This window comes from Aotus nancymaae, unplaced genomic scaffold, assembly GCF_030222135.1.
Source record: "Aotus nancymaae isolate 86718 unplaced genomic scaffold, 86718_ANA_hifiasm-v0.15.2.pri h1tg000077l, whole genome shotgun sequence".
Taxonomy (NCBI): Eukaryota; Metazoa; Chordata; class Mammalia; order Primates; family Aotidae; genus Aotus; species Aotus nancymaae.
In genome coordinates, this window is record NW_026988492.1 from 18,486,115 (window position 1) to 18,630,293 (window position 144,179).

The 144,179-nt window shown below is 37.1% G+C and overlaps 1 protein-coding gene across 3 annotated transcripts; it reads left to right on the forward strand.

The window, feature by feature from the left end:
* The first annotated feature begins 34,273 nt into the window (after positions 1–34,273).
* On the forward strand, positions 34,274–119,721 carry MINDY3 (MINDY lysine 48 deubiquitinase 3). 3 transcript variants are annotated; one of them, XM_012455967.3, is made up of 15 exons: positions 34,274–34,601; positions 45,859–45,938; positions 50,190–50,250; positions 51,864–52,037; positions 55,144–55,195; positions 56,110–56,224; positions 58,754–58,827; positions 59,667–59,746; positions 71,823–71,893; positions 78,608–78,688; positions 101,915–101,987; positions 109,952–110,024; positions 112,618–112,705; positions 115,861–115,932; positions 118,751–119,721. In XM_012455967.3, the coding sequence occupies exons 1-15, from the start codon at positions 34,508–34,510 to the stop codon at positions 118,898–118,900; spliced, it is 1,338 nt and encodes a 445-aa protein (XP_012311390.1). In that variant the 5' UTR covers positions 34,274–34,507; the 3' UTR covers positions 118,901–119,721. The 3 variants fall into 3 exon arrangements, with proteins under 3 accessions (XP_012311390.1, XP_012311391.1, XP_021531363.1); XM_012455968.3 differs by lacking the exon at positions 78,608–78,688; XM_021675688.2 differs by lacking the exon at positions 55,144–55,195.
* Positions 119,722–144,179: the final 24,458 nt, after the last annotated feature.

The window sequence follows — 144,179 nt, forward strand, 5'->3', positions numbered from 1 at the left end:
GAGGATCATTTGAGCCCAGGAATTTGAGGCTGCCATGGTCATGTCTCTGCACTCAGCCTGAGTGAGAGCTAGACCCCATCTCTAAAAAGAAAAAGTTAATTAATCTTTTCCAAAGGGCTTATTTTTCAAATGTATATGTTTATTGTCCAGTTGTGAGACACCATGTTTGTGATAATGTGGCAATTTGACTCTACTATTTTTGCACATGGCCTAGTGATTTTCAAACTATGGTTTCAGTGAAGAGTCTACTGACTAAATGGGCTGGCTTTCCTGTTTGAAGGTCTTTGGCCTGTTTGTCAGAAAAGAAAACTTTTCTATTCTATGCCTACATATTTTTAACGGCATTTCTTTGCTATATCAGCATGCCTGTTTCAGGTAAGTATCAAATATATGCTTTATATCTGTGATGTGATAAAATCAATATGTATAAAGTCTTCTATTGTCCAATTTATTTAGACATCAATATTCTTTTTAGCCAGATATGTGAAAATTGGCATCTACTTAAGTCCAATACAGAGCATAAAGAGAATTTTCAGAGAACTAAAGCATCATTTACTAAAACTTAAACTGAAGGTGGTGGAGAAGATAATATAGCATTTAGAAAAAAAAATTGCATTTTGCAGGCAACACAGAGTGAACCTAGTTGGAAAAATCTCTCTATGTTATTAAAAAAAAGACTGATGCAAAAGGAAAGCATTTTAGTGCATTGAGAAATGCATTCTTTTATGGGATGAACTACCCCATTCGTGCAAATGTGATCTTGAACTCTATATGAAGGTGAACCTGAGGCCAAAGGCAGTGGCATTCACGGTACACAATTCACTCACATTTTGGCTAATATTGTACAATTGAAGGCTTTCATGGGCTCATCATATCTTGCCACCCAGTGCAAGGCCAGGATTGCTTTAAATGCTCTCAAAAAAAAAAAAAAAAAACCAAGCAGACCCTACTATACTGGGCATTTGTTTTATTTTGTGCCTTTATTTCAGCAGGATGGCTTTTCCACAGAGAAAGTACCTTCAGTCTAATAAACTGTGATGACCATGCCCCAGATCTGCCGTTCCCCTCCAAACCCACTCTCCATCCTCCACCATCTCGCTTCTTGCCTTGGGAGGTCAACCCATAAGGCCCATAGCAACAGGTGCTCCTGCCCTCAGGCTTGCTCTTGGGTTAGCAAACAGAGAGCCCCAGCAGACCATCAAAGGGCGAGAGGAAAGAGTATTTGGTTGCCTCAGGCTGGTCATGTCCCATTACATAAGGTCACAGTTCTCAAAACACATGATTTTCTCCTTCCAATTTCCAGTACCACTATCTCCACTCTTCCCTTGGGTCCAAAGGGTGGCCACACCGGGTATTAGCCCCAAGGCACTGCACTATTTAGAAATTTATCTCGGCTCCCCGGCTACCCATTTTATGTAGTCCCTTACAAAACGCCACTGCCCCCTCATGAATTATCTTGAGTCTGCCACCAGATTCTCTTTGGGCTTAATTGATAAAGTCAGCAGCATCTGAAAAAAAAAAAAATGTTTTAAGCTCTTAAACATAATAAATAGCACTTAGAAATTGTGTTAAATTCTTCTGAAAATCAAGAATGTATAACTTTCCTTTTGCTTATACAATAAATAGCTAAAATATTTTTAACTAAAATGACTAAAGAACTTACTAAGGCCTTTCTTTAATCTTCACTGGATAATAAGCGTGACGCAAGATCAACCTCTGACTTAAGAGGCCATCCTTTCTTTTTTACATAGCACCTGTTATGTACCAGGCACTCTGCTAAGCATTGGAGTTGCAGCAGGTGATAAGAGACTATCTCTGCCTTGAAGGACCTCACATGTATGTACCGATTATTATAATGCTGTGTGATAAAGGTGGTGGTGAGAGGACGTGTTTTATAACTCAACTTGGAATACAAGCAAAAGTTTCCAGCAAGAAGAGGGATTTTTTTTTTTTTTTTAAATGAAAGAAACTGAACCCTTTTATAGCCTGGAGGGAAGAACAAATTTCTGAAAGAGATGCCAAAAAATAAAGTTAAGAGTAAAGATGAAGTTAAGGTGATAGAAGCTAATTACACGTCAGTTTTTTAAAAAAGAAAAACTTAAACAAGAGACACCTTTGTTTCCTTGGATGATGCAAGGTTGAGTATTTTAAATTACAAAAATCAGTCTCAGTGCTGCGATCCAGAAGGACGCTATCTCCACCCGAGGATTTATGATTACTCAGCCATCTGTGACCAAGAGTCCCTGTAGAATTGTTGCAAATGTATTCTCCAAAGCTAAGGCTATGATGGAAAAAAAAATCTGGCACCCTTGCAATAGGTGAACATCTGGATTCATTTTGAACAGATAAGAACCAGATACCTGATATTTTAAATTTTTAGCGACCATAAGGAGTAATGTGGAAATACATTATTTTATTGCAATAAAGTAGAAAGAATTGATTAACTATATTGGAAGCATACTGAAAGTGGTTGGAATACCAAAAGGTCTACGAAATTACAGAATGCAATTTTGAAGATTTACTTTTTGAAAACAGTAGGCCACAGGAAAAAGAGATTGAGTCCTAATAGTCAGTTGAATGTAGGATTCATTGTCCCAAATTGTGCTTAAATTGGAAGATCAGTTTTGTGCTGGAAACCCACAGGGCTGGTGTCTTGACGCAGGCGAGAATCTCCTGGTCTGCAGGCTGTAAAGACCGTGGGAAAAGCACAGCATCTGAGCCGGAGTGCTGGCGTATCCGGAAAAGTCCCCAGTGACCTCCCTTGGGTAGGAGGGGGAGTTCTCCAGCCCCTTGCACTTCCCAGATGAGGCAGCACCCAACCCTGCCTCAGTTTGCCTTCCTTGGGCTACACCCACTGTCCAACCAGTCCCATTGAGATGAACCTGGTACCTCAGTTAAAAATGCGGGGATCACTCGCCTTCTGCATCGCTCTCGCTGGGAACTGCACTCCGGAGATTTTCCTATTCGGCCATCTTGGTGAAAGTCCTGATGCGTCAGTCATTTTAACAATTTTTCTTGAAAATGCATTTCAAATTTGAGTGTAAGGTAGATAATACATACATGATACGGCTGGCAATGGATGGAGTGGACCTTATTCCCAGAGAACAAAATATAATTATAGAAAAATTAATTCTAACTTTAAAGGCTACAGCTTTAATTACAGCCTTCCTTAGACCAAGGCACTAACAGAGAAAGGACAATCAGGAGCACCTGCAGGCAGCCCTGATCACTGGGAAAATCCGTCCTTTTTCCACAGCCCTTTGTGCTTCTCCAAATTCACTGCAGAGATGAATGTATTAATAGATGGAGATGTAGTTCTTAATCTTTTAGGCTCACACCGACCTCGACTGCATTCTGTTATAGTAGCCTAGACTGGGTAAGACACCCATAAACTCAGAAACCTGGACAAGGTACCAGTTCTAAGCCGGGCACAGAGGTATCAGAGATGGGTGTGTCTGAGGGCTTCACCTTAAGACACAGCCTAGTGCAGAGATAATAGGAAGATTCAGTAAAGCAAAGCAGCGAGGCTGATATGGAACACAGAGAAAAGGAACTTCATCCCTGCCTTTTGTGACTCCATTTCTTCACACCAGATGAGATGGAGGCCATATGAACAATGGGATCATTTGACCTTGAACCCATTGACTTACTCTAGAATTAGATACAAAGCCAAAACGAGTAGAACGATGCAAAAAGTTACCCTTACGTATTTACAAAATTTAAAAGCCTGTGGAATATATAGAAACATCACTGGAACAAGTTGTGAGTAGAAAATATTCCCCAAATGGTGATTTCAGTAGCATGTCAAATCAATAAGGAAATCTTATTTAAGAAATATTGTTAGCCAACTATTCAACCACTTGTTTTCATTAAACATTTAAATATTTACACAAAAACGACAAAGTCCAGATGTGTACCTGGAAAAGTGGTGGACGTAAAGGGGCCTGTCTTCCCAGGCCACAGGAATAAAAGCAGAGCAAGGCCTCCAACTCAACTCCTTCACAAAATACTGGGACCCCACAAGGCCTTCTGTGCAGAGGGCTGGGAACTAGGTGGCGGGGGTAGGGGGAGAGAGGGCTCAGCGAGAGAAAATAGCAGGACCCGAAATAAAAGGTTGGTCCTAAGTAATAAAGCAAATCTTGAGCCAGTAGTGCCTGTCCCCCATGAAGCAAGACGACGAACATCCCCTCCTTCCTCAAAATGTAATGAGATTATCTGCACATATTCCTTTATGTGAGTTTCTGTATGTTTCCCTCGTGAGAATTTATAAAAAGGCTCTTACTAGGTAAAGTATATGAAGTTTTTAAAGTCTGTAATACATGTGTATATATATAACCGTGTGTGTATATATATAAAACCATAACTAAGATACTTTCTAGAAAGAGTATACCAATTTTTACTCCCACCAACAGTGTGTGAAGTGCTGCCAGTATTGAGTAGTATCATTTTTTTTAAGTTTAGCAAATAGGTGAAGAATTGTATCTCACTGTTATAAATTGTGTTTCCTTGTTGCTAATGAGATTCAAATTGCTTTCAACTCTCAGCTGTCTGTGATTGTCCTGGTGTGTGTGCATGTGCTCACATATGTGTATGTGTGTGCATGCGTGTGTGTATCCTGTGCTTTAGACTGCTGTCCTTTTAAATTGGCTACGTCAGTCTAATTTCGTCTCTCTGCATACCAATGTAGTGTCATACTGACTATAATGGAATTTGGTCATATGATTGCCCAACATGTGACTTCTAACCGTCAGAGGGAGGTTTTAGAGACTGTGCAGAATTTTTTGGTTGATGGGGGAAAATTATAAATATTTGTTCTTTTCTGAATCTTTCCCAATGCCTAAGCGACTTGTGGAGAAATACCCTAGGTTTGGTTTCAGGTAGCTAGACTTACAGGTATTTTAGATTCAATATACAAAATATATTTATTCAATCAGGGTAGTACCCCGGATCGTATAGCACTTGTATAGCATGTCTTCCTTCTCTTTCAAGTCCCACTGTGGGAGCAAACTCATTATTCTAAACAATGAATAGTACTAGTACCATCTTTTTGTAATTTATGCCTTGATTCAACACATAATACATCTTTTAGAATCATATATATTTTTTCTTGTAAGGGATTCATTTGGCAAGAGAATTTTCTTAATCACATCATGTTTCTTAACAACTCAAAGAGATATTTTAAGACACTTCAATATCTTTCAAATGTTCCCTCCCATTTTTATTTTTAAATCCTTAAATTTCTACTTAGCACAAAGTTTTTACTTATAATTATTTCTTTTTTAGAATGAATAATAATTCACTGTCAGCATATTAATGTAATACTAGTGCAGATCATTTAAAAGCAATTATTGTAGTCAAAGTAATAGTCCTCAGTCTACAATAACTTGGCCACTTATTACCTCTTGACCCTTTCATTTGTTGAGCAACTACTATAAGTTGACACTATGCTCTGTGGTCATGAATGTGAACAAGACAAAGACTCAACAATCAAAGTATGTATAATCAGGATTGCCAGCTTTAGCAAATAAACATGTTAAATTTCCACTTAATGTGAATTCTAGATAAATTATTTTCAGTGTCAGCATGTCTCAAATACTTTATGGGATTTAGTTATTCTAAAAAACGTTTACTTCATCTGAAATTCAGATTTAACAGGCATTTTGTATTTTTCTAGAAATTTAGTTATGACCTAATAGAAGAGTAATAAAAACCATGATGCATTTAATAAACATAAAATTAGGAGCTTGGGCCGGGCATGGTGAATCACACCTGTAATCCCAGCACTTTGGGAGGCCCAGGCAAGCAGATTACTTGAGGTCAAGAGTTTGAGACCAGCGGGTGGATCACGAGGTCAAGAGATCGAGACCATCCTGGTCAACATGGTGAAACCCCATCTCTACTAAAAATACAAAAAATTAGCTGGGCATGGTGGCGCGTGCCTGTGATCCCAGCTACTCAGGAGGCTGAGGCAGGAGAATTGCCTGAACCCAGGAGGCGGAGTTTGAGACCAGCCAGGCCAACATGGTGAAACCCCGTGTCTACTAAAAATACAAAAATTAGCTGGGCGTGGTGGCGCACGCCTGTAATCCCAACTACGCATGAGGCTGAGGCAGGAAAATTGCTTGAACCTGGGAGGCGGAGGTTGCAGTGAGTCAAGATCGCGCCACTGCACTCTAGCCTGGGTGACAGACTGAGTCTCCATGTCAAGCGGTCAATCAATGATCATCAATAAAATAGGAGTTTAATCATGCTGTGCAAATTGAGAAGTGGAAGATCAGAGAAGTATTTATTAAAGAGTTTATTCTGAACTAGGTTTCAAGCAAGCAAGTTATATTCAGACAGATGGTAACCGCTGGTGTTCCAGAAAAGGGGAAAGGCAGAAGTAATGTGGATGCAAGAAAAGAGCCACATTTAGCCTAATAATTGTGGTCCATTTGGGCTGGCAAATAAGTTTATAATGGGAGATATAAAACACGCGGTACCATAAACAATGTAAGTCCAAAGTGATAAAGTATGAAAAATATGCACCACATTATACGTCTAGTATATTAATTATAAATCCAAGGGTACAATAGTTCAACAACAGTATAGGTCGGTGATGTAATTTCTGTCAAGAAAAGACAGCTATTTATATCAAGAGTTATAGCCCCCTCTACTGGTTAGAAGGCGAAAAATCCTCCGTTGATACCAAAATGGAATAGTTGGTTGGACAGACTGGATATTTCATCATAAACCATTTAGTAATGTTGGCAGTTTCTTGGAATGCCTTATTTTAAGCTGCACAAGTATTTTCACAGGTTCTTCAATTCAGAAACGAATTAATAATACAAAACACTCCAAAAGTTGGGGGATTCGTTTAAAGTCATTAAATGGAAACAGTTTGTTCAAATGAAGCTCACTACAGTATTTGCTGTCCTAACCAAGATTAGGGTTTTTTTTTTCTGTCTAATCTGACCGAAAGTTTCCAGATGGCAAACACGAAGTCTGTTATAAAATGTATTTTTTATACATTTTATAATATACAATTAGCTATAAGAGAACTATGCATAAATAAGACTCACTCTGTGAGCCTGTAAAAACACTGCTTTCATCTCAAACCCATGGAAATGACACCGCAAGAGCGGCTTAGCGATCTTCGGTTGAAAAATGGGCCCCAAGTGGTTCTTACTGGACCAGTTTGGGAGCGCTTCTGCAAAGCAGATATTCTTCAGTAAACTCACCTTCTTCAGCTGCTAACTTGTTGCTGAACAGCTAATTGACTCCAGGGTACCCTCAATTAATTAGCACCACCTGTTTAACAAAAGCAAATCACTCCCTATTGTCTGTTAGATCAACTCTGAAATCTCTCTCTGGCAGGAATTTAATCTCTCTGCCAGCTGGTCTTGATTCACTTGCTCACATTCCTCTTCAAAGCCTGGATTCATTGGTCCCCGCTCTGCCTTGGGTCTCCCTGCAAAAATAATAATAATAATAATAATAATCACTCCTGCAGGAAAATGTAACTTCTCTCTTTTCAGGGTCTACTTCAAGTCTCAGCATCTACTGTGCTGTGCAGCTACCACCTACCTTGTTTTAACTCTCCAAATCCTACAGGTTCATTATGTTTTAGACTTGCTGCTATATGCCATGTTGTATTTACTGGTTTCTTGTCAATTTCTGAGCCAATACATGGGTCGGTCCCCCTGGCAGGTTAATAATTGGTTACCTTTCTAATTCGTGTTAGTTACATGTTAATTTGGAAGAGATTCACGTGGTATGAGGAGGCACAGAGAGTGGGGACCACAGAGCTCAATCACGACCCTACTGTTTCCAAGACTTTCCTACTTCACTCCCTAAAACACAAGCCCTGCAGTATGGCATGTCACTAGGGGTCTCACCATCTTCTTCCTCATCCTCAAGAGGCTACTTGAAAACATTCATTCCAAACATACATAGTGCATACCGTCAGAAATGATTTGTTTATAGGATCTTCTCAGTCTTATTATTTTTTACTGATATTTAGCATGCCCTCCAGACTGAGACAGAGCAGGTGCCTGACTAGCCTACTCTGTGGCCAGTTCTGTATATATTAGAGTTGTCCTTGGCTTATCAGCTATAATGTTTCAATATTTTATCTTCTGTATGTCCAATGGGATCTGTCATAATTCAATGTACACTAAAACTCTTTTTTCTTCAACTTTTAAGTTCTGGGGTACACGTGCAGGTATGTTATATCGGAAAACATGTGCCATGGTGGTTTGCTGCACAGATTATCCCATCGCCTAGGTATTAAGCCCAAAATCCATTAGCTATTCTTTCTGATTCTCTTCCTCTCTCCACCCGCCAACAGGCCCCAGTGTGTGTTGTTCCCTGCCATATGTGCATCCATTCTCGTGGTTCAACTCCCACTGATGAGTGGTAACATGTGGTGTTTGGTTTTCCATCCCTGCATTAGTTTGCTGAGATAATGGCTTCCAGCTCCATCCATGTCCATGCAAAGGACATGATCTCATTCCTTTTTATGGCTGCATAATATTCCATGGTATAAATGTACCACATTTTCTTTATCCAGTCTATCATTGATGGGCATTTAGGTTGATTCTATGTCTTTGCTATTGTGAATAGTGCTGCAGTGAACATACATGTGCATGTATCTTTATAATAGAATGATTTATATTCCTTAGGGTACATACCCAGTAATGGAATTTGCTGGGTCAAATGGTATTTTTGCCTCTATGTATTTGAGGAATCACCACACTGTCTTCCATAATGGTTGAACTAATTTACACTCTCACCAACAGTATAAAAGTGTTCCATTTTCTCCATAACCTCACCAGCATGTGCTGGTTTTGACTTTTTAATAGTAGTGATTCTGACTGGCATGAGATGGTATCTCATTGTGGTTTGATTTGCATTTCTCTAATGATCAGAGATGAGCTTTTTTTCATAGGTAAAACTCTTAATAAATACTTGAAAAGTTGACAGTTATCATGAACAGTCGTCATTATACTGCTGTCTACCATCTCTGGTTTAGAAGTATTAAAGAGGTTGTATCAGCATTTTGATATTTGTTTAAGTTTTCAGGCTGCAAAAGTCTAGTTCTTTAAAATATATGTATTACTTCAATAGAAGAATGCCTTACGTAACATAGTTATTTCAGCAATTCCAAACAACCTAAGAATTTCATTTCTAGCATTATGGCTGACAAATTAACCCAAAAATATCAACACTAAAGCATTAGAAAAGCTAAATAAAAGTTAGCAAACATTATTCTGGGGCATAATACTTAAAAATACATAAGAGAAAGAGGATATTATCTAAAAATGTCAGGCATATTTGACAAAGAACTAAACATAAAATTAGAATATTTATTAGAAAATAAATTTACTTGTTATAGCAAAAACCCCCTAAATATTCAAACTCTAAGACTGTTCACTTCTTTGACATAAAGTTTGTGTCTCCAATTATGTCTCAGCCATTGTGATCCAGAACATCAAGCTATTTTATGTATGTTATATTCAGGATTGCATTTCAGCGGGACACTGCATAGTACATGAGACATGGCATATACCCAGTAACAGTTTGTTACATTATTTGAAATGAACAAACCACCTTAGACAGAGTACTCTGATTTTTAACACACATCAATTCTATGTGAGAGCATCTATTATCTATTAATTAACAACGGAGCAGAATATATATATGTATACACACACACACACACAATTTATCTGATGAAGTTGCACACAAGGTATACCAGTTGTTCATTGCTGCAAAGCAAATTGCTACAAATGTTGTGGTTTTAAGCAATATTCATTTGTTATATCGCAGTCGGGTAAGTAAGAAGTCGGGGATGACATAACTCATGCATGCTTGGATTCTTTTCATAGGGTCTCCCAATACTGAAACCAGGGTATCAGCAGGTTGGTCTGTTATTTGGAAGATACGGAAGAATCCACATCCAAACTCATCCAGATTGTTTGCAAAAGTGGAGGTCCCCATTCCCTTGCTGGCTGTCAGCTGGGAGCCACTCTCCACTCCTAGAGGCCACCTGCATTCCTTGGCCTCTAGGATGTGGGAGTGGTCCTATCCATCTTCAAAACCAGCAATGATGCATCAGATTCCCTCCCAAGCTTTGGATCTCTGATTCCTTCCACCAGTCCATTAAAACCTGGCTTTTAAAAGGGTTCATGTGATTAGATTATCTCCTTTTTGTCATATAATCTCCTTTTTTGCCATATAATATAGTCTATAATTATGGGAGTGTTATCTCATCATATGCAAAGTTTCCACTGCACTCAAATGAAATAGAATTACACAAAGGTGATGGCTCTTTGGGTCTTCTATAGAATTCTGCCTGCTGCTTGTCAAGTGTGTTACTTAGTTGGTAGTTATGCTATATATTAAAAGAAGATAGAACATATACTTATTAATTTAACAAACATCTATAGCACTCCATGTACCAGGTGCTATTACTACAGAGATTTTTTTTTTTAAAGATGGGGTTTCACCATGATGGCCAGGCTAGTCTTGAACTCCTGACCTCAGGTGATCTACCCACCTCAGCCTCCCAAAGTGCTAGAATTACAGTTCCTACAAAAATTAATAAACCATAGTCCCTGCTTTCAAGGAGATTGACTTATAAATATGTCTTTACTGTGGTGAATGCAAGAATGGAGAACTCTTGAAGGCATAAGAGATGGGTCTGAAACTTGACATGGGATGTAGATGGGTAGTAGCACAGGATAAAATCTAAGCAGCATGTAAGATGGCGGAGGGCCTTGCATATCATGCTAAGGGATTTGGTTGTGTTCTGCAGTTGATATAGAGCCCTTGGTAGTCAAGCAAGAGAATGGCATGAGATTCCTGCAAACAGCAGTCATCCAGACATTGACAGTGTTGCTAGCAATAAATAGTACAATACCAGCTTCAACACATGCAGGCTGACTCACTATTGTCCTTCCTGCTTTGGGGAGAAGCAAATTCTAATGACCTAGTGGCCAAAAATATTAGTGCAATTTTCATAGGAACTTAATTTATAATTTGACCATCGCCTAGGCACTGAGAAAATCTGTCTCACCCTGGCATCTCCTGTATCAATATTCTGTGACAAATTTCTAATTCACCACAATCTACTATGTCATCCTTCCAAACTTTCATGACTTTCCCACCCACCCTCCGCCAGGCTTTTCAACTACCCACAAAAAAAAAAAGTTTTTTTTATAGACTAGAGTTGAAGTTTTGCACACATTAAAAAAAAAAAAAAAAAGCTGCACATTTTTTACCTGCTGTTGCTTCCTGAGAAAAGGTTACAGGAATCTCAAGTACATTTTAATGAGTTGGCTCCTTGGGTCTCGGAAGTGATTTATGTAGGGAAGCATTTGAGATTTTGTAGTAAGTGCATGGTTGACATGAGTTATCACGTAGGTGTACAGCGTTCCACATACATAGTCCTTTTAGTTTAAAGAGTATCCAAGTTACAGAAACAGAATAATTTTTAAATGTCACTGTTGGATCTCTGCTAACTACAAAGAACTAAGTATTTAGAAAATCAAATTGCTGCCTCCTAGAAGTGACTCATCATTAACTTCTTGTCAGTAGAATATATTGTTTAAAAAAATAATAAATGTGGAGGAGGAACGACTATTTCCTGATTAAGAGGAGAAAAAAAATCAAGTAACTCCTTTTGCATGACTTTCCCTACTCGTGCGTCCATCCTGTTCTCCCTCCTGTTAGCAGACATGTGTGTGACTCATGAGATTCTATTTGAAGTTTCAGCTCCGCTACTGTCCTCCCAGAGTAGCATTTTCTGGCAAAATCTATGAGGTAATGAAATGGAGAAGCCTGAGCTTTCAAGATTCCTGACTACCAAGAAGACAGGTCAACATTTTTAAACTGGACGGCTCAAAAATCAAAATAGTAATATTTAAAGGAACATAATGTCATCTCCCCTAAATATACTATTTTAAAAATCCATACCATAAGGTAATGAGAAGTTTTAGGGCTTTGATAAATTAACTTCTGAAATACCTAAATTTCTCAAAAAGAATTTTGTTTTATTCAATCAAAAAAATGTTTCTGAACACCTACTATGTTCAGGCAGGATACCCTGCATGGGAAATACAATATTGAATGAAGCACCTCGTCAAATTCTATTTTAACCATAGGGTGTTGGGAGTTTATATCCTGGCCAACCTTCAAATAACCCCCCACCCACCCATGGCAGCCATGGAATCTTTAGTGATCTTCCCAACTGAGGTAGAAGGTAGGTGGGGCTTGACTCTGGACCAGATTGAAGACTGGCCAAAACCTGGAGGAGGCACCAAAAGCACCTTTCCATAAGACACACCCACCAGCACCAGGACAGTTTACCATTGCCATGGCAACACCCAAAAGTTACTGCCTATTTTGTAGCTGTTTCCTGAACAACTCACCTTTTCATTAGCATGAAGTGGGTGTTAATATGACTGCAAAACTGCCCCTAGGCTGCTACTCTCTACACACTGCCTATGGGGTAGCCCTGCTCCACAGGGATAGTCACAGAGCTGTAACATTGCTGATGCCTCAATAAAGCTGTTTTCTTCTACCACCGGCTCACTCTTGAATTCCTTCCTGAGCCAAGCCAAAAATTTGAGCTAAGCCCAGTTTTGGGGCTCATCTGTCCTCCAACACAATGAGATGTTGTAACTTCTTCCTGTAAGGAATCAACCTTATTTAGAGCCTTTAGCCCATTCTTCTTCATATTCGAGTTATTTATTCAGTTGTCCTTTTAATCGCCATTATCAAAACATCACAGTTCACCATATTCTAATTACCCTAACACATTCCTTTATGAACTACAAATCCTCCCAAAGACTTTCTATTTCTTCTATAGCCCTCAGAGCAGAAATGTTAAGCACACAGCTGACAAATTGAAATATTTCAGTTAATTACCTTTCATTTTCTATAACTCCAATGACTCAAAGAAGAGTCCAAGTGTATGATGTGAGGTAATAGTCACAGCACCTAGTCCTATGGCCTTGTAGAGTTACAGAAGAATCTATTATTTTGTCATTCCCAGGGTTAGCAAAATTGCCTAAAAACATAAATGTCATTGAATAGTACTAAGAATATGTTATTTTCTGATATAATAGTACAAAATAAATCTTCTATAATTTAAGGGATGTCTTGTCCGATTTCAAGAATAATTCCCAGTCGGTTGGCATCTACAAAGCAGGCCAGGCAAAATTCTGTGAGAAAAGACCCCTGTGCAATTTCACAGGTGGAAAGGTCACCCTCTCCTTATCTTACAAAAATATAGTAATTAATCATTTTTCTCAATATATATAAAGTTACTTAAGTCTTCATGTGAATATCAGTCAAGATATTGGATATTTTGGATAATTAACAAATAGATACTATCTGTATCTTTGGAAAATTAAATAATAGCCTTCAAAAATATATTCAATTCATTTAGTCTATTAACAGGGTCCTAAGGCATAAATGATTGGGGCAAACTGGATCACCTGTCTTTTGACTGAAGTTCTGCTGATTGACAGGTATATGCCACTGTTGGTACCAACAGCTGTGGGAAACAGGTTGTGAGTGATATTTTTTTGCTGCTAAGTATCTAGTCTTACATTTTGCATGAGGTATAGACAATACTGAAGATAACAATATAATTGCCACACTGGACCAGACTCTGCTATTCTCACACTCACCCTGTGAAATCAGAATCCTTGCTGCATCAACAAACTTTTTAACAATGTTCTATTTTAACTTTATTCCCCTAATATTATTAATTATTATTCATATTTTGGAAGAAAAATCTACACTGTCAGCCTAATCCTCTATTTGGCAATGTCTGTAGGAGAAGTTTCCCAAGAGGTGCTCCTTCTAGGTATTGGCAAGACCAGCTCCCAGTACATCAACGTGGGTTTAAGATCTCTCAAAGTGATCGAGTGGTCAGTGAAAAAGAAAGAGAGACGAGGAAAAAGTTTTCCTTAAAGCTGGGCCCAGGGGAGACCCCACATAATGCTGCTCTGTGGATGTCTGACATTCCCCTGAAAACCTCAGTTTTTCTTGTGCTCTTTCAATAGGGGAGGGGGAGCGAGGGTAGGAAAGGTTCAGTGATAATTACACAAAAAGAAAACATTTGCAAAAACTGGTGCACAAAAATCACAACGTGGTATTATAAAAGCAGAACAACGTAAAGATAACTTTCTGTGCGTCAGCATAGAAATCATACACCTTAGCAAGATTATAGGTTAAACATAAACTTATGATTATCAGCAAGAACATATTGGGCTCACAGCTACAGGGGTAACAGGATCTGACACAAGACAACCAGCCTGACCACAAAAACTGCAAGAGGAGGCGGCCTCCATGCAATCCTGGAGGAGTAGTGGGAGAAGAAAGACTTTTGCATCCCTATCTCAACCACAGAGACAGACGCTCCTCATGCGTCCATTTATAGGCTCTTCATAAGGGTCGCATTCCCTTTCCAGGGCCCTAATCAATATGCCTTTCCTGGGAAAGGAATCTGGGTAATAAGCCTCTCCATTACAAGTCCGTTTATAGGCCTTCTGCAACAAGAAGCCCAATGACGTGCTGTCATCTCTCTCCAGCAGTCAAGCTATGGGGTTAGTCCCTTTCACAGAGTTCCTGTTTTTACCAGAACAGTTCAGCAGAGCCAAAGTTACAAGTTGCAGCTCAGCACTTCACATTGTCCTTCATTTTCTCAAATATAATCGATACAGTAAGTAACAAGCATCACAAAGCAAATAACTCATTTCAGGGAAATCAAATTCTAATTTCTTCTTATTTCAGGTAGCTTGGGTGTTGCCAATTCTTCCAGAAGCTTGGGGTTGCTCAGTTGCCACAGAGGGGTTCAGAGAATTCCCAGCACTAGGAAAGGAGGGTGGAATATTTCATAAGGCTCTGGCAAGAGGGCATCACCAAGTCAGCAAGTGCAAATTATTCTTTCATCTTAGCAGCCATTACTTGAGCAGCTTGGCTTCATCAAGAGTGGTGAAGAGGAACCGTCACTGGATAAATCAAGTGAAGGCAAGGTGAGGAAGGACAGCTGCCAGGGACAACGACATGCAGATACCACAGTGGGTCATTCTTTGTTTTCAACTTTTAGTTTAGATTCAGGGGGTACATGTGCGAATTTGTTACATGGGCAGATTGTGTGATGTTGAGGTTTGGGGAATGAGTGATCTCACCACCCAGGTAGTAAGCGTAGCATGTAACAGATAGTTTGTCTTTTCTTTCTTTCTTTCTTTCTTTTCTTTTTTTTTTTGTTTTTTTTGTTTTTTTGAGAAGGGGTTTCACTGTTGTTTCCCAGGCTGGAGTGCGATGATGTGATCTCAGCTGTGCAATCTCCACCTCCCAGGTTCAAGCGATTCTCCTGCCTCAGCCTCCTGAGTAGCTGGGATTACAGGCATGTGCCACCACACCAGGCTAATTTTGTACTTTTAGTAGAGACAGGGTTTCTCCATATTGGCCAGTCCAATCTCGAACTCCCAACCTCAGGAGATCCGCCCACCTTGGCCTCCCAAAGTACTGGGATTACAGGCATGAGCCACTGCCCCCCGCCAGGTAGTTTTTCAAATCTTGCTTCCCTCTTTCCCCACTTTTATAGTCCCTGGTGTCTATTATTCCCGTTTTTATGTTCATATGTACTCAAAGTTTAGCTCCCACTTAAAAGTGAAAATATGTGTAATTAGGTTTTCCATTCTGACATTAATTCACTTAGGATAATGCTGCGTCCATGGTGCTGCAAAGGACGTGATTTTATTCTTTTTCTGGCTGCATAGTATTCTATGGTGTATATGTTCCCACAGTGGGAAGTTCTCAAGTCTCAAGTCCTGCAGGGTTTCTCACAGTATTAAGTTGATTGAAAGTAAAGACTAAAACAAAATAAGAAAATTGGCTTTCAGCAATAAGCGACAACAAAACGCCACAGTAAGTAAGTAGACAGTTTCTAGCTCAGGACATTATATCACTATAGTAAGGTACATACTATAGTGCATGTATAATAGATATAGAGAGAGTGTACATATGTATGTATACATGTACTATCTGTGTATGTGTACTATATATGTATATGTATTATATATAGTACACATATATGCACATATAGTACTATAGCATGCATGTATATACATATACTATATATAATACATATAGAGTATATACATATATGTATACTATCTATATATCTATATATACTATAGTACACATACACATACATGCAGTATATATGTACTATAGTATGTACAGTACTATAGGATATACATATATACTTTAGATAGTCTACACATATACTATATATATGTATACTATATATACAAATATATTATCTATATATAGTATATCATAGTGTACACTATTATAGTGTGTGTATATGCATATAGTGTACATATGTAGTGTAAAGTATAGTGCACTATATAATAACTTAGCGGATTTTGTTAGCTATTTAACTCCTGCTGAGCAAAGGATATTAATTGTTGTCAACATGTCGAAAATGATGGAGTTACTTCTTGGTAGGAAGCAATTTGGTATAATGGCTACACTAGGTGTTTTTGTGATTTGAAAAAATATTAGTCTTGGTTACATGATTTTATAGATTATTCTGTTTTGATGTTTAAACTACAAAATGAACTTTTTATTTGTGTATTATTGATTTAAAAAAATGTATTAGTTCTATATGTAAAGTGTTTTGTTAGGGCATTATAGAAAATGAAGTATTTGATTTGGAGGTTTTAATCTGCTTGGGATAAAAGTGATAAAATAAAAATGTTAGCAATATTAATGAGAATCTTTGGCACAAGATAAGTAACTATATGTCTATTTTCCACATCGTGCATCTTTACTTCTTTATTTACAATGAATAAAAAAATGAGAAAATATAATACATTTTAAAATCATCCATAATTTCACCTTCTGGTGATAAACGGCAGTAAGACTTTATATCTTTCAGCCTTTTTTCCATACGTGTAAGTGAATTATATGTGACAGGGAAAAAATAAATCATCCTTAGTTGTGTGCTGGCTGGAAATCCTGTGGCTGACAGCAAAGCTCCTTGGTGTTGACCGTGCAGAATGAGGTTGTAGCAGATGGGGAGACACAAGAGGAAGCAGGCCAGCTTGAATAGCTACATGGAAAAAAGCACAGAATGATAATAAAATAGATCTGAATGTGGAAGGAAAAGAGCAAAGACCAGCCCAGCAAAGACTGTAGTGTGAAACTTTAGGCCATCTGGAAAGATGGGATAAAGCTTTCAGGAGAGGTGAGAGAGAGAGAGACAGACAGACTGAGAGAACAGAACAAAGTTTAAAAAATGTATGCAACTTAAATTTAAATTGCTTTTCAAATTTTTGGAAGATGTCACATTTCTAATTATTTGAATGAAGACCCATAGGTAATTCAACTTAAATGAATATTTTTATGACACCTGTGGGATTTGTGTCCGGCTATATTCATTCCCTTTTTTTTTTAGTAACAGCATCAACTCCCCAAACCTGTGGGCTCCTGGCAGCCACACTTGAAATGACATAACCTATTTCTCTGGCCACACTTCATACACTAGGGATAGACATCATATATCTATATATTTTTGGTCCAAGTCTCTCCAGGAATTTGAAACCAGAATGTACAGAATGGAAAGCAATTTCTAGGTATTGCTTGACTGTAATACACAAAGTTTGGGAGTTCTGGGATAGACATAACCTACCACATGGATTAGGGAATTAAACAGAGAGAAAGAGAGATAAAAGATAAAGACTGACAACTTTTTAATACACAGGTGAGACTTTCATTGGAATATTTTTCAAAAGAAGCAGCCTTGGGATCCTTAAGATCTCTTTGTTTTTGGTGTTTTAGTCATGAAGTCTTTGCCTATGCCTATGTCCTGAATGCTTTTGCCTAGGTTTTCTTCTAGGGTTTTTATGGTGTTAGGTCTTATGTTTAAGTCTTTAATCCATCTGGAGTTAACTTTAGTGTAAAGTGTCAGGAAGGGGTCGGTCCAGCTGCTTTCTGCACATGGCTAGCCAGTTTTCCCAACACCCTGTTATTCCCTGTTATTAAACAGGGAATCCTTTCCCCATTGCTTGTTTTTGTCCGGTTTGTCAAAGATCAGATGGTTGTAGATGTGTGGCATTGCCTCTGAGGCCTCTGTTCTGTTCCATTGATCTATATCTCTGTTTTGATACCAGTACTATGCTGTTTTGATTACTGTAGCCTTGTAGTATAGTTTGAAATCCAGTAGTGTGATGCCTCCAGCTTTGTTCTTTTTGCTTAGAATTGACTTGGCTATGTGGGCTCTCTTTTGGTTCCACATGAAGTTTAGGGTGTTTTTTTCCAGTTCTGTGAAGAAAGTCATTGGTAGCTTAATGGGGATAGCGTTGAATCTATAAATTACTTTGGGCATTATGGCCATTTTCATTATATTGATTCTTCCTAACTATGAGCATGGAATGTTTCTCTATCTGTTTGTGTCCTCTCTTATTTCGTTGAGCAGTGATTTATAGTTCTCCTTGAAGAGGTCCTTTACATCCTTTATTGGTTGTATTCCTAGGTATTTGTATTCTCTTTGTCGCAATTGTGAAGGGCAGTTCATTCTTGATTTGGCTCTTTAAGTCTGTTATTGGTGCATAGGACTGTTAGTGATTTTTGCACATTGATTTTGTATCCTGAGACTTTGCTGAAGTTGCTTATCAGTTTCAGGAGATTTTGGGCTGAGATGATGGGGTTTTCTAAATATACAATCATGTCATCTGCAAATAGAGACAATTTGGCTTCCTCCTTTCCTAATTGAATACCGTTTATTTCTTTTTCTTGCCTGATTGCTCTGGCTAGAACTTCCAGTACTATATTGAATAGGAGTGGTGAGAGAGGGCATCTTTGTCTAGTGCCAGATTTCAAAGGGAATGTTTCCAGTTTTTGCCCATTCAGTATGATATTGGCTGTGGGTTTGTCGTAAATAGCTTTTATTATTTTAAGATACATTCTGTCAATATCTAGTTTATTGAGAGTTTTTAGCATAAAGCGCTGTTGAATTTTGTCAAAGATCTTCTCTGCATCAATTGAGATAATCATGTGGTTTTTGTCTTTGGTTCTGTTTATGTGGTGAATTACGTTTATGGACTTGCGTATGTTGAATCAGCCTTGCATCCCTGGGATGAAGCCTACTTGATCCTGATGAATAAGCTTTTTGATGTGCTGTTACAATCGGTTTGCTAGTATCTTAGTGAAGATTTTTGCATCTGTGTTCATCATGGATATTGGCCCCAAGTTTTCTTTTCTTGTTGAGTCTCTGCCGGGTTTTGGTATCAGGATGATGTTGGTCTCATAAAATGATTTGGGAAGGATTCCCTCTTTTTGGATTGCTTGGAATAATTTCAGAAGGAATGGTACCAGCTCCTCTTTGTATGTCTGGTAGAATTTGGCTGTGAATCCATCTGGACCTGGGCTTTTTTTGGTGGGTAGGCTATTAATTGCTGCCTCAACTTCAGCCCTTGTTATTGGTCTATTCAGGGTTTCAACTTCTTCCTGGTTTAGGCTTGGGAGGATGCACGTGTCCAGGAATTTATCATTTCTTCCAGGTTTATTGGTATATGTGCATAGAGTTGTTTGTAGTAATCTCTGATGGTGGTTTGTATTTCTGTGGACTCTGTGGTGATATCCCCTTTATTGGCCATCTTGGATCCCCTCCCAGTGTATTAATAATTGCATCATTTAACATATAGACCCTCACTTGGGTGTCTGTTCCCAAATAAATTTTATTTTGTCTACTTTGAAACTGAATTCTCCATCTGCTGCCCTATTCATCTAATTGATCCGAATGGTTCTAAATGTTTGTTTCATTTCTTGATATTTCTGTTGTTTACAGTTTTCGCATTACTAAAGAACTGTATCATTTTCAATTACTGTTTTTTTCTGATCATCCATCACAACAATGCAGGACTAATTAGCTTAGAAGAGCTAGCTGTTCCTGAAATCCCTGAGGAGAATCACAAGAAGCCTCAAACTAATTTCTCTGTCAGTGGCTCATGCCAATTTCCTATTACCACCTCCTGTGATCATGCTGTGACTTTGACAACTACCCTTGAGGAAATAGCTTTGCCAGTTTACATAGCGAATTGCAGGCAGAACAAAGAATGGGATAGAGTCTGATGTCATCCTCTCTTCCTTCTCCTTATGATACAGCATATGAGGTTACCCATCTCAAGCTGTCCCCGCATGACTTGCCACATCACAAAAGGGATCTCCACAGTGTTTCTGTATTGTTCTGTATTGCTTCTGGCAACACATAGCTACAAAGAGATCTTTTGGTCGAGCTGTGACCCGTTTCCTATGTTATATTTAATGGCATATGGAAAGAAAGAAAGAAACACAAATACTATGTTGCTTTTCTTGTTATTAAAAAAAAGTGAAGGTTTTTTTTTCTAATACCTAGTAGTCTTTTTTAATTTATAAAATAAAAATATGATGAGAATTTTCAGGATCAAAATTATTAAAGCGGATATTCTCTGCATATTAGAATATAGGACTACCTATTATGAATATTATTTTTGGTTATTCATGGCTTTGTAGATAAAATAGCAGACATATGGCTTGCAATTTCTAGACTTATAAATACATGAGAAGAATCCAGCCAGTTTTGTTCTGCAATATACTTTTAACCATGTAACATTTTTGAAAACCCTCAAATCAAAGTTTCTCAGGGTGCAAAAGCAGTGACAGAATCCTCTAAAAAAGTGAGATGCTTATCAGTGAAACTACAAAGTATTTTTCTTTCATAACATTTAAATTATAATACAATGGCACCACCTGTTGATGGAATGGCAGAATTGAATCCTAAGACGACAACACCATATCAAATATTTATTGGAATTTTAACTCAAGGGTCATTTTAAATAGTAGGTATTTGAAATCATAGGAAATTTTAAATAATAAAATCATAAGTCATAGGGAATTTTAAATCATAGGCCATTGACCATTGATCAGATAATATATTAATGAGATCGCTAGCTAAGATTTGATTTGTTTATATCAATTGCTTCTTTGACTTTCTCGCATTCCGTAGAATGGCACAGCATTTCCTTAAGGGCTAATCATTGCATGAACATAAGAAAATGTATAATTAAATTAGTTTTCTTACATATATTTAAATGTAAGTTTTAGGGAAAAAGTGTTTCTAACTTGAAGGTTTTTTCTTACAACACACAGTTACTTTGGATTGAATATGAGGGTTCTGCTGAACACATTTTGGGAAAACTAAACTCATTTTTTTGGAAATATGCAGGACTGGATAAATAACCAGTAAACACATTTAAAAATTACTTTTATAACATAGCAAACATACTCTCAAAAAAAAAAAAAAAAAAACACCACCTTATACTTCCAAGAAAGTAAGGGATACCCCACAGGCAAAACCAGAAGAACCCAGAAAATCAGAGCAACAAACCAGAGAACTTATTATTTTTCAGCTGTCCTGGAGGAAACAATATGTATTTTGAGGGGTGGAAACTGGTTTCAAAGTTTTTTGGTGTTAAGGGCTCAAGCCAAAATATAATAACTTGACCTTAACTAGTGATGTCACTAGTTGAAACTGAGCCAGTCAAATGGCTGTACCATTAGTGAAAGTGTGGAATAGAAAAAGCAAATATCTGCCAACCCAGGAAAAATACATGGAAGCTTGTATATCTTGACCTGGGATCTAGATGGATAAGTCAAATGTCTGATATTGGAGCTCCTTGCATGGGCTTAAGTTCTTCTGCCTATTATCTATATGGTCCAGGAATGTTTCAGCTGAGAAAGCAACATAAAATTGGCCTGTGGTTACATCACTGCATAACATCACTGGAAATACCTGGCTGAACCACATTCAAAACCTTTTTGGGGGACATATACTCTCTTTAGCGTATAGGCCCAATGTATGTCTATTCAGATTTCCATAGATGAACAAGAAATGAAATGATGGAGAAAAAATATAAAAAATGAAATGGCTGAAATTTTCTCTAAACTGATGAAAGACACAAATTCCCCAGTTGACAATGTATAACACTCCCACCATATAACCATATAGGAATCCTGAAAAAAAAAAAAAGCTCCATTGAACATGAGCTCATAACTCAAAAATCAGAAAACAAGGAAATATTTTATCATAATTAAAAAATACTATCATAAAAGTTCAAATTTGGAAAACAATCAAATGAAACTTGTATAAATAAAAACATTTTATTGTAATTAAAAACCCAACAGGTTAGACAAAACAGATAAGACAGAGCTAAGCAGAGAATTATAAATGGAAGACTTTATTGCAGATATATTGTACTGCAGAGAGAAAGAAATGGAAAATGGGAAAGAGAAGCTGAGCCATGGAAGAACTAAGCCCAACGTATGTCTATTCAGATCTCCAGAGATGAACAAGAAATGAAATGATGGAGGAAAACTATTAAAACGAAATGGCTGAAATGTTCTCCTAACTAATGAAAGACACCAATGCCCCAGTTGACAGTGTATAACGCTCCTAAGCAGGATAAATAGAGGTGAAATGCCTAGATAATTCAATGGAACAGGAAAAACGTCATGAGGAAGTAATCCCAAATGCAAACAGAAAAGCAAGACAGGTTTCCTAAAAAAGAATGACAATTAGAAAAACCACAGACCTTTCAAAAGTAATAATAAATGGCAGACAACTATAGAATGCTATCTTTAAGGGAAGAGGGAAAACAACTCACACCTTATTCATTTATGTCATGTATTTTATTTTTAATTCGATAGAGATGAGGATTTTTTTTTTCCTGTTCCACACTTTCACTAATGATACAGCCACCTGACTGGCTCAGTTTCAACTAGCGAAATCACACAAGTTCAAGTCATTATCTTCTGACTTCAGCTCTTAAAACCAAACAACTCGCCGGGCGCAGTGGCTCAAGCCTGTAATCCCAGCACTTTGGGAGGCCGAGGCGGGTGGATCACGAGGTCAAGAGATCGAGACCATCCTGGTCAACATGGTGAAACCCCGTCTCTACTAATACAAAAAAAAAAATTAGCTGGGCATGGTGGTGTGTGCCTGTAATCCCAGCTACTCAGGAGGCTGAGGCAGGAGAATTGCCTGAACCCAGGAGGCGGAGGTTGCGGTGAGCCGAGATCGCGCCATTGCACTCCAGCCTGGGTATCAAGAGCGAAACTCCGTCTCAAAAAAAAAAAAAAAAAAAAAAAAAAACAACTGAGCTGAGTGTGGTGGCTCCTGCCTGTAATCCCAGCACTTTGGGATACCAAGGCAGGCAGATCACAAGGTGAGGAGTTAGAGACCAGCCTGACCAACATAGTGAAACCCTGTCTCTACTAAAAATACAAAAATTAGCCGGGTGTGGTGGCATGCACCTGTAATCCCAGCTACTCAGGAGGCTGAGGCAGAATTGCTTGAACTCGGGAGGCAGAGGTTGCAGTGAGCTGAGATTGCGCCACTGCACTCCAGCCTGGGTGACAGAGTGAGACTCCATCTCAAAAAACAACAAACAAAAAAAAACTTTGAAGCCAATTCCTACCCCACAAAACATACATACGTTTCTCCAGGACAGCTGAAAGATATTGAGTTCTATTTTATTGCTCTGATTTTCTGGGTTCATCTTCAGATTTTGCCAAGGGGGTATCTCTTACTTTCTTGCAAGTATAAGTTTTTAAAGTATGTTTGCCATGTTATAAAAGTAATTTTCAAACGTATTTACTGGTTATTTATCTCGACCAACACATTTCCTATAACAGTTTATTTTTAATTTAATCATTATAATAGAAACAAGGTTTCATCTCTAAAAGTAAAAATAAAAAAACTGTACCTACCTTATGTCAGTTAAATGAGTTAACATTTATAACACTCTTAAACAGTGCTGGCTCATAGTAAATGCCATGCAAATGTTTGTTAAATAAAAATAAAATACATGAAATCTACCCTCCTCCTCTGCCTCCTAAGTAGCTAGGACCACAGGCATAAGCCCATAAGGCATAAGTTGGGCATACTCTTAATTTTCATTTTGCTGGTGTGAAAACTCAGGAAGAGTCAGGTAAAGTAACATTCTCAAAGGCACAGGGCTAGTAAGAGTTTAGACCTTGGAATTTTATCCCACCTAAATTATCACATAAGAATAGTGAAAAAATAAGTCAGGTGTAGGGGTGTACACCTGTAATCCCAGCCTCCAAAAAATTAGCCAGACATGGTGGCATGTGCCTGTAGTTCCAGCTACACTGAAGGATGAGGTGGGAGGATCCCTTGAGCCTGGGAGTTCAAGGCTCCTGTGAGCCAAGGTGTCGCCACTACGCTCCAGCCTGGGATACAGAGTGAGATACTGTCTTAAAAAAAAAAAAAAAAAAAAAAGACAAAACTAAGCACACTCTTTATAAATCAATATTTAGTGACAATGAAATTTCTTATCAGAAGAATTTAAAAACTATATGCTTTAGGATATAGAAAATTAAATCCAAAAAGAAGGAAAGGTAAAGCTGTAAAGAATGTGACAACTAGGGCAGTAAACCTGAACAAACCAAAGTACACAAACAAAATACATATGAAGACTAATTATAGAGATTACACAAAGGGGAACAAAATATTGGACGTTGCTGTTATTTATTCTAATAAGATCTTACAGATTAAATGAATTATTTGTTCGATAGATATAACAGCTCTAAATGTGTGGGTATCAGATAGACAATACAGCAATATGGAAAGCAAAGCTTGATACAACAGCAAGAAAAGTATTGACAAATCCACCTCATCAGTGGGAGATTTAACAGTCTCCCTTCCAAATGACAGATTAACTAGATTTAAACATTTTTTAAGGCGGTGGATGAATAAAACAATGAGTTAATCTCTTAAACTGAGAGTAATACATAAAACCCTATGCAGAAATATCAGAGAGCAGATATTCTTCTCAATTATGCATGAAAATTTAAAAAAATTGACCATGAGCTAAGCCTAAAAGCAACTGTCACCGAATACCAAAGTATCAGGATTATAAAAACAATGGTCCTCTGAACAAAATATAATTAAGTTAAAACAATAGTAAATAGATAACTCTAAGAGAAGTCTGAAGGTTTAAAATCTGCTTGTAAATAACAAATGTGTTAAGAAAAAAACTGAGAATCATAAAACATTTGAACTGAATGATAATTATAAAAATATATATCAAAATTTGTATGAGAGGTTATAATTTTATAGCACTAAATGTTATATTAGCATGCAGTAGAAAGGTTGAAAAATAGTGAACCAATCATTCAACTCAAGAACTAAGAAAAACCACCAACAAAAAACAGAAAGTGATCATTTTGCAACTCTTAATGGAATCAATGACTCAGGCAAGAATTTTGAGTGGTTGCTAAACCATTAAATAAAAGGTCAACGGAGAATTGAACTGACACAGAGGTAAGGTAGAGCCCACAGGTTGCTTGCAGAGAGACACCTTACGTGAATAATCAATGTTAGAAACACTAGTAATTAGATTACCAGCTTTTGGTATGATGCAATAAGAAAAAGAAGTGTTTTGCCATCTAATTAATTTACTGAAATCGAATCAAATCTTTTCATCTAAACTACTGATTTATGGGAAATTCCAAAACCTAAGCAAGGTACAAATCAAACATTCCTACAGGGAAACAATCAGACACATTTGAAAAAATCAAATGTTCTAAAGGAAAATGGATACTGTCTCTTCAACAAATTAATGTCGTGAAAAAATGGGGGAAGAGGAATATTCTACGTTAAAATATGCTTTAGAGAAATGTTGTAGGCTTTTATTGATTGAAGCAGGGTCGGATAGAACTAGCTCTAAAACGCATTGTAAAACTTAATGGAGACAGGCAGATAAAGACTGATAATAAATGATTTTAAGAAACTATTAATTTTGTTGGATGTGATAATGTGGTTATGTAGGAAAGTTTTAATTTTTAGAGATGCATACTGGAATAATTATTTATTATGACACCTGTAATCAGTATTTTAAAATTTACCAAAAATAGATGAAACAGATGATTTAATTATTAAATCTAGATGTGACAGGTGTTTATTATACCTTTCTCTCTATTTTTTCATATGTTTGAAATTTTTAACAAATAACATATTTCTAATATAAAAACCAAAGAAAATAGAAGCAGCCTTGGGGCTCTACTGTTCTTTGCTTTTGAAGGAGCAAAAGACCTCTGTCTGTCTGTCTGTCTGTCTGTCTGTCTGTCTGTCTGTCTAGGTTCCAATCTTGCCTAAGGCTGCTTCCCAAAGCTGCAGAATGTGTGACACAATGTCCAGGGCAGAGGTCATTCATTCTTCAACAACCATGACATTCTGCCTGGACAGAAGCCATGCTGGTGATCATGACGTGAATTGAACCAGGGAGTTAGTTAATCATCATATGCCTCTTCCTCCCCCGGTTTTATATGCAACATTCCAATATCGATTTTTACCCAAGCAAATCTGGACAGCTTCTAAGAGAACCAAGAAAACTGGGAAGAAAGTCCGGGATAAAATTAAAAGCAGTTTCAACTCATGGAACCAATTTTGTTTTACTATCGCTGACTTAGTTGAAAACTGCCAAACATTCTTTTCTGGGCATCCAAATCCATTCAGTTTCTGAGCTTTCCCCAACAGAAATTGTCATTCTTCTTCCAGACTATGGAAGAAGAGTTCAATATTGTACCGTAATGCCCCCCTAGCCACAGTTTCTCTTTCCATATTTGTTACTCATGGTCAAGAAGTTTAAGTACAATACACTAAGATATTTTGACAGAGAGAAAGAAAGAGACCACATTTACAGAACTTTTACTACAGTATACTGTTATAATTGTTCTATTTAATTGTTAGTTATTTTTGTTCATCTCTTACTATACCTGATTTATAAATTAAGGTTTATCATAGGTATGTGTTTATATGAAAAAACATAGCATTTTTAGAATGAAGTCCTATCTGCGGTTTTGGGTATCCACTGGGGGTCTTGGAACATATCCCTCATGAATTTTTGCCATATTGGCAAAAGTTAAGCTGCTGGATTTGATATGTATTTATTGGAGTCTCAATTCATCCAGAGGGCATTTGATCAATGCTGTGAGGGAGTCACAGACATGCATCAGAAGAAATCACAAGTAACAGTAGGAGAGAAAGGTCTTAAGGATTGAGGGCAGAGTGTGCTATAGAAGTCCAGAAAAGTGCTAATTACAGAATTGAACATGAGACAGGCTACGAATCATGAAGCTTTGTTTCTACCTTATTAGTCCTTTTATTTCTTTTTCTTGCCTTCCTTTATTATATTGAATAGAAGTGATGTTTGTTTTTGTTTTGTTGCCAGTCTAAACAGGAAATTTTTCTTCATTATGTTGTTGCTAAACTTTTTGATTTTTGGTATGCCTATGGATGCCTCGGTTCCTTTAATTGAATCAGTCAGTATATCTATCCCCCAGCTACCGTACCTTCTCAGCAGTTAAAAGTTTACAACAGGCCAGAAGTGGTGGCTCACACCTGTAATCCCAGCACTTTGAAAGGTCAAGTAGGGTGGATCACCTAAGGTCAGGAGTTCGAGACCAGCCTGCCCAACATGGCGAAACCCCATCTCTATGAAACATACAAAAAATTAGCCAGGCATGGTGGTGAGAGTCTGTAATCCCAGCTATGTGGGAGGCTGAGGCAGGAGAATTGCTTGAACCTGGGAAGCAGAGCTTACAGCGAGCCGAGATTGTGCCACTGCACTCCAGCCCAGCTGGGTGACAAGAGCAAAACTCCATCTCAAAACAAAAAAAAGTTTACAACCGTCTCTTTCTACAAGGAGTTATTATCCTTGACAAACTAGACCACAGGGACAATCCGTGGCTAATCATTGACTAATACGTAATTTTAAAAACTGTCTGCTTTGTAAGTACCATTGAAACAATAAAGAAAATGACAAGCTTGTATTTATTAATCAGCAACCTAAGAGGAAGTGTGAGAGTCAAAAATGGTCCCTGGCAGCATTTAAATCAAACACGCAAAACCAAACGAAACTTATCCCTGCAGTGGCAAAAACAAACAAAGCCAAAGGCCAAGACAGAATTTGTTTTTTGTGAGTAACAAAACTTCAGAAAAAGCTGAATTTTCTTTGTCTTGGTGAAGGTCCTAGCAATAACAAAATGGGATCTTGGAGACTGGGGATGGGAACATCTAGCCTCAATTTCTCATCATGTGTGCCTGTCCATAGACAACTTGCGTATCCTCACAACACGGCAGCTGGCTTCCCCCGAAGAAACAGAGCCAAGAGACGAGGCAGAAATTGCAATGCCTTTAAGGAGCTACTTTTGAAAATCACATCCCATTACTTTCACAGTATCCAACTGGTCATGCAGTTTGGGTCTTTTCAATGTGGAAAGGAACTACCCAAGAATATGACTGTCAAGAGGCATAGCCACTGGTGGCCACCTTGGAGGCTGACATTAAGAACATTTGTGATTCACGGAAGGAAATCAACATATCAACAGGAACAGGAGTTTGGAAGAAGTTGATTCCAGCTTTCCTAGGTGACTTTGAAGGGCTCAAGACTTTAGTGGAGGAAGTAACTGCAGATGTGGTGGCAATAGCAAGAAAATGGGAATTAGAAGTGGAGGCTGAAGGGATGGATGACTGAATTGCTATAATGTCATGATCAAATTTTGTTGGATAAGGAGTTGCTTCTTATAGATGAGCAAAGAAAGTGGTTTCTAAAGATGGAATGTACTCCTGGTGAAGATGCTGTGAACACTTGAAATGACAACAAAGGATTTAGAATATTCCATAAACTTAGTTGATAAAGCAGCAGCTGGGTTGGAGAGGACTGACTCCAATTTTGTAAGTTCTACTGTGGATAAAACATTATCTCATGCCACACAGAAATCTGCTGTGAAAGGAAAAGTCAATCAATACAACAAACTTCATTGCTGTCTTATTTTAAGAAATTTTCATGGGCCAGGTGCGGTGGCTCACACCTGTAATCCCAGCACTTTCGGAGGCCGAGGCGGGTGGATCACGAGGTCAATAGATCAAGACCATCCCGGTCAACATGGTGAAACCCCGTCTCTACTAAAAATACAAAAAATTAGCTGGGCATGGTGGCGCGTGCCTGTAATCCCAGCTACTCAGGAGGCTGAGATAGGAGACTTGCCTGAACCCAGGAGGCGGAGGTTGCGGTGAGCCGAGATCGCGCCATTGCACTCCAGCCTGGGTAACAAGAGTGAAACTCCACCTCAAAAAAAAAAAAAAAAAAAGACTACTACAGAATAGTGTAAACGTAACATTTATATGCACTAGGAAACCACAACATTTGTGTGACTGGCTTTATTGTGATGATCTGGAACTGAATCTGCACTATCTCTGAGGCATGCCTGTATTTAAGATAGCATTTAATATTTTTAAGCGTCTGTCTCTCTGTATTAGTTCACTTGGGCTGCCATAACAAAATAGCACAGACTGGGTGGCTTAACCAGTGTAAATTTATTTTCTCACAGTTCCATAGTCCAGAGGTCCAAAATCAAGGTGTTGAGAGGGTTGGTTTGTAGCAAGGCCTCTCTTCCTGGCTTGTAGATGGCCACCTTCTCACTGTGTCACTACATGGCCTTTTCTTATAGAGGGAGACATCATGCTCTGATGCCTTTCTCCTCCTTGAAGGAAATCAGTTATATTGGATTAGAATCCCACCCTTATGACCTCATTTCAACTTAACTACCTTCTTAAGGCCTCTATCTCAAAACACAGTTAAATTAGGGGTTAGGGCTTCAATATCTGGATTTTGGAGGAACAGAATTCCATCCATTACACCTCCATAACTTGATATTCCTGGATCATCAAGCATGAGATGCACATCCTTTCTTTCTTCTCTAGTGAAAGAGTCTATCCAGTTCAAACTTCTCTGATTTTCCCCAGTTCAATGCAGAAATAATTCATATGCCATCTTTGCTCTTTATAATGTTTTGCCTGAATCATTAACAAAGCTAACACAAGGACAGTATTTTTCAATGCTTGTGTTTCTTTCGTGCCTAATGTTCCCTATTACATATCACAATCATTGTATGATGTAATTACTATTAATCAGATCACTTTATGAATGTGGTAACTGAACCTTAAAGAGGGTGGTTTATTCATTCTATCACAATTGAGAACATAAAGGAATGAGCTTTTTGTAGATCATGGCACCATTCACCGATACATGAAACATTGAGAGTAAAGCAGGTTTTGTGGGAAGAGTCATGTTTAATTTGGCACAGATTGAGTTTGAGGTGCCTATGACACATCCAAGTGTGTAAATATTATATGCTTACTTTATATAGTCTTGGGTTAAGGTACAAGTTGTAATTTTATGTTCTCATTTCATAATGGTTAGCACAAGTGCTAAAATGGCAAGTAACCTCTTTTATTCTATGTCTTAGTAAAGAATAACGCCAAAATTATTTGTCTACTCCACATACGTTTCCAACATTCTTTTTCTCCCCATTATTGCCATACATTTCAAGTTAAAGACAGCCACTTTTTAGAATCGTAGAAGTAAACAAGACCTGCAGCGAATATGACCTTAAAAATAATCTAAATTCGCTTATTTTACAGATGAAGAAAGCAAGGTACAGCTAGTTAAATGATTCAACCAACATCCACACTTAGTGCCCATAGAGAAACTAACATTCAGATTTTCTAATTCCATTTCAAGACACTATTTCATTAGACCTGTGAATTCTGTAACAGTATTTTGCAGAATATAAATGATATAAAAAGCTCAGCAAATGAAATGATTCAAATGTGTCTTTTAACATTAAACATAATCTCCACTCTTGGAGAGTTGCAGTGAACAACTTGTTTAAATTTCCTTAACCCAGCATTTAATGACAGATCCCTTTTGCCACCACATATTAATGTCAGTAGGAGATGCATTGGGGCGTGATGCACTAGGCCACACTTGAACATGATGTTGGTGGGTTTGAAAGGGACTTGTATGCTCAGTTGGACAGGCATTATCCTGCTTAGATTAGGATGATGCAGGAGAAAGTGGCTTCATTTGCTTTGCTAGACTTATGCTGCTATTGGAAGGCAGAGAACATATAAATGAAAAAATTTTATTAATAAATGAGTATGGGGTTGTTTTAATGACCCACCTAAAAGTTGTTAATCTTATTGCAGGGTGGATTTTTGAAAGATTTGATTTCTTCTAGATAAGGATTAATGTAAATACACTAAATTAGGAGTCTAGGGTTTCCAATTGGAGAAGGGTACTTTTCATGTTAGTTCCTAGGAACTAGGTAATAAAGTTGTTGTGCTTTTATTTGGCAAAATGTTTGAGGAAAGACAGAAAATAAGTAAACAGAGACTTAGAGTTTATTGCTGAGTAATTAATTTTGTTGCTTGAAGTAGTAAAGATAGATAAAAAGAATTCAATATAATGGAAATCTCAACCCAGTTTTATGGCAGCATCATGACTTGTATTTGAAAGAAAGAGAAGTATTATTAATAAAACTTACATATAAAGGAAGTTAAAGATTATTAATGCAATCTATATGCACCTCAGTGATACAAGTTTAATCAAAACCATAGACAGTCCTGAGAAAAACAATATGCTAAAATACAAAGTGTTATAAATACATCAAAGAACATTTACATAATTTTCAAGTTATTAAAACAAGGGAAAGGCATTATCCTCCAGCACCAGATACAGATGCAAAATGTGATTCCTTTAAATATTTATTTTATAGATAATTACTGAATAAGAACAATTTTAGTGAATATTAATTTACATTTCTATTTAAATGTTATAATTAATGAATCAAGCAAATAATTTAGTAGTCTAATATTCCTTGTTAAAGATATGTCCTGCTAATTTAAAACATTTCCAATAAAAATTATCATGTGAAAATGGAAAGGACATTCATATCAATGTCTATCCAAGATTTTGCCAGCATCACTGTAGCTAAGAAAAACCATAGATCAAAAAATTTCTCATTTAAAAAAATACATTTTTGAAAGTACATTTTTTTCTCTTTTTTCATAACAAACTTCTGACTACTATCTGTACATTAATGGAAAGAAAACGAATGTGATGTCGTGTTATATATACTATACCATTAATATTTCCATATATTAATGGAGAAAGTCAAATGTGGAAACACTCTGAACTTCGAAGTCTGCCAGTTCTACATGAGCTCTATTTACATAGACTCTTCTGCCTTTCAGGAAGTGAAAGAATTACATAAATTGTAATTAGCATGCAAATATTAGATATTTAACTGGGCCAATCCATACTACTTCCCCTGATCTCTCACTTGCTGAAAGATAATGAATTCTTAATTTCCAGTAAAGACAAGTTTTGTTCCCTTGAATCATCATTATTGAGATCCAGTGATGTTCAAATCCCCATGCTAGGATTATGAGTAGACAGGTCTTTGTTTCCATAAATTTATATCTCAAGAGAAAAGCAAATAATTCTTTGCAAATACAATGATAATAGGAACTGTCATAAGCAAGTTACAGATAAGGTACTATGAAGCTTCAGAAATTACAATTATTGCTTTCAATTGTAATGATTGGAGAAAGCTTTATTTAAAAGTGGCATGCACACTCTGACATGAAGGATAGGTAAGATTTGACCTGCAAAAATAAGGCAAGGAATATTCTAAAGGGAATATAGATCAAGAGGAATGCTATGGCTGCAGTACAGGCACTTTGAGGAAGTCTCTCTAATTACAGTAAAGGGTACTGAAGAAATAAAATTAGAAATAACGTATAAGTAGCAAAAAATCACTAGAAATAAAGTATAAATGAGCAAAACCTTATTTGGCATCTAAAAGATTTTAAATTCAATGTTCGTTTTAATTAGCCAAATGCGAGGGTATTCTACAATGAAACTGCATGTTTTTGAAATCAGAGAACATAAGGTATTATAAACTAACATACAATTGGCTAGAATTTATGAGTTAAAAAGTCAGAACTACTGTTCCATTGAATTCCCACAAAACACCTTCTTCGTATAAAAAAATACCAACTGTTGTATAAATGCCTTCCATGTGCTAAGAAGTACACTGAATCCTTTGCATGTGTTACTTTTTCCACTTACTCCTTACAATATATGACATGTGTGCAATCCCCCTTTTAGAAGGAATAAAGCCTAGGTAGAGAGTAGGTTAACTTGCTAATAAGTGCAAATGGGAGGAATCTGGGCCAGTATGATCCATAGCTCATAGCTATGTATTACTGCATCCCGAGGTAATATGGTTTCTAAGGAGTACAAAAACCTTATAGAACCAAATTAAAAACAAAGTTTTTTAAAAATCAGATTTTGCATTTTCGTTTTAAATTCAAAGCTTAGGCAATACAAGCCCTTTTTTTTTTTTGAGACGGAGTTTCACCCTTGTTGCGCGCCATCTAAGCTCACTGCAACCTCCTCCTTCTGGGTTCAAGCGAGTCTCCTGCCTCAGCCTCCTGAGTAGGTGGGGTTACAGGCATGCACCACCACACCCGGCTAATTTTGTATTTTTAGTAGAGACGGATTATCTCCATGTTGGTCAGGCTGGTCTCAAACCCCTGACCTCAGGTAATCCTTTGGCCTCAGCCTCCCAAAGTGCTGGGATTACAGGTATGAGCCACCACCCCAGCATTCAAGTCCTCTTTTTTAAAGCAGCACAAATAGAAGTTTGCATATGAACTCATTTTAACTGCTAGTTTAGTGAATAAAAACTAAATTTTAGTCCAGGTGTTGCCCACACACTGTGCAGTCTCAAAAACTAGAGATGAAAATGCTCTAACATTTACAAACAGGTTGCTTTCAATCTGTTTTGCTACAAATACCTTGTAATTCTGTGTTGCACGTGGTAAAAGCATTTCTAATGCACATTATGCCACATTCTTTGCCACGTTTTTAGGTACTAGTTGGTCTAGTTGGTCTTTATTGAAGCACAGAGGTCAGACAGCCTACAGCTTATGAGCAGCACCCTACAAAGATAAGGATGTTACCGCACTGTGACTCAACCATTGCCTTATGGTTTCAGTGTTGCGAAATTAATATTGTAAATTAAAAGCAATGGGCATAAGTTCTAGTCCTTAGGGCCTGGGCCTCAGAGCCTCCAGCTGAGCCCAGAGCAGTGCCTACAGGAAGGAGGTATTCCTGGAGGTTAGGAACACGCTGACGCCCCCCGCAACACAAAAACTACCACCCCACCGAAGGATCCCAGACGGCTCAGAAATGCCAGAAGCTGCTTCCACCGCTTTCCGTGGCTGTTTCCGCCTCCACTTTCAGTTCCGGGGAGGGGACTTCCGGGCCCGCTGCCTCTTAAGGGCGGGAATTAAAGAGGAGCCGGAAGTGGAACCAGCTCTTCCGATACAGGAAACTCGCTGCTGCCCCAACCTGGCTTGACAGGCGCGGTCCCTGCAAGTAGCTCTCATCCCCTTCTCCTTCTTCCTGCCTCACTTTCCAACTCGTCTGCCGCCGTCCCGCAGCTGCTGCCTCCGGAGTTGCCCCTTCCCCATGTGCCGGGGCAGGAGTCCGCAAAACGAAGACCCGCCCGCCGGTTCACCATCATGTCCGAACTGACTAAAGAGCTGATGGAGCTGGTGTGGGGCACCAAGAGCAGCCCCGGTCTCTCGGACACCATATTCTGCCGCTGGACGCAAGGTACCCTGGCGGGGCTCTCACTTGCAGCCGCCGCTTCCTTTGCCCTGCGAGAGTCCGCCTGTGACGTCTCTCGCTCCAGTCCCTCGCGTGCCCCGCGCTCTGCCCCAGTCGCCGTGCTCGGCGCGCAAGCTGGACTTTGTAGACACGCCCTGCTTGCCTTGGTTGGGAGAGGTTGAGTAGGAGAATGGTTACAGCTGCCACTAAATACCCGCAGCGCCTCTTCCACTCTCCCGGCTGCCCTTCAGCTGGGGAGAGGGGTGGCCCCTTGCTGGGCTGCAGGGCGTGACACGGAACGTGCGCCCCGTGCCCCGGTGTCACTTTCCCAAGGGGTGCTGTGGCCTTCCGCATCTTTACCCCTAATAGAGCGGTATGTTGGTGGTGGTTGGTCTATTTTTGGAGGGAAGGAGGGACGTCCACAGGAAAGTCAGAGTGGCTAATTCCAAAAAGCAGTTTTTTGTTTGTATTGGCATTATGTGGGTAGGCGCGGTACTGGGTGTGTAAACACTGTTGCCTGCTAAAACGTGTCCTTTTGGCCCAAAATATCCCCCTTTTTGATCTGGTTTATTATCTGTCAGGCTTAAAAAAGGAATATGGATCGTAGTACTTCCTCTGCTGGTCTAATGTAACACAGACAGGATTTTTACTTATGTAATAAGTCAGTACAAATAATAATGACATAAAACAAGCATTTATTGAATTCCTGCACCGTAACAAGCTGGGCGCTTTATACGAGTATCCCTCATTCTTAAGTTTTGATAGGCAAACACAACTGACACATTCCTGAAGGTGATTTAGGAAAGATGATGAGATTAAGAACATAGCCTTGAGTCAGAAGGATCAGTAATTTATGTATGTAAAACTCTATTATTATTAAAACATCTACTTAGAGAACATCTGTTCCCTAAATAGATTGGGGGGAATTTTGGCATAGTAAATATAAATCCCTATTTCAAAACGTGTATTTTGTAACAAAAATTCAGGATTTAAGTAATCTCACCCTCCCTCCCTCCCATATATGTTTTAAGAGCTGATGAAATTACAATTATGACGTATTAAAACTTGGGATATTTAGTCCCTTGCTGTTGCTTTGTAGATGAGAAAAATGAGTTGTAAATGGCTGGGCCAGAGTTGCACAAATTGATAGAACTGGGAGTGAAGTCTTTCAATTCCTAATAGATCTCTGTTTTTATTGTCTTCCTTTGAGTTTCCAAAGCCTACGTGTAATGACTTTGGCTTTTGTTTTCACATTCAGTTATGTCAGTTACCTAATCTTGGGCACCTGTGAGGCAGATTTTATTTTTAAAACTTCCCACCTATTTATTCTAATAGTAAACAGCTCTAAAATACACAAAACTGTGAAAGACTAAAAAAAAATTTTATTTCCAGTGTAATCAGTTAACATTTATGAAACATTTACAAAGTAGAATAAAATAACATTCAGCCCTGTATATACTGTCATGCAAATACAAGGAAGATTCAGGGCGGCAGTTCTAGTAATGGTTAAGAGCACTGTCTTTGGAATAAATGTACGTGGCTTCAGGTTCATGCAATTTAGCTTATTTAAGCCTCATTTTCCTTCTCTGTAAAATGTAGATAGTGCATGTTATAAAGTAGTTGTGAGGATTAAAGGTCATGTAAATAATTTAGGCACTTAGCACACTATCTGACATATAGTAAACACTGAGTAAGTGGTAGCTGTTTTTATATTATTTTTAAAAGTGTTTAATTGTAGACTAAGTCAAAAATCACTCTTTGGCTTTTCCCTAACAATTACAATAAATTGTTTATCTGATGGATAATCATTCTAAATAACACTTTATAATGACTTATTAGAATGCTTTGCCACCTTTAATCAGGCAGACATTCCTTAAGATTAGTTCTGTCAATACCATTTCAAAATAAAGGATTTCTTTTTTCTTTTTTTAATTTACAGAGTGCAGTTATATTTTAGATATGTAATTCTTCAGGGTCTTACACTGATTAAGATTTTAAGTCAACCAAACATATTTTTGAAGTTATCACCTCTGAATCAGAGGGGTCCTGTTATTGGTTTTGGCATGTTAACTGTCGTATTCATTTGTCCTTTGAGGCCATTGCTAAATATTGCTGTAGCAGTCCTTTGGGATTATGGGAATAGGCACAAGACACTGCTTTGCTGCATTACTAATGTGACATCAACTCTGGCTTTATTTCATAGTCTGAACCGTGTCTTCATTTGACAACTGCAGTCTCATTAGTCTTCTGGAAGCAAGATACAGGTGTAAGACCTTTGGCGTGGCTATTTATGCAATTATATCTATACATATCCCATCTGTGGAATTATATTGATTGATCAAGCTAAATTTGTTTGATATGGTTGTTAAAACAAGCTGCAGGAGTGGCGCATAGTTGTTTTTAATTGTTTTTTTAAGATAATTCTCTTCTACAAATCCCTGTTCTTTTTTAAAAATGTGGGTTTTTTTCTTCTTCTTCTTCTTTTCTTGGCCAGTTTTAATTTTAAAGGCAATAAGCCATGTAATTTAAGGACTTAAAGTTGGCAGGTTTTATTTTAACTTGAAAATTTATTCTCCTCTCTGCTTTCCTCCTGCTCAATTGACTATAGTACTTTTTAAAGAATAGCATATAATTTTCGGTTCCTTAGCTCATTAGCGCTATTTATCCTCCCCCCTTCCCACAGACTACACCAGTGTTCCAAGCTCTTAAAGTTGAGAGTCAAGCGGGTTGGAGGGAAGACAAACAATAAACACAACATAGCATAAATTACGCATGTACAATAAATAGTTGGAAGAGGGAATACGGAGTTCTGGGTGGAGTGGCCTGCGCAGGCCTCATTCTAAGATGAGATTTGAGCAAACGCTTGGAGTCACCCAACTAGTCATGCAAAAGTCTGAAGAAAGAGTGCTGCAGGCAGAATGAATGGTAGTTATAAAAAATTTCACTCAAAATAAGCCTGGTGTGTTCAAGGAACAGAAGGAAGTTATTGTGGCAGGAGAGGGAATAAAGGAGAGTAATAAAAGGTGATGTAAGAAATAAAGTGGCCCAAATCATATAAAGCTTTCTAGGCCATTAGGACAACTTCTGCTTATCTTGTGAATGAAACGGGGGTCCTTCGAAGGTATGGAAAAAAGGAGAGCTACCACTTGACAAGTTTTTAAAGGGTTTATCTGCCGGCTATGGTTGAGGTTAGACTGTAGTGGATTGAGACAGCAAGGTCAGATAAGAGACAATTGCAGTAATCCAGGGGATATGAGATGCTGTCTTGGACCAGGGTAGTGGGAGTGGAGATGGTAAGAAGTGAGCAGATTGACCACAACCCAACAGAACCAAAATAAGAATCAGCTAGACCTAACAGAAATAGTGTTTCTTGTATAAATAACAACATTTTGATTTATTTGGAAAGTATATTCTTTTCAATATTGATTGCTTAGCTCAGTGTTTGGCAAACTTCTTTAAAGGGCAAGTGGCCTTTTTATTGCCACTCAGCTCATCAATGCTATTGCAGCAAAAGCAGCCCTTAGTTAGTATGGGTGTGGCTGCATTCCAAAACATTGTAAAAGCAGATGACGCCTGATGGAGAGTATTAATTCTCAGAAGCCATTTTTCCTTCTTCCAATCGTTAAGTTATTTTACTGATTCTCCTTAAGGCTTGTCAGAAAGAGGGATATTTATTTTTGCTGTTTTATCTGTCCAGTGGGTGGGTTCCCCCCTCCCCTCAGGGAAGTGGGGCGTGTAGGTGTAGTTGATTGAAATTAGAATTTTGGGCTTTCATTGTAGCACAATTTTTGTTACATAATATGAAAAAAATGAGATTTAACAAGTAACAGGAAAAATGAAGGATCTGTTAAAATATAAATATAAAATATATTAGGAGTTAATACACTTGAGTTAAGGTTTAAAAGCATGATTTACTATTTTATCAAAGTAATAAAATGATATACCAGCATCGTTAATTTTTCTTCCAAAGTGAAGCTAATACTGTGGATCACATCGTTTCAAAGATTTTTTGTTGTTTTTGGAACCTTTAACATTCTCTTACATAGATTTTTCTTTCTCCAACATACCTAAATTATAATTTGCCTAACAACCAGTATTTCTTAATTCATAATTTGTATGCATATATGAAAAAACTAATTCCTTGGTACTTTGAATATATAATTTATTATTCAAATACTTCAAAGTATCTATCATAATATCTTACATTTGTACTATATTTTACAACTTTTGAAAAATCTTACCTAATCCTTGCAACAACTCTGAAAGATAGCAAAGAACAAATGTAGTTATCCTCATTTTTTTAGATGAGAGGTCCAGTGGAGATATTTTACTCAGCCAAAATGTCAAACTAAGTCTTTCTATGGCTTTGTTTACATGGAAGGCTGTAAAGTGTGGAGGCTGTAGTTGTCAAATGGTGTGCATATGTGGATAGGTACAGTAAGTAATATGGAAACAAGCGACTGAAAAATTGCAGTGAGGTTCATTGCTCAGATTTACACTGGTTCTGAGCTATAAAATGTGAAAATAGACTTTTCTGTAATGTGTAGTACTGTGTAATGTGATGCAAAACTGTATATGTAGGCTCAGGTGTTTTAAGATGGATAATTTCAGACCTAATCAGGAAAAACAGCCATTCATGTTAAGTCCTTTTAAAACTAGGAAATAATTTGAGTATGAGAATTCTTGACAAGAAAAGTAATGCTACGTCCTGAGAAATTCAGACTTAAGTAAAACCTTATTATAAAATGAGAAGTCTACTTAGCATAGTCCTGTTAATTTTCATTTACCTGACTTTATTTCATTTTGGTTCTAATATCCTTTGTCCACTATCAGCACTCAAACATGCACACTGGAATTAAACAGAATTTTGCATGAAACATAACTGCTTAGAATTCTCTCCATGGGCTCTTAATATTCAAAGTGCAAAAGCAACTCACTATAATGCACTTCCAACTAAAAGCCCCATCCATGGATAATTGGATTGTATTTAAATTTTAAAAGAAGGCAAGTTCTATTACTAATTCACACTTTAATTTCATACACTGAAAGTTTAGCAGATCCTCTCTTATTCCCAGTAGGAGAAGAGCTGGCCAAACAGTGAAGATTTTATGTCTTGTTCCTTGGTGGGACCTTAAATTTTGTTGTTTTAACATAACTAGAATGCTTAGTTGTCACTTTCCTTATTAAATTTGTTCCATGCATCTTCTCTATTCCAGTTCTCCATTTGCCCTGTTTTTGATCTCCCAGGCTGTTATGTATTGCTGGAGAAAATTGTGTCCAGCACCAAGACACTTGTGTAGTTAAATCTTAGCTGAGCCCTCAGTACTTCCCTTCATTCTTCCTTTACGTTTTTCAGAATTAACACTTTCCCAATTCTGTACCCTTCTCATTCCTCTCACTCTCAATATTAACACCTCTTTACTTCTTCATTTTTGTCTACATGTTTAACTTAAAAGCCTTCTAAAATTTACTACTCCTAGGGTATTGGCTTTCAAGTTTTTGGAACTCAGGTGCCCATTACAGTCTTAAAAATTATTGAGGGCTTCAATATGAAAAATTTAAAAATGAGTATTATCTTGGCATTGTTTTACATTTTTGCAAATCTCTTTAATGTTTAGCACATTAGAAGACAGCTGGATTCCCACATTTGCTTCTCCAGTCTATGCAATGTGTTGTTTTGGTTAAGTGGATGCAGAAAATCTGGCCTCACAGATACAACTGGAAAAGGTTTAAGAAGTATGGTAATAGCCTTTTCAGATAATCATACATAATCTTCTTTGATACCACACCAAAACTTGATACATGAGAGTATTGTAGAGATGAGTTGCAATATGGAATCTAAAATCACTTAACTTTTCTTCCTCTGTTAAATTGAAATCTATTGGTCTGTCTTGCAGTTTGAATCAATCTCTTACCTATGCATTAATTTTAACAGTATACATCAGTGATTTGGAAATTATCCATCTACTGGTTTATGACTGTCTTCCAAATGTTAATGTATTTCATTATACCATACCAGAAGTCACGTTCGTTACTGTTACCAGTGATCTCTGCAGAACAATCTATTAGCATTGAGACACTGTCAGACTCAAAGTGGTGGACACAAGTTTCCTAAGTTACTGCTTGAAAGCTGGAAATTTTATCACTGGCAAAAATACTGTCAGCTATTTTCCTTGAAATGTCAAGCTCACTTATTTCTGAGAAAATGTCAGACAGACATTCAAGTCTGAATAATTGTAGCTTATTGGTAGTTACGCTAGGTAAAAGCAGCACTCCATTAAAAAAAAATGGCCAGTTTGGCTTGCAATTAAAAAAAAATTACACATACACTTTTCCTTGAGATAACTTGCAAACATCATACCGAGTATGTAGCAAAAGTGCTTTAAAAGACATTGTATTCAATATCAAGATTTAATGAAATTAGTTATTTGACTGCATCAGTAAGTGTGTTCTTAAGTTAAATTGGCTCTGTAGGTGTGTGAGGGTATGGTGGTGTTTTTTTAGGACAACTACCACTAGGACAGCTTGATGTTACTGTCTTGATGTGTGCTAAGGAGCCAGCAATGTAATCCACCATAGTTTTTATTCCATCACTGTGAATGTCAGCACAGTGAAAGAGGCAAATCCTGTCTAAGTATTATTAGGTAAATAATTGTAACCTCCAATGGACTCCCTGAAAGGGTCTCTAGGACTTCCAGGGGTATCTGTGGACCACCTTTAAAAGTCTTTCTCAGCTCTCTTTCAAGACTTGGAGACCTTAAACTTCCTCTTTTCCATATAATCGTTCTTTACTTTTTCTTTTTTTTTTTTTTTTGAAACAAAATCTTGCTCTGTCACCCAGGCTGGAGTGCTATGGCGTGATCTCAGCTCACTGCAACCTCCACCCCTCAGGTTCAAGTGATTTTCCTGCCTCAGCCTCCAGAGTAGCTGGGACTACAGGTGTGCACCACCACGCCCGACTAATTGTTGTATTTTTAGTAGAGACAGGGTTTCACCATGTTGATCAGGCTGGTCTCAAACTCTTGACCTCATGATCCACCTGCCTCAGCCTCCCAAAGTGCTGGGATTACAGGCGTGAGCCACCGCACCCGGCGATTCTTTCCTTTTTCTAAGTCACACCCTTCAGTCTACAAAATTAATAATTCTTTATCCAACTGCCCTTCAAGCTATCTTTCTTTTTCCCTTCTGCCAAACTTAAATATAGTTTTGTCTGTTGATGTCCAAGGGGTATTGGGTTCAAGGACCGCCCCCCCCTCCCCCGCCACAGATACCAGAATCTATAGACATTCTGCAGTATTTGCATATAACCTACACACAACTTCCCCTATACTTTAAATCATCTCTAGAGTACTTAAAATACTTAATACAATGTAAATGCTGTGTAAATAGTTGTCACATTATATTGTTTAGGGAATGATATGAAAAAGAAAGTCTGTACATGTTTAGCACAACCCAACCATCCTTTTTTCCCCCTCCCTCAAGTATTTTACATTTGTGTTTGGTTGAATCTGGTCGTCAAACCTATGGATATGGACAGCCAACTGTAGTTTGCTTTTACTATTTCTCTTTCTAATCTGAATTACACTTCAACCCTTTAAAATCTGGTTACTCTCCCCAGTGCTCTAAATTTATGTTTTTAGTATTCCCAGTGACATGCTTCATCTAGTATTTTAATGTATGTCTTTACTCAGCAGCATTTGTAATAGTTGACTATTTGCTTCTGATTTTTCCTTTTTTCTTTTCTTTTTTTTTTTTTTTTAGACAGAGTCTTGCCCTGTTGCAGGCTGAAGTGCAGTGGTGCAATCTCAGCTCACTGCACCCTCCACCTCCCAGATTCACGTGATTCTCCTGCCTCAGCCTTCCAAGCAGCTGGGACTACCGGTGCGCACTAGCGCACACAGCTAATTTTTGTCTTTTTAGTGGAGATGGGATTTCACCATATTTTTCAGACTGGTCTTGAACTCCTGACCTCGTGATCTACCCGCCTCAGCCTCCCAAACTGCTGGGATTACAGGTGTGAGCCACCACACCTGGCCTGATTTTTCTTTTCTAGGAACTCAGTTAATGTGCTTTTTCTCTAATCCTTCTAATTTTTGTCAGTCTCCTTTGCTGACTCAGCCTCTGCTCACTTTCTAATGTTCCCAACTTCATTATTTTTCTTCTACAAGTTCTCATTCACTTTAACTGATGTGTTTTAAGATGATTGAAATTGCTGCCTCTAATCCTAACTCCTGCCCTGAACTCCACACCCATATCTCCAATTTCTAAAAGTTGCCAAATGGCTATGTCACATTTTTGAAACTCAACTTGGCATCTCTAGAAACAAACACCGCCATTATCTTCCCTGCCAAAACTTCCACAAGCATTAATTAATAGCTATACAACATACTGTGGGAAAACAGTGATTAGTAACACAGGTACAATACCTGTCAGGCAAGGTAGATGACAAACAGGTAAACAATAACTACAGATTATGGTAAGTACTGGTTGTGCTGGGGGTTGAAGAGAGACTACTTAGATAGGTTTGTAATGAAATATCACTCTTGAGGAATTAACACCTAAACTGAGACCTGAAGAAGAGGGATTTATCTATATGGAGAGTAGAGGAAACAGCATTTCATGTAGAGAGAACAGTAAGCATCGAGGCTACAGGTCAAGTCCCTGGGGTGTTCTAAGGAACTAAGGTCACGGTAGATAATGATGTAAGTGTAAACAGAGTCAGTTGGATTGATAGATCTTACAGTGGCCTCTAGACCACGAAAAGGAGTTTGGGTTTTATTTTAATTGCAATGAGAAGCCATTGAAATGTTTTAAGCAGGCTGTGTCAAAATCTGATTTCCATTTCTAAAATATTCTTCTGGCAGCTCCATGGTGAATAGTTGGGTACTGGACAGGAGTGAGGGAGGAATAGGGAGACCTGGTTGGAAACTCTTGACAGTGTTCCATGTGAAAGATTATAGTGGTTTGAACTATAAGGTGGACTGGAGATGGGATAAATGAACATGTTCAAGGTATGTTTTGAAGCCTTGAAGCAGGAAGACATTATCTTAGGGTGAAACCTAAAGATAAATTTGAGTTTTCCAGAGGAAGGGTTAGCAGGTGTTCCAAGCAGAAGAAACATCATGTACAAAGGGTAAGAGACAAGAGAGAAAATGAAATACCTCAGGACCTGAAAGAAACTCAATGCGCCTAGAGTCTAAGAGGAAGAATGGCAAAGGTTCAGCAGAAGTAAGAAGAAGAAAGAGGTTCAGCAGAAGCCAGATTATACAGGACCAAGTTCAGGGACTTAGACTCTTCTATGTCTGGAGTTCCAATCTAGGCTATACTTGGGAATTACCTGGTTATAACCAGTAATGGAATTTCTGGGAGTAGATGAGATTACTCAGAAAGAATGCATAGAATGAAATGAGCATAGATCCTAAAGCAGCAACCTGGGGAACATTAGCACTTAAAAGGAGTGATACGGAGAAAGAAGAACTAGAAAAGCAAAAGTTGATAAAAGCCAAGAGACTAAGATTTTGCAGGTTTGTGGTCAGCATTTCAGATTGATTCTTTGGGGGGTTAAATAAGGTAAGACTTGGGAAATAGCCTGTACCAGTCACTGATGAACTTGGGTGAGAATGAGTTTGGCACACTCATGCATTGAAAACCAGATTAGTGAGGGTTGAGTAAATTATGAGGTAAGAAGATTCAAACAGGGTGTTTAGATAACTAGGTAGGCTTTGGGAGGACAAGAGTGATGGAGTGCTGGTTGGAGTTTTAGGTGGAATCTTTAGGTTTTGTTTTGTTTTAATATGTGAGATTTATATGCTTTCTGGAAGAGATTGAAGGTAAAGAGAGGAGGTGGGATGGAATGGGACCCTCTCCAGTACCCTCTCCATTGCTCTCACCTGGTGTCTCAAGCAAGAAACTTCAGAAACGGCTCTAATTTCTTTTGTACCAAGCCTTTGCCCCACTTACACGTCCTAAGTAAATCTTATTTTTACCTCAGAAATATTATTCGAATATAGTTTCTCTTCTCCACACTAATGTTGCTTTCATTAGGTCAGCATCATATCTCTATAGGGCTGTTGAAACAACGTCTTGCTGATTCTGTTCTTTTCACCAGTAAGATGATTTTACTGTTTTACCAAAAGATCTTTGCTGGTTGAGTCCTGGTTCTTCAGCCCTTTGCTATGTTAACCACTTGTCATCTTTCCTGCTGCCCATTTGCTGGCCCTTCCATCCAACCCCCATACTACCCTTTAGCTATGTTAAAATCCTTCTGATTTATAAACATTCTCTCCTCTTGGAAAACCTTTTTGCTTTAATTAAGGCATCTTCTTTAGCTGAATTACATTCATTCACCTTTGCCTCTCCAGCAAATTCCTATTCAAGATGAACCCGGAAGTTATCTTTATGATAGAATAGAGCATGCCTTTCTGTATCCACAACACTCTGCATTCTTCTGTTACAACATTAATTTATTCCTTTATCTTAGTAATTATCTGTTGGTATGTCTCTCTTCACCTGGACTAGTGGCTCCTCCAGACCAGAGACTGTGTGTCTTCCAGGCATATATCCCAGATGATTGGCATAACATCAGATGTTAAGTAACCTGAACTGATTTGGCTGAATGACTGAAGAGTAACAATTAATGGAATTGATAGATTCTTAGCATTGTGAAATTGGAATTGATTATTTTAATGAGAACCCTGAGGCCCAAGCAGGTGAAATGATCTTCATAAGGTTATCCAGATGGTAACCGAGTTCTCCTGACTTCTGACCCAGGGCCCTCTAAAGAACTTCCACTAGCTGCTGTTAGTCCATGCTGATAGGGTAATATTTAAATTAAGATAGAGCTATAAAAACACATGTACTGTCTACAATGCCATTTAATTTTTTGCTTATAGAATGTAACTGAAAGATTGAAATGATAGAATGATATTGTATGTAAAGAGTCCTAAAAATTATTTGAATTTAGTAGACTATCTAGTCTTCCTTAGATGAAAAGTCAGATTTAGTGTCATTTTACTAAAGTCCATACTTTATCCTCCTAGAGGAGTTTCTGGGTACAAAATTATACGGGTATATTTGCATTTGGGGGTGGGGGAGCATGGGTTCCACAGATTTTTTTCAAAAGGTTCTTTGATCCGCACCTCATGACTTCAAGGTATTTTGCTGTTGTGATAAGTGATCGTTCTCAAAGCAAAGTACATGAAAGATTCTTTTAGCTGCTACTTGAATTAAATGTTTAATCTTTGCTACTTGCTTTCATTTTTAGGGTTTGTGTTTAGTGAATCAGAGGGATCTGCATTAGAACAGTTTGAAGGTGGCCCCTGTGCTGTTATTGCACCTGTTCAGGTAACATAGACTCCTTTACCAGCTACTTAGAGGGATATGTTGAAATGTTTCATACTTTTTGTTTTCGAATGTCTGTACTCCATATAGTAATTATGAGACATGATCAGTTAACTCTTAACTTTTGCTCACATAAATTACAATAAACATCCAAAATAAAAATGAATTCAGAATATTGATGAATTGCACAACAGTAGCCTTTTGACTACATTTTCAAGGAAAAAGAGGTATCCCCTGACTTTGAGAAAATTAGGAAGTTTCTTGACATCTTTAATACAGAGTTCCTATTTAGTAATAACATGTTATACTCTAGATAGGTACAATCACAGTAATTGTACTATTTTCATTTGTTCAGTCTATAAAAGTTATTTTTATAGACTGAAAAAAGTTGATGATTTCATACTTTTATGGCCTATAACTTTAAAATTTTGAATTAAGTTGGCAGTGTATACTATTTTACGCTATAGCTTTGGCTTTTCTAAATAATTTGTAACAACTGATTTCAAACAATTTCAAAAACCAAAAAGGTTTTTTGTTTGCACAAAACATAGAATTTATCGGAATGTCTTTATTTGATTTGGAATCTTGATGTGTTATATTGTTTGAATTTCAAAGGCTGATTCACTATAAACCGTTGCATTGTTGAAACCAATAATTGAATTTTCAGTTTACTGTAATATTGATGATGTCTGTGAATGACAGTGTAACTTTAGAACTGTTATAAAATTTACAGCTAATTTACTGTTTATGTTTTAGCCATTGTGTTTTGAAAATACATATTTAATGTGGTATTTATTCATTGGATACAAAGAATAATAAGATACAAAGTATATACAAAAATAAGGTACTTTGGCTACAAAGTAAATTTGTTTCTCGGAACTCATACTCTATATACTTAAAGTGTTAAAAATGTATTTCTGTAAAGGAAAAAAATATTTTATGGTTGATTCCAAAATATGTCTTTCATAGATCATTTTTTGAGACGGAGTCTTGCTCTATCGCCAGGCGGAAGTGCAGTGGCGCAATCTTGGCTCACTGCAACCTCCACCTCCTGTACTCAAGCGATTCTTCCACCTCAGCCTCCCGAGTAGCTGGGATTACAGGCACATGCCACCATGCCCGGCTATGTTTTGTATTTTTAGTAGAGACGGGGTTTCACCATGTTGGCCAGTTTGGTCTCGATCTCTTGACCTCGTGATCCGCCCGCCCCGGCCTCCCAAAGTGCTGGGATTACAGGCGTGAGCTACCGCACCCGGCCAGATCATTATTTTTTTAAGTTGATTTTTTTGCATTAGGAGATTTTTTTTTAATAACGAAAAATTTGAATATCCAAATCTTGCCTTGGATTATGGAATGTGAAGAATGAAATTTAACTATAAATTAGTAATTATAGCTGTTGTGCCGAGTAACTGAAACAAATTTCAGTTGTCAGTAGGAATGTTATCTGAACTTGAAGATTCCTTGTTATGTCCATATATAAATTAGATTAGATAAATACTGCCTCTCTTGGTCAGTAATAGCAGGGTTTTTATTGGAAATCCATGAATATAATTAAATGGAGGGTATACCACAGGAGTTTCTTGTTTTATAAAATACAGTGTATTTCAGTGGTGGTAGTTACTTGTGCAAGTGGGGTGCTGTGCAATGATGGTAATATTTAAAATCCTGATCCTACCTTTCTACATCTTTGAGGTAGTAGTTTAGTTTAAGAATCACATAGCCCAGGCACAGTGGCTCACACCTATAATCCCAGCACTTGGGGAGGCTGAGGCAGGAGGATTGCTTAAGACCAGGAGTTCAAAACCAGGCTTTGCAACATAGTGAGAACCCTGCTCTACCAAAAAAAAAAAAAAATTGAAAATTGAAAATTAGCTGAGCATGGTAGGGCATGCCTGTAGTCCTAGCTCCTCGGGAGGCTAGATGGGGAGGGTCCTTTGAGCTCAGGAGTTCAGGGCTGCAGTGAGCTATGATTATGCCACTGCCTTCCAGTCTTGGTGATAGAGAGACCCCATTTCTAAAAAGGGAAAAAAAGAGTCACGTAAACTTTGTAAAGAATTTTGTTTGTATTAATATTTCAGTTTGAAAGTCAAAACTAAGTTATTAAGAATGACCAGAAGTGAGCAGGTACATATATTAAAACTTTTTTAGAGTATAAAAATTAGAACATGATGCTGTGTAAGAAGAATAGGCAAAATAATGGAACCAAATAGATAATACAATCATAGACCTCATCTCCCGTAACAATTTACCAGGAATTTGTCACACCAAGAATAAAGAAGGAACTAAGATCAGTGGTGAAATAAAATAAAGTTTCATAAATGCCATCCCTATGACTTGCTAGCACTTTGAGGGGAAGATAAGTTTAGATCATTTTGTACCATATGTCAAATGTATTCTTGGAATAATATTTAACCATAAGAAAACTTAAAATTAACGTTATCGTCAACACTGTAAGAGAAATGGTACCTCCAAACTGAGAAATATTTGCAGTAAATATTAGCAATAAAAAGATGTTGTCTTTCTCATATAAAGAACTTGTAGAAATTGATTAGAAAAACACATGGGGGTGAAATGGGCATAGATGTGCAGTCGTAACATGTGGAATGATGCTTTACAGCAAAAGAATCAGGATGCTCACCCTCACTAGGAAGCCAGGAAAGTAAAAATAAAACTGTAACTAGATTCTATTTCTTACTTTTTCTCATCTTTAAAAATAAAATTACAATTGCCAGTGCATGTAAGGGTGGGATGATGCTGGCACACTCATATACTGCCTTGTAGTACAAATTTGTACTTTGATTTTGGGAAGGAGTTTTAAATTATAATTGGAACCATGACAATGCAGATTCTGATGCAACAGCAGTATTTCTGTGAGTCTTTCCTAAAGAAATCTTTAATATGGAAAAATTATATTTAAGACGGAGCTTATATATTAAAGTAGCAAAAAAAATTGTAAGCAATCTAATGCACAGTAATTTAATAATAGTTAATTAAAGTTTGGTAAATAGCTTGATAGACAAGTAGTAAGAATTATACTTATGAATTCTATAGAAAAACAGAAAATACTCATATACCCATTCTGATTTTTTACTTGCAATAAAATTAAAACTAGGTATAGAAAAAGATGGGAAGGAAGTATATCAAAATGCTAATAGTAATTATATTGGTGGTGAAATAATGAATGTCCCCATCTCACTTTCAAAACTTTGTGATGTAGTTATACTGTTTCACTTTATGGTTGTTGTCATTTTGGGGAAAAATCAGAAGTACTTGATTACAGTATTTGTAGATTGTATGCCTATGTGAATGGAATATTAGTTTTTTGTTGTAATACCTTAAATTGTTTATTGGTGCCAGGTACTATGCTAAGTGTTATTACATAGATATTCTCATATAATCCTCACTGCAACCTTTTAAATTTTGTACAGTTATTTTTAGTTAGTAATAGTGGAGCCAGGATTCCAACCTAAGTTTGCCTGATAAAAAGCAGTCTTCCTAATCTGTACACTAGTACTTTCAAACACCAGTGAGGAAAAGTCATCATTGTAATCTGTTTTTCTTTGACCTGCCCTCAGATAAAATAGGTGGAGCCCAAGACTGTGCAGTTTAAACTAACAAGTCAGGTGACTGGGATGTAGCTACCATTGAACTACACTTTGAGAAGGAGACACTTTGCTGTGTAGCTTTCTATCAACCAACCAGTGTAACATAGTTGACTCACTTAAGGGGAAGTTTAGAAATCCATTTGTCTTTTCTTTTAATCATGTAGCTTTTTGAGTTAAACTTGAGCTCCTGATAATAAAGTGATGACTTTAATCGTGTTATTCTTGTGTCACAGATGAGAGTTAAGGGAACAAAACTACTTTTATATTTAGATTTCTTTTACCGGAAGGAATCTAACTGAAATGTAGACTTACTCTTGTTCTACATAGCTTTCATTTTGCGAATAGAGCAGTAAGTGTCTGTGCTTTCCAGTTGCATTCTGTTATTTGAGTGAGTTCTACTTGTCAGAAAATAAGTATTGTGGAAGAAGAATAGTTTTATGGATCTAAAATCAAGTTGATTGTGGTATACTCAGTAAATACATCTGCACAGTTCCTGTCAGATGTGAGGGAAGCTCATTTGACATCTTTACAGAACTATGCAAAAGATTAGAAAGGGGATACAAATTAGTTTTTCCCATTTTAAAATTGAAGAATGATATGATATATGCTTATAATGCATTTCACTAATTATTGCTTTAATTGTGTAAAGGCATTTCTTTTGAAGAAGCTCCTGTTTTCTTCTGAGAAGTCTTCTTGGCGGGATTGTTCAGGTATGATAGCTGTCTTTTAAAACTTTTACTTCATCCTCTGTTTTAATACAGATGATCTGTGCAGTGTTCATTGGCAATAGTTAAATTAAAATTATCTGAGAAAGTTAAGTATCAATGGGATTTTTTTTCCCCTGAGGTTTCCTTTTAAAATGTTTTTAGGAAGTTTCATAAACAGTGACTCCGTATTTCTAAATTTGGTTTTCTAACCAAGGGTGGTAAGACAGGATTGTATAACTAAGGGAAAAACCTTGGCCTCTTGCTAAAACATGGTGCATTACCTAGAACTGTTAGGTGACAGCATACCATAAAGAATAGTCTTTTTGTTTGTTTGTTTTATTTAGCTGTGAGCAAGACCTCAGAATTCTCATTGCATTCCTGCATATTTCAGTATAATGCCTTACACAATGCAAATACTGCAAATAATTTGGATGAAACTGCAAATGAAGCTGTCATAGCTTCTGTAACATGAGCTTCTGTACCCAGAGAGATGTGTGGTGCCACCTTATAATAACAAGAATTTGCATTCCACTTGCCAGTTTACAAAAATCTCTCCTTCTACACAATTTCATATGAACCTCACAGTAACTTCTGGAAGAAGGTGGGGCATATTACAATCCCAGTTTTGTATCTGAGGACATAACAGCTTACATACCAAACAACGACTGTAGAATATACTAATGATTTTGGATTTAAGAGTTAAGGTATCATTTTCATAATTTTTTAATAGGTGAAATACAAAATGAATTTTGGTAGAGAAACTATTTGAGATACTATTGTTGAAATGAATTTTTAATAAAATGTATGCTATTACACAGAACGGTATTCGCTTTGATAAAACATTGTAAAGCATTGCCATAAGTGTAATAAATGCTGTGCTGATAATAAAGTGCCTTTAAAGAACTTTTAATCCATTAGGAGAGACAGAAACCTCCTTGTATCGTAAAATTTTATATAGAATGTGTGCGTATCCTATACTCTCTGTTTGAAAGTTTCAGAAAATGATACTACTTCATGATAGTAATACTGCTTGAAAAGGGAGTGTGGCTAAGGTTCATAATGAGATGGTCTGAGCAAATGCACTATTTTCTATAAAATCCTAATACTCAAATCTGTATTATAACCACTGGCCTCTGTTGATATAATGGATTGTGGTAATATATGTGCATCTCATTATTTTTATCCCTGTGGGACAGGGTGATCAAAGATGTTAGACTAATTCAGAAGCGGGGGGGAAAAAATAGAGGTCTCAACAGGCAAAAATTACACTGTGCTCGGTTCTGCAGTAAAGGAAACCTCATGGCTTTCATTGCTAAAGGTTTAAGAAAGTGATGAGCAGTATCAGATTATGATCTTTCATAATGTTTAATTCTGCATTTTCAGGATTCTTTTTCTACTTTATGGTTTTATTTAGATGGCTTTATTTAAAATGGTGATATTTTAATCCACAAACACATTGTTTTTCTAAAACATAATTTTAAATATATTGAGAGATTTTTTTCCTATTTTTAGAATGCTTGATTTTATCACACTAACACATTCTTACTATTGTTATTCATGACAGATTTCTTTTTTCCGGAAGAAACCATTATAACTTATGCTTTGGTTATTTTTAGAGGAAGAGCAGAAGGAGCTCCTTTGTCATACCTTATGCGATATTTTAGAAAGTGCTTGTTGTGACCACTCTGGACCATACTGCTTGGTTTCCTGGTTAAGAGGAAAGACAACTGAAGAAACTGCTAGTATTTCTGGGAGTCCTGCAGAGCCTAGTTGCCAAGTGGAACATTCTTGTAAGATCTATTTTTATTTCCTGAAGTTTTTTGTTGTTCCTTTGTTTTAATTAATCTATTTAATATTTTGAAGAAAAAATTAATTTTCATAACATGTATTTTAGCTTAAGCTTAATTACTGAGCCTTAATATTTTTTGTTCCCCTTAGAAGATACTACATTTTTGCAAAAAAAAAAAAAAAAAAAAAACTCTTAAACTTTTTTAAATGTTCTGGTTAACTGGTTAACTTCTGCTTAATAACAATCTTTTCTGAGCTTTAGAACTCTTATTTAGAAATAATGATACACTTCAGTTTCAGATGCCTTAATGTTTTGCTTTGGTATTGCAAAAAAAAAAAAAAAATTCTTTTGACATCAGAAAATTTCATAAATTTGTCTTTACTTGCTTCCCAGAGAAAAGATGGGGACATTTGTCTTCATTGTAAACTGTTTTTTTTCTTATGAATTTTTTGGATATTTTTATACATACAGATTATTTTAAGGCAATTTTAATTTTGCCTTAAATTTTTCGTACATTGATTAAAGATTTTTCTCTTTAAAATAAGTTTAATGGCCATTCCCATTGTTCATAAAAATTACATATTCTGTGGTTTTTAACTTTTGAAAATTCTTATGTGATTGACCTGATAGCTGCCAATGTGTAACAGAGACAGCTAGTGGTACGGAAGTTAGTTAAGAGTTGCTTTTCTGATTTGCTTTTCAGGAATAATCTTGTTAGTTGATGGTTTTTGATAATTGCTAGTCCCGAGTGCTTCTGTTAAATAAGTGGCTTATTCTACTTACTGTGGATCCCATTAGCTGTCATCTCTATGTAAATTTTTTGTAAAGAAATTATCTACCTGAAAGTACATTTCAATTGTATGTGATACATATTTTGCTTTCCATATAGTATTATCCATAAGGTGCTGTTGCCTCCCTGACTAAAATGCCTTGTGTTGTCAATGTCTTCTTTCTCCTGACTTTGCAGTTAAAATGCTTTGAGCCAAGCAAATTCTAAAAGTAGTACATTTGCAAGGAATAATTTTGAAAGTTTAAACAGTTGAATGATGCTTCCTTTCAAAGCCTTTGAAACATGGCCTTTCAAAAAGAACTTAATGTATTTTACAGTTCATAATTATATTTGAAGACAACAAGTGGAAAATAGTCACAAGGATTGTAGTCCAAAGTGTCATTAAGACTGGCTTTAAAATATTTTCCTGGTTTTACTGTGTGGCTGTAAGCATACTTAATAGTTTCATTCAGGATATTAAAATTTTGAAAGAGGAAATGTTGATCTTTTGAAAAGGTCTTGTAAAGATTGTGTGCTTAAAGCCAGTCTGTGTATTAATGTTGAGAAAATAGTAAGCTCTTTTTATATAACATTTCCCATTAGTATCTTAATAGTATACTGATGCATACTATGGAACATGCTATGGATTTCTGTAGTGATAGGTTACATTGCTGTAGGTTAAAGGACCTTATAATGCATTCAGTTTAGTACTTCAGTAACTAATTAGATGGGCATATTGAATTACCTCCCAAAAAAACATTTTAGTAATTTTCCAGTTTACTTTGTATCTCATTTTAAAAGTTGCCATGCCATAAACCATATTTTATTTTTTTAATATTGTATTCCTTTGAAATACTTTGTTAACTGAAAGTTTGAGAATTTACCTTAGATATTGACAAATGAACTGTATTATAATTTTTATTCCATATAACAATCTATTTTACCTGTTCTTTCCTTTATTCCCAGCTATGTTCTTTTCTTGTGTTTTATATTTTTCCACCATCCCTGCCTGCTAAGCTTTTTATTTTGCTTGCCTCTTTTCTCTAAATTACTATCTTTATGTCTACTCTTGTAGTATACCCAGTAAAATGATTTAGATAATCTGACATTGCAGAACAGTTAGTGTAATTTGGAAAAGATTAGGTAGAATTTTCATTTTATTCTGAAATTTTGAATGTAAAGTGTTTTTCTTTCTTGTTAATATTACTTTCTCTACGAACATTAATTTCATTGGCTTATGTGATGTGTATAGTTTTGGCTTGTTGGTAATGCACACTTGTTCGCAGTAGTGAATACTCAGGTTCAATTTCAGTTTGTTTCCCACATAAACCAAGAGATAACTTAATCCATTTGGACTGCTAAAGATTTTAAAAAGAAATATCAAACACTTAAGCTTTGAAATCTAGCATAATGTGACATTTTAAATTGTAAATAAAAAAAATTTTGAGTTCATAATGAATCCGTTTTCTTAACTCACCAGTGAGAATTTATATTTGACAGTAGTAAGATTTGCTTTATAAAATATATGTGAAATTATTCGTTGTGATAAATAACTCCCCAGAGCCAAGACTATCTGGGCTCAAATCTCATCTCTACCGTTTAATCCTATGTACTCTTGCGAGGAGTTTTCTGTGTGCCTCAGGTTCTTTTTCTGTAACATGGAGCTAAAAGGGTTTTTATGAGAATTAAATGAGGTAAAATATGTAGGGCATTTAGAAAAGGGCCTGGCACTTAATAAAGTGCTCAGTAAACATTACCTCTGATTAAAATGCTTTGATTTCCTTTTATTAATAAACATAATCTAAATAAGTTACTGAAAAACTTCTTAACAGTTACACAAATAAATGAGGAAACAATCTTAAAGCTGTCATTGAACCTGTGTTGTTTGAAAGTGTTATGCCCTTATATACACATTTGTTTAATAATTAAGCATTAAACCTAAAGATTTTATATTCTAAAAAGGAAGATTAGCTGTGATGATATTACTTGGATCTATATAATCTGAAAGATTATTAAAAGTGCAGGACACATTATAATGATGTGTGAGGCACTGATTATCAGTAATTTTTCATACTTTATAACCTACCCTAGCATAGCAGAATTGAAATGTTTATTAGTCACCCTTCTACATTGTCAGTATTGTATCCACTTTAGTTATATTCATGACAACAAAGATGTTGAAATATAAATTCATATTATAATAGAAGATAAACTGAGAATTTTAAGGGAGTAGGGAAATAGGTAGTTTTGATTGCTTGAAAGTATTTACAGCCTGCTGTGTGTATCTTGTGTCATTTATTTGCCATGTGTAGTGCTGAAAAGTGTCTTTTATGTATAGCTGCCTTGGCTGTCGAAGAGCTTGGCTTTGAGCGATTTCATGCATTAATTCAGTAAGTAACATTGGAACATTTAAAATACTTACTTTGTGGACACATTGCCACTTTAAGTCTGTTCATACTATGGAAAAATTCTTAGTTTTACATAGAAATGTGCTACTTAAACATAAATTTTAAATCCATTGCTTCAGGATTAATTTGCTTTTAAATTAAAATAGTTTGTAAATGTATAAATTATGCCGAGTCCTAAATTAACTATCTAAATCTGCTTTTTAAAATCATTAAAAGCTTTTTCATCATTACAATGAAAAAATTATCATTTTAGCTTAATGTTTCTGTGTCCTAAACAAATATAAAGATTTCTAGTGGGATAAATATTAGAATTATTTCATATTTGCCATTATCTTTTTTCTTTATCTTTTATTAAGAATGCCCACATTTTTGTTAGAGCATTTAAACTTTTTATTACAAAGTAAAAGGTAAGGATGGCTTAGAATTATGGGTGGCGTTTGGTTTAAAATTTAATGTTAATTTCTTTTAAAAGAAGCCACAAATGTGTAAGTTGTCTTTGACATTCAGATATTTGTTAAGTAATTTCTAGGATTTAAAAAGTGAAGTTTTCTTTGTGTTTACCCCCCATTACAAGAAGACCACTCTATTCTTTAAATAACTGTATATTATTGAAGAATTTATTGATTCCAGACAGTTCACCTAAGAGATGAAGAGTTTCCCTGCCAAGTAGGTGTTCTTTCTTAATGATACATACCATATATAGTGGTAGTTGTCAGAAATAGCTTTTGATTTTAGTGGCTAAATTTGTATTTGAAAAATTTAGAACCATCTAAAAGTTTCCTCTTTGTATATGTTTTAATGTATAAGAAATTATAAAGTTTTCCCATTTATGAATGTAGTTTTCCCATTTATGAATCTCATTATGATACCAATACTTAATTCTTTTTTTCCCCTAGGAAAAGATCATTCAGAAGTTTACCGGAATTAAAAGATGCTGTCTTGGACCAGTATTCAATGTGGGGAAATAAATTTGGAGTATTGCTTTTTCTATATTCTGTGTTACTGACAAAGGTATGTTCAAGAAGTTGCTTTTTCTGCCTTTTATTAATGTTGTTTACTACTGTTTTTCCTGCTGTGAAGAGTAATTGTATTCCTGATGCTGTTTTTAATTCGTAGAATAAAAATCTTTTATGCTGAAAATGAGTGAATTTTGGTTTCCTCAGCACTCACTTATTACTTAAGCAGTTTCAAACTTTCACTTCTGTTCTGGTCTAGAGAGATTATCAGTAATGTTGTAATTGTGAAATGCTGTCAGTTCTGGCAAATTGTGTTTCCTTTGATCCTAGTTCTATGTAGCGCTTGACCCCTTAACCCCTTCTGGAAGCTGTTTTTGACCTTCACTCCCTTTCTTGATTTTTTTGATAACTCACTGTATGAGTTTTCTTTCTATAACGTCTCACAGTTTTTTGTTTTGTTTTCTTTGATAGCTTCGTTTCCTTCTTTACCTGTTACCTCTTGCTCTTTTCTCTCCTCCTCCTCTAAATTTTGATATTCCAGAAATTTTCTTCCCTTCTGTATGCCTTTTCTTTTATGGATGTTTCATTTGCTCAGCTTACCTTTATGTAGCTGTTTAATAGTTTCAGTATGTCCCCTTCTTGTCCTACTTTTTTTCCCCAAATACCAATCTCATGTAACATGTTAATTTCAGTTTAGTATCCTACTATATCTATCATGTCTGAAATCAGACTTCTTTCATTTGACAAATGTTTATTGAGCATTGACTCTATGCTAGCGACTATGCTTGTATTAATAATATGGGATACATTTTTAATAGTATCTATTTAGCATTGTAAAAAAATGACACATTAATAGTTCCATTATGGCAGTGTTTTTTGGCATTTGGTCTTGTGTCTGAACCTATTAGATGGACTGATCTAGTAGAGACTATCTGACAGATGTAGGACCTCAATGCATGAGGGCAAGGTTTCTGTATGGAAAAGCTGGAGGAAATTTTTTCCAGCAGTGGGCACAGCAAGTATAAAAGTATAAGGGATTGAGGGTATAATGCAGGTTTGGGGAGCTCTAAGTGGTTGAGCCTTACTGCAGCGTAAGACACCAGAGGGGCAATTGTGGAGGATGAGACTGGGCACTAAAGTAAGACAAGGCTTAGAGTATGAAGGTCCTTCTGTGTACATTGCAAAGAGTAAGTAGGTTTCATCTGCTCAGAATTGGAACACAACAGAACGTTTGAACAAGGGAGTGACAAAATTGGGATGAGAGTTGTGATGGGTGGAGTTGGTGTTTGTAGTGTAAGGCTAGCGTCAGGAAAACTGAGAAAGTGAGTATTGAAATAAGAGAAACCTAAACTAGGAGAGGTCATGGAATGGCAAAGAAAGGAAATATATTTAGAAATGTAAATAAGTGCTTATTTGGATTATTAAATATAAATAAGAGAACCAAAAGTGCTTTGTTGTATAGATGTTGGGAATAGTTGTGATGGTGGTATCTAAGATGACTGGTTTCTTAAAAGCTCTTCTTGACTGTTACTTTTCTCCAGCTTTTTCATGCTCAAACGTTTGATACCTCCTGTTTCTTGTTCTTTACAGCCAATAAATTATCATGCTAGTTGTTCTTCCTTAAGCTGTTCTTTAAGATGATATCCCCTTCCTCGTTAGTGATTGTGTCACTTGTTGATAGTATTCATCTTGACATTATCATAGCCTGCTTTGTATTGGTTACGAGGATGCACATGCAAGAGCTCATGCTTCTTTGTTTCCCCCTGCCGGGTTTAGTCATTTATTAAAAATCTTGGTTGTTAATTAATCGTCTATTTAATTCTTAGAAATTACCTCTAATATGATACAACTAGTGGCTAAAGTTAAGTGAATAGAACAATGAATGGCAGTTTATCTTTGTCCTTTCGGAATTGATGAGGTTAAAATAAGTAGGTCTTCTTGTACTTATCCAGTATCTGGAACTTTTAGTGGGTGAGTGCCCTTCTGGAGGCTTAAAACGTATCAGGAAATTTGTTTTTAAGAAAAGAAGGGACTTCCTGCCCTCCTCCTCATTTGCATTTTGTCAGTATACATTTGAATGACCAGTATTTGTGAGAAAGCACAATCAGAAGTAAACCTTCCATTTTATGTACCAGTTAAATAACTAAAATGCAAAGTATTTAATGTTATATCTTCATGTGTATATGTATTTAGTGTAGTAAGTTTTTACGTGATCTTAAAAAAAAGTCAGTTGTCTTAAGCCATAATTTAGCCAAAAGTTAAATGAAATTGAACTTTTGTATTAAATAATTTTCTCCTTTCTCCTCTTGAATGTTAATTCTCTCTCCTTGCCCCTTTAACCGACAGTACATACTTCACCCATGAGTTTTCTTTATATAGAGGCCATGAAAGAAAATAAAAGATATTTGAGGAACTACTTTTTACAGTTATCATCTTAAATGCACTGCCACTTCAAATCTGAGTCATTCTTGGTAGAAAAGTTACTTAAATAATTGTATTAGTTTATAGTGTAAACTAGGCAGTTTTTAAGCTATCATAATTTTTGTTTTAGTTTTTAAAGCAAGTAAATGAATTCTTTCTTTAGGGCATTGAAAACATAAAAAATGAAATTGAAGATGCAAGTGAACCCTTGATAGATCCTGTATATGGACATGGCAGGTAATTGACTAAAATCTCTTGTCTCTATATGTGAACTCTAGTTTTTAGAAATTTCATTTAAGATAAAACACGACTGAGTCAGGTAATTTTTTTTGTCAGTAGTGTTGACAGTATAACGTCACATCTATGGATTTGAGCACTCTTTTGTTTTATGCATTGCTTGATGCATGAAATGGTAACTTTCAGTTTATGCATTGTATTTATTGTGGCAGAAATTTTGTTTGAAGATAACAATGGGGAGGTATTTTAACAAATCGATTTATGATTTTCTTAATGATAAAATTTACTTATTTTGACTTAGAAATAAGTATATCTTGTAAACGCTTTTCTGCTTAGGAGAAAATTCCCCATTTTCCTCTGGGACCACCTTCCCTCTCAAGCTTTCTATAGCTATTTCTACCAAAACTCAATAAAACAGTGATAGTTAACCTACTCTAATACATGAATCCTTCTTTTTAGACCTTTCTGCCTTAAAGATGAAAATTCATGTATCTTTCATCAAAGATACAATATTATTAATAATTACATATTTTTTAAAGTTACTGTAAATATTACGTAAATTATTAGTCTGTCATTTTTATCCTTTTAAATATATCTTATGTAAAGTTGTTAAATGCATGTGAATATGTAAAATAATAATTACCATTGTGCTGATATATTTAGTGATACATTTAGCAAGGCTGAATGTATAAAGTGGAAAATGTAAGGTTTTCCCTAACTTTGTAAATTCTTACATAATTTAATGTGAAAAGTCATTACTTTACACCTTGCTGTAGGAATTATTTGATTTAGCAACTGGTTGTATTCATATTTAATTGCTTTTTAATTTTTATTAATAGCCAAAGTTTAATTAATCTCCTTCTGACGGGACATGCTGTTTCTAATGTATGGGATGGTGATAGAGAATGCTCAGGAATGAGTAAGTATATTCTTTGTTCTGTTGCTCTCTTTCATGATTAATATTTCTGTGGAATGCAGCTGATTATTATTCATCTATTTAATGGCTCTACATTAACTAGAGGTTAAGTGCTTTCTAATAGAAGAATCCTTTACAGTTTTCAAGGCACCATAATGTTAAGACCATTAATCTTGGAGCCAGTTAATCTTGGGTTCAAATCCCAAGTGTATGACTTTAGTCAAGTTGCTTAACTTCTCAAGCCTTTCGTTTTCCCTGGTATAAAACTGGGATTTAAGACTCTTAAAACACAGTGCATATTTATTCAGAGATATCACTGCATTCTTTGCTTGAAACTGAGAATTACAAAGCCTGGTGATGTGAAATACTTGCTTTGAGAGTCTAGTGTGGTTTTTGTCTATATTACTTTTAACGTGCATACTTTAAAATGCTAAGCAAATTTAATGTTGACTGAGACTTTTAAACTACCAACTCTTCCACTACCACTTCCATTTTTGGTCTCAATTATTTCTTTCCTGTGGCTTCATATGTTGCCAGGCACATTGAAATGGATCTCATTTTGGCCAATCCATTCAGTTAAGGAGAGCTGATACATAACCAAATAAAATTCCCTTTTGTTTATTACTGGGTCAGTCTGAATTTACTTGTTTATTCATTTAACATACATTGAGTAACCAGTGTGCCTCTCTGAAGTATGTAGTATAGGACATGAAGCTCCAGAGTTCCCAGAGTTCACAGGCAAACAGAGCAAATATAATTGAGAAAATAATAGTTACCACTTTTTACTCCCGTTGAAGTGATTCTTGATCTTCTATTTGAATTTTTCTCAAATTTAGAAATGTGTAATTAACAGAAACATGAAAGGGTATAATATTAAGGGGAAAAATCAGTAAAAATAAAATTTCAGAATTAAAAAGCACCATAATACAACCCATTTTACTGTTTGAGAATTTTAAGAACTAACTTCACTTCTTATTTAATACATATACAAAATTATTTACTTAGTGGTGAGGTTAGAATGAGAACCAAGTTTTGTTGATTTCTGGTAAAGGTCAGAGTTTAAACAGTGAAATTCATAAACAAAAAACTATTCAAATTATCTTGCTCAGCTTTCTGTAATTGAGCTCACCCTAGTCTTGAACCCTTATTCTGATTCATAGCTGAAAGCATTTAATCCTGTCAATGAAAAAAGTCTCATCTCAGTCTCTCTTGGGTAACATACCGGTTTTTTTGGTCTCTATGTTTCTCTCTCACCTGTAGAAGGACACTCCCCTCTTTCTTCTTCTTCCAGTTGTTTCTGGACCCTCAGGTATCTGGGATGATTAGGGAAGCAACACAAGGTTCTTCCTGGGGTTGAGGTGACTCATCCTACTTGGCCCTCTGTCTTTGCTACTTCTTACTGTGTGCTTTGGCCTGACTCTTCCCACCCTGTCTTTAGCGCATCACTCTTGAACTTGCTCCTCATCAGTGCGGTTCCTCTTCCTTTGCATTCTTTGGATTCTCAAAAGCCTATAGTACATAATCCCCAAACCAGAATACTCCTCTACCTCCCTACGCTTTTCCTCACCCAGCCTCTCATAGACTGAGATGAGATACCTTTCATTGACAGGATTAACAGTCAGAATGAGAGTTCAAGAATAGAAGGCTCTATGACTGGGCGCGGTGGCTCATGCCTGTAATCCCACCACTTTGGTCAAGGTCTTGAACTCAAGACCTCACCTGAGGTCAAGAGTTCAAGACCAGCCTGGCTGACACAGTGAAACCCCCATCTCTACCAAAAATACAAAAATTAGTCGTACGTGGTGACTCACGCTGTAGTCCCAGCTACTTAAGAGGCTGAGACAGGAAATTGTTTGAACCCAGAGGCAGAGGTTGCAGTGAGCTGAGATCATGCCACTGCACTCCAGCCTGGATGACAGAGTGAGTCGTGCCCCCACCAAAAAAAAAAGAAAAAGAATAGGAGGTTCCATAGGCAGCTCTTGCCATGAAGTCATTACTTCCTTTACAGAATATATTAATCAATTATAGATTTTGGTTCCTGAGATGTACACATCTTTTTTGTTTCTTGAAATAATACTTTTCAAGACTGTTATCTTGCTGTGGACCTTTTTTCTGTATAGTTTAAAAGTCCAAACTAACCAATAACTTTGAAATGGCTAACTTGGAAAAGAAAATAGAATATGTTTCTTGCATTTTGGAATGTTGACTTGAAACGAACTCTGTTTTCAGTCATCAAACTTAAAAATGAGAAAAATATCCCATTTATCTTTCACTGAACCTTCTTGTTTTTTTCTAGATAACACATAGTACACATTTTTTCTCGCCCTGCTAAGGTTGTTATTATTGCTAGAAAAGAACCCTTATTATAAACTTTATTTTCTGGAAGAAAAATAAAATAAAAACTTTATTGATTGGGTCTCCCCTAAATTAATCCAACTTAAACTCATTTAAACTCTCACTGCTGACCACACATTGTAACCCTTTTTTCTATTCCTCATAACTCCTTTATCTATTGCCACTTAAGGCAGTGGATTGAAACCCCTTCTCCTCTTTATCTGTCTCTAACTTTACCTCTGCCTACTCACTCTCAGCAGACTTTAAAATCTCAAGTTGTCTTTTTCAGCATATTTTTCCCCCGTTTTAGGAGAGCTATACATCTTTCCAGAGTTACTGTTACTCTTGATTCCATTTACTCTTTCTCCTATTAAAGGTGGCTCTCTTCCCTGGTCTACACAAAATTTAGGTGGTTTCTAATGCTTAAAACAAAGACCATGATGTGTAATGACCAGGCAATGAACCTCTCTTCACCGGCAGAAGTTCCTTGCCTGCATTGCTAAAATATTTACTCTCTATGATCTGAATTCTGTGTAATTTATTCTTCTAAAGCAAAGACCTCACTCCCTACTAAAATCATAGCCTCTTTTTTTCTACCCCCTATTCTTCTTGAAGGAGGTACACAGCATGGCTCATTTACTAACGCTATACCATGAACAGGAATCTTTGGATTAAAATCTTAGTCTCAGCTGCTTCTCTATAAATGGGGCAAATATCTACATCTCAGGAGTACTGTGTAATTTAAATAAGATAAACTCCAGTGCCATCTCACATATGTATTATAGCACCCAAGAGTCTAAAATGTAGTGTAAGAGGCAGCATATCTTAATGATTAAGTATGTTAGCTGTGCAGAATTAGACTAATGTGGTTCAAATCTCAGTTGTGCCATTTATTAAACTGTGTGGAATTAAGCAAGATATTTCACCACTCTGCTTCTTTCTCATCTTCCAATTGGAATGATTATCACAGGGTAGTTAGAATAATGAGGTGAGAAAATGGCAAAAAGACATATTCATCAAGTCCTTAAGCGCAGTGGTTGGCACTGTTCAATACCCATCTGCCACTGCTGCATAATGAGCATTCTTACTAATCATCAATAGTTGTAACTGACCTTTACAGAAAATTGAAACACTTGAGGGCAAAGATTGGTTTTTTCCTCTGCCAAAATAGAAGCAGGGCCTTTATGTAGCATGTAATGTTTCTGATGTTAATTTATTCAACTGGCTTTATTTGAAAATGGGCTAGTTATGTGTACCTTACTGTCATGTATCTAATTAGTTGCTGAGTCCTCGAGATTCTCCATTGTTGAACTTTCACAGAAGACAAGTGGTACTGCAGGACAGTGTGCTTTGGTGGAACAAGCAGAGATCTCGGGTGTGGTGATGAGACGAGTTAGTTTATACCTCTGCTGTTTGCCTATGAGCACATTACTAAATTATCTGAGCCTCACTTTTCTTACCTATGCATTGAAGTTAAAAATAGACATTCACACATGCTGCCTAGCACAAAGCACAGAAATACTAGCTTCTCTCTTTTTTCTTCCTTTGCCAAGTCTACTGTGGTCTCATTACCTCCCACCTGTCTAGACTATCATGCTATAGCTTTCAATCTGTCATTTCACTCCAGTGTATTCTACAAACTGACAGGTTAACGCTTTCATTTTAAAGGAGCCTCTGTGTTCCTACTCAACCCTATGTTACAGTCTTTTACTAGTCGTCTTCACAAAGCCAGTGCCTTAATCCACTGGTTCTCAAACTTGGCTGCACATCACAATTAACTGGGAGAAATTTAAAATCACCTAGAGATTGTAATGGAGTTGTTCTCTGCCGGAATCTGGGCATTCATATATTCTTAAGCTCCCCAAGTGATACTGGGGAGTCGGGATTAAGAACCACTGCTCTATTCAGACAGCTCTGCCTCCCTGTCCCTAAACACAATGATACTTTTCCCCAGTTGTCCTTCTTCTCATTCCCTGTGGGACCATTCAAATGTTAACTTCTACCTAATGTCTCTCCACTTACCCTGACATAGCAGGAAAAGTGTTCTCCTCCTCTGAACATCTCTGGTGCTTTACTTCAGTGTGCTTCATTCTGTTATACCTCGCATCATAGTTATTAGTATACATGTTCTTGTTTCTGTAAACCAGGTGCATAAGCTTTTGAGGAAAAACTACGTTTTTTTCTGTGGGCCAGTGTAGGCATTTTAGAAAGAGGATCTTAATCTCGACAGCAACCCTTCAAGGAAAGTATTACTTCTTTTGTTATAAAGAAGGAAATTGATGCCTAGAGAAGCAAGCGACTTGCCTAAGAATTTTCAACTAGTAGCTATTTAATTGTAATTTTTCTTTCTATGTTACCTACCTCATGCTGTGTTGTCAGAGCAGGAAATAAGTCCAGTAAATGCTGAATGCACATATGTTTGATGTCAATAAATGTGTTTTTTTTTCTAGTCTGTCTTTTGCCTTGAGTTTACTTATAGTAAACATTTAGATTGTTTCCGTTCGGGCTAAGGAAACTGCTGTAGTAAACACGTTTTTTATGTAAGTCTTTCCATATATATTTAAAAGTATACCTGCAGGTTAGATTTCTAAAAGTAGAAAGTGTATGAAAATTTAGGCATCTGTTAATTTTTTTTTACTTACAGGTTTATTGAGACTTAATTCACATATCATGCATGTCACAATTCAGTGTTTTAAATATTTTCTCAGAGTTGTTTAGCCATCACCACAATTAATTTAAAAATTTTTTTTCTCCAAAAGAAACCCTGTTTTCATTAGTAGTAACTCCTTAAACTTCCTTCCACGCCAGCCGTGGTGACTGCTAATCTATTTTCTGCTCTATAGAATTTGCCTGTTCAGGATGTTTCATAGAAATAGAAACATTCACTCTCTGGTCTTTGTGACTGATTTATTTCGCTTAGTATAATGTTTTTAAGTTCACCATGTTTTCGCATGTACCAGTACTTTATTCCTCTTTATTGATGACTACCATGCCGTCGTATAGATGTACCACATTTATTCATCTGCCAGCTAATGGACATGCAGACTGTTTCCACTTGATCATCATGAATAATGCTGTGTTTCATGTACTGGTTTTTATGAGATGTATATTTTAGTGTTTCTTTGCAATAGGCCAAGGAGTTGAAATCCTGGATCATACAGTAACTCTTTAACCTCTTGAGGGACATGTGTTAAATTTTGATAGATAATGCCAAATATCTTTCTAAAATTAAAAGTATAAAGTTATGCTTTCAAGTGTGTAGGAGAGTTCTCATTTTTCTGCATCCTGCCTGATACTTAGAATTGTGCATCTTTAACATTTTGTCAGTTTATTGACAAGTGATAGCCTGTTTTAATTCACATTTCTCTGGTGCTCATTGAGCCTGAGCTTGATCATCATTTCATGTGTTTGTCAGCTTTTAGCATTCTTCTGTGAATTAACCTCTTCCCATATTTTTGGCATTTGGGGAGGAGGAGTTATTTTCTTTTGTTCACAGTTTCTAGGAGCTCTTTATAAATTCTTAGTTCTTTCTCTATTTGACCTTTTTTGCAAATACTGTTGCCCAGCCTTCTCTCTCTTGTTAACTTTGTTAATGATGTATTTTCTTATATCCAAAGCTTGCTTTTTTTTTTTTTTTTTTTTTTTGAGACAGAGTCTTACTCTGTCACCCAGGTTGGAGTGCAGTGGTGCGATCTTGGCTCACAGCAACCTCTGCCTCCCGGGTTCAAGCAATTCTCCTGCCTCAGCCTCCCTAGTAGCTGGGATTACAGGCACACGCCGCCACGCCCAGCTAATTTTGGATTTTTAGTAGAGACAGTGTTTCACCATGTTGGCCAGGCTGGTCTTGAACTCCCAACCTCAGGTGATCCACCCACCTCGGCCTCCCAAAGTGCTAGCATTACAGGCGTGTGCCATCACACCCAGCTGGCTTTCATTTTTGTGAGGTTAAATCATTTGGTCTTTTTTTTCCCTGGCTTCTATTTGGGGTGGGTTTTTTTTCTCCCCTTATATCAGTTTTATGTGTCTTTCACCCCAAGATTTTTTATTTTAATTTTTTAGAGATGGGGTCTCCCTCTGTCACCCAGGCCATAGTGCAGTGGTACAGTCTTAGCTCACTGCAGCCTCGAACTGGGCTCCAGAGATCCTTTTGCCTCAGTCTCCCAAGTAGCTGAGACTATAGGCATGCACTATCATTCCTGGCTCCAGACTAAACTAATTTTCTCTTGTATTTTCCAAAAATGCTTTTGTGGGCTTTTTGTTTTTTAATGTTTGGCTCTTTATCTAGATTATGTATTTATGAATGGTATGAGTTAGGGATCTGCCTTTTGACTTTTTCTCCAAGAAGAATCTAATGTCCTAATTCCAGTCAGTTCTCCACACATATGAAATACATTTTTTGTTACAAAACACATTTTTCCATATTTGTCTGTTTTTATTTCTTCTATTCCACTGATCTGTTTATTTATGACTTCTTATGCAAAACTTCACCGTTACATAGTTTTATAATACACTTTGAATATTCATTAGCATGTTTCCTGACATACTTCTTCAAAATTGTTATAGTCATTTCTACATTATCTATTCCAATTGAACTTTTTCCACTGCTTTTCAAGTTCAAGTTCTAAAAAATCTATGAAGATTTGGGTTGATTACATTATATTTGTAGGTTATTTTGAGGAAATGATATCTTTACAATATTCTCAACTAGATTGTTTTGTACATTCTTTAGTAAAAGTTAGTGTTTTATCTTATAGATCATATGGTCCTGAATCCATATACTTCATTCTACCCTAACTTTTGAAACATCTTTTGCTGCTCCAATAGAATAGAAATAAACTACAATAGAACTAATCAAATTAATTGCATTCTTGCCCACTCTGTCTTTCACAGTGGCTACTGTGGTATTTTTCAAACTCAATGTGATCATGTTTCTCTCTCACTTAAAACCATTTGATGACTGCCTTCCCTGTGCACTTACAATAAAATCCAAACTCCTTCTAAGGCTCTAAAATCCTTTTGTGGTCTGTCTCCTCTTTACCTGTCATCTGTCTTTATTTTGTACTATTGCATATCTGTTGCACTAAAGTTTTCTTTGATTTAGGTTTTCTGTGAATTAATTTTTTCATGGTCTCTTTTTTGTCTTAAAGGAATTCCTCAGTATTTGTACACTCTTTATTTTTGTCCATATTGTATATTTATTGTTTTTTGTATGCTTATTTGATGATTATTTTTATTTTATAATTTTCTTTATGGAATAGCGATACAAGAGTCAACTCTTGTAATTCAGAAACCCAGAAGTTTCTTGGTTTCTGGTGGGTTTTTTTTTAAATAGAAGTCAGTATTACAGCCAATCAAATGCATAGCTAATTGAAAGATGATAGACTAATACATAGAATAATGCATATGCTAATTAACTCAGTTTAGCCATTCTACAGTGTATACATATTTCAGAACATCATGTTGTACACCATAGGTATATACAACTTGTATTTGTCAATTAAAAAATAAACCCAAAGGGATAGAACAGTTATGCCAAAAAATAGTCATGTTTCTCTGGTACCTGTTTGGTTATACTCCATTTAATACGTGGAACTCCTAAAAATGCAATCAGGAACTGAATGAGTCTTCATGGTTTGTTTCATTCTGTTGTATAAGATAATCAGTTAGGCTGGGTATGTTGGCTTGTGCCCTTAATCTCAGCACTTCGGGAGGCCAAAGCAGGAGGATCACTTGAGGCCAGGAGTTTGAAACCAACCTGGTCAAGATGGCAAGAGCCTGTGTCTCATATAGTAAATTAATACTGGCAAAGAAAACAAGAATGTAATCACAAGGTAATTAGAATGTTTTGCAAATGTAGAGTACATGCTTGGGACCCGGAAGCAGTTAAGATTTCTCATTTTTTTCAGATTTGGAAATATTTGCATTTTTTCTTACCAGTTTAGCAACCCTAACTGAAAATCTGACATACAAAATGCCATAATGAGCATTTCCTTCAAAAGTCATGTTGGCTCTCAAAATGCTTCAGATTTTGGAGCATTTTGAATTTCAGATTTTCAGATTAGGGTTACTTTAAAGTAGACTTTTTTGAGGCTATTGAGAAAGTCTCATACAAATAAATTCTACAAATTAATGTGAGAATATTATATCCTTACTGTATTACAACTTGGCATAAAATAAATTTTCCTAGTGTGATACACTTGAAGCTATCAGAAGATTTAAAATGTTAAGTAATTCTAAGAAAAATAGGCATGCTACATTTTTTAAATACTGCCATCCAAACTAGATGGCTAAGCATATGTTTACTGATCAAATCTGAATAGTTCATTACTCAATGATTATGAACAACTAGTTTGCTGCATTTAGTAACATAATATTTATTATTAGACATTTGTTTAAAAATCTAGGGAAACAGTTGATGTAGTATCTAATTGTAACACTAGGTGGCGGTAACTGATTTTAGAAATTAAATTGTGAAACTTTCCCAATGTATGCATTCTTCTTTTTATATGAAAACATTTAGTGCTGCTTATATTTCAAAAAGAAAGGGAGAGAGAAGTTTGCAAAGATATGAATATCCATTTATACCCAATTGAGCTGTTTTTCTCCTCTCCCCTGTTTTGCCTTATTTATTTATTTATTTATTTATTTTTTCAAGACATAGTTTTGCTCTTGTTGCCCAGGCTGGAGTGCAATGGCACAATCTTGGCTCACTGCAAGCCTCTGGGGTTTAAGCGATTCTCCTGCCTCAGCCTCCCAAGTAGCTGGGATTATAAAACCCAGCTAATTGTGTTTTTAGTAGAGACGGGGTTTCATCATATTGGTCAGGCTGGTCTTGAACTTTGACCTCAGGTGATCCACCCACCTTGGCTTCCCAAAGTGCTGGGATTACAGGCATGAGCCACCGTGCTTGGCCCCTTGTTTTGCTTTAAATGCTCTAACCCAAAGATTATCAGACGTTTTAATCTCATGCTCTTTACACTCTTATTGAGGATCCCGAAGCAAATAATTTTTCATGTTAGGGATTGAGAAATTTTTAAATATGTGTTAATTCACTTTAACAGATATGTGAAAAACTATTCAACATCACTAATCATGAGAGAACTGAAAATCAAAACCACAATGAGATGTCCTCTTACTCCAGTCAGAATAGCTATTAAAAAAACAATAAAAGTGCGGCAAAGATAGAGAAAAGAGAACTCCTGTATGCTGTTGGTGGGAATGTAAACTTGTACAGCCACTATGGAAAACAGTATGGAGATTTCTCAGAAAACTAAAAATAGAATTATCATTTGATCCAGCAGTCTCCCTACTCAGTATCTACCCAAAGACAAAGAAATCAGTATATCAAAGGGATACCTGCACATGCATGCTAATTGCAGCACCATTCACAATAGCAAAGACACAGAGTTAACCTGAGTGTCTATCAAGAGGTCAATGGATAAAGAAAATGGAATTCTATAAACAATGGAATTCTATTTGGCCATAACAAAGAATAAAATCCTTTCATTTGCAGTATACATGGATGGAACTGGAGATCATAATCTTAAGTGAAATAAGCCAGGGACAAAAAGACAGAATTACACGTTCTTTTATGTGGGATCTAAAAAAACATTTGATCACATGGAGGTAGAGAGTGGAACAGTAGATAACAGAGACTGGGAAGGGTAAGTGGCGGGACATGGGGGAAGCATGAGTGGAGTGGGTTAGAGTACAAACTTACAGTAAGATGGAATAAATTCAGTATTTGATAGCAGAGTAGGATTACTATGCTTAAAACTGCATTGTACTCGAGCAATGGACACGGACACTCTACATAACATGGTTTGATCATTTTTTAGTATATGTGTTTAAAAATTTCACATTTACCTCCTGAATTTGTAGAAATGAAACATAATTTTAAAAAAATTTTACAATATACCCCTTATTAATATTAATAACACTTTTAATAAAATTATTTAAAATTAAGGAGAGTGACATTGTTTTAAATTTTTGCAAATCCCTTTAATGCTTGGCTTATTACTAGACAGCCAGATCTTCATATATACTTATAAATTTTGATACAGTATAACATCATTCAACCTCTGTAAAAGTCTGTGCTTATGAGAGAGTAAGAGTAAAAAGGCAATTAACATCATATTACGAAAATCATTTTGACCTCATGTAGTCTCTTAAAGGGTCTTGTGGTCCCTGAGGAATCCTAAACCACAATTAAAGAACCATTGCTCTACCCGATCTGTGCCTGTAAGACGCTAGTGACAAAATACAAACTGTATGTATATGCACCTTCTATTAATTTTGGATTTACCAATCCAGAAAGTTAAACTGTCAGCTCTTGCCTCACACTATCTAGATGTAGTTAAGGCTACATAGCAAAATGTTTGCAACAGAAATGACAGAGTTAATATTCTTATTACATTAATTGATAAAATATATCCTAATGGAAAAATGGATAAAACATGACCAGATGGTGAAAAAGATGCAAAATTATATGTACATTGTATTGACAATGAAGATAATTGTTAGCCAGAAAGAAATGCTTTTTAGGTATATTATGGATGCAAATATATTATTATATTACTTAATGTATGTTAACCTAAGGGTATAGGTTATGAAAAGACTTTACTATCGCATTTTAATTTTCTCTGTTGTGTCTGTTCTGACTTATCCACATTCATAACTTTATCTCTCATCTCTATGCTGATGATTCCCAAATCTTTTTCTCTAACCCTGACCTGTCTCCTGTATTCCTGAACCTTACTTCCAGCTGTTTATCCCTCTCTAGCTAGAGCACGTAAAGGTTCCTCAGTCCAGCTTATCTATAATCAAACTCATGTTATCTCTTCACGTTCATCCAGAACCTACTTCTTAATTCTTTGTGTTAATCACTATTTATCATGTTCCCCAGATCAGAAGCATTTAAGGAAACTTTGCCAAATTCTTCATTCCTTAAATGCATTGATTTTTCATACCTGTTTGTGGTTTCTTCTGCTTTGAATTTTCTTCTCATCCGCTTTTTGGCCTGGAAAATTATAATATGCTTCAGGATTCAACTCCCTGTTATCACTTCTATAGGCCTTCCCTAACACTGTAAGCAGATACTCTCGTATCACTCTATGTGTGTGTACAGAGAGAGCACATGTTTTCTTCATCTAAGGCAGAGATCATTTTCTGTTCATCTTTATTTCCCCAGTCTTAAACACATGGCCTGTGTTTGTTTACAGGACAGACGGATGGCATTAGATGTCCATGTTTTTAGTATTAGGCAAGTAGAGTCACTGCTACCTAATGATAAATTTTACCAGTGATTAGCATATCCATTTGTTTTTGAAAATCCAAGTCAATTCAAGTTAACCCTTTTACATAGGTATTAGGTCTCTCTTTCTTCTTATATTTTTGTCAACAATTGCCTGGATTTCAGGGAGTAAATTCTTTCATTTAAAAAGTTAACATTGAATATCAAGTTTTATAAATACATTTAATGTACATCAAAAGTACCACATTTACCCACCACAAACATGATTTAATGGTATTTTATAATGAGTAGTACTGTAATGATTAGTTGACATTACCTCTTAATAAATACCTGCTAAATTTAAAAGTATAGTTTTGGGTAAAAGTAAGATTTTGGTGTAGTATAAATATATATACATATAAGTATGCTTCATATTTATACACACTACTACAATGCTAAGTTTGTTTTCTTTTTTTTTCTTTTTTTTCTTTTTTTTTTTTTTTTTTTTTGCAGAACTTCTTGGTATACATGAACAAGCAGCTGTAGGATTTTTAACACTAATGGAAGCTTTAAGATACTGTAAGGTAAATTGATTTTTAAGGTACTTTGAATGTTTTTTGTTCAGAAGTCCACTATTGCGGATACTGTTTTGTTCCTATGACAGCACATTTGAGCACAGTGCTATTGTTCTGTACTGCTTTCTTCTTCCCTCCTGTCACCCATCCTAAACCAGCAGGGTTATTAAGTGTGGTTAAGCTGGCTGATCATGCTGAGTTTCCTATGCCAAGTCTGTTGTTATTTTTTGTGAGAGGAGGGGCAGAACCCAGTACAAAATAATACAAGAAAACTATTCTTTTTTTAAATTGACATCTATTATTGAATCTATTCAATTGACCACTATTATTGAATATTTCATTTTTGGCAAATGGAAGAAGAAGAAAGCACTGTTTCTTTATTACTTAACGAAGAATATGCTCACCAAAGCAACTGGTAATACTTTATCAGGCAAAGAGAAAGAATTGCCAGATGCCTGAAATTCTGACTTTTATCTATTCCATCTGAAAAAATGATTTCACACTAAAAAATATTTCAAGCATTTTATAGCATTAAACTCTTTAACACACGCACTAGGGTTAGTGGAACTCTCGTGTATTGCTGTTTATTTTATTGTTTCCCTACACAATCTGAAATAACCAATGGTTATTGTAAATGGTTTGAAATGGGATTTAAATCATTGACTTTCACTTCATAATATGTCATGGTTTGGGAGAAAGAGGTAAATCTAATTTTCTTTTCCATTAAAAATTTTTTTTTTTTACATAGAGACAGGGTCTTGCTATGTTGCCCAGACTGGTCTCAAATTCCTGACCTCAAGTTATCCTCCTACCTTGGCCTCTCTCCCTAAGTGCTGGGATTACAGGCATGAGCCTAAGGCACCTGGCCTTCCTTCTCTATTTTAGAACAGGGTTCCATAGCAGTGGTTCAGATGATGATTATATCTAATAACAGTAACTGTGGTTTATCCTCTTTCTTTTTTGTCACACAGTGTTTCTTTTTAATGGTGACACTTGAGCACTGGGTGATACGCATATGATAAATTGGATTTGTCCTGCCCTTACTCGTTAGTAGTGATCATGTTGTTAACAGTAGCAACTCTTTTATTTTCGGTGACTTTAATTGTATTAAGCTAAAGCTACTCTGAAACAGCCTGGCAACTAGAGAATCAAACTGCGTCCCCTTCCCCCTAACAGATATGCACACACATTCAAAGATTCTAAGGAAAGTTAAGCATGGAGGAGTGGGGTGGGGCAGGTGGGATGTGCAAGCATGCCTGCATCTTGCATGAGGCTGGGGGTGGAGATCTTATATTTGGAAATATTTCCTGTGTATCCCATAAGACCTTGATGATCTTTGCACTTGCATTGCTCTTCCTACTGCTGTGCTCCAACCACACTGGTGTCTTTTCACTTTCCCAGACGTGCCCAGCCCTCTCCAGTGCCTGCTCTCCTTTCTCCTTGGAGTTGTCCAGCTCTTGAAATGGATGGCTCACTGTCCCCTTCAGGCCAGACTTGAGATCATACCACAGAGACTTTTTTCTTAACCACTCCCTCAGTTATTCTTTTCCAGAATATTTAATAAGAATAATTACTCTCTAATAATCCTTTTTGTTTACTTATCTTTTTGTATCTTGAGTTTGCTTTTCTATTATCTTCACTGATGGAATATAGACTCTTTGGAAGCAGGGACATTGCTAGGTACATATTAGGTACCAGCTGCTCAGAAATATTTGTTTAATGAATGAATGGATATATTCACCAGAATTGTAAGGGTTTCTAAATGTGAGCTTTGCTTTACTTTAATTTTTAGGTGGAAGAGTAGAATGTTTTTCTCCTCAAGATCTTAGCGGGAAGTCAGTCGCTGCTGTATATTCTTCTGTTTACAAATTGCTGTAGTGCTGTAGCAGTTAACTATGGTTTTAAATAAGATTTAAGGATTCTGTTAATGGTGCAACAAAACACACTGATAGTTGGATAAGTGAAAGGCAAAACTCTGTTCCCTACAACTGCAATTGAGAGAAGGAAGCCAGGCAGGGCCACATGCAGGATTGCATCTGGGGACTGGGGTACAGTAAGCTGGAGCCATAGGAGCAGCTATGTACAGCAAGTAGCATGGGGTCAGCTAGGTTGCCTGGGCTCCCCTATAGATGGGCTAGTTTGAATAATTCTGGGGGGCTCTTTGGTTATCCCTAGCAGTCTGACACCTGACTCCAGGGTGATTAGGGTGATCCCTGGAGTGTGGAAGACCTATAATGGTAGTGGTTGGAGTATAAGCTTAATTAACTATGTTTTTAAAGGAAACTGGCCTCTAGCCAGGGCCTCAGTGAGTCAAGACAGCATTTTTGGAAAAACGATACTACATGACAGTGTTCATCTCTATAAAGCTTTTCAAATTCTCTATATATTTTACATTTACTTTTTGCCAGATGCTTGGAAGAATGGCATTAAGGAAGTCATTGTGCTTGTGGTAATTTTGTAAATCTGAACATTTCCCCATGCTTTATAAGTGTAGCAGATTTCCGTTTAAAGGTGAAGTTAACATTTTGCAATACCATTTTGACCATACATGCATTAATACAATTGAGGTGATGAAATGAGCTCTCTCTCCCTCTCAACACACACGTAAAAACCCAACAAAGAATAAGGTGGCTATGGCTGCTTTTGATTCTACTTTAAAAAAAAAAAATAGATTTATAACTCACATACCATAAACTTCACTATATTAAAGCATACAATTCAGGGCTTCTTAATGTATTCACAAAGCTATGCAACTGTTACCCCAATCTAATTCCAGAATGTTTTCCTTACCCACAAAAGGAGCTCTAAACCTATTAGCAGTCACATCCCCCTCCACCCAGCCCCTGGAAACAACTACTCTCCTTTCTGTCTTTGCGGGTTTACCTCTTTTGGACATTTGTACCAGTGGAGTCATACAATATGTAGCGTTTTGTTTCTGGCTCCTTTCACTTAGCATAGTGTTTTCAGTATTCATCCGTGTGTTTACATGTATTAGCGTTTCATTCCTTTTTATGACCAAATAATACTCTTGTGTGTGTTACACCAGTTTTATCTATTCATCAGTTAGGTTCTTTCCAGTTTAGCTATTATGACTAATGCTGCTCTAAACATTGATGTACACACTTTTTGTGAACATGTTTTTATTTCTCTTTGGTATATACCCAGGATTGAAATTACTGATCATATAGTAATTCTGTTTTTAACTTTCTGAGGATGTGTCAAACTGTTTTCAAAGTGATTACACTTATTTATGCATTCAAGATATTTTTACTATTATAAAACACTCTGTGAGTTTAGCATTCATTTACTCTTTGATCTTATCCTCTTTGTTTTTTATACTTCTTCCTTAATTTAAATATCCGCTTTTTCTAAAAGAAAGGTTAATAGCTAAGCTGTTCACCACATGAAGCACCATGATGTATGTGATGGAAACCTATCAGAGTAGGAGTTAGAAAACCTGAGTTCTAATTCCAGCTGTGTACTGTTGAGTTGCTTAAGATGAGACTAGATAGAGATCCTGTGTATTTCTCTGGTTTCTTATGTATAAATTGACACACTTGCACTGCTCACCTCTAAAATCTTCGTACACTCTGGAACTGTAATCAGCTTTCTCTCTTTTTTGTTCCTTTTGTTTTCTTTTTTTTTTTAAGTATATATTTTATTGTGTTTTAGGTTTTGGGGTACATGTGAAGAACATGCAGGATTTTTGCATAGGTACATACATGGCAATGTGGTTTGCTGCCTTCCTCCCCATCACCTATATCTGGCATTTCTCCCCATGTTATCCCTCCCCAACTCCCCGCCCCCTGCTGACCCTCCCCTAGTTCCCTCCGCAACAGACCTTAGTGTGTGATGCTCCCCTCCCTGTGTCTATGTGTTCTCATTGTTCAACACTCGCCTATGAATGAGAACATGAGGTGTTTGATTTTCTGTTCTTGTGTCAGTTTGCTGAGAATAATGGTTTCCAGGTTCATCCATTTCCCTACAAAGGACACGAACTCATCGTTTTTATGGCTGCATAGTATTCCATGGTGTATATGTGCCAAATTATCCCTGTCCAGTCTATCATCCATGGGCATCTGGGTTGGTTCCAAGGCTTTGCTATTGTAAACAGTGCTGCAATGAACATTTGTGTGCATGTGTCCTTATAATAGATTGATTTATAACCCTTTGGATATATACCCAGTAATGGGATTGCTGGGTCAAATGGATTTTCTATTTCTAGGTCCTTGAGGAATCGCCACACTGTCTTCCACAATGGCTGAACTAATTTACACTCCCACCAATAGTGTTAAGAGTGTTCCTATTTCTCCACATCCTCTCCAGCATCTGTTGTCTCCGGATTTTTTAATGATCACCGTTCTAACTGGCATGAGATGGTATCTCAATGTAGTTTTGATTTGCATTTCTCTAATGACCAGTGATGATGAGCATTTTTTCATATGTTTGTTGGCCTCATATATGTCTTCTTTTGAAAAGTGTCTGTTCATATCCTTTGCCCACTTTTGAATGGGTTTGTTTGTTTTTTTTCTTGTAAATCTGTTTTAGTTCTTTGCAGATTCTGGATATTAGCCCTTTGTCAGATGGGTAGATTGCAAACATTTTTTCCCATTCTGTTTGTTGCCGGTTCACTCTAATGATTGTTTATTTTTCTATGCAGAAGCTCTTAAGTTTAGTTAGATCCCATTTGTCTATTTTGGCTTTTGTTGCCAATGCTTTTGGTGTTTTAATCATGAAGTCTTTGCCTATGCCTGTGTCCTGAATGGTTTTGCCTAGGTTTTCTTCTAGGGTTTTTATGGTGTTAGGTCTTATGTTTAAGTCTTTAATCCATCTGGAGTTAATTTTAGTGTAAGGTGTCAGGAAGGGGTCCAGTTTCTGCCTTCTGCACATGGCTAGCCAGTTTTCCCAGCACCATTTATTAAACAGGGAATCCTGTCCCCATTGCTTGTTTTTGTCAGGTTTGTCAAAGATCGGATGGTTGTAGGTGTGTTGTGTTGCCTCTGAGGCCTCTGTTCTGTTCCATTGGTCTATATCTCTGTTTTGTTACCAGTACCATGCTGTTTTGATTACTGTAGCCTTGTAGTAGTATAGTTTGAAGTCAGGTAGTGTGATGCCTCCAACTTTGTTCTTTTTGCTTAGAATTGACTTGATTATGCCGACTCTCTTTTGGTTCCATATGAAGTTTAAGATGTTTTTTTCCAGTTCTGTGAAGAAGGTCATTGGTAGCTTGATGGGGATAGCATTGAATCTGTAAATTACTTTGGGCATTATGACCATTTTCATGATACTGATTCTTCCTAACCATGAGCATGGAATGTTTCTCCATCTGTTTGTATCTTCTCTTATCTCGTTGAGCAGTGGTTTGTAGTTCTCCTTGAAGAGGTCCTTTACATCCTTTGTTAGTTGTATTCCTAGGTATTTTATTCTCTTTGAAGCAATTGTGAATGGCAGTTTGTTCTTGATTTGGCTCTCTTTAAGTCTGTTACTGGTGTATAGGAATGCTTATGATTTTTGCACGTTGATTTTGTATCCTGAGACTTTGCTGAAGTTTCTTATCAGTTTCAGAAGATTTTGGGCTAAGACAATGGGGTCTTCTAGATCGTTCCTTTTCTTTTATTCTTCTCTGCTGTTCCCAAAACCATCCTTCCTACTTCACTGGCTCAGCATTGCCACATTAGGACATCTAACTCATCCTTCCTATCATAGGACAAAGATACTAGTTTCTCTGTCCATGAATACAAAAGAATACCTATTTTCCACTTCCTTCCTAGTGATAAGAATAAATTCCACAGGGCCGGGGTAGTGGTTAAAGCAGGGGCTGCTGGCTGATTAGGAAAGAATTTTTGGCTCTGACTGCCGCAAACAGCCACTTGGAATTCCCCAATTATAGGCAGTCTGTAAGAAAAAGGAAAATACAGCAAATTGTATTGGTAAGATTTGTCATTTTTAAGTTAAAGTTTCTGTGTTCTTATGAAAGTGGAATTGAATGCTGTGCACATGTTGGGTTTCATAAATCTATTTGTTGAATATTAAGCTTTTTTTTCTAAATTACACACACAAAATGATGTTATCAAGTTTTTGTAGTGTTCATAGACTATATAACCTAGAGCTTAGGGTACAAATATGGCTTTTTATACATTTTAAAGAGACCGTTCACATTGCGAAACTTTAAACTTACCTTCTGTCATGAAGAGTCAACAGGACACTTACATACTTAAATGGTTTAGATTTTAATTTTTCTTGAGAGATTTTTATATTGTCCTAGATTGTTTGGGAACAAAGATGTTCTTTCCCTTTGATTATTCGTAAGTCTACTCATTTGTTAATGTATAATTATTTTTTTATAAAGTTATCAAATTTATAGTTTAAGGGTTTGAGGTTTCATTCTGAAATTCTAACAAGTAGTCATTTTATCTAGGAACTTTCACAAAACCTGAGAATGACTGTTAGGGCTAAATAGTTATTTCTAGCTGTGTTAAATCTATATTATTGTTGTTTTAATGTCAAGGTACAATATAAGCTCAGAATTGGCAGTCTTCTAACACTCATTTTTACATTCAGCATTTGGTCTCTATGGGTAAGGTGCTCTCGCCCAGTACATTATTCCAGTTAAATACCAATTGGACGCTTTAGTTATGCTTCAAATATTCATGGGCAAATATGTAAGAGGCAGTATAAATTTTTAATTTGTTTATTTGTTTTATTTTGCTACATTTGTTCTAGGTTGGTTCTTACTTGAAATCTCCAAAATTCCCTATTTGGATTGTTGGCAGTGAAACTCACCTCACCGTATTTTTTGCCAAGGTATGCTTATAGCAGGATTTTTTTTAAGTTATGACATCAGGCAAACAAGTATTATAAGTTCATATTTGGTTTGGATCTTTGTGCAAACTTCAGTCTATTCCCATAACAAATAAATTGTTCAAAAATCTCAAAAACTAATACTGGAGAACATACTGTTTTACTGCTCTAAATCTGGAATCTTTTAAACAAAATCTATCATGATTTAGTTATAATTTCTTTTTCTTTCTTTAGAGCTTTAGCTTTTGTTTTTTTTCAGAAATTACTTGTGTTATGGAGAAAACAATTGAGTTTTAGATTCAGTTGAAGTTTTAGATTGCCTTTTTTGTAAGTAAAAGATTTATTTAACTTAGATGATACATGATATAAAATGTTTTTGTAATTAAAACGTCTCCTTTGAAAAAATTTTAAAAACTGTTAATAGCTTAATGGTATTACAGTCAAGTGCTCTTTTAAGATGGACTGTTTCCCATGATTTTAATATATACCTCACTACAATATTGAAATAGCTGAAATACATATGAATATTTTCTTTTCAGATTTTTTTTTTTTTGAGATGGAGTCTCATTCTTTCACCCAGGCTAGAGTGGAATGGCACAATCTCAGCTCAGTGCAACCTATGCCCCCCAGGTTCAAGTGATTCTCCCACTTCAGCCTCCCAAGTAGCTGGTACTATAGGCACGCACTACCACACCTATCTAATTTTTGTATTTTTAGTAGAGACGATTTTGCCTTGTTGGCCAGGCTGGTTTCAAACTCCTGACCTCAAGTGATCTGCCCACCTCAGTCTCCAGAAGTGTTGAGATTACAGGCGTGAGCCACCATGCCCTGCCATATCTGAATATTTCTGTTTCAAAATTCTCACAACAAAGCTATTTCTAAATGTCAACTAGAATCTGTATATGATGTTTTTCCACAAGTAAGTGGTTAAGAGCTTTGGCCTCAGACAACTTTGGTTGTAATCCTAGCTTTGCCACCTCCTCATGTCTCTCAGCGCCCTTTCCTGTGTCATTAAATTAGGGATTCATAATAGTACCTAACTCTTAGAATTGTTGTCAGGCTTAAATACAAAGGATTTAACAGTGCCTAGTACAATTTAAATGGTCAGTAAATCTTAGCTGTGGTCATCATCATCATCGTCGTCGTTTTTATTATTCAAGAAACAAGTATTAAACCTCTCTGGTATCATAGGCAACCTGATAGGTTGCTGAATGTTTGTAGGAAGATACAGAATTGTATTTTTGAGGTCTCTTCATTCTGATGTGCTTTTCTGATTACTCCTTGAGCTTTTTGAGTATGCATTTATCAATGTACGTTTATTGTTTGTTTCTGTAGAAAGTACAGATTGTATAAATTATACCATAGTCTGAATTGGCAATGCTAAGTTTTGTGAATGTAATTATGTATTACTGTATTTGCTTTTATTGTGTTGACAAAAGTCTAGATAGGGGTTATAGAGCAAGATACATAATTACCTTTTCTTAAGCACAGAAAGCTATAAAATACAATTCTGAAAGTACAGAGTTACTGATACATTGGGTTTAGTCTGAAAGCTTTTGCTATTTATTTCCTTCCTGAAGTAGAGAAAGGAAGTTAAAAGCACAGTGTAAACTACAAAAACTGACAATTACTAATTCCAGAGTGAGGATTTCATCATTGTATAAATTTGCATAAAAGAATTCCTTCTGACTTACACACAAAAATGTATTTTCAAACTAATTTTTAATCCTGTTTATCTTCAACCTTATTCTTTAAGAAAAACTACATGAAGCTAAAATGTTAAATATAAAAGATGACAATATTTTAAATCTTAAATTTGATAATTGCTATTTAAGAAATATTTTTGTTGTCAGAACAGTAGAATAAATTTCACAAAAGGTTAAAACAAGAAACAATGTCGAATGAGCTGTGAACTTGAGAACATTATCTGAAAAAGTGAGTGATGTTGAGTGAGTTCCTAAGAGTGAAATATGCCTTTTCATGACATACGCTCTTCCTACCTGTCCTGATATTTGTGTGGTTCCCATAGCACTTGCCCATTGTGCTGTTGGATTTATCACCCAGCACACAGTTTCTGATTCCCAAACAGTTTTCTGTGTGTCCCATGGCAGGCAGTGAGCCTTGTCTAGGGCAGGGGCTGTCTCACGTTCACCTTTTCATTCATAGATCCCAGTCATGTGCAATAACATGGTCAGTTAGAGACTTGGAGTTAAGAGAGAAACACAGTGGTGGCTCATGCCTGTAATCCCAGCACTTTGGGAGGCCGAGGCGGGTGGATCACGAGGTCAAGAGATCAAGACCATCCTGGTCAACATGGTGAAACCCCGTCTCTACTAAAAAATACAAAAAATTAGCTGGGCATGGTAGCGCGTGCCTGTAATCCCAGCTACTCAGGAGGCTGAGGCAGGAGAATTGCCTGAACCCAGGAGACGGAGGTTGCGGTGAGCCGAGATCGCGCCATTGCACTCCAGCCTGCGTAACAAGAGTGAAACTCTGTCTCAAAAAAAAAAAAGAGAGAGAAACACAAAAACTCCTGTCATGTGGGTGTAGAACTCTTGAATTTGATACTTATTGTTACTGTTTTGAGACTTACCTGTGTAGTCTCAGGATTTGGTATGTAGTCTGGCACACTGCGGGTGGGAGGAGTTGTTAGTTGAATGAATAAAACTTTTATACAAATTTCCCACACTTGGGTTCCAGTGATGTTTATACCCCCTAAGAATATTTTACATGACTCATTGTGTAGTATCTGTAGATACTTTCTTAGAATAGTCAAATTTGGATTGTTTGAAATGTAACCTTTAAAAGGAGTTGCCAGTGAAGAATTGTTTTTTCCCCTTGAAATAAAAGTAAAACAAAGCTGGTAGAGCACCTAAATGGTAAATGAGAACAATAATACTTGACCACATTTATTGAGTCTTGTTTTAGATTTGTTAAAGATAAACTAGTGTTCATATAGTCTTTACCACATTTAAAAATACTGCAAATTTTGCTCTTCTTAAAATTATAACAATAACCATTACTCAGCCATTCCTTCTGTGCTATTTCTACATTTTGAGCAAGCAGTTTGGGCTGTGGGTTTTTCTTTTTTTTTTTTTTTGAGTTTTGGTGAGTTTGCTTTGTTATACATTCAGTGGACTGAAACAAACAACATTGTTTTAGTATTTCCCCAGCAGTTCATTGTAATTTGCCTTATAAATACTTATGTCTTTTTCTATAAAACTGTTTGTGTATTTCATGTGCTGACTTCTTTGTTCTGGTTACAGTTAAGTAAAAAAGTCTATTTTAAGTTTATAGTTTTCAAGGCAATCTGTAATTTGACTTTGTGAAATGCCTATGAAGAACAATGGAATTCTTCATGTGCCTTACGCAGTGAAGGTGGTAATAGTTGCAAGTGTCTTTATTCATTCATATACTCATTTATCAGCTTTTCACTGGACATATAGTATGTGCCTGGTATTACACCAGGTGTTGTGCATACAGTGGTGAGCAAAAATAGATATGTACGGGCCCTGTTTTTTTTTCTTTTTCTTCTTCCATAAAGCTTACCTAGCTGAATGGTCCTGTTCTTAATGGAGGTGGACATTCTCCTTGAATTACTCAGTTAAGGATGTTCAAATAATCACACTCAAATTTACAAGTGTGATGAGTGCTGACAAAGCACAGGTCCATAATGCTGTAAGAATTTACTGTACTTTTGGAAAATTGGGATGTTTCCTTGAAAAATTGATGCCTAAAATGAGAACCTGAGGTATCAGATTAAACCAGATAAAGAGGGGGAAAGAGGATTTTCTACATCACAAATGAAGCAAATTCATGCCTGAAGAAAGAAGGACATACAGACAGATGAACTGTGATGAGAACAAACTGAAAGACAAGATCCGGAGGGAACACTGAGAATGAGGGAGATGAGATGTAAGCTGAGGCTGGAAGAATAGCAGGCCATGTGACTCTTTGGTACTAGGAGTAATGACAACTGGACTTGTTAAAAATTGGTAGTGGGAGTAGTTTTGGGGGAGGTGGAAAGGAAGTGAACAGGATTCAATTCACATTTTGAAAAGGTAGCTCTGGCTAATTGTGGAGAATGGATATATTGAAGGATAGCTCAGAGAATGGGTAAAAAAAGTCTTCTCTAGTTTTATTTCAGGTAAGCAAAGAGTGTAATTTGGTCGAGGGTAGTGAGGTAGAGAGGAATAAAGTGCATGGATTTCAGAGATTTACTCCTGAGGTAGCATGACAGGACTAGGTGGTGGATTGGATTTGGCAGAGAAGGGGTAGAAATGTCTAATAAGATAGGTGTGGCTAATGATTAGATCTTAGAGCCTACGAAAATGTGTACTTAACAGCTTTGCTGTTGTTGAGTGTAGCAACTCGTGATTAAAGCAATTTGTTCACTATATGCACATCACATTATAAGTAGGACTGGGGAAATGAGAGGTACCTCTCAGACAGGCATGTAGAGAGCTATGCTGTAGCTTCTCTGACATCACTTTCTTGTATTTCCCTCCAAAGAGCAGTGATAGGAGACAATCTATTATGTAGACTGATGCACCACATAAATACTGTTCTTTTGTTTTTGTTTTCAATTTAAGTTTAGCACTAGTGAGAGCTGTCAGAATCATTTGGCCCACATCTATTCTTTATGCCGAAGAAACCGGTCCATAGAGGAATGGAAAACTTTTCTAATGTTGCATGGTTAGGAAGATAGAAATGTGATAGCGAAGACAGAGTAAAATACCAGAAGCTGTATTGAATTTAACCTTCTATATGGGGTAAAAAGATATTTGTTAAGCAAATTAATAAAGTAAAAGATGTTGCCAGTAATATTTAATGCACAAATAATTGTGAAGAGATCATTATACTATTTCCCAGAAATTACGGAACATTCAAATTTATAGCACAAGATTTTGCTTTATTAAAATGAAGATTTGGCCAGGCACGATGGCTCATGCCTGTAATCCTAGCACTTTGTGAAGCTGAGGCGGGTGAATCACCTGAGGTCTGGAATTCAAGACCAGCCTGGCCAACATGGTGAAACCCTGTCTCTACTAAGAAAACAAAAATTAGCCGGGCATGGTGGCAGGCGCCTGTAACCCCAGCTACTCGGGAGGCTGAAACAGGAGAATCACTTGAACCCAGGGGACGGAGTTTTCGGTGAGCCAAGATTGTGCCACTTCACTCCAGCCTGGGCAAAAGAACGAGAGTTTGTCTCATTAATAATAGTAATAATGAAGAATTAAGCATTGCTGCATGTGTACATGGAAAACCAAATTAAGCATCTATTTAGAAAGGTTTATTCTTAAATTTTGGGTTTAAATACTAGTTTTATATGTTCTATATACATGTAATTAAATTTTCGTGGGAATGAAAGCTTTATTGTATTAGGTCCTAGTAATAAGTAGGAAGTGCACATATGTTATTTTTTTTCCTGAAACGTTAATGGCTTTAGGCAAAGAGTTTGAGTAAAGTTAACTACATTACAAGTAAGACGAAGCACAAATTGTCATTTTCTTAAAAAGCAGCAACTTTGACTTCTCTTCATTTTTCATAATTTAAAAGTATTTCTTTAAAATCAGATTGAAATATATATATATATCTCACCACTTTAAATACATAGCAGTTTTGGAATAATATGTATTCATGTTGTGTTACTGAATATCACCTCTAAAATTTTCTCAAATATTAATCCACAGATAGTCTCATGGCTAGAACTGAAAATATTGTGGTGTCAAGTGGTTGATGGCTTTGGCTCCTTTTTCCAAATTTTATAAGTAAATTTTTTCAAAAATATATTTTGGTATATTTATATACAGGATGAACTAAGGTCTCATCTCTTAGATATGATGAAAGTAGTGTAGTATATTGGCTAAGTTTTAAAATCATAGCATTTTTATTTCTCAGAAAAAATCTTTGACATTTCAACTTTGGTTTTATTGTGAATTACGTTTATTTAAATTTAACTTGATTTTCTTAATGAGTTGTTTTTTCTTTTCTTCTCTACCCTTATTCCTAACCTACTTTCCTTTAGAAGCTGAAGCTTGTGGCTTATGTTCATTTGCATTATCAAAATAATCGACTTAGTTTGAAAAATAAATAGTACCCTAGCATTATATTTTTGAGAGCATGTATTATTTTCTTATCGCAGAAGTCATGTATATACACAGTTGGTCCTTTGTATGCTTGGGTTCTGTATCTGTAGATTCAACCAACCACAGATCAAAATATTTAGAATAAAAAAAGGATGGTTGGGTCTCCATTGAGCATATGTAGACATTTTTTCTTGGCACTATTTCTTTAACAATACAAGAGGATGTGTGTAGGTTATATGAAATTACTATACTATTAAATAGAAGGAACTTGAGCATCCATGGATTTTAGTATCCTCTGGGGTCTTGGAACCAATCCCCGTGCACACTGAGGAATAGCATGCAAACATAAGAGTCGAACACAATCTCACTGTCTCAATAATAATTAACTTTGGGAATGACCCCAAAAGCACCTTCTCTTTGCAGTTTTTGTCCTACCAAACAAGGATCCAGTTAAGTTTTCTGCATTCCATTTGTTTGTTTCCTGTATCATATTTGATTATTTCTTTGTCTCTTTTAATTTAGAACTTGATATTAGTTCATTGATGTCTATTTTTATTGACTTTGTGTTTTATATTTATAGATAATCCACTGAACAAATTGTGATTATTTCTTGTTCACTTTGAAAGGATATTTATCAAACAGCTAAAATTTTTCTTCTAACACAATGTTCTTGGTATTGTAATACTTTATTATGCATAGTGGGAAACAAGATTTTAAGTAACTCAAACGAGTAGAGTTGTAAGCAATGATATATAGTCTCATAAATTGTAAGCAATTTTGAGTCATTTTACTGAGAATGTTGTTTTTACATATGCCAGATAAATTATTCATATGTTTTATTTTTAACTACATGAACCAGAGAAGGAACTACTGGTATAGAAAAAGATTTTTTAGTGAAACTCTGGCAATAATGTTAACTACATACATCTAGTTTTAAGCCTTAGACACTCTTCCAGAGTGAGTGCTGTTGGCTAAATGTTTCAAGATTTCATACAATTTATTGTACTTTTTAAATAAAGATTCTAGTATTTATCATTATTTAATCTATCACTACTTTAAAAGTTCACTAAAATTTACATTTTTCTTTCCACTGTATTATGAGAAAAAATGACAGAATAATCTGCTTCTTTGGGTAACTTGACACAGTACTGCCTGCAATATTTCAGAGTTGCCATGAGTTTCTCTGTGGAAGTAACCATTCCAAGCTTTTTTACATGGTGCGTTTCTCTTAAAATTACTTACCTAATGCCAATAAATTGTTTCATTTTTAAGTAATTTTATAAAAAGCAGATATATACATCCATTTAAAAATCTGCAGAAAAGTCAAAGTGGCATTAATTTTGCATCATCAAGCTTTAGGGCTTTCAAATTCAGTAGTCTTCATCTTAGTGATATCATGTTTTTTATTTGTACCCTTTCACATAGAGAAAGAAGAGCAAGACAGTGACAAACTTGCAATAAAGATTAAGATACAGTGATTTCTCAATCAGAACCTTTTTTACTTCTGAAACAAGTCCTGACCACTGAGTGTCAGGGATTATAAATCAGATAGTTGTCTGGGGGTGGGAGGAACTTGGAACACACTGGGAAACAGCCAGGAAGATACCATCCATGGGCAGTGGAAGTGGGGGCATTGTGAGTTGGTTAGTGGAATCCCAATTATTAAGACAATTTCTTTGGTCAGATTGACTAGGTCAGAAACAAATATTGTAATACCGCAGTTTGGGTATCTCAGTATAACATTCCAGTCAAATAACCCCACAGAGACAAAGCTTTTCGGTTTCTTTTAGATATGAGAAGACCACCAGACATTTGACAAATGCTTAATTTAAAAAATGGAAATCAGAACAAAGGGGGTAAAGAGACTCAGAAGAAATTGAGACAGTGTGGGGATCAAAGGAAAACTTCCAAAAACCATAGGAGAAGTCATTACACTCATGAAACTGCCAAGGCTATGAGAAAAGAGTACTTGGAGGACAAAAGAGAAAGTGAAAACCTGAAAGAACTGAAAGAAAAAAACTGGGGAAATTTCTCTCCCAGATTATTGCAACAACCTTCTAACTGATGACCATGCTTTTACCCTTGCAGAGCTGTAGTGTCATCTCAGTTAAGCAGCAAAAATGTTCCTCCTAAATGTGAGTCATGTCGAGTTGCTCTTATGCCCAAAACCCTGCATTGGCTCCCCTTCCACTAAGAGTAAAAGCCCAAGTCCTTGGAATAGTCTCCATGTCCCTTCCCTCTGTCATCTCATTTTTTACTACTGTTCCCTCCTGTCTTTCTTGGTCACACTTGCCTCCTTTCCTTTGCCTCAAAAACTAGGCCTACCTGCCTTCAAAAGACTTTAGCACACACAGAAAAGATCCTTCCTTCAGGTTCTTACTCACAACTCAGCTCCTCAGTGAAGCCTCCTTGCCACCCTTTCTCGCATTTCAGTCCCTTTCCCTGTGCCCTTTTGGCTAACACGTCCTCTCTTGTCTGTTGTCTTTCTCTCTCTCAATATAGATAGATGTAGATAGTTATTTAAATACAGATTTTGTAATGGATGTGAAATTTATGTAACATAAAATTAACCATTTAAAAGTGAACAATTTAGTATGTTCACAGTGTTGTGCAAACACTATTCATATCTCCATAACATTTTTGGCACTCAAGACATCAGTATTTCATCCCTCTTTATGGCTGAATGATATTCCATTGTATGCATACGACAGTTTGTTTATCTGTTCATCAGTTGGAGGACATTTGGGTCATTTCCACCTTTCGGCATTTGTGAACAGAGCTGCTGTGAACATTTGTGTGCAAGAGATCTGTTTTTAAATTTTTTAGGTATATACCTAGAAGTGGAATAACTGGGTCATATGATAATTCTGTGTTTAACTTTCTTTGAGGAACCATCAAACTGTTTTCCACAGCAGCTGAACCATTTTACATTCATTCTTACCAGGAGTATACAAGGGTTCCAGTTTTTCCACATCTTTGCCAATACTTGACTTTTAAAATTATTATAACCATCCTAGTGTGTGTTAAGTAGTAATTGTAATTTTGATTTATATTTCCCTAATGACTAATGAGCATCTTTTTATGTGCTTGTTGTCCACTTGTATATCTTCTTTGGATAATTGTCTATTCAGGTCCTTTGCCTGTTTTTTAATTGGGTTGTTTGTCTTTTTGTTATTGAATTATAAGAGTTTTTAATATATTCTGGGTACCAGATTCATACTAAGTGTTTACTTGTTTTCTATATTATCTGTCTCTCTCAGTACTAAGCTCTGTGAAGGCAGGATTTTTGTGTTTTGTCACCTACTGTTTGCCAGTTCATAGAGCAGTGCCAGGAATAGTGTAGGTGCTCAGTGGCTTTTGGTTGACCAAATACATTCTTGAACACACTGAAGATCAATCTTAAAAAAACTGTGAGATAGCAATGTTGTTACTTGATAAGTCGGGGTCAGGAGGTGGGCTTAAGATCACTGAATAGTCTTTGATCATCAGAATTCAATAGATCTCTGTCTTATGTGGAAGGCAAATAGAAAAACTAGCTTTTACTATCCTACCTGACCAATACAAACCACCCATATTATTGAACAGAAACAGCTGTCATGAGTATTTACAAGTAAGCTTTGTCATACCTATATGCTGTAACATGTTAAAAATTTACTTTCCTGATTTGAGGATGGTTAAGAAAATTGTTTCTATTCAGTAAAATAACCTCATAATTATCTGTTTCTATTTTTAAAATGAACAATTTACTTTTAAGACTCAAAGTACTTAAGTATAATTTTTTTTAAGAGCACTAGTACAGGTCCATGATTTTAATTTTCAGTGCCAAAGTATTAATATACCTACCACTTTATATTTGATATATCCAGGGACCTAGAATTTACCTTTTTAGTTGTATTGGAGCCCTCTTCCTGACCTCTAATCATTTAACACGTTTTGTAGAATTAAAAGAAATTTTTCATAAGTCAGTTTTACTTGAAAATCAACATTAAAAATAAATTTATTTTATGAACAGATTATAAAAATGTTTAGGATTGATCATCTATAACATTTCTTTCATGAAGAAATATTTTTTCTTAGGTTTTTAAATTTAAACTGTCTGCCATGTTTTATAAATCATCTTTTCTGTCTGATAGAGACAAAGACATCTTGCTAACCCCCTGTCTCTGTCAAACAACAAAACTGTTATTGTACTGCTTGACATAGTATCCTAAGGAGTCTGGTTGTGAGAAACACATCCAAGCTGACCCATGTAAATGAGAGTTTTATAGTTAGTACTGAGGGAGAATATCACAGAATCTAACTTCAGGAACCTTATAGAAACTGCAGAGTCATCAAGCAGCAGGGTTCCCACAGAACTTCTAATAAGAGGATAGGGGTGAAGTGAAATGCAGTATGTAAATGGACCTCTTCAAAGAGGGAAACTTAATTCCTACTAAGTATGATGGAGAACTTTCCAAGCAGGTCATCTGAGCAATGGCAGAAAAAGATCTGTACATGGAGACGGAATGTGCCCTGTGGGGATGGGTCTTCAGAAATTGTATCACGGCACATTCGATGAGGTTATTTGAAAACATGCGAACCTACTGCACAGGTAAAAAGAAATGTATTTTGAAAAGTAGATGCTTAAGGAATACAGAACTTATGTTTAAACTTAACTTTTTGAATTGTCTTTCCTTAATTTCAAAAGAAAAAACTAGCTCTTATTAGATGAAGGCTGTGTATCATTTGTTTTATAATATGTTAAATATTTCAGGAGTCAGGTCTCTCATAGTAATACTTAATTATTCAAATGTTCAAATATTAGGGCATTTGTCCTCTTTTTTCTCCTTAACCATCATTTTCCCCATTGATTCCTCATCTTTTATTTTTATATTTGGGTTTAAAGAATAATTTATTTGGATCACTTTCTCAATTTCCCTTGAAATAGGTACTAATAACAAAATTAATTTCCAATGCAAATTCAAAATGGGCACTTTTAATTTGAAAATATACTTTATCACTAGAATTTAGAATGTATAAAATGCAAGACAGAATAAATGTCTTTTTTGTTTTTATTGTGCATTTGATTTTCAATGTAGAGTGACAGCTGTTGATCCAATATAAAAATAGTTGGACCCTACCTATAGCATCTAGTTTCATCTTCACAAGATCCGTGGCTCATTTGCTTGGTACTTCATTTAAACTCTCCTTTGAAGTTGGGGAGATGAGTTTTACATCCCTTTTTTGTTCTCTTTTATGGTTGTGAAGGAACTCTGTGTGTGTGCAGAACCTCACCTTTGACCTTTCCTTTGATAAAGCAGTTTTCCTGTCAGGTATGAACACATGAAAACCCATAACAGAACTGTTTATAAAGAAACTGAATTTAATGCTGAGGAGGAAAAAATTATTTAACTGTTGCTTTGTGAGCTGACAGTATTCTTCCAGTAGGATCTGTTACGAGGTGTGTAGGGAGAATTATTTATACAGCACAAGCTGCTTTTATTACTCTTTGGTGTAACAGAAAGAACAATGGAGTTAACTGTTAGAGCTTTTTTCTTTTAGGTGTTTGAAAATTGGACAGTTCTACTTTAACGAGTCTCTGCATGTAATAAAACAGTGTTAAGGAAAAGTAGTAAAGTGATGCTTCATAGGCTTTACTGTTACAGGAAAATTTACAGTTGTCATTTTGTGTTTTTATGCAGTTTAGTTATCCCGTCCATTTATCTTAAGTAAGTTCTAGAGTTTGTGCATATATGGAGATTTCATGCTTTATCTAATGCAGAAAGGAAATAGTGAAAATGTGAATGTATTTGTTTTTGTAGTTTAAATCATAACTTATGAAATAGTGAAAATGCTGATGTATTTGTTTTTGTACTTTAAATATCTTATGTGACTTTTAACACCTTTCTTCTAAAAGAAGAATAGCAACCTGAAGGATACTGAAGTTAATCTCTCTTATCTGAACTACTTGGAAGGTTTGAGTAGGCATCTGGACATCCTAACCATTCTCAATGATTTGAATTACTACAAATATGCACATTTTAAATCACAAACTTTCCCACCTGCTTAGCACGCTTTAGGACTGTCCCCTATCAGCAATCTAGGATTATGCCAATGACTTGTACCACCGCAATACTAAAGCTTTTTAATTATTTTGACCAGAAATCTTTCAAAATATAAATGTTCTCACCTCCTTAGGCCAAGCGTACATCAATTACCCTTATGTACTCCTTGCCCTATGCAGCTATATTGGATATCTGGTTTTGTGATTTCTCTGAATTTTCTTTTTCTTTCAGTTATCACTTCTCAGTCATCAGTGATGTCATCCTGCTTCCTGGAAGAATTCTCTTTCTTTGAATTTCTTTTTCTCCTATAATAGTATCCAAATAATTATCTGAAGATAAAATACTGATGGAAGTTTCCAGAAGTATTCTGTTAGAAATAAAGCCTGGGAGTTTCAATTGTCAGTATCATTAAGCCCACACCCCTAGCTGTCTGTTCAGAATTGATAGAAAAAAAATTATAGCCAGTGAGTTAATAGCAGATGACAAAAAAAAGGTCTTGTACAGTTAATATATGACTGTCACTAAGTCTTACTAAGTTTAATTTATTAATATGTGACCATCACTAAGTCTTACTTAGTTTAATTGGGGGATGCGGTTTGTGTGCATATGCACATGCTTTGCTTATGTTATCCTCTGCCCAGAATGTGCTTATCAAAATCTTGCTCAGCAAGATTGCTACCATTCCTATTGTGTCCGCTGATTGTCCTACTCTCTTCTTCTTCCTATTCTTTCTTCCAACATCCTACCTTTTTGTGGCAATGATGTCCCACACTACCTACTGTCACACACATTCAGCATTGTTCTAAGTACTATTGAAATGTAATAATAAATAGTAATAATTTACTGTGAACATTTACTGAATGTTGTCTGTTAGGCAGTATGCTAATTAATCATCTCGGGAGCATTCCTCGCTTAATCCTCAAAGCACCCCTGAGTTGCGTGTCATTTTCATCTACGTGTTACAGTCTGGGACCAATGAGAAAAATGACATCTCCAAAGTTAGATACGAGTACCAAGGCAGGAGTCAAACTGTCCATTTAACTGCTTCCCTCCCTTAAGAAAACAACTCATTATGCTAGAGTGGAGTAGAGCCTGCAAGAGGGAAGAAGTAGGTGCAGAAGAGATTGTACTTGAATGAAAGGACATGGTAACTTTGAGACCGATATGAAATGAAGGCTGTATAGATGTAGTGTTGTATGGGAAAGTTAATACTTATTTGGGAAATACTAATTGGTTGATTATAGCATACTAGTTGTGCTAGGATACTAAGATGAAAGCAAAGACTGATGATAGGACCAGCTTGAATAATCAGATTTTTTTCCACATCATCTTACTATATGAAAGTCTGTCTTGATGTGGGAAGCTAAACATGAATACCCATGGCATGAATGTAAAGCAAATTCATGGAAGTAGAGTGGCCTTCTCAGTCAACAATCAAAGCTTCTCTGTACAGCTATGATAAAATTTTAGATTATAAATGTGAGTACCGTGACTAATTTTTAATCAGGCAGACCTTGTTTAAAAGTGTAGAAAAGGAGGTACGATGGGTTGGGGGCCCTTACCTTTTGTTCATACTAATCCAAGCCTACCAAAATTAAATTACTGGTATTGAGTAGACTACAGTTTCAGTAATGTTCTTAGATGTTCATTTTCATAGGAAACGTATGAAGTCTGCATATGTGGAGATTCCTCCATGTGCAGTTTATGTCGCTAAAGTCAGAGTTAACTGGGTAGCATGAGGGAAGACACAAGAAGAAAACGTAGGCTGCTATGAGTAGGAGGATCAAATAGAGTACATGTGGCACAAGCAACATACAACCACAGCCAGAATATTAGGTTTTAATTCCTTTTGCTAGCTTGCTGCAGTAACCAACAACCCTGATATTTCAGTCTTGTACACAGTGGTATTCAAGAAGGTGGCCCTGAGAACAGCCCCTGAGAACAGCCCATCCTGCAGGTAGGAGTATTTGACCACTGACATTGTTTAGATTTGCCTGCGTGTGGTGGTGATAAAAAGTAATTTGACAGTGTTTTAACGTCTTTAAACACAGTGTACGCTCTATTTGCCTGTGCTGGAGCATACCACTGCCACCATACCCCTCTCCCCAACACAGAGTCCGAAGCTTACTGCCCTCGTAACTTCCATGCTGGCTGCAGGTGTGCTCCATGTGTCTCCTTTAAGATCCGGGCTGAAGGAGTAGCCTCTGTCTGGAATGTGCAGTTTTTATAAGAGGGAAAATAACAAGACTCCTGGCAAAAACAGATAGTGGCACTTAAAGCTTCTGCTAGAAGCTAGCATAATGTCACTTCCAGTTGTATTTCTCTGGCTAAATCTGATGTCAGTGAGGCGAGGAAGTAGACCCCTTTCACAGAGAGGTACTTCAGGTCACTTAGCAACAGACAGTGAAAATCCTCTTAGGAGGAGGAAGCAGCAGCTAATTGGGAACAATAATATTATCTACCACCATCGATTACCTTGTATTTAGGTGACTGAACAGTTTAAATTAATTCCAGTGATATAAAGAGTCCTACTTTTGAAATAAAGAGGAACTGTATTTTTTCAGGTACCTCTATATTATCAGTATAAATACTCACTGTGGGTCAGAAACCTTTTAAAATGTTGTAACATTAGCTATCCTTCTAAACATCTATTGAAGTATAAGGCCTGTGTACAGTGGGTTGGCTACAGATAAGTAGTTCATTACTGAAAAGATCTTTAAAGTTTATTCATTAAACCTTACGTCAAAGAGCAATCTGCTGTCATGAGTAATCAAAGAACCTCCAAGAACATCACATAACTTCAAGAAAGCTTGATGGATTTGTTAAAGTGAGTTGGTCAATTATGATAATTTGGAGAGTCAGCGGCTCACTCATTAATGATTTTAATAATTGTGGTACAAGAGTAGATCACATCTGTTGGAAACTTCATCTCCCTTTGCCTTATTTCCACTTGTGCATTTAGTTTGTGTTTCTGGAGGAAGAACCTCAGAGGGCTCTCTGCTGTGTTTCCTACCCTGACTTCTCTGCTGATAGTACACAGATTGGTGCCTCACAGCAGTGGGCCACTGTGGACATGACCTGGGGCTTACACATGATCTGGAAAATAATGGAAGAGTAAGAAAAAAGACCACCGGCCTTCCTGCTTTCAGATATTGGGATTAACTGAATTCTGTTAATCCTGCTGGCACTGATGATGTTCTATGTTTTGAGGTAATTGACTTAAAATCTATTTCCCAGATCATTTTTTCATTAATATAGTTAGTAAGCAAAAACTAAATGTGAAACATTATAAAGTAAAATTTTACTTAAAGCTTAAAGGTAAATTGTATACCATTTATCTTTTATCTATTTATTGGAGGGACTTTTAACACTATAAAGTGTTGTCTGCAAGCTCAACTGTCATTTATATATGTGCAGTTATTCTTGAAGTTAGGCGATGACACTCGTGGAGGTTCTTTGATTAATCATGACGGCAGATTGCTCTTGACAATGAAGTAAGGTTTAATGAATAAACTTTAAAGACTTGTTCAGTAATGGACTACTTATCCCTAGCCAACCCACTGCACACAGGCCTTATATTTCAGTAGGTGTTTAGAAGGATGACTAATGTTACATTTTAAAAGGTTTATAGTGAACAGTGCATAGTTATACTGATAATACAAAAAGAGCTATGTGAAAAGAGGTATCTGTTTCCTGATTGTAGGCTATTAGATAGTCCCATTAACAGCTTGGTCCACCAGCCCCTATCCTCCACCCCCTGCCAACCACCTGCAATGAAGCTGAGTGAGGCTAGATAATTTTAAAAGCTATATTGTGTAGCAATCCCTGTTGACCAGTAAATTGGTTGAATATAAATTCCTTTGATAAAAGCATGTGATTATATCAGATGAATGTAAAGAACTGCTTTTACTATAGAAATTTCTATGGCAAATCAGAGCTTAAGTTGCTAACTAAAACAGTATGTAATAGTTGAGTCTGATGTTTAGGATCTCTTTCTACTGAGAGTACCTAAAAGATTTCCACATGCCGTACATGTGGAAATTTTCTCATAAGTATTTATTACAACTAGAGATGAAAAGAAAATGCAAGTATATCTGCTGACCTTGGAATCTCTTTATTTAATTATAATTCGTGGTTTTTTGGTGTGTGAGGAGTGTAGGATTAGCGTGTATTTGTTAGAACTTCATCTTAAAAGATAATTTTCTTAGGATAATTTTAATAATATTCATGGATGTTTTTCTCTCTTCTGTTAGACTGCGACCTTAAGCGCACAGACTGGGTCTTTCTCGACCATCTAATAAGCCTTCCAAATGTTTAAGAAATTATGGTTTTGTGGACAGACAGAGAAAATATACTACATATGGAACCTAAAAGCTGTTGCTATATTAAGTTTTGGAAATGGAAACTCTGAGGGGTAGACTCCTTCTCTTCACATTTATATAGTTACTACATTCTTTGTTGTAACCATATAAAAAACCATTTTAGGTCCAGTAAGAAAAATATGGCAGTTATAATACCTCTCACTGAAATGCTTTGTCTTGATTATAAAACACTTGATTGAATGGAATTCTGTACTTGCTGTTCAAACTTGCTATGCAAATATGCAGTATATTGAATATTAAGTTTGCTACATGGATTATTCTACTATAGATCTTTATACTGGGAACCCTGTTCACAAGTGTTTAATTAAATTGGTAAAAATTAGTGCTGGAATTTGTAATTTTAATTAAAATTATAAAGTTAAAAGAACAACATGAAACACTTTAATGGAAATAGAAGGTGGTTTTGTAACTTTCTGATTACATCTCTAAATATTTAAACATTACATAAATTTAAACAAGGTTTATTTAACTAAAAGATCATTTTCTACGGTAATCCAAAAAGCATTGTAAACACTCAAAATAAGCAAGCCAGTAATCACTTTAGAAGACTATGTACTGGTTTAGATTTGTGGAAGAAAACTTCTGGAATATTTCCATTTGAATTTACTATAATCTCTTGGGGTTTTTCCTCTTTTCATTTTCTTTTTTCATCCTCTAGTATAAACACATCTTTTTTAAGTGGTATGATTAAGAAGAGTTCATGCCTACGAAGTTTACCAAATTAGCTATTACGAAAAGAGTAAAACACGATTTTTTTTTTTTTATTGTTCAAGACACAGTTTGTTTTTATTAGTAATGACAGGTGGTATAGTTGGTGGTTTTGTTATTTGGAACCTAACCAATACCACTTGGTTGTATGCTGGGAGGGAAAAAAAAAAGTTTCTGTTTAGATAGCTAACAAATGGGTTTGTTATAATTTCCCCACATACCGGGTTTTGAGATACTCGTTTTACACTTAACTTCAACCAATAAGTTGCCTTAATTCCTGACAGGATTTGGCTCTTTTTCCCCACCCAGATCTCATCTCGAATTGTAAGGAGGGAGCTGATGAGAGGTGATTGGGTCATAGGGGCCGATTCCCCCATGCTTTTCTTCTGGTAGTGAGTTCTCAGGAGATCTGATTGTTTGTACATGTCTGGTGCTTCCCCTGCACGCTCACTCTCCTGCTGCCTTGTGAAGAAGGTGCTTGCTTCGCCTTTGTCTTCCGTCATGATTGTAAGTTCCCTGAGGCCTCCCCAGCCATGCAGATCTGTGAGTCAGTCAAACATTTTATTTATAAATTGCCCAGTCTCAGGTAGTATCTTTCTAGCAGTGTGAAAAGAAACTAATGCAGTTCTTTTTTGAAAATTTAATTGACCCTTGAACAACACAGGAGTTGGAGTGCCAACCCCCTGCATAGTCAAAAATTCACATATAATTTTTGACTGCCTGAAAAATTTAACTACTAGTAGCCCGTTGTTGGCTGGAAACCTTACCATAACCAACAGAAGATTAACACATTTTGCATGTTATATGTATTATATACATACTGTTATATATATATTATATACTATATTCTCACAATAAAGTAAGCTGGAGAAAACAATATGTTAAAATTGTAATGAATGTTAGTTTGTATTCTGGCCCTGCTTCTACATTGTCTTCCTCATAGCTGTCTTCTGTTATTTCCTCTGATATGGTATCTGTTAGCTCTTGAATTTCTCCAAGATCTGTATCTTGAAACCTTGTACCCCTGTACCCTGATTCGCTGTGTAAATCCCGTGAAGTCATGCTGAACATCTGGACACAGTCATCTCTTGCAGGAATGTTTCAGGCTGGATGGATTAGTTTTTCCTGTAACAGTGATGACCTCTTCAGTGGTGTAATCCTACCAGACCTCCATGATGTTCTCGCTGTTGGGGTTCTCTTCCATAGCAATAACCATCTTTTCTGCAGAGTACTATGTGTAATTAGCCTCAAAGGGTCCTCATGACTTCCTAATTTGGAGACTGAATTAGTTATGTTGCATTTGAGGGCAATTAGACTACTTTGATGCCTTGGGTCATCAGCTCATGGGGTTCTAGGTGGCTAGGGACATTGTCCAATATCAAACGAACTTTAAAAGGCAGTCTCTTACTGGCAGGGTATGTCCTAACTTCAGGTACAGAGCATTGATAGAACCAATCCAGAGAAAGCATTCTCTTCCAGGCTTTCTTTCTTAAACAACCAAAAGAATAGCAGCTGGTGTTATCTTTACCCTTCAAGGCTTGGGGTTAGCAGTTTTGTAGATAAGGGAAGTCCTGATCATCACCCTGACTGTGTTTGCACAAAACAAACAATGGCCTTTTCCTTCCTGTCTTAAATCTAGTGCTTGCTTATCTTCCTTACATACAAATGTCCTTTATGGCATTCCCCCCCCTCCCCCCACCCCAGAATAGAGCACCTTTGTCTGCATTAAAAACCTGTTCAGGCAGCTATTCTTTCTTCTCAAAGGTTTTCTTAATGGTATCTGGGAACTTACCTGCTGCCTCTTCATTAGCAGAAGCTGCTTCTCCTGTTACCTTGACATTTTTTAAGCCAAACCAGTTTCCAAAACCATCAAACCATCCTTTGCTGGCATTAAGTTCTCCACCTTTAGCTCCTTCACTTTTGTTTTTCTTTAACTTTTCGTGTTGTACTTTTTCTTGAATCATACGAGAGTCTAAAGGTATCCCCTTCCTATAGCAATCCTGCACTTATATACAAGTTGCACTTTTTGTACAAGAAGGTATTTTGCAAAAAGCAGAAGGTTTGCATAGCTGCAGTGATGGCTTTTCTTTCTTTTCTTTCTTTACAGTGTTCTTTATGCTTGATTCATTTATCTTCACATAGTGAGCAACCACAGTAGCAGACTTCAATTCATGGTATAGATCAAGCAATTCCACTTTTTCTTACGTCCTGACTTTTGTTTCTTGGGAGCACTTCCATCATCACTAGTGGCACTTCATATGGGTCTCTTGGTTTTATTCAAGATGTACAATGTCTCACTAAACATGGTGAAAAGTACGTGAGAACTGTGAAAGATCACTTTTTCCTGTGATGTGGAACTCACTGGAGTGATGAGCTGTACATGCAGAGATGATGATTAGCACCACACTTGTGCTCTAAGCAGATACAACATGAGCTCACCACAATACCATCAGGAGACGGTGAAATTATCTAGTACAGTATGTACTAAAGTTAATTTTATGCAGTTATGATCTGATACTGCGTCTTTACATTTGTTTACATCTCTTGACTATGAATGGTGCCAGGTACAGTCTATATGCGTATGTTTTTATGCATTTTAATTTTTTATAATTCGTGGCATTTCATGGTAGTAAATAATAGACTAGTATCTACCTATACTTTATGCATGCATGGCCTACTTAATTTTTGAAAATATTTCCAGGCTGCACAGTTTGTCACAAATTTCCAAGAATATTTTTCAATATATTTATTGAAAAAGAATTCATGTATAAGTGGACCCATGCAGTTCAAAGCTGTGTTGTTCAAGGACAACTGTACTCACTTCTTAGTTCTTTGAAGGAATCTGCTTTCATCAGTTTTCAGTATTTTCCCTGGCAGGTTCTTCAGCCCTACCTCCACATAACGCTAGTGTTCTATTTCTAATAGCTCATGAGAAGCCCACAGTTGGCAAACGGTGAGTATTTGTAGTCTGCCAAGTATTAAGATAAACATCCAAGTAGAACACATGGAGTTAACCATTACCTCCCAAGTCTAAAAATTCAAAAATCAAATTCATTCTTCTGTCAAAGCTCATTTCCCTTCCTAAGTCCTCCTTTTCTGTCACAGTTCTCAGTCCTATTCAGCTTTTTCAGTTTCCCTGTGTGCTATGAAGTTACATCTCCTTGCCTTTCATGATTCTGTTTCTTCTAGCAAGAATTCCCTGCTCTTTACTATTTCTGATAATAGCCAAAATATGTTCTTTGTAAAACCTATAAAAGTGATTAAGATGTCTTTACTCTCCCCCACATATGTATATATCAAAAGGGTGGCATGTTTAATAAATGTTAGGGCATTTGGAGGAAAAATATGTAATACCTAAATCACAGGTCAGCAAACGGCCCTCAGGCCAAATGAAGCCACCACCTGATTTGGTAAAGTTAGGTTTTATTGGAACATAGCCATGGTCATTTGTTTTGCTGCTAAAACCATGTGCCCTGTAAAACATAAAAATGTACTCCATGGCCCATTGCAGAAAAATGCTTGCCAAACCCTGCTCTAAATGAACATGTGTTAACTAGAATATACCAGGACTTTTGCCTAAGTTCCAACTTCTCTTTCTATAGCAAGCAGGCTTGTATAGCCTATTCATAACCAGAGGCAAGAAAGAGATATGCGGTATATTTTTCATTAAGGTTTACTTTAATTTCTTTCTATATTTGCATAGTATTTTTTAAAAAACACTTGGAACTTAGAGACATGGCATCAGGTAGTTTGTTTTAAATTCTTTTTACACTCCTAAACTTTGCAGTCCTTAATGCCAGAGAATCTGATGTAAACCTTCTGTGGCTAAAAACTGGAATTTTACTTACTTCCCGCAACTATATAAACAGCGATGATTTCCCAAACTTCACTTTGTAGCAATATTGAAGTAATGCTTCAGTTATATTTCTACTACCTTTCCCCCCAAAAGATTTCATTTAACCCCAAAAAGCTAACCTGGTACTCCCTTTTCTTCTATTTAGATCATAGTTTTAATACTTAGAAATTCTAAGTGATATCTTAAAACTCATTTCAAAACTTTTCCTCAATCATTAGTTACCCCCCCAAAAAAAGAGAAAGGTTGGGAATGGAACAGATGGTAAATAGTAAGAATGACTGTATCCTGATTTTGTGACTCTGTAAGTTCCCCTCGACAGAAAATCTGATCTGTAACTGGGTACCTTCTTCTCTGCCAGAATTTCAGTTCTCTCCATAAGACTGTTGACATTTGTAGATGAACACCGTAACTGAAAAAGAAAAATGTAGTGTTAGAAATAGTTAAGGGAGCTAAAGCGTTTACTAGAATAAATGAAGGCATCTGCAACTAAGGTTTGGGAGTGATCAAGCGAACTAAGGAATCAAAATAATCCACGTGTCAGCAATTGCTCCCTAAATCTGAGAGCCAACACTGCAATCCTAGCGTTGGCATAAAAGTTAAGTGTAGAGCTAAGGCTGTATTGGCAATGTATCAGAAAAAGGAAAGAGGGTTAATAAATATTGTTCAGCTTAAATAAACCTAACTCAAGAATCTGGCAACATCTAAAATTACAAGTGCATTCTCTCTTTGACCCAGCCATCCCACTCTGGTGACCTGCCATGCAAATACAACTGCACATTTATGAAATTACAGGTTCAAGTTTGATTCATCATTTTTTGTAACAGCAAAAGACTACATAGAATTCAGTGGTCCAGCAATAAAGGACTAGATCAGAAACTTAAATTGCAAGTTAAGGCAGAGGAAAACATGTCACTTGGGCACACACATTATCAGCAAAATAATGTTGGAAATGCACTGAAGGGTGAGCCTAAGAAGTTTCTAGCAAGGGATGGCAAATGAGAGACAACTTGTACATTACACAATTTTACAAATGTTAAAAAATATCAGACCTTTTTTAAGTTACTTTACCTTTTATTGTAATACATGGAACAAGTGTAAGGGCTTGGACAGGTTCCCTTGTTTTAATTCCCATTCCTGTGTTTTATAAATATGGTTTTCAGAAACAGTCCTCATGGTTAGGTAGAACTCGTTTGATTCTTAGTTTCTTAATCTGTGAACAGGGTAAAGGTGATATATTAGAAGAACAGTTCAGAAGTACATTTCTTGCAAAAATTGTGTCCACAAGGGACCAGCATTTTAGATTTTAACACTTGTACCCTGTGAAAAGAATTCAATGTAGGAGGAAGGGATACTTGGAAACCTGTTCTCTGATGAGGTTTGTCTGAGTGAACACCATTATAGGCAAAGACAATTATAGGTAAAAGCTAACCAGAGGTAAACAGGAGCCTACATTTTAGATTCATGTGTGTCAAGCAGAATTTCATAATGGCTTAGATATGTGGAGTAAATGTTTGTAAAGAATCAAAGATAACACTAAATTTTTGTGCTAAGAATTCTAACAAATGTTTTCTGTGATGAATTAGTCATGGTAGAGAATTTGTTTCATGGGGACAAGAAACTTCTGCCTCTAGGGTATTTCCTTTGAGTTCAGAAAAATTACAATTCTGGACAGGTAGAACTTGATTGAGCTATGAGTAGGTTACTAAGTTAAAATTCTAAATGCATTGCTGATTGTATCATTATTTGCTATAATAAATCTCTGGATTTTTGGATATTTGAAAACTAGAGTATATTTTATTTCTTACCTGAACCAAATGTGAAAAAAAAATGGTTTTTTTTTGCATACTACATTTTTCTAGTAATTACAAATATAATATTAGACTTTTTTCCCATGTGTTTTAAGTATTTATATAAAGCTTCACATGTAATGTTCACAACAATTTTCTGTGGTTGAAATTTTAATGTGTTTTTTCCAGATGTAAAATAAATGGCCTGGAGAGTTTATGACATCTCGTTACACACCTATGATACAAATGTAACTCAGAGTCTTCTGACTGCAAATGTCATTATGTCTTCCTACCCTAGTATCTGTTTTCTTTTTAATGTCATGATATTGTAGCTGATTGACAACATGCTTTTTACCTTTTCAGGATATGGCTTTAGTTGCCCCTGAAACTCCTTCAGAACAAGCCAGAAGAGTTTTTCAAACCTATGACCCAGAAGGTAAAAGATTTTATTAACATCAGCTCTGTGTTTTATGTCTTCATATATTTAAAATGTATTGATACCTGCCTGATTTTATTCAAAAGATATATTGGATTATTTAGTGAAATTTAAGTTGTGTTTCTTGAACATTTTAAGAGAAAAATAGTGAAAATGGGAACAAATGAAATAGCACACAAGTCCTTGTCAAGCTGGGTTTCTTGGAGTACTGAAGTTACAGTTACTGTAGTCTTGACCTCTGATTAATCTTGACCCCAAACAGGGAAAAAAATGCCACCTTTTGAACAAACTCTTTGAAAAATAAGTCATTTTCTTCTTTACTTACCCAAACAAATATTAAATAAACAGATCTTCCAGGATAAAGACACAGAGGAAGATCATCTGAATCACTTTGGAGCCTGTGCTTAGCTATTCTATGTAACCAAGTGTAGTTTTTAGAAGTTCACATATATATCATTAAAATGTCCACTGAGTCACTGTCACTGGGGTTGTTTTGATCACTTTTGTGTCTATGTGCTTAGGTAACAGTTACGACTTTCTTATAGCTAACTCACTGACCTTTCAAGTATAACTTCGAAACTGATAGTCATACTTGTAAGTTCCATTACAAAGTACCAGGTAGAAATGGAAGTTGTTGGATCAGTGAAGTCCTCGTGGACACCTGAGTGGATTCGCTTATCTTTATGAATACACTTTCTTCTATCTTGAAACTTTTTACACTTAGGGATCTGCTCTCTCCCTTTCTGAAAATCGAAGTCATGCAAATTCTAAGAATGTATCTTTTCTCTTACCACTTACTAGCAGAAAACTTTAGTTACTTTTAGGTCTGTTTTCTTAGGTATCAGTCTTGGAACAACTGCACCTATGTCTTAGAGGCATTATGAATGTTAAATGAATAAGGGGGAAAGCACCTTGCCCAGTGGCACAAGCAGTTGTCCAAGGTAAAAGTCATAATCTTATCCCAGTGTAACTACCATGGAACATTCCAAAACCAAACACATGGCCTTCATGTAATCATTTTGTGTTTTGTTTTACTAGTGAAGATTTTAGAACCACAGTTGAAACTGTGAGTGAATGAGTTTCTGAGAAAAGAAACATACAAGGAGAGGATCAGAAAATCTTAGGAGATAATACCTATTAAAGAATAAAGGCATGAAAAAAATGCCTTCACAGCAGACTTAGGAGCCCTAAACTTTCAAAGGCTGATGTCATAAGACTGGTTTAAAAAGTTTCATCAATAATGCAAAGATACTGAAGCTAAGTTTTTTTTTTTTTTTTCCGAGTGGGTGAAGGCAGAAGGCAGTGAGGGAAGAGATACAGGGATGCTGGGTGTAGTGAGGGTGGCAGGTAAGAGAGAGACTGAAGGGAAGTGGTCAATGGCATTATGATGTCACCATCATTTTCGTTATTGTTAGTTGCTTGGAATCAGCCTACAAAATGAATGTGTGTGCGTTTTGCTGTTAGTGTGTGTTGGGTAGGTGAAAAACTGCAAAGAGAGCTACTTCTCCTTCTCTTCTTTCCTGCCACTGTCGTGCTCTGCAAGTGGTAACAGCTATGTTTTACGTATTCTCAATCTGTTTTAGCACCTTTGTGATGTGTTGATGGAACTTTAAAATATTCATACTTTTCTGCATTGCCCCATGGATGCTAAGTTCTTTGAAAGAGCAGCCTAGCCCAGATGAATATGTAGAATATGCTCGAATATGTAGAAAAATATCGTTTCTCCTGGGTCTCAAAGGGAAAACATCAGAAAAGGCCTTCTTAATCTCTTTTTTTTCTTTTTTTGAAAAAAAAAAGAGAAAGAGAAAGGGGGAGAGAGAACAGGAGTCTTGCTCTATTGCCCAGGCTGGAACGCAATCTAAAAATAGGTATTAAAAACCTCTTTTATGCCGATAATTGTGCTTAACAGCAGAGACAGGAAGGAATAAGGGAAAATAACAAACAGCCAACCAGTATTTCATTTAAGTCTGTGAAACACTATGCAAATGCTGAAGAGTGATTTACTTCCAATTATGTGGTCACTTTCAAAATAGGTGTAATATGATACTGAGAAAAATGTATGTTCTGTGGACCTGGGGTAAAGAATTCTATAAATATTCACTGAGTTTACTTGTTCCAGGTCTGAGTTCTAATCATAGATGTCCCTGTTAATTTTCTATCTCATTGATCCGTCAAATATTAACAATGTGGTGTCAAAGTCTCCCGCTATTATTGTGCGGGAGTCCAAGTGTCTTTATAAGAAATTAAGAACTTGTCTTATGTATCTGGGTGCTCCTATATTGACTGCATATATATTTATGATCATTGACTCCTGTTGTTGCATTGATCCTTTTCCATTATGTAATGTCCTTCTTTGTTTCTTTGAAGCTAAGATTTTTAAAGTACCAGACAGTTGTCATGAACAGTAGCTTCGTTTGCTTTTTGTAATTACTAATGAAGTGGCAGGCCTATACTGTTTTCTTTTACATAGTACCCAAGAAAAGTAGAATTTCTCATATTACCAATACTAAAACATAAATTATAATCAGTGGCAATTTTTAAGAATTGAGAGATACATATGAAAATAAAGTTACTATGTTTCTACTAGACAAAGAAAATTATTAAATGATTTTAATCTACAGGAGTTATGTGTGACAGCTTATCAGGACTGTAAATGAATTATTAAAGCAAGCAGAATTTATTCAGATAGCTTGGAAAATATGTCTCTGCATATGACTTAGGAAGAAGATAAAGTCCACTTTTTATCTAAAGATCACTGTTCATGATTTAGCTACGTATAGTCAACTCTAGGAAGTAGAAGGATTAAAAGTATATTAATAGTTCCATTTTAGTCTTTTCAATCACTTACAAACTAATCTGCTAATTTTCTTTCCCCAAATGGTATGCTTCTGTTTAGAGATGTAAACAAATCACACCTTCTCAGAACACTTAGTATACAAAAAGTTCTTACAAGCATTTGGTTACAGTTTTTATTTAGCAGAGGCAGATATGGGGACAGTTATCATTTGTCACCCTCCTCAAACTGCTTGTAAAATAACTGACCTAGAAGGATGCTGAACATACCCAGGAGTATTTTTGTATCTTTATCTCACTCTTAGCTGCCACCCCTGGTTGCTAAACCCAGGTATCTGACAGGTAGATGGATTTGCAGTCGTGCTGTTAACACTGTGCTGTGGGTCTCTTCTGAATTAAATAGGCATGTACAGGCTAATCTCCATTTATAGCACTGCCTCTATAAGACGACATCTTCCATAGTCTAACCAAGTGATTTAGTACCAATCGTTTGGAACACAAACCTGGTCTGTATGTGGGGATTTTTATGTCTTTTAGACATAAAAATAATGTGTGGCATTTGCATGGAATGTTACAATTTATAAAGTACTTTACTTCCATGGCCTCATTAAAACCTTGCCACAAACCTAGGAGATAGGCAGGGATCATCATCGTTTTTGTTTTTTAGAGAACAGCCTTATAATGGTTTGAGTCATTTCTCCAGAGCCACATGCCTAAATGTGAGAACCAAGACTAGATTTTAAATATTTCAGCAATCTCCCTTTCTCTCTACTACCCATATCTTCCTGAAAGGCTAAAGTCATAAAGAGGTACTTTTTAACCTTACTAAATTTAAATTTCCTTTGAGCTTCTATTCTTAATGTAATGGAGTAAGGATTTGATATTGATTCTCATTTCTAGTTGAGCAATTTCTGCCCATTTCAGAATCTTAAGGATCTTAGGAGCCCAATATTTATTTTGATATCAAGCATATTTATAAAACAAGGTCAAAAATACAGTTTTAGAAGTGTTAATTTCTCATTTGGAATACTGGAAAAATTGTACTTCATGCAGGACCTTGATGTATCACTTCTAGTTAATTGGCTCAGTTTAGTGACTAATCTCAAATTCAGAAAGACTAGCATATGTACACAGCTTAAAGTGAATCAGGAAACAGGCCTATTCAAAGTGTTCCACATGAGCTTCAGAGAAAGTCCACAGTGTTTTTGTGTATCTTTTTTGTGGGAAAAAGTGTTTGGATGTGTGCTTTGTATTCAGGTACATGTTTTATTAGAAATTTTTGTTAAATGATCAAATTTTTAAAAAGAGATAAAGATATATTAATATGATCAAAAATACTGGACAACAGGAATTCTCTAGTGCCTCTGGATACTGGAAAAATGGCCCCATCTCTGTTACTCCTCACTAGCTGTATGATGTTGGACAAGTTCCTACCTCAGTTTTTCATTTGTAAAATGGACTTAATAGTAACTACTTTACATGATTAGTCAGTTCTCAGTACATTAACCATGGTGTTGTTTTTAAAAAATGTGTGGCACAGGGCTTATTCCATAATCTCCAAAGATACCAGGGTCTATATAGGTAGTATTTATTTAAAATGCTAATCACAGGTTTTCACATTATACATAATGGGTTTGTTTTCTTCTTTTTCCTTTATCCCCACCCCTGTACAATTACATAGCAAGAAGTAACACCATTTTGGCGCAAGGGATACATATTTGATTTTAAAAGATCCCTTTAAATATGATGCTGTTTAAGTTGCTAAAATATGTTGAAAGCCATCTTTTGTCTGATTTCAGTGTGCTGCATTTTTTTAATCTTTAAGAATAATTGGACTGTTGTAGACTGAGCTCAATATACAGCACTTCCTAGACTTCCTCTAGAATTGCCTTGTCTTCTGTTCCTTTTAAATAAATGCTCATCCCTGTACCTTCCCTGCATTCCTGTCACTGTCATCACTGTTTGTCAGGCAGCCCCAGCTAACAGTTTTCTGTATACTGCCACCGTGTCTTCTAAGTAAGTTTTCCATCACATAATAAAAGTGAATTTGCAGTACAAGCTATCAATGAGCTACTTATTTCTGAGCTTGTACATGTAAGTTGCAAAGCTGGTTTTGATTGAACTGTGGTGCTTGGATGGTTGGAGCACTTTGCTTAAAGTTAGGTTGAGCTTGGATAATTAAAGGTAACAAATGTTATCGAACAGCTATGAGTCAAGCACTGTGCTAGGCCCTGGGGATCTGGACTCCCTGCCCTCCAGGAACTCATGACTCACTGGGGAGCAAGGTGGGCCAACCAGAAGTAATGCCAAAGAGGCCTGAAAAAGCTCAGTTCTGGTGCCTGTCTGGCTGCCTCAGGGAAAAGGTCACTTGCTTGTTTCAATAAGAGTATTTAAATTTTAGATCTATATTATTAAGGCTTTATTGGTATATTGCTACACAAATATAATACAATATTTAAAATAAAATCATTAATATTTGACTAAAGTGACATTAAATTCTGCTTAATTTTTTAATTCCCCACAGTGAATGGAAAATGTCACAGGCTCCACAGGCTCCTTAGAAGCTGTTGCAAAAATCTGAGAAATTTTTTTCCAGCCTCTGTTAATTTTGAGTTTGTGATATTTGCATTTTCCTACAGTGTTTACTTTAGCTAATATCTCTGTTAAAATGGAGACCTGCTGAGCTCTCCTGTTTGTTTCTTAATCTTTGAGAACAGAAATCTTGATTGTTAAATATTTCCTTTGAAAGCCCAATTCAGGTTTCCTCGGTTATGAAACAGTTATCTTATCCAGGAAATTACATGCCTGACTCACTTTCACTCTCCATCAGCACTCTTTTGCATCGAGTGATTCTTCCCCACAACCTCTAAGGATCTGACACTTTTAGCAATCTGGATTTTTAGCTGGTAAAAATCTTTGAAAATTTTAAACCAACAGCTTTTCTCCTCCTTTCAGCCACAGTCTGACAGCATTACAGTATGTGCATGCTAGCCGCGTCCCATCCTAGCTGCTCTGCCCCCTTTGCTTGCCCCACCTCATAGTGCCCATATCTGTATTTATGTAGTTAATTTATCAGTTCATACAAGTTCTATTTTTTCTTTTAGTTCTTCATAGATCTGCTTGACTAATCAACAAATGGTATTCTTTCAGATTTCCTTTGCTGTTGACTTTCAGGTCATCTTTTCATCTTTGCGCCTCTGTTTCCCTATTCTCTAGAGAGTCAGTTGATTAAATGCCAGATGACTTAGGTTTCATCTGTTTTTATACTTAACGATTCTGGTATGTTTCTAAGGAATGATTTTGTAGGTATGATTAGCATGTCAAAGTAAGTATTCTACAAAGGAAAATAATTTTGAAATCTCTTTTAATCTTGGGTGTATCAAAAGTCTTTGAATTACTGAGAAAATTATATTACGCCTTCAGTTTTAAAATTCTAAATGTACAAAATGTAGAGTCACTGACCGGGTGCAGTTACGGTTACACTTCAGAATATCTGTGTTTATGAATTGTAAATCTCAGAGCTACCTTAAACATGTAAGCTTGAGGTTAATCATACCTGAGCATGTTGTTAAGAAGGTGACATTGTTGTTTTTGTTGTTGTCATTTGTGCCTTTATACAGCCAACTAGCTCTTTCCTGGGGTGGGAGCTGAGTTGCAGGTTATGGTTTCTACGGAAGGGCTGCCAGCCATGACAAAATATATGCTGTCAGTACTCCTGAAGAACGTTGTACAGATTGAGCATCCCTAACCTGAAAAGTTGATCCTCCAAAATTTTGAGTGCCAATATGACACTCTGGAGAATTTCAGATTTCGGACCACATTAGGGATGCTCGACCATAATATATTTGCAAATATTCAAAAGCCAGAAGAAATCTGAAATCCAAAACACTTCTAGACCCAAGGATTTTGGATGAGGGAGACTCCACCTGTAACGTCAAATGCATATAGCCTATAAACCCAGAAGCCTAATTGTTCCTGTCTGCTAGTGGCCACATAAAGCCCGTTTCACATTCAGAGTTGCTGATCCTTTAGCTGTGACTTAACTAAGCAAAATCAGTGATCAGACTCTTCGTAGCTAAGCCCACAGAGCTTGAATGTTTTTACAAGTGCTTTCAACCAAGGTCTTTATTCTCAATACCTCAAATTATTGGTAACTTGACAAAGTGGAATTACTGTAACCCTTCACTTAAAAAATTGTACATTTTTAATTATCCTAAATGACTCGTAACCTTTCAGTCAAGGCTAGTCTGTCTTCAAATGGATAAACAGCTCCTTATGAGGTTTAAGAACAGAAAACTTCATTCCTTTCTGATAGAGATAGTGTACAATTCTACATCCTGAAAGAGCAGCTGCATACTTTATTCTGTAGTTTGATTATAGGAGCAGGGGTTTTGGACAGCTTATTCTCCATGGCAAATTTTTTTTTTTTAATCATCTAATACCTGAAGGATATTGGAAGCTGATTTAAAGCTGAGACAATCTTCAGGAATGAGTAAATGGATAGGGGAACTTGGGCACTGTACATTTAAGGAATAAACAACTTGTTTAAAACTACTATCATTTCAAACTATCCCACAAGGATTTTGTGTGTGTCATGGTCTATTGCATCATCAGAGTATGGACCTTTTTCCATAAAATCATCATCAGCATTAATTTGACACTGCATTTCAGTTTTTTTAACCTATACCTTTCAGTAAAATCACCAAGTCTGTTTTAGAATATGCTTGCTCTTACCTGCCAGTTGTCTAAATTGCAGTGTCCTTCAAGGAGCTAAATATCATTGTGACAAAGGGAATGTGTTAGTAAAGAATTGTTTAATTGAAATTTTTAATGAGAATGTAAAGGTTTACTTTGTTTATTGAAAGATACACCTAATTACTAAAGATTTTAAGTAGAGAAATATTTTACCCACTGAACATTGTAACACTGTTTAAAAATCAAATAATTTGACTGTAAACTTTCCTTGTAGTTCTCAAGTAGAAGTTAGATGATTTTTTTATTTGAAACTAACCTAGAAAATCTTTGCCTATATTTCCAAGAAAACTAATAGAAGAGAGTATCTAATAAAAATAGGCACAGGCGATTTTTTTTTCCTGGAGTCTGATCAGCAGTAGTAGGATTTCTTGAAGTAAATTCTTAATTCAAGTTGTTTCTGATTTTTCCCCTCCTAGATAATGGATTCATACCTGATTCACTTCTGGAAGATGTGATGAAAGCACTGGACCTTGTTTCAGATCCTGAATAGTAAGCTGTTCATTTAGCCAACTCAAAAAGATTCGATTAAGTTGAAGATGTATTGTACATTTTTGCCTTTAAAAATCTAAATCTGCATATACGAAACTAGCAATTTACATAAAGAAAAGATTTAGAAAGAAAACAGACTAATCCAGTGTTATAGCAGAGTTGACATACTTACTGAGCTTCCTTTCCAACCCAGCAGTTACTGTCCTGCTTTTTCAAAAATGCTAAAAGTGTCTTTCTGTAAACTTTAAAAAGTGTTTTCTCTGCAAAGACTTCCCCACGTCTTAACATTTTATATGACTGTAGGAGCTTCAGTAAAGTAATGACTGTTCTGTGTGCTGTAGATAACTGCTAGTTGCCCTGCTTAAATAACCAGCGGGCCTGACTTTCCCTCTTAAATAGAGATTATCAAAGATACCTAACATTTCTACATGATTACATTAACTGACCTGAAACTTTTGCGAATGACTGCAGTAAATTATGGCATATCATTTTTCAGCATGTCCTTAGGATCCTGTCATTGTCTTCATTCTCACTGTTATGTTTTATACATTGTTACATCTACAGCTTCTTATTGTAGATTAAGATCTTCAGTTATTATCTATGAAAAAATAAGATAGAATCTATATTATTCCTTTTTTCAGCATAGTTTTTTCTTTAAGTTTTTTTAAGAATGAAAAATAACTTTAGCTTATTAAACATAATGAAACTTAGCTTATCAAACATAATGAAAGTCTTCAGCGAAAGCAACGGGAAACATTGGTAGACATAGTTTTATAATTTGGTCCTATTCTGTTTTTAAATGAGTTCAGTCATGCTCTCTTTGAAAGTATGCAATACATATAAACAGTTAGAAATTAGTCACATCTGAATTAATCTGTCTCAACCTTACTGCCTAGAGCTGTACTTTCATCCATTCTCAATAGTTAGAAATACTAATTATTTGTAGTTTTCAATTTAAAGAGGAGAAATTCAGAGTGTTGAAGTAGCCCAACAAATGTTATGATAGTAATTACTATACTTCTAACCTTATTTCCAAGTGGAGACACTGCTCTAATTACAAAAGAAAATTAACTCAAGTAATTTTTATTACTGACCAGCTTTATGACAAGGAAGAGAAAGAAGACAAGGTTTTCCCCCCCAAATTCTTACATAGCTATGTATCATCTGCCTAATTTTCCTTGTTTTATCTGATACAAAACATACCTTGAATCATAAAGTTAGTACAATTGATTTAATGAGGTGGTTTTTCTTGAAGTATCTGAAAGATTGGACTGAGTTATTCACTCTGTACTTTGACCTAGTTAGAATTACAATACGGGATAGCCCATAAAATAACTGGGCCATCATAAACATTAAATGAATTAAATATAATATGACCCTGCCTTCATGTGTTTCATCATAACTTCCTGGCCCTACTGACACCCATTAAAATGCCGTATCTTTTGTATAGTATACTGTACGAGAATGATAGCCACAGGCCCACGAGAGCATCTCACAGGACCAGTACTACATGGCAGGCAGCAGGACTGTGATGGAGCCTGGCCCAGGGCTTTGCAGGACAGACAGCTACATCAGTGCAGATGCAGCTTTCATAAACCTTAAAACAAAGCTTACCCTCACAAGAATAGCTTCAACTCCTTTTGTGAGAGGCACACCTGGGAACTGACCCAGACTGAATACCGGTGTAAGAGAGGAACATGGATCTCCCAAGTTTCAGATGGTGCCTAGACTCATCTTTGAGGCAAACTCAAAGGGGAGAAGTTGCCCCTGAGAAAGCTGGTTGACTAGAACCACCTGAAATCCCCAAACACAACACTGCATGTTATGTAATAAAGTAGATTTAACTTGGCCTTTATAATTTGAGATAGGATGGAAAATAAAACTTTGAAGACTGTTTGCATTTTTAAAGCCATTAAACTGCAGTCTGCTTTGCTCTGCCTTCTTTCTAGTAACATACCACCACCTGTGCCCAGCCTTGGTACACTTACATGGTAAGGGCTGGTACTCACTTTAGGCTGCTTTTAGACCAATGTAGTATCTGTCACTCACTGTCATTCAGGACATATTAGTTCTTTGAGAATTAATGTAGCTCTTTAACCTTCAAATTACATCGTCTATGAATTTTAAGCTTCTATCTCATTTAGTTCTTAAAAGCAAACTTTTTAAGAGATGTTTTCTATTATCTGATGTACCGCTGCCTTTTGACCCTGTTCCTTTTTCTCCTTGGTCTTAAAATGAACTTTTTGTTTGTTAAATTCAGGCATACCTATAAAGCAAAGAGAATTTGCCTTTGGGAAGTAACAAGGCTGAGTTTATAAACCTTGCTTTTTAAATTACTTTACCTAATAAGGAACAATATTCCAAAGTCGTCATAATTTAAATTTTAAATAGTAACAGATTACTCTAGTTTAAAAATAACCAAGTTTTGGCAAATTAGAGGTCATTCCTGTGTATTTGTCATTAAGGCTCTAAAAAGAACAGCTTTTAGTATTTTTGGCATTTGAATGTGTTATAGTACCAGTAATTTAATCATGAAAGAAAAGCAGCTTTTTTTTCCTCTGGTATCCAGTGTTTTTCTTTTTTCTCCCCATAGTATAAATCTCATGAAGAATAAATTAGATCCAGAAGGCTTAGGAATCATACTGTTGGGCCCATTTCTTCAAGAATTTTTTCCTGATCAGGTAACATAGTTGAGGAAATATATTTATTGTTGTTCTGTTGGGATGATTACCTGTGATTGTTTGCAGCATTTTCTCTGTTTCTGTACAATGTCCTAACGCGCAGATATGAGTCTGAGAAAGCACTGTTACTTGGAAACTTTCCCCGACAGATGGAATGTGTGTTCGAATATGGTAACGTAGTGCCTTGACAGGGAGGGTAGCAGAAGATGGCGCAGACGCTAGTCTATACACGTAATGATGTGGAGACAACAGTTCAGAAGTTTGTGGAGTAAAAAGATTCTTTCCCCACTCCCACCTCCATTTTTCTTCTCTCAGGAAACTGTTAATAGATTGGCATGTTTCTCTTTAGACCTTTTGAAATACTGTGAGAGAAAGTCAGGGTGGCTGTGGGTAGTAGGAGCCCCTACCTAGAGAAGCCAGGTTGCAGGAGAGTTTCGGTTGTGTGGAAGAAAACCTGAGTGGGTCTGTGCTGTTTCACACTGGGACATGTCTTCCCCTGGGCTTCCATAGGAGCTCAGTTACCTGGAATAGCAGAAGAATCTGTGCTGTCCTTAATGTTTTTGAGTTATGTCTGCATCATGGGCAAGCCAATTCTATATCCAGCATGCATCCTTCTGTCTTTGCTCTCTACGTGAAGCATTTTACCACTAAATCAAATTACTTAACTAGATAATATATATCGTGGTCATTTTATCAGATATCAGTATAGTTTGCGTTGGAGTTCATTGTTTCAATAGACGTTCCAATTTCTATTTTACCTCTATTGAGAGAGACTGACAAACAACAATTTTAAAAGCTAGAGGGAAAATTTCAAAATATAGTTACTAAAATTCAAGATGCAGTTGTTAAGATTGTTAAAATTCAAGATAAAAGTGTTAATGAAATTCTTAAAGAGGTAAGATTCAAAAAGTAACTGAGGGTATCACAATCTCGACTACTGGACTTTTTAAAACTTTGGTAAAGGCTTCGTGAAACATTTGTTTTCAAACATTAGACCCTTGAGTGTGATATCCTCTTTGTTTACATTCTGACTACTAGATTTTGTTTTTTTTTTTGTTGGAATCTGATGTTCTAAATAGCTGGATAAAGAATTATAGCATTTTAAACTTTAAGACAAAATTTTAATTATATTTCAAGGCTGGTATCAGAACATTTGATAGAAATATTGATTCTTAGTTATGAATAAAAATATTCCTGTTAAAAACAGCAAAAAAGTGGGAATATTTATAAGCTTTTCAAGACCATTCATTTATAATAAGAATAGCAGAAGCAGCTCCCATGTGCTAAGCACACATTCTCCATTGGGCACTGTGTGCCTTCTAAATTCGATACTAATATTTCCTCATTTTGACAATGAGGAAACTGAGGATTAGAGAACTTAAAACAGTTGTTTAAGGTCATACACTAATATTTTAGTAGCTGGTTCAGGAATCCAACATAGTCTGTCTAAGCCCATAGTCTATGCACTTTGCCTCTGTGCTACACTACCTTTTGTTGGTATTTCTGTATTTTATGCCAGTTAATTACTGGAAATAGAGAATACAAATTATATTCAGTTACAGGAAAATGGTTATTCTTTAAGTTTTAATAATTTTACTTTGATAGTCAAGAGCCAAATTATATAACTAATTGCATTGACTCAAAGCATTTTCAGTGGAATACAAAAAAAAAAAATTAACAGTTTCAACTTTAGTTGGGAATATAAGACATGAAACGTTAAACAGTCTTTCAAAATAGCAATAGAAAAGATGATACAAAGTACTATGATTCATTCTCAAATTATTTAGACAATTTTTGTTATAAAGGTTAAGTTTCAGTGTAGTAAAGAACTAGTGTGTTCAGGAAAAACTTTTCAGAATAAGTAAGATTTACAGCGGTCTGGAAAAGGAAGGAGACGAGGGCATTTTAAGAGAGGAGTAAAAAAAAAAAAAATCATGAATGTACCAAAGGCCAACAAAAGATCTTTTCATGAGCAAATGAGTCATGCTTGTCCAAAACAGAATTCAGAAAGGTGAGTAGTTGGAGATAAGACTGTAAAGGTAGATTAAGCCCTGTACTGTTTGAAGACTCTTGATTGCTGGTCACAGAACCCCAACCTGGATTGGAGTAAGTGAGAGGGAAATACACAAAGGGCAGGAGTAGCTCAGGTGAACTGAAGAGGCAAGTGCTGGGAAGGTGCTCATGGAGTCCTTGAACAGCACTGGGAGCATCGCCACCTCCCATCCCCTCCCTTTAAAGTGGCTACATTCTCACAGCCTTTCTCTAGGAGCTGAAGCTCCAGTTGCCAGCAGCTGTCTTCCCTTAATTTCAGTTGGAACAAATTCTAAGGAAGGCCACATGTCCACCCTTGTATCCATCAGATATGACCAGGAAGACAACGGCTATCTATTCAGGCAGACTCAGCCAGAGGCCCTGAGGGAAATCACTGGGAGCCAGGCCAGTAATGGCCTTGAACGCTAGGTTAAGAGGGTTGAACCTGGTCTTTAGCTAATTAAAAAGCAAGGTGAAGATAGTGGGAATAACACCACCCATTTTTCTACAAAAGTTTAGTCTATTAGTGATACATAGGCTATCCTTTCTTTATTGGATATTAAAGTTGCCTTAAGCAGTGTGTGTTTTTGTTTCTCACGGTGTTCTTTTCACTAATTGTTAACAATATTCAAATACTGTATTGGATATTTTTTGGAAAGGAAACCACTAATTGAATATTGTGGGCCAAACTGGAAGTATGGGTACATGCCGAAAGTGTATTTAGTCTGAGTAAAAGTGATGCTACTGCTTTTCTCTGTTCACTGAGAGGAACAAATTATTTACATAGAAAAAGAGATGTTTTAGGAATTATTTTTGTGTTTTATAAGCTTGTCTTGAAAAAAAAATAGTGATACATGCATAATTAAAAACATAAAATAAGTTTAAGTGTGGAAGAGTCATAATAGAAATCAACCTTCCCTACTTCCCAGCATCTTCTTCAGAGACAACAACTCTCACCTTCAGGGCTTCCTGGTAGTTAACTCCATAAATCTAAGTTTCTTGTTTTGTCAAATGAGTCCTCAATCAAAGGATAAGGATTTGAAAAACAAGCATTTTACTTTCAGTTGATTCGAAATTGCCTGATATCAATATATAAAGTTTTAATAGTACTTTATTTATAATAGGGCTCCAGTGGTCCAGAATCTTTTACTGTCTACCACTACAATGGATTGAAGCAGTCAAACTATAATGAAAAGGTATGATAATTCACGTAGTCATCGGTCTTCAGCTGGGTTGATGAAATAAGTATGTGAGTATATAACAATGTTCAATTCTCGTACAGTTGCTCCCTAAGATTATTCCAGGTGTCTCTTTACTACGATGACACATTTTAGAATTGCTCATCTTTCGATTTGACTAGTACATGTTAGTCTACATTGGAGATGGACCTTGGACTTCAGAGCAGTAACTTCACCGTGACTAAATACATACAGACTGCTACCCTTGGCAATGTAGCGTGTTTCCAAAGAAACGTTATAGTTAGTCCGGTGAAAGATGTTACTGATCCATTTAAAGGGAGGAAGGTAACATTGAAATTTTTGATTGGAAAAAATAACCTTAGGAGCTAGCACTTACTGAGCATTTACCTGAAATTGTATTAAATACTTTAAGTTTCATACCACCTTATGAATTAAGTGTTGTCTGTGTATCCCCATTTTACAAGTCAAGCAGCCAGGAAATGACGGAGCTGGGAGTAGAACTTAGTCCAGCTCAGAGCCCGTACTCTCCTACCCATGATGCTTTGCAGCTTTCCTTTGCGAACCATTGACAAAGCACATAGGTGATTCACTGCCAGCTGTACTTACCTGGCTTAAAGCAAGAGTTCGGTTGCATCGATTTCCCCTTTTTGAGTGTCTTTCTTTGCATTTATTCAAGTATCAGTTACAGTAGATATAGCTAATATGAAAGAAGTAAGGTCTAACATTCCTTTTTAATTTGCTCTACCCCTGCTGGCTTCATGTATCTAAATTGTGGAAGGTTACAGAAAAAAGATAGTGTAAATTAAGTACATAATTTTAATTAAACCAAATCTAAAAGACTAAAATTTACTCTTAATAACAAAATAGAAACTGGATGTTTTTAATATAAGCAAAGAATATACGCTGTCAGCAAGAACACTTGACTGCTGTTTTCTAATGTGTGAATCAGTGCTTCATCTAGAGTTTGACGTTTGCACAGCTTTGTAATAGGAGGTACTTTATAATCACGAATTATTCACCCACACAATCCCTGCAAGATAGGTCAAATATTATCCGTATTTTACAGATGAGGCATCTGAGACAGGGAGATTAAGTGACTCACCCAGGGTCACACAGCAAGTTATTGGCAGAGCAGGGATTGGAACTGAGTTCCTGATTCCCATTCCTGTCCTTGGTCTGCTTGGCCATGCTACCTGTATTAGTAAGTTTTCAAGTCGTACTTGTGACGAGCTTCTGACACACTAACAAAAAGATTAGAAAACAAAACAGATGAACTGTGAAAATGACGGTAATATCCAACAGCTATAAAGCAAAGTATGGATGTCACTAAGTCACAGAAATACGTTTTGAAGTTACTCAGGAGCTAAAAATATAAGCAGCATAGTGAGGTCCTATTAAAAAGGAAACAGACAAAAGGCAAATGCTGGCAAAGTGGGATGGAGTCTGAGCCACGCGACATCCGAGGCTTGTTGAGCCCTGGAGGTGGGTCATGGTATCTTGTCCAAGCACTTCTGCTCTATTACACAAGCATGAGAAGTTCTTTGTGAAAAATAGGGCCTGTTGTATTTAACTTAATAACTTGAGTTATATTCTTTGTGTGTAACTTTTCAGGAAAGGCACTTTTGCTTTGGGAACTGAAAAGCCAGGGTCGTAGTTTTAATGTACATTTATTTTATCAGCACTAGAAATGAATATATTAACTAAAGATGCCAAAAATGCATTTGACATTAAAATTTATCTTTAGAGCTTTCGTAGAAAGGAGATTTATGACACAAAATTATCTAATCTAATAATATATTCTATTCCTATATTTAATGTGTTTTTAGAGGCAGCTACCATTTAAGGATAATAAAGTTGTTTCTTTTGGCTCCTTAAATAGCTTATGGCTTTTATTTTGGAAGAACGTAATTATACTCATCTGTATCAGCCAGTGAATGTGTAAAAATAATTTTACGTACTTTGGAAAAAGAGTCTTTATCTGTTTCTTTTCACTTAGCATCAGAATCACTGAGGAGTGCCTTAATGTTCACAGTGAGCCCTTGGTAATGAGTTAGGGGTTTTGTTGGTGTGTTATCTCCAAGATACTTTTTTAACATGTTTCATTGTAAATTAATCAGAACATGTTTCATTGTAAATTAATCAGAACAAAATTTTTCTTGGTATTCACCTGCCAGGATATATTTATGTGATCATTGCCACTGCATATACAGTATCTGACTTTTCTTTCTGTCCTGACATCCTTTTTAATTTTTTCTCCATGATTTTTCATGCTGTACAAAATGCACTCATTAATTGCATTTCAGAAATACTTAATACCATAATAGCAAATTTTGATGACAAACATGCCAATTGTTTTCAGCTCTAGAAATTCAATACTTAAATTAGAAGGAGAAAGTGACCTCTTCCCTAGCACTTAAAAGCTATATTCCTTTCATAGCTCTCCGTTTCATGGGGCAGCATGAGCATCTGAGTACCTCAGTATTAAAGCAGTAGGACCTATATAAATTATATGTAAATATGATCGTTAAACATTTCTTTCAAATGCTATAGATCCTTTGAAGAATGTTTTTACTTAGAAACAGTCCGTATGTTTTATGATTCTTAAAAATCACCTGCCCAGCTAGCAATTAAATATCACTTACAAGTTTACTTTCACATTAACTGGTAAACATATTCTTGCTCATAATTTCTAACAAAATAAAATTAGATATAAAGTTCCATTTGAAACAATATGTAATACGTTATTTTCTAAGCTTTTCATTCCACATAAGAATTTGCTAAGACTGTTGATTGATCTTGGTATTTTGTTCAACAGGTCATGTACGTAGAAGGGACTGCAGTTGTAATGGGTTTTGAAGATCCCATGCTACAGACAGACGATACTCCTATAAAACGCTGTCTCCAAACCAAATGGCCATACATTGAGTTACTCTGGACCACAGATCGCTCTCCTTCACTAAATTAATTTGCCTAAGTATTTATAAGGAAGATCTTAATAACAGATGTTGAAAGAGGGAGTCAAGACTGGCAATTGGCTGAATTAAGCTAAACACTGGTATCATTAACTGTAAATAACAATTAAAAACACATTTTTAGTGTTTACGATATGTTTAAATTATGTGCCCTAAAGCTTTATGTTAAAGATTATCCTATTTTAACCCTTGGTATGAAATTTACTAGCAAAATTAAGCTTTAATCAAAGTTCATCACTTTTGCAGTCAGATATGTGGTCATTTACTTACCAAATTACAAATGCAATACCATAGTATTTGTATATTGAGTATCAGAGTTACTATTTATAAACTTCTACTTTGGGGTTTTATTTCATTGAGGCACATTTTATTGTTTGAATGATTCCGGCTTGTAATATATCAGCCTCTACATTGAAATGCAGAAGAGTTCATTTTTCTAAGATCTGTTTTTCATTGGAAATATTGACAGATAACACATTGTCAGCCTGGATCTTTTGACAATTGACTTAACTCTGGCATGTTCACAAAAAATAGAAACTCTAAGAGACCATTGCCATTTATTCACAGATGTATAGGAATGTATTCTAAAAACTGATAGAAAAGAGAATGTCTGATAGTCAACACTGTTAACTTTTACTGTATAATTGCCAAATACACTTTTCCAAATTTGCCCTAACAGCCCCATAAGCCAGCTTTCTTATATATTTATAACCACGATAAATGCATGAGAACATCTGTTATTACATTAGTATACTGCATTATTTATTATGATCCTAGTTGATGGCCTAAATAAATGCCTTTTTCTTTAACTGTACCTTTGCATTTTTTACCTTAGTGGCTCAAAAGAAACAATTGTACTTTTAAACGTTTCTACCTAGCAATCCTGAGAGCACAGAGCACTACAACTGCCTAATGAAATCATACAGGACCTCAAGACCAGGCCTTATGCTTACCCAAGAGAGATCTGCTAACTGAGCCAGCCAGAAGCACGAGAACCCACATAGCAGCTGTCTAGACCAGTGAGCAAAGATGCAGAAGCCCGTTTACTTCAGAGAGAGATTTGCAGTATTTTGATAGGTTTGTGGCTCAGCAGTTTGAAATCACAATAGCCAGAAATATTTTTTTCCTCCACTTGTAAAGCAGACAATTACGTAGTACCCTCTTACATTTCAGAACTGAACATTACCTTCAACAGTATATTTCATTTGTGAATTTCTGTTTAGGCTTTGTTTTCTCTCATACACACACAATTACAATGTAATTAGGCATACGAAAAGGCATGAGATTTTAGATATAACTTTTGGTGACGCTCTGTTCAGGAGTATGATACTACCTACTAAACTTACAGCTATAAAATGTCAATATTTTAATCTAGTCTTGGCTGTTTCCAAATGTGTATAAAATATATTGTGCTAGAATTTGTTTTCCAAAACTCTAGTTTAATAATCCCAAATTCCTTAAGGATTACACAAAAGCATAGATTTTCTCATAAACATCAAGCCTACAAAATAATAGAATGGTACTCTTGCCATTGCTACATAACAAATCATCCCAAAACTTCACGGCATAAAACAATCATTGTATTAAATTTACAAATTCTTTGCTCAGGATTCTAAACAGGGCAAGGTGGGGATACATGGCTTGTCTGCTTCAATCAGCAACTGGAAGCTAGAATTATCATCTGAAGCTGTCTCTAATCACATGGCAGGCATGACTGGACCTTAGCTTGATCTCATTGACTGCTGTAGAACACTACATTAAACAGCCATGAGGACATTTCCTTCCCACATGCTTGTGGGCTGCTTACCAAATTAGATTATATACTGGCAATAAAGTAAGTCTACAAAATCCCAAAAGCTTAGAAATTAAGTGACCACTAATCAATAACCAAAGGGTCAAAGAGAAATTGCAATGAGAATTAGACCATAATTTTTACTTGAGTGTTAATGAAAATATGACAGCCAAAAAAAAGGAAATATATAGCACTAAATAAATACTGTACATTAGAAAACTAAAACATTTGGAAATTGGGAACCTAAGCTTTTATCTCAATAACAAACCCAAAATAAATAAGATAAAGTAAATCAAAAAGAGTATCCACATACAAAAGAATGAATTTGGATCCCTACCTCACACCATTTGCAAATAGTAACTTGAAATGATTGGTTATACCTCTAGTTATAAAAGCTAAAATTGTAAAATCCCTAGAGGAAAACAAAGGAGTAAATCTTCATGACCTTAGGTTAGGCAATAGTTTCTTAGAACACAAATGACAACAAGGATAAACTGGACTTAAAATTAAAAACTTGTGTGTCAAAGGACACCCTCGAGAAAGTGAAATGACAACCCATAAATGGAAAAATTTTAGCAAAATATGTGAAGAAATTTGAATACAGTATAAAGAACTCATAACCAAAAAAAAAAAAAACATTTTAAATGGACAAATGATTTGAAGAGACATTTCCCCCAAAGAAGATGTACAAATGGCCAATACACACATGAAAAGATGTCCAATCTACTTGATCCTTAGAGAAATATCAATGAAAACTATGAAATATTACATTGTAGTCATTAGGATGGCTAAAATGAAAAAGCTATACAAAAGCAAGTGTTAGTGAAGATGGGCAGAAATTGGAATGATCACACATCTCTGGCAGGGATGTAAAGTGGTGAAGACACTTTAGAAAACTGCTTTGTAGTTCCTCAAAAAAATACAGAGATGGCACATGCCTCACTAATTCCAACTCCTAGGTATATCACCAAGAGAAATGATGAAAATATACTCACACAAAACTTTTTGTGAATGTTCATATCTGTATTATTCATAATAACCATAAAGTGGAAACAACCTGTTGATCAACTAATAGATGGATATGCAAATATAGTATAGATGGTCTCCAACTGACAATGATTCAACCTAGCAATTTTTCAACTCTTACAATGGGTATATCAGGGTATTAAATGCATTTTTGACTTACAATATATTTTACTTACAATGGATTAATCAGGACATAATGCCACTGTAAGTCAAAGAGCATCGGTGTATATATATACAATGGAACTTTGACATTTAAAAAGAATGAATTACTGACACAGGCTACAAATAGAAGACCCTTGAAAATATGCCACATAGAAGAAGCCAGTCACAAAAGGCTGTGTGCATGATTCCATTTATGCAAAATGTCCAGAATAGGCAAACATAGTGGATTTGCAGGTGCCAGGAGCTGGAGAGGGGACAGAGTAGGATAACAGGATTGAGGAGTGACTACCACTGTTTATGGAATTTCTTTTGGAGGTGATGCAATGTTCTAAAATTAGATTATGGTGAGGGTTGTACAACTCTGAATATACTTAAAAAACACTTAATTGTGAGAACAAAAAGAGGGAGAAACCAATGAAATAGAAAATTGATTATATCATAGAAAAAAGCCAGCAAATCCAAAAGGTAGGTCTCTGGGAAAAACTCAATAAAATGAATAAATCTAACAAGACTGATCAAGAAAAATGAGAAAGCATTAGCATCAGGATCAAAAAGGAAACAAATTATCTGGATATTAAAATAATTGGAGGAGATAATGAGCTATCTTATGCCAAATTATTTAACAGTTTAGATCAAATAAACAATTTGAAAAACAACAGCAGAACTGACACAAGAAATCCTGTATCTGTTAAAGAAATTTAATGAATAATTTAAAAACTTCCCTCAAAGAAAACTCCCTGGCCTGGGTGACTTCACTAGCAAATACTTTCAAACACTTAAGGAAAAAATAATACCCATCTTAAACAAATGTTTCCAGGAAATAGAAGGAATAACTTCATGATTCATCTTATGAATCCAGAGTGACCCTGATATAATACTAAAACCTCACAAAGACATTAAAAAAGGAAAAATAGACAAATACTCCCATGATCATAGGAACAAAAATCCTATACAAATATGAAACATGAATAAATTATACATACATGTATGTGTGTATAATACATCATGACTAAGTGGGGATTGTGGCAGAAGTGAAAAGTTGGTTTAGTATTAAAAATAAGCATTTTTCACATTAACGGAGAAAACTCATGATTCTCTCAACAGAGGCAGAAAAAACATTTTGATAAATAATTTAAAACTTGTTCATGATTTTTTTTAAATCTCAGTAAACAGACTAGAAGGGAGCTTTTTCAATATGATAAAGAGTGTTTAGAAAAAACAAACACATTCTTAATGGTGAAATATTAAATGCTTTTTTCCCCAAGTTCAGGATTATGACAACTGTCCTTTTACCCATTCTGCACAGCACTGTCCTCTGGAAGTTCTGGCCAGTGCAGTAAGGCAATTAAAAATAAAATATCAAATGATTGGAAAGAAAAAAGTTAATATGTCATTATTCGTAGATAGATATACAAAAGTATGTGAAAAAAGAATGAAAAAAATTTAAAAAGTATCCACACAAATGCTTAGAATTCATAATGAGATTCAGCCAGTTACTGAATAGAAGATAAATGTATAAAAACTTTTCATAGACATGAAACAGGCAATGAGAATAAAATTTTAACCATTTTTAGTAGTATTAAAAAACCCCACATACCTAGGAATATGCATTCATACAATGGATAACTACATATTATGTAACCTCTGCCCAGATAGAGAATGTTTCTACAACATGGTAGACTCCTTTCTTCCCTCTCCTAGTCAACACCACCTAATAAAGTAATCGCTATTCAGATTGGAATGTCATAGGTCAATGTTGCCAGTTCTGGACTTTCATATAATTAGAATAACACGCATACTCTTTGGGTGTTATTTTTGGCTTTTTTTGGCTAAAAATTCTATCTGTGAAATTCTCCCATCTGTTACATGCATCAGATTATTTCTTAATATGTTGTAGTTATCCATTGTATGAATTCATAATACTATTTGGGATATGTTGGTGGATATTTATTATGTCCTTTTTGGGGTTACTATGAAGAAAATAACCCTGAGCATTTATAATATATGACTTTTGGTAAATGTAGCATTCATTTCTGTTGATTACAAACTCGGGTGAAATTGTTGAGTCATAAGGGAGGTATGAGTATATTCAACTTTGGCTGATATGGCTAAATAGCTTTGCCAAAAAGATTGCATCAAGTTATGCTCCCATCAGCAATACGAGAGTTCCTGTTTTTCCACATCGTCACCAACACTTTGTATTGTTAGTCCTTTTAATTTCAGCTGATTTGGCTGAAGTTGTGATATCTCATTGTAGTTTTAATTTGCATGTCCTTGCTGGCTAATTAAGTGCCATTTCAATGCTTACAGATCATGTGGATCTCTTTTTTTGTGAAATACTAACGTGAGTCTCTCGCCTATTTTTATATTTGGTTACCTTTTCTTTTTGATTGGTAGGAGTTCTTTAAATATTCTGAATATAAGTCCTTTGTCTCATACATATAAAATGAAGATATCTTTTTCTGGTCTCTGTATTGCCTTTTTACTCTCTTAAAGTTGTATTTTGATGAACAAATTCTCAGTAAGGTTCTATTTATCATTCTTTTATGAATGGTATTTTTTGTGTATCTTTTTAAAGAAATCTTTGACTACTGCAAAGTCATAAATTATTATCCTAATTTTTTGAAACTTATGGTTTTACTTTTCACATTAGGTCTATTATCCATTTTAAATTAAATTTCTGTGTATGAAATAAGGAAGGTCTAAGGCCCATTATTTTCAAATAAACACTGATTAACAATATTTATCAACAAAACTAACCTATTTCATTGTAGTGGAGCCTTTGTTAAAAATCAGATGTGTTTACAAGTCTATTCCTGAGCCATTCTGTTCCACTGGTTCATCTCTCCTTGTACACACATCACATTTAATTATTGAAGCTATACAAAAATCTTGAAATCTGAGACATTAATTCCTCCAAGTTTGTTTTTCTGCTTCAAGATTATTTTGGCTACTTTCAGTTCCTTTCACTGTCTATATAAATTGAAGAATCAGATCATCAAATTCACCAAAAAAAAAAAAAAAAACCCTAATGAGATTCTAATTAGGATTTCATTGAATTTAAATCTCAATTTGGGAAGAATTGACTCTGTGATATTGACTCTTCCAATCTATGATTGCGGTACATTACTCCATTTATTTACTGCTTTTACCCATGCTTTCTGGTTTTCAGTATAGAAAGTTGCAAGTCATTCATTGGATTTATTCCTACTCAGGGTTTCCACTAAACTGCCGCTGAGGTGCCTGTTTCTTCGTGAACACCTGAAGTGGGGGCCTCAGTGGCAGTTTAGCAAGCAAGAGTGAGGGCATGGATTTAAAGTAATCATGCCTGCAATGAGCCACGACTGCACCACTGCACCCCAGCCCGGGCAACAGAGCAAGACCCTGTCTCAAAAAAAAATCACGTGCAAATTTAAAAGAACTGTGGTGTCAAGAGGTGGTTTCAGGGACACAACACCTTAAAGTGTCCCCTCACACAATCACAGAGCAGGGTGCAATAAAGAGACACCTGATGGGCAGGAAGCATAAACTGATGGGGGCATGACAGTCAAAGAAATAGAAAAACACAAGACATAAAAACAAGGCCATCAAAAACACGTCACACTATAATAAACATCAGCATTAACTCCCCCAGTTTGTCAAGTATTACTTTCTCAGTCTTAGGTTTATCAGTATAGATACCATTTCTTATAGTGCCTCTGAGTTAGTAACTAGGTTTGCCCCGTGGCCCTTCCACAGTCCCATGGCATGAGTGTCCCTGTTTTATAAGTGGGGCACCTGAAGTGCAGAAAATGAATTAATGCCCAGAACCACACAATCAGAACATGGCAGCTAAGACACGAGGCCAGCTGGACAGTCTCCATACTCTGCCCTGAGTTCCTGTGAACCACAGTGTGGTACCAAGCCCTGAGGACAGTCAACGTCACCCACGCTTTGCAAGGTGCAAAGCAATGAAGACCAGACCAGAGGTGAGACTCACCTCTGACCAGCTCCTTCCTAGTATGAATTTGGGTGATTCACTGAACACTTCCATAAATAGAATGGAGTTGAAAATAACAGCCATCTTTATTCTTTCACAAGAATTAATTGAACATGCCTGTACATACTAAATAAGAAACCAAGCATAAATTATTCTAGCACATATTAGCTGGTCAGCAAATGTTTGTCTATTCCTCATGAAGCGGATAGAATGGAGAAGACACGATGTTGCCACGTGTACCTAGGAGACACTTCCAACTGCACACAAAATTTACACCAGCTCAGTCTATAGAAAATCAGTATCAATAGAAACATACGTACATGGCTCACTGACATGTAACATAGTACAGTTATATAACTCATGTCAGATTATATAACTGAATTTTCTAAGCATGAAAAAGATCTGCTTTGAAGGAATTTTGATCTGAGTATAAAACCAACAGAACAAATATTTTTTTCACTATGTTCTGAACCAGCGTTAATACCAAACATCTATACTGAAGAGCACCAAATCATTCTATCAACACATGGCTTATATACTTATATGCACAATAAATTTTTCCTCCCTGTCAACTGCACATCTTGTTCGCACTAACTAATGTTACATATTAAATCAATTGACTAATTCTAAACAAATATTTTGAATCAAAAAGCAATTGAACAACTTCCATCTGCCTTGTGAAATTAAAACATTTTTGTCTATAAATACATTTATCACACCATGTATAAATTATACATGGTAAAATTTAACAGAAGAAATATGTCCCATTAAAAATCATACTGCTCTGGAAAAACCAAACAATGTAGTGGTGATTCTATTTACTGCATTTTCTATACAGTGTTATTTACTTACTGTCACACCTTTTTAATCTGCTTATTTTTACAATTTCAAGAAAGTTGGTACTGTCTTTTCTTAGCTGGCAGAGTCCTGAAATCCTAATTGAAATATACAGCATTTCTTTGCAAGAGCCTAGGGCTAGAAGTTAGCATAGCGGACGACTGAGGTCAGAGTGGATCTCTGACAGACAGAGGTCCTAGCTACCCAGCCTTGGACAAATGAGTTCCGAAATCAAACACTCAAGCTCTCCAACAATCCAACGTTTTAGGGAATGGGGCGAAGAGGGCAACAGTTTCCAGCATATTTCTAAAAATGGGTTTGTGGTCTCACAACGTTAACAAGCTCTGCAATAAGTTTGGAGCCTCTCAGACGCAGCAACCTGATCTCTTTACATCTGTAGTTCTAGTAACACTTCATGAAACAAAACTGGGACTCAGTAATGGTGTGCTGAAAGGTTATTTAACACCTTTTTTTAACCATTATAATTACTCACTGAAGGAGGAGATTTTCATGAACTGATTTTTCTATCAAACTCTGGGGATATGAGTTTTCCTGTCCTGGGTAAACGTAACAGCTGGAATAACCCTGGATAGGAGATGAGCATGGAATGAAAGTGACATACTAAGACGCAACTGACTCCAGCTCCCCTATGCCCCAAAATGACAACATTGAGTGATTCCAATGAATCTTCATTGGTGAGATTTTTTTTTATTGTACTTTAAGTTCTGGGGTACATGTGCAGATCTTGCAGGATTGTTGCATAGATACACACATGACGTGGTGGTTTTCAGGGTGGGTTGCAAGACTGGATCAAAACCTCAGGCAATGAGATAGGGAAGATTGTTTTAGGTGAAAGGGTGCTGTCTCTCTCCTAATATCGAGCCACACCTCGGGGCTTTAGTTCTGGCTGCACAGGGGTTTGATCACAGTGGAACAGGATGACATGGGGCCCGTGGCACACTTCCACAGAGGACTGGAGGTGAGCGTGAGCCTGGCTGGTACCCAGATGTCTCGGGAGGCTGCCAAGGAAAGGAGGTGAGTATTGGGAAGAAAGGAAGAGGGAGAAGGCCAAATGCAAACACCTAGTTCAGTATTTTTAAGAAGAAAGGGTATCATAACCAGGACAGGCAAGATCAAGGTAGTTAGGAGTCAAAACCAGACAGCCCCAAAGAAGTGGAATCTGAGATGGGGGAATTTCCAAACAGCAGGGAGGAGGGGGCTAACTAGAAAGGGAGGCCACGGGTACTTGGAAGAGTCCATGCTGCATCCCCACCACACAGATGACACAGTAAAACCCAGCGGTGAAGGCCCCAGGTTCCACACTAGGAAGCAGCACACTGGACCTACTTGTCCTTGAGCCCAGCGCAAGGTGAAACTGATGAATAGAGAGTCCACAGTCTTCATGACAGATGAGATTATTATTTTTCCTTCTGCAGTCAGGTCCCTGCCAACTGGACATGCAATATTCTAACTGGGACCAAGCACAGTGGCTTACATCTAGAATCCCAGGACTTTGGGAGGCCAAGGTGGGCAGATGGCTTGAGGCTAGGAGTTCGAGACCAACCTAGGCAACATGGTGAAACCCTATCTCTACTAAAATTACAAAAATTAGCCGGGCATGGCGGTACATGCCTGTAATCCCAGCTACTTGGGAGGCTGAGGCGGGAGAATCACTTGAACCCAGGAGGCAGAGACTGCAGTAAGTTGCGGTCGCACCACTGCACTCCATCCAGCCTGGGTGACAGAGTGAGACTGTCTTAGAAAAGAAAAAGAAAAAATAGAAAAGAAAAAGATCCTAATTGGTTCTTCTGGTTCAGCTCTGCTTCTTGGTTCACCAACCAGGGTTCTACCCACCTTTCTTTATGTAAGAAAATCAGAGAGAAAGAGGAAGAGCAGAGAGGGCCTCTGGGGTTGTCATCTTTCTGCAAGTGTAATATTCATGGTGAGAGACCATGCCCGCCCTATGCATCCTGGGTTTGGGAGCCAGCGGGTTGCCTCCCTTCCCTGAAACTAAGTGAGGGATGCATCGAAAGAAACACTTTTTGAGATAGTGGGTGTTTGCAAGAATAAAAGACCTTCTTAGACGACAGATGAGGGGGTCTGCCCTGCTGAGCAGGAAGGAAGAGAATTGGAGAAGGCACGGCATGGCAGTGGGGCAGCCTGCATTTCGACCTTCTAGGGCCCCAGGGAAGGAAGCCATGCTTGTCAGATCTCCCGGTGGTCCAGCTGGGACAGCAGCCAACCAGGAGTCTAGTATTTCACATGTTGAAAACCTGTGCAGAAGGGAGGCCCTTCAGCACATCCTAAAGAACTTGCCCGGGTACCCACTTGCGAGAGCAGCATTTGGGAACCCACTGAACAGACAACACCAATGGTGGCTCATTGTTAGCCAGAAAAGAAGAAACCTCCCAAGAGAGGACTGCAAGACTTTCCAGTCCCAGAAAGAAGGTGCATCGCCTTCCCTCTCCTCCCTCCTCACCCTGGCACATTAGAAGATCAACAAACGATGGGTGTGAGAGGTGGTTTCCTGGATCTACCCCAAGTACTTCCCCCACCCTCAATCCCAGCAGCCAATTTCCCCTTCAGGCCTGTACTAACCAAGGCAGGGTGGGAAATGGGGGAAGCTGAGGCTGACAATTTGAAACTGATGCTTTAGATTAAGGTGATTTTAATAACTGTTAAGTGAGCTGAAAGTTAGGGAACCTTAGCATCATCTTCAATCTCTCTCTCCATCCCACAGTCAAACCACCAAAAGAGATTCTCAGTTCTCCCTTCAAAAGATATCCATGATCCGTCCACTTCTCACCATCACACTGCTTCCATTGTGGTACAAGCCACCGTAGCTATCACCTGAATGACTATAAAAAGCCTCCCCCACTTATATTCGGGCTTCCCACTTTGTCCCACTGTATCTATTTATAACACAGCAGACAGAATGACCCTACTAAACACAAGTCAGATTGTGTCACTTTCCTGTTCAAAACCCTCTTGGGTTTGTCTTACACACGATCTTCACCCACCCTCATTTCTTCTCGGATTCCATTTCCAGGAACTACCCCGCAAAGACATCCCCATGTTCCAGCTACAACTGGCCTCTCCGCTGTTCTTCAGATCACCACGCATGCTGCCTCAGGGCCTTTGCACTTGCTTTCCCTCTTTTTGCAACTTTTTCCTCCTTTTTTTTTTTTTTTTTTTTTTTTTTGGGAGACAGAGTCTCATTCTGTCACCCAGGCTGGAGTGCAGTGGTGAGATCTCAGCCCACTGCTAACTCTGCCTCCTGAGTTCAAGCGATTCTCGTGCCTCAGTCTCCCGAGTAGCTGGGACTACAGGCACCCGCCATCATGTCCAGCTATTGAAACTCTTTGTTCAGCTATTCCAAGGCTCTTCCCTTTACCTGCTTCAGATTGCTTAAATGTTGCCTTCCAAAGAAGTCTACCCCTGGCCATGAATTTAAAATTGAACTTCTTCTCTCTACATCTCCATTTCCTTCTTCTTTTTTTTTTTTTTTCCTACTTAACCCTTATGTACATCTGGCATATTTTGCACATTTGTGCTCACAACTGTTTGTTTCCCCAGCCAATCAGGAGTGTTCATATGACCCGCTTTGGCCAATGAAATGCGAGAGTAAGTGATGCAGGCTTCTCCTAAGCAGAAGCTGCAAAGCCATCCTACAGCTCTATCACCTCTCTTTCCCTCTGCTGTGAGACCAGCACATCCCAGGAAGGGCTTTCTCCCTGACCTTGAACGTGATAGGATGAGAGCTGCAGCTGGCCTACAAGGGCCTGGTCGTGTAAACTCTCTTTGCTTTATTTAGGCTACACCATCTATGTGCACATGGCAGGTCCTCATGGTGGGTAAGAGTCAGTAAGAGACCAAATTACTGGTTGTCTGTTGGGAAAAGAATCAGAAAAAAGAAAGTTCTACATCGTCAAAAGGACATCCACAGCAAGCTAATGATGTTGGGCGTTTTCACCATTCTCTAAGTCAAAGAATATTTCTGGCAGTGGCTTAGTGGCTCATGCCTATAATCCCAGCACTTTGGGAGGCTGAGGTGTGTGGAACATTTGAGGTCAGGAGTTCGAGACCAGCCTGGTCAACATGGTAAAACCCCCATTTCTACTAAAAAAATTAAAATAAAAGGTTAGTCAGGCATGATGGAGGGTACCCATAACCCCAGCTACTTGGGAGGCTGAGGCAGGAGAATCACTTGAACCCGGGAGGCAGGGGTTGCAGTGAGCAGAGATCACACCACGGCACTCCAGCCTGCGTGATAGAGGGAGACTGTCTTAAAAAACAAAATAAAACAAAAAAAAAGAGTATTTCCAGTACATAACTAATTCCAAACTAACTCATGCACTCTGTTTATTAACTGTATTTTCCACCAGAATGCAGACTCACTGAAAGCAAGGACGTTCGCTCATTCTGTTCACTTCTGTATCACCTGTGTTTAACACACAGTGAGAATTCAATAAGTATTTGCAGAATGAATTGCTCCTGTGAAGAACTGGTCAAAAGACAGGTAAAGGAAATTTGATAAAGTATGGTTTAAGTCAGTGATCAGGGAAAAGAAATAAACTTAGTATTTTTACCACCAGAGTTGCAATCACACAATCAACAAGTTACCCGTGTGACTGGCATAGCAAATGCTGCATTAAGGTTTGCTATTATGCCTGTTACCATTATTTGTTATACTATAATTGAAATTATGGCATGAACATCAATGGTATTTTGAGAATGGAGAGGTCTTTGTCAAGGCTGAGTCACTGTGATGGTGGAAAGTTCCAGATGGCCTTGTTTGCACAGCTGACAGCTGGCCCTGGCTGCTGGCTGGGAGTTCAGCTGGGGTTGCATCTAGGGTCCTCAGTTCTTCTTCACATGGACTTCCCCACATCACAGAAGCTGGATTCCAGAAGGGAGTGATCCAAGAGGACAAGTCCTGGAGCGTAAGAGCCAAGCTCACCTTCACATGCATCATGTTTGCTGATGTTCCATTGGCCAAGGTTAGACACATGGCCAAGCTCAGAGTCAGTGAGGGAGGTGACCATGCCAGGACATGAGCACCAAGGAGTACGGGTCACCGGGGGCCGCCAAAGTCACACACACGCCATCTCGGGGAGTGTCTACACCACAGATTCAACATCCAAAATCTCAAACTCATCTCGTTACTGAATTGTGAACTAATTCAGAAGATCCTTTCACACAGACAACTTTGCAAAAGCCAGATTTGTAAAAGACAATATCAATTTCTCGATTTTTCTTAGAAAATATGCCAAGATCTGGGCTGGGCATGTTGGCTCATGCCTGTAATCCCAGCACTTTGGGAGGCTGAAGCAGGCAGATCACTTGAGACCAGAAGTTTGAGAACAGCCTGGCCAACATGGTGAAACGCTGCCTCTCCTAAAAATAAAAAAATTAGCCAGGTGTGGTGGTGTACACCTATAATCTCAGGTACTCAGGAGGCTGAGGTGGGAGAATCGCTTGAAGCTGGGAGGCAGAGGTTGCAGTGAGTCAAGATCATGACACAGTCTGGGCCACAGAACAACAGTCTGTTGAAAAGAAAGGGAGGGGTGGGGAGGGGTGGGGAGGGGAGGGGCGTGAAATGAAAGAAAAGGAAAGAAAGGAGGAAGGAGAGAAAAGGAAGGAAAGGAAGAAAGAAAAGAAGGAAGGAAAGGAAAAAAGGAAGAAATGGAAAGAAGAAAAGGAATAAAAAAGGGAAATGAAAGATAGAAAAGAAAGAAAAAGACAATATGCCAAGATCAAAACTCAGTACCATTTACGTGCATGTGACAGGTGAGGGGCAGTAAGAGACCAGATTACAGGCCGTTTGGTGAGCAAACAAATAGCAAAAAGGAAACTGTGTGGTCAAAAGGACGCTTAGAGCAAGCCAGTGATGCTGGGTGTTTTCACCACTCTCTAGGTTAAGGAATGTTTCCATCTCACTCACTGAAACTGGCAATTAGAGTCAATACGACAAACCTCCAGTACAACAGACCAAGAAACCAGGTTTCACCTTCAAAATTTCTGTCAAGATTTAATATGATCTCAGGCAATTATGATGTCAGAGTTAAATACCACCAGCTAACCAGGGACACATCTTCTACTAGTTCAAATTTAAATCAGTGGTTTCTGGAAGAAATTCAAGGATACTGGCTTCAACCGCAAACTATGCACATAATGGCCTCACACTTGATTCATTACCCTAATAGCTAATCACATTCAAACCTGGAAGGTGCGTATTTGCATCAGCTGTAGCGAGTGATATTTCTGCACATGCTTCCAATTCCTAAAAGGACTGGATGCTATTTGGGCACAAAATTTGAAAACAAGTGTTTAGAAACATCCGTCTGGCATCACGTATCAGAATGGTAGGAAAAGAAAGACCAAAGATGGAAAAATACACGAACGATGAGGCCCCTGACTAGGGAAGGGAAGAAGGAAGGTGAAAAAGCACAGGAAAGAAAGATCAACAGGACGGGGGCTTGAGGGGCTCACTGGATACGGGGTACAAAGAGAACGACAGAAAGATGATTCCAATTTGTTTTATTTCAGGGCTTGAAAAGTGGAATTAAAGGAAAAAATCATCGAGAATCAGAAGGAGTGAGGATAAGTTATTTGAGGGGCACATTCAGTTTCAAATACAGTTATTCATTCAACTTTTTTTTTTTTTTAGCTTAGCTACCACTAAGCGAGCAACAGAGGCTGCTGGAATGTCTCCTAGCACAGTTCTGCTACATGCTTAAAACTAATGGCACATTCCACTATTTTATGAAGGAAGTTCGTGCCTATTTTGGTTATTGGGCACTGGCTGCCCAACCTAATTTATATTTTATACCTTTCATTGATATCTGACTTTTAAACCTCAGTTGCTTAATGCAGTCTTTACCAACTAAATGAAGTCTTTCAGGATGCATGGAGTTGATTATAAGCTCCAACAAAGCGCATTGTCTTGTAGGCTATTTTCAGATCCCTTTGCTTGTAGACTACATGGCTGCATCTGAGTGAAAACGACACAACCAAACAAAAAATTCCACCCACTCTCAAAGACTGGAACACAAAACAATTGTCATGTTTATCAAAACCTGATACACTTTTCAAACTTACTATCATTAATTCAACAGACAAAGCAAACTGCAAACAAGCCAAGCATGTTTTGGATAAGACATCAATTTGCGATCACCAAGAAATTACAGGAAAATGAGATATCATTTGTCTCTTTGCTCAGCGCCTTAAAAAAAAAAACATGAAATAGCTTAAATTACAATTACTGAGCAAACAGAAAGAAAACAGCTTGAGGGTCTTATGAGCACCACTAAACAAGGAAGCCATCTATCACTACGACGAAGCAGTGTCACGGATATTTTTATTTCTATCTTTCATAATTGTTGGCACCATAGTTAAGATGAAAAAGACGACTTAAGATGAAAAAAGAAAACTTGGAATACTCCATTGAGACACTTGAGAATAGGATCAGAATCTCAGATTCTGCAATACTCTTAAAATTGCGGCAATTTGCTCTCTGCAGTTTTGGTGTCACTGTCCTCATTATCCCTTCACACCAAAACTGTAGCGACAAAATAGAAGGAATCTAAAGGGAAAAACAAAACAAAAACAGAAGCGCTCCAAGCCTTCGGCATCAAACAACATTGTAAGTTCCATCCCTGTCTGGTGTTGTGTAGCAATGAAACAGACAAAAGGCTAAAAGCTGTCTGTTACAGCAATTAAGAGCTTTACAAGGTTAAATCTTATTGTAGGTCTCCAAGGCCTGTTTCTATGGGAACTGCAAATTATCAACACATGACTTTGAAACATAGACTGCTTCTCCCAGGGAACATCACCAGATACTTATGGTAGGGTTGAGTTGGAGGGAAGTTTTCATGGCTAAATTGTTACCTACAGGTTCATCTTTACTCTCATTATTTCCTAGGGTTAAGGTTAATTTTTTTTTGGAGATGGAGTCTCGCTGTGTAGCTCAGGCAGGAGTGCTGTGGAGCGATCTTTGCTCACAGCAACCTCCACCTCCCGGGTTCAAGCAATTCTCCCTGACTCAGCCTCCTGAGTAGCTGGGATTACAGGAGTCTGCCACCACGCCCAGCTAATTTTTGCATTTTTTAGTAGAGATGGGGTTTCACCATGTTGGCCAGGCTGGTCTCAAACTCCTGACCTCAGGTGATCCACCCACCTCAGCCTCCCAAAGTACTGGGATTACAAGTGTGAGCCACCGCACCTAGACAAGCAATACTTCTTCTTCCCATCCTGTCCTTATCCTTGAGCTATAATAATTAGCACAGTGGGATACAGCTTCAGAAAGAGACCGATGGAGTAGAATGGAAGGTACAGAAATGTGTTCATGTATGTGCCCATGTGTATACGCATGTCTGTGTCTGTGTTTAATATGTGAATTTTAAATCAAAGGGAAAAGGATGGATTTGTGTGCCCATCTGTATCCATGAGAAAAAAACTTAAATCCCTACCTCATATCTTATACTAAAGTATATCCCCAATGCATTTGATACCCAAAAATTCTGATAAAAACTTACAAGTGACTTTTTATATGGTCTTGGGAGGGAAAAAGACTTTCTAAGCATCACATAAAATAGGAAAATGATTGTACTAACACATAAATGATATAATGTCTGTATATAGAAAACCCCAACTAACTTTTTTTTTTTTAATGACAAACCAGGAAAAAACATGCATGTATGTGGCTAAGAGTTTATTTACATCGCAACTCTACTGCAACAGGAGAACAGACTGAACATTATAAAAGGACATTCACTAATTTAAAAACACCATTCTGGCCGGGCGCGGTGGCTCATGCCTGTAATCCCAGCACTTTGGGAGGCCGAGGCGGGTGCATCACCTGAAGTCAGGAGTTCAAGACCAGTCTGGCCAACATGGTGAAACCCCATCTCTACTAAAAATAAAAAAGTAGCCAGGCATGGTGATGGGCACCAGTAATCCTAGCTACTTGGGAGGCTAAGGCAGAAAAATTGCTTGATGCCGGGAGGCAGAGGTTGCAGTGAGCTGAGATCATAATACTACACTTCAGCCTGGGTGACAGCGAGACTCCATCTCAAATGAATAAATAAAATTTTAAAAAATTTATAACACCATCCTAAGCCTTTGTTTTCCTCCTTTTTTATTTTTCCTTAAGAGACAGGGTCTTGCTCTGTCACCCAGGCTGGAGTACAGTGCTTCACCCATGGCTCACTGCAGTCTCAAACTGCTGGGCACAAGTGATCCTCCTGCCTCAGCCTCTTGAGTAGCTGGGACTGCAGGTGTGTGCCACCACACTCAGAGAATCCTTTGTTGATTCTGGGTCTCACTGCATTACCCAAGCTGGTCTTTAACTCCTGGCCTCAAACAATTGAAGACTCGACCTCCCAAACTCCCAGCATTACAGGCATGAGCTTAGCTGGTTTACCTCTTGAAAACTGAGAATAATAATAATGCATAGAAAAAACTTAGTGTTGGCCCTGCGCTGGAGTCCTCAATAAAATAATTTCACTTATTACGGTGTGGGTAAATCCATGTGTACACAAGGGGTCTGTCTATCTGAACCAATATTCCCAGCTGACCCAACAATGTCTGCTTTTAGACTGAGAGCCCAGTAACCCAGGACAGTCCTCAGTGCCAGGCAAACTGCCACAGTTGGTCACTCTACGACACTCGTACACAGCCGAGGACCTGGCAAAACATGTACCAAGGCATTAATAGCATTGAATTTGTTTTTATGCTTAGTTGTATATGTTAATTTTTCCCTGAGTACATGTGTTGATTTTAAGATAATAAAAATACATTTCTCTACATTGGATCTGGAAAAATGGAATACAGCTCAGCAACTATTAACATGTGTAGAAAATCTTCCCAAATACTGACCGAGTCAAATATTAGCAAGACAGCTGATATAAGAAAATCTTCTGACCCCCAAGACATGACAGGGTGTTAATTAGCCAGCACTCCAGAAGTTCTCCCTGGGAGTACGTTCTGCACTTTCAGGCCTTGACAATTATCACTGGAAATACAATATAAGTCGTTGAATGACTGGTGAGTCACGCCCTTATATTAGCATATAAGGTTTTTGGTGCCATCAGTAAAAATGGGAGATTCTCCATGAATCTGTTCCATTCAGTACAATTACATGTATGATGTCACAACTTCAAAGACCTACTGACGTGTTTCAAATCTGTCTACTGACTGCCAGGTTTATGGGATTATGGGAGCGAGTTGGCAGCGTAATGACAGATGTGATTTATACTTGCGTTGAGATTTTTAAACTTTTTGTGTATTTTAGTTTCTTAAAATATGAAGTATTCCCGATTTAAATATACACGTGGAACTGGGAGGGGCTGGGGAAGAAGGGGAGTTGCCGAAGAAATTTGGTGAGAAACGAAGGATGTTTGGCTGTTCTTTCAGGGTGCAGCTCATGGGAGCTACCAGCTGTGTGCAGGACAGATGTCACATGGAGGACGAACTGCAGGGCAGCCAGCCTTGTCCTGTGACTAGGAAAAGCTTCTCAGTCCACACAAACGTTCACAGGACCAGTGAGATCGTCTCTCAGTTCCTTATTTTGTGCCAGAAGCTGTCAATGGCTTGACTAAAGTCTTTCCAGTGACTGCATTTTTGAATGCTTTCACGTGAGCCCTAGAATGTCCTAGTTGTGAAAACACATAATTTATTGGTGGGGCACGGTGGCTCACGGCTGTAATCCCAGCACTTTGGGAGGCTGATATGGGCAGATTACCTGAGGTCAGGAGTTTGAGACCAGCCTGACCAACATGATGAAACGTCATCTCTACTAAAATACAAAAATTAGCCAGGCGTGGTGGCGCATGCCTGTAATCTCAGCTACTCCAGGGGCTGAGACAGGAGAATCGCTTGAACCCCAGAGGCGGAGGTTGCAGCGAGTCACTGTACTCTAGCATGGGCCACAAGAGAGGAACTCCATGTTTAAAAAAAAAAAAAAAAAAAAAAAAAAAAAAAAAAAACTTATTCTGTAACACCAAAAGATAAAAAACAGTAAGACAGCCTCTAATACCCTAGCTCTATGTCTTACAGCTAAGCTACACACACATGCACACATGCACACACACGCACATACACGCAGATGTCGTCCAGAACCTCATAAGAACAGATGTAGCTCAGCCATATTCAGGACCCAGGGCCTCTGATTTCAACGGCTCACCTACAATACAAGAGACAACTCAGCCGTCATTCCAGATGTATTCAAAATTCCATTTTTTCTTGTGAGATGGAGTCTCACCCTGTCGCCAAGGCTGGAGTACAGTGGCACAATCACAGCCCACTCCAGCATCAACCTATCTGGGGCCTAGGTGATCCTCCTGCCTCGGCCTCCTGAGTAGCTGGGACCACAAGTGGGCACCACGCCCTATTAATTTTTTTTTTTTTTTTTTTGGTAGAGATGGCATTTTACCATGTTTTGGTCAGGCTGGTCTCAAACTCCTGGGCTCGAGTAATTCACCTACCTCATCCTCCCAAATCCCATCTTTTGAATCTAGCACAGCTTTCATTCATCTGTTACTGCCTTGGCCTCCTCGAGAGCACTACCTTTGCTTCTTCCCGCTGTCCTCCATTACGGAGGCCACATCAAATACCAGTGAACACATTACTGCTACATAAACTCCTCCTCTCTGTCTTTGCCGGAGACAAAAGATTTCTTTTCAGCAATTACAGCTAATCAAAAACAAATTGAGCTTTAGGCTTTATTGCTTTCAAAAATAAAATATAACAAGGCTGGGCGCAGTGGCTCACGCCTGTAATCCCAGCACTTCGGGAGGCTGAGGCGGGTGGATCACTTGAGGTCAGGAGTTTGAGACCAGCCTGGCCAACATGGTGAAACTCCACCTCTACTAAAAGTACAAAGAGTAGCCAGGCGTGGTGGTACATGGCTATAATCCCAGCTACCTGGGTGGCTGAGTCAGGAGAACTGCTTGAACCCAGGAGGCAGAAGTTGTGGTGAGCCGGATTGTGGCACTGCACTCCAGCCTGGGCGAGAGAATGAGACTCCGTCTCAAAAAAAAAAGGCCAAGCCACACACCAAAAAAGACTCCTTTTCTATTGCCAAAAATCTGTCTCCCAAGTTGTCCCTTTTACTCACTCCCTCACCCAGCCTTCGGTCCCCTCCAAATGCAAATGAAAAAGAATGCCAGCAGGTAGAATATTTTTTAAGACTTTCTACAAAACTTTATGTCCAACATTATGATTTTTATAGAAGCTGCCTGAGATGTATGTGAAAAAAACACCTAAAGAAGATACAGCCTTCTGTTAATAGCACCGCAGCAGAGAGTAAGTCACTCCAGTCCTTGAAGATACACACAGAGTTCTCCATGAACTGGTGGTAGAAAGTCTGAAGGAAATAAGCAATCACAGGGGATCTATCAGTCCATAAAACTTGTGCCCACAGGGATGGTCTGGGGCTCAGGCCCAACTCAAGAACCCAAGATGGAGTAACGCATGAGTCCAGGAGCACGGCAGTTGACCCCTTGTTAAAAAGACTCACAAACTCAGACCATTAACTCAGAGCCAGCTTCCAACTTTTCAGGGTTTCTGAGTGTTGGCAGTTGTGTCAACGTTCTTTTGAGGGTCCGCTAGGCATGGTGGCTCACGCCCGAAAGCCTAGCACTTTGGGAGGTCGAGTCAGGAGGATTGCTTGAACCCAGGAGTTTGAGACCAGCCTGGGCAAATAGCAAGATCCTGTGTAGGCTAAAAAAATAAAATAAAATAAAAAAATAATTAGCGGGCCATGGTGTCACACCCTTGTAATCCCAGCTACTCAGAGGACTGCTTGAGCCCAGGAGGTTGAGACTGCAGTGAAGCACGATCACACCACTGCACTCAAGCCCGGGTGACAGAACGAGACCTTATCTCAAAACAATAAAAGATTATTTTGAGGTTCCAAGTACTTAATCTTTCCTCTCTCATTCCTTTCATTCCCAGGTATTTCCTTTCTCTTACATTATGCCACCGTAAGACCCAGCCGCTCCCGTGATGAGTTCCTCGCCAACTTTCTTGCCCTCTGCTTCCTCCTATGCCCTCTCACACCTGGTACCCGTCTTCGGAAACTATTACTGGCTTTACAGTCGTTACATGATATTTACTGTCTTGATCACATCAGATTGATTATGGGTTATAGAGACATTTCCTATGTACTCTTCACTCTCATCATCAAACAACCTTAGTCTCCAATTACAAACAGCAGCAGCAACTCCCCTTCTCTTCATCCTCCTATTACCCACGCCCCCTGCAGGCCCGCCGCAGAGCCCACAGTGAGTGGATGGTGAGAAGACTTGGAACCGTTTCATTCCAGGCCACAGGGAGCGTCACAGCAGCACAGAGGAAACTCCATTTTTCAGACTGCAAGCACGCAGCACCTGCACCCACCAGAGCTGTGTAAAACAACGCACACAGTACGTTCACCGGGCAGAGAGATCCTTCTTGCCCACAGAGAATAAAGCTAACCAAGAGAACCCAAGCAGAAGTTCATCTAGGTAGAGATGCTGGAGAAAGATGCAAAGTTCATTTGAAGAGAGGATAGCCAGCATTTTGCAGAACATACTGGGGGGAAAAAACCCTTTTCCTAAAAATCAACAGGTAAAGATTCATGACTTACAGGCTGTGCTAAAAGCAATTTCATCAGAAAAGACCAGTTTCTGTGCTTAGTTATGTAGACTTTGAAGGGGAAAAAATAAAAGATCTCACAGTACAGCTGGTACAGAACAAAGCCCAGGGCTGAAAAAAAAAAAATCCATGCAAGAGTCTGAGCCCAGTGCTTGGGTGAATGCCCTCACAGGTTCACGAATGAGCAAGAACTGAAGATAGTTACAGCCATCCAGCAGATGCCCCTTATTGCTTTGAGGGGGAGATCTAGAAAAATCTATAGGAAATTGCATATGGTTCCCATTTGGGACATGAACTCAGTCATTCTCAGGAAATCCTTCCATTGCATTTGTCAGATGCTCTCCCTGATACGCTTTAGCTGGGTCCCCACTCAAGTCTCATCTTGAATCGTAGCTCCCATAATTCCCACATGTGGTCGGAGGGACCCGGCAGGAGACGATGGAATCATGGGGGCAGTTTCCCCATACTGCTGTCGTGGTAGCAAATGAGCCTCATGATAGCTGATGGCTTTACAAGGGGTTTCCCCTTTCGCTTGGTTCTCATTCTCTCTCTTGCTTGCCACCATGTAAGACGTGTGTTTCACCTTCTGCCATGATTGTGAGGCCTCCTCAGCCATGTGGAACTGTGAGTCTATTAAACCTCTTTTTCTCTGTAAAGTACCCAGTCTCGGGTATGTCTTTATCAGCGTGTGAAAATGAATTAATACACTTTCCAAATGGTGAGAGCTGAGCAGTCCCTCCCTGTCACTGACTCCCTCTAGAAGCCTGATTACCCAAGCAGCACATCTTATCTCAAATCCCAGAAATCCCTGAAGCCATCACATTCACCTCTATCTTTGTGTAGAGAGAGCACTAGTGATGTGTGTTTGCGTGTTTATAGCATCGATATGTATTTGGTCCCCTTTCTGAAGTAAAAGGTGACACCAGATACTATGAGGAAACAAAGTTTATGCAGTGCGCTGTTGCCATCAGAGAGCTACAGTCTAGTCAGACGAAAGAGGATGAAAAGTCAGAAACTGAAATGGTGCAGTAATTAAGAGCAAGCTCAGGACTGGTGGTCACAGCTTGAGGAACTGACAGGAAGACCCCTACTGGGATTAGAGGCTCTTCTGCAGTTCCTTCCCTACATTCAGGAAGGGGTGTTAACTTTTCTTACTGGGTCCTTGGGGCTAGTCCCTCCACCTGCTCAAAAAATTGGAGGTTGGGTACTAGGCCTGAGCCATGGATGTTCTATTCCAAGAGACTGGAAAGGATGTTAGGGAAAAAAGCTGCTTGACCACTGCAGACCCAGGAAGCAGCATCTTTAAATGAGAACCCAGTAGGACAGCCTATCCAGAATGCAATCCCAGGCTAGGACCGGAGAAAGAGAGAGAAAATACAGGTGTGAGGGAGGCCACCAGCTAGAAGCCAAGAAAACCAGTGTCGGTGAAAAGGTTTGAACCAGAGGGTGGGCACAGAGTCTGGGAACATTCCCCAAGTCAAAGAAAACAGCTGCAGTGAGTAGCTTTTATTAAAGATAATTGCACCCTTGGGTTTTGGTGGGATGAATTATACAAGGGGCTCACTGAATTCAGACACCACCTCCCACCAACAAGAGAGGGATGGTGCTTGACCAGGCATGGGGGTCACGCCTGTAACCCCAGCACTTTGGGAGGCTGAGGCAGGTGGATCACCTGAGGTCAGGAGTTCGAGACCAGCCTGGCCAACATCGTGAAACCCCATCTCTACTAAAAATACAAAAACTAGCCAGGCATGATGACTGGTGCCTGTAATCCCAGCTACTTGAGAGGCTAAGGCAGAATGGCTTGAACCTGGGAGGTGGAGGTTGCAGTGATCCGAGATCGCACTATTGCACTCCAGCCTAGGCAACAGAGCAACACTCCATCTCAAAAAAAAAAAAAGAGAAATGGTGCTTCTCCCAGGTTTATACAGGGCAGGCCCTAATGTTCCCTAGAACATTTCTGAGGTGGGAGAAACTTTTCTTCGCCTAGCTCTTTGACCCAGTGGTTGATTTTAAAGCCACCGTGTTCCCAGAACCTCTTCTAATGCATACGTGAGGATTCAAGGTAGAGAAGGGAGTCTTGAGTCTCGGATGAGCAAGAGTAGAAAGCTTGGGGTGTAAAGACCTTGAAGATCGCATCTGTTGTTTTGTTGCAGAGTCAGAAGTTGTGGTCTTCCAGCAGCCGGCTTGGGCAAAATGTGCATTTTATCTGGAGCCAAGCCCAGACTCACAAATCTCCCCCCAGTCCCCTAGGGCCCAGCACTAGTTGCTGAATTCCTTATATGTATATGACGACAGCTTAATACTGACCAGCTGTCGGGGTAACAGTGGTGCCAGGGGTGGCGGAGGACCAGTAGAAGCGGAAGAGTGATGGATACCAAAGGGAGTGTTTTGGCCAGTGAACTGTGGTGAGTCATCACAACCGAATTCTGTTGGGAATACAAAGAGGATTTGTCTTTTTTTAGTAAGAGGTGCTATTCTGAAGTTATCGTTTGAGTATGAATCGATCCATTCCACATGGCTGACGGTCTGTACACAACAGGCGGTGAACTGTGGAACTCGACTTGGAAGGTCTAGAACAGTCTGCTGTTTGTTCTGACAACAGAATCATCGGAGCTAAGACTACAGATGACTGGCCCCATCCTCCGTCTACAGAATCCGAATATTCAGGTGTCAAATTACGGTGCAGGTACCTTTTTTAAGCTCCTCACGTGCTTCTGAGGTACAGCTGAGGATGGAAACCTCCACCGCAGAACAATGCTCTCCCAAACGGAAAGGCAAAATGATGGCTGATTTCTGATATTATGTGGTCCATTAAGTTGAAGCCAGGTCATCTGTGGAAGTGTTTTATGCGTAGGAAATCTGTGGAGGCAGAAAACCATCTTCACAGACATGGTGGCAGTTGCGACACAGAGAGTAGTGGGAGATCAATGTACCTTTGCCACAGGGCGAATGGGCAATGACTTCTACTTCCATTTGAGATTATTTCACTTCAGGAGGTACAAGGGGAGAGAAGGTTATTTCCCAAAGAATATTATTGGATTAGTAATATTTCTGTTGGAAGAGAACTGAGTCACAGTGAATATGTTTAAGCTTAGATATTGATAATATTTTAAAATATATAATCAATCATAGGCAATCTTGTTCTGGCCCTAAGTATTTAATTCGCTAAGTTAAATGAGGTTTTATCAATAGGATTTGGATCACTATCTCCTGATTGGATTTTAATAAACAGGCCAATGGCTCATAAAGACTTTCCATCCGAACAAGAAGAGCTGCCAGTGGAAGTGAGGTTCTGCTCTGATCGCTCCGGAAGGGGAGGGACAGGAGGAGGTGAAGTGGCCGCTATGAGAAAGTAGAGCCCTTTGAGAATGGTACCACTTCAGGGAGCATGTTGATAAAGAGACACAACTTCTTTAGTAGATTTCTCCATAGGGAAAGCAAGGAAAAACTAGTATTACAGCAGCCATCAAGCTAAGCACAAGGGGATTGTTAATATCATGGGCCAGACACCTACATCACACCCATGAAAATATCCTCCTAGGGAGCTTCGGTGGAAGACTGGATGGTAGACAGTCCACTGTTGTCACCACTTCCTTCTTTTACTACAATTTCCAATAAGATAGTCACATTTCATTTCAAAGTTCCCAGTGCTGAGTGCTCAGTTTGATCAAGGGGAAGAAGATCCAATGGTCCAAATTCCTCTAACTACTCAGTCAATCCACAGACACGTCCACTAGATGGCAGCATGCTGAAATGTCATGACAGATATAAGGCCCCCAAAAGTCTCCTGGATCACATTTAATGCTTTAAACAGGCCCAGTGGTCAGTGGGTACA

Bases quoted from the DNA above. Each gene is read 5' to 3' on its own strand.
- MINDY3 (XM_012455967.3), top strand. From the start codon at position 34,508: ATGTCCGAACTGACTAAAGAGCTGATGGAGCTGGTGTGGGGCACCAAG. The intron at 52,038-55,143 runs GTAAGATCTATT...TTTTATGTATAG, and splicing joins TTGCCAAGTGGAACATTCTT to CTGCCTTGGCTGTCGAAGAG. The intron at 58,828-59,666 runs GTAATTGACTAA...TTTTATTAATAG, and splicing joins CCTGTATATGGACATGGCAG to CCAAAGTTTAATTAATCTCC.